Source organism: Podarcis melisellensis (genome assembly GCF_964234715.1).
Source record: "Podarcis melisellensis genome assembly, chromosome: 6".
Taxonomy (NCBI): domain Eukaryota; kingdom Metazoa; phylum Chordata; class Lepidosauria; order Squamata; family Lacertidae; genus Podarcis; species Podarcis melisellensis.
In genome coordinates this window covers 40,058,343-40,174,936 of record NC_138538.1, presented here as the reverse complement: position 1 = coordinate 40,174,936, position 116,594 = coordinate 40,058,343, and the positions used below count along the sequence as shown (strand labels likewise).

Below are 116,594 nucleotides of genomic sequence, written 5' to 3'. Positions count from 1 at the left end.
GAGCCCTTCCGACTTCCCTTGCTGTCCACTCCTTCCTGATCATAATGCACAACCCTTCCTGCTGCGCTCTGTGTGATGTTTTACCCCAGACTTTCTTTTCTCATCCTATCTTCATGCTGCGTCACCTGCAGCTCTTGTTTACTCAAGCCACTGCTTTTCAACCCACTTCTTGCTTTCATCCATTTGCTTTAACCATCCTTTCTCTTGGCCTACCTGTGCTGCATTCCTCATAACATAGCTCCCTGATAGTGGCTACCTTGGGGTTCATTCAAAATTCCTTTTGCAAGAAGCTGCTTGGTTTCTTGTTTCTTTTCCTCAGGCCTCCTTAATCCCTTCAAGTTCTTGTTTCTCAGTTCACAGGCTACTTTGTACCCTTCCTTTAACCACCTTGCCTCTGGATCTTCTGTTGTTTAAGCTTCCCTACCTCCTGGGGCTTTGCACTGCCCTGCAAAGTTGTTCCTATCACTACAGCTTCCATTCAGCCTTACTCTTCAGCCAGACTGCCATCTTTCCCTTCCCTCACAGAAGTTGAACAGAAACTATTCTGACACCTTTAATTTCCTGAACCTGCAGATAAACACATTTTACATCGACGCACCTTTTCACCCAAACTGTTTGGAACAAATAGGGCCTCTCAATATAAGGTGGTCCCGGCATATTCAGAGGATGCTTATGTGTGCCAAAGTATTTTCATCTGTAGATTAAGAGGTAAATAAATGTTTAGAAGAAGTTTGACAGCCTGTCAAGGAGCTATGCACATGGACCTACAAGATCTATGGACTGCAGAGGGCAGTTAAGCCAGGTAATGTTGAGTGTGTCAGTTGAAGTGGGAGGAGAATAATGGGCAGGCGGATTTGCCTGCTTGAGTTTCTTAAGAATATTATTGGGGTGGGGGAAGGCTAGGGTTAGCTGGATGCATCCCATAAGTTAAAAAAACAACACACTCCTCAACATGCTGTATTCCCCCCCCCCTCACTTTCTTACTCTCAGATTCAGGGCTGGCAACCAGCCTCAAAATTCCATCCTTAAAGCTCCGTCTTTAAAGTTTTCAGGAGGATGGCACTTTCTCTGCCACTCTACCAACCCTGATCAGTACTAGAGTGGTCCTGTTCCAACATAGAACAGGCCCTTTTCCCACCATGATGTTTTGTTACAGGTGCCTTGTAGATTTTGGAGGCAGGGAATGTGCATTTCAGCATGCAACTGTGCTCTTAGAGATGCAGATTTCCATTTTCTAGTCAGGTCCTGCTGTTGCTTCCACAGGAAAACATGTGAGGCCCACTCATTTTGGTGGTGCTTCTATATTAGTACCTCAGAGGTCGGATTATATATCAGGCCTTATGACTACATATACATTTCAGAACTCTTTACATGCTTCTGTTTCTAAGTCTAAGCCTTCAGGCTTGTACTTGCTTACATGAGAGTAATCCCCATTGAACTCAGTGGGATTCATTTCCGAATAGACGTGTAGGATTGCCCTATTAGTATGGTGCAGGAAAAAGCAAAGCACTTCTCTAATCAATGGAAATAAATAACCAAGCACAGCTCACCAGCTTTTCTCTTCACCATATGCAAATGAAGCAAATTTTGTATGTTTTTGTGAAGTCGGGATATTGGACTAATAACACATGTCCCAATAAACACTCTGTTGAGCTGAGCTTATAATGGTATTGTTTACCTCATTCCATGCTCAGATTGAGTGCTTCAAATAATTGACTGCATGCGAATGCTTAATAGTCACTTAGTATTGACTGAGCTTCGCTGGCTATAGTGGCTCAACTGACAGTCCTATTTATGAGTTAACAGCTCAACTGCCTGTTTGATCCTTAGATGAAATTGCTCCGACTAAGCAAAGCATTTAATCGTATGCTAACGCTCAGCACCTAGTTTGCCTTATGGAGATCAATACACTAAGAATTAGGCTTGTGCCTGAGTACCTTGGTAGCTTGCTGTAATAAATCTCTTCCAAGGTAATAGGATGATAATCCATATTTCTGCTTTAAAATAATGGGTTGGGGGCATATGCCCCTTTCCGTAAAACATACAAATAGATCTGTACACCAAAAAGCTGCCTTTGGTTTTTATCTCGCCCTTACGTACTAAAGCTTGATTCCTGTAATTCACTTGCAGGGCAATCCTAAGCAACCTTACTCACAATGAAGTCCCAATGAGTTCAGTTTTGCTTCATCCCTATTGGGTTTGTATTTAGGATTGCAGCATACAAACAGATATTTTGGCATAGTGGGGCTCACTATGAGTCCAAATTTTTGTAGATTCTAGCTTCAACACTTTTATTATTATTCTCCCTTGGTGTTTGAAAGTCCCATTCAGGAATCTGGCAGGATTTTCTGCCTCCCCTCAGGTGGTGGCTCAACATGGAGTTCTGAGCACCTGAAGCAAAATAAACTCTATATAAATTCAAAGCCTGCTGATGTCATACTGGAGGAGGGGAGGCATCAACATAATCATACTATCAGAAACTCTAACAAAGGGTTCCAGACCTAAACAAATATACATACCTGTGAGAAAGCATCGGCTTTAATACAACACTTCCCTAGAGAGAGATAAGAGCAGTGTAACATACATCTATCCTTTTGGGGCTGATGGAAGGGATAACAAAATTAATGCAGTGCAGTGTACATTGGGGCCAAAGTCAAATTAGTACAGTATTCCCAAACCATAGAATTGTAGAGTTGGAAGGGACGCCCTGAGGATCATCTAGTTCAGGCTTCCTCAACCTCAGCCCTCCAGATGTTTTTGTCCTACAACTCCCATGATCCCAACTAGCAGGACCAGTGGTCAGGGATGATGGGAATTGTAGTCTCAAAACATCTGGAAGGCCAAGGTTGAGGAAGCCTGATCTAGTTCAACTAATCTCAACTAAATCATCCATGACAGACGGCCATCCAACCTCTGCTTAAAAACCTCCAATGAAGAAGAGTCCACAACCTTCCTAGGGAGTCTGTTCCACTGTCAAACAGTGGCTGTCAGTGCCACCCAGATGAAATCAGTACATCCCTCTTGACTTCTTTGAGTGTCTTCATCTACACATCTTCTAATGGCTTTGAACAAAATCCCAGAGCTTGCTTAATTGAGACTATGAAAGCGACTCTCATCTTGAACCAGCAATTTCATTGCACATGTACACCAGCAACTTTCTAGTGCTGTTCCATAATTCCTATTCACTTCAGTGGGATTTTCCTGTGAAAAGAATCCCAGTGTCCTCAGTTTAAATGCCCACAGAACCTCAGCAGAACTTGTGCCTAGAACTTAATGCAATTTCACTGCAGCTGATGCATGTAACCTCCTCCTACAAAACCTGACCTAAGGGATACTATAACTGTGTCTGCAAAGTCCTTGAACAGCAGGGAAAGGTTATCCTGGCAATTATATGCAATTATGCAAAAAGCTCCTGCTGAACTTCCTCTTGCCAGTCCGCCCTTAAAGATCTAGGAGTTTTGCTGGGGGAGGGGAGAGGACGCTGGCAATCCTACATAAAACTTGGGGGTTCTGTGTGTAGTTTTTCTGCAAGAGTGCAAATGTGTGTCACGATTCAGCAGAGGGAGTAATACACAACTCTCTTGTTTCTACTGACCAAAAAACAGAGAAAAGAAACAAAATAATACACTGTAAAACATGTAGAAGTTAAAATCACATGCTTTAAAAGTTCAGTATTCACAACTAACAAAGAATCCGTTTAAACTACATGTTGATTCATAGCTACAGACATTAAATCTTATTCAGAATGTTCTTCAATCAACAATAAATAAAAGATATCTATCTTTAAGCATCCTAGATGTTGGTGCTGACCTTTAAAGCCCTAAACGGCCTTGGCCCAGTGTACTGAAGGAGCGTCTCCATCCGCATCATTCAACCCGGACACTGAGGTCCAGTGCCAAGGGCCTTCTGGCGGTTCCCTCACTGTGAGAAGCAAAGTTACAGGGAACCAGGCAGAGGGCCTTCTCGGTAGTGGCGCCCACCCTGTGGAACGCCCTCCCATGAGATGTCGAAGAAATAAGCAACTATTTGATGTTTAGAAGATATCTGAAGGCAGCCCTGTTTAGGGAAGTTGTTAATTACTGGTGTTTTAATGTATTTTTAATCTTTTCTTGGAAGCCACCCAGAGTGGCTGGGGAAACCCAACCAGATGAGCAAGGTATAAATAATAAATTGTTATTATTATTATAGCTGTTTTGCACATTCACATGCCCAACTTTTCTATTCAGTTTGGCTTCAGCCTCACTCTCTGCAATTCTTGCATGGCCAAAACTTTGAGTGACCATGGATTTGGGGCAGCTGGTCCAATAATTTTTTCTACTTGTGGGAGAGCAGCAGAAAAGGTGTTCGACCTCCCTGGCTATAAAAATACAACAAAAAGTAAATGTAAAAACCTAACAATTTTCTGCTCTTTCATGACGTCCCAAATCTGCAGCTGCCTCAGTCTGCCCAACACCAGCGTTGGCCTCAGGAGACCTGGACAATGGTGGCTAACAAACGATTTAATATATCAGCAGGTTCTGTTTGATGCAGGACCTGCAAAGGGAAGCAGGAGCATGTGCCGGCATTGTGTAGCATGGAATGTGACCATTCTGTAACTCCACCGAGTACATGGTGAGCTACAGCATGCTGTAATAGAGAACCAGTACAATCTAAATCTTGCCATTCCCATTAACATAAATCCTTCACCTCTTGGCTTTGTTAGTACAGAGCAGATCCAGGGTCTGAAATGCAAGGAAATGTCTGAGCAAAAGACCAGAGCTGAAAAGTGGTTTCCTATGGCTATTAGGAAGAGCGGAATTAGGAACCTTCTCTGAAGCTGAAAGCCTGTTCCTGTAACTTGTTCCTCTGCCTACTATTGAATAATTTAGCCAAGTTTCCCCCACAGCTCCTTCCTGAAGGATTTCTCATTGTCAGGACACTGTTATTTATTAGATCATGTCTGGCTATCTGTGTGAGTTTGAGATAACCCCTTTTGTTCCAGTGCAGTTCAATGGCTCTTTACTCCTATTCAGCTAAGTGATAATTGTGTGCAAATATTTGGCTCTAGGCTGTGTGAGCCTTGATTTATAATCCCGCTTTGCTTGCCCAATCATGTGGCTTGGCAGACTCTGTTCCAGTCGGTGGCTCTGTTTGTTTGTGTGCATACGCACACACTGCCTATATGACTTTTCCCTTGTGTCTGAGTAAGCACTTGCAAGTCAGTAAGTCTGCATAGGTATCATTCTAGCAGAGGCAGTAACAACACTGGCATGTTCCCTTTTGTAAAGTCACCTAGTCCCTCTGATTGTTTATATGCACTATCCCTGTTCTCTTCACTGGAGACTGACCAGACTATTATTAGAGTAAGTGGCTGCCCTAATTATTTTGAGACATTTGATTCCTCTGTATACACTACCTGTGTCCACTGCTAGGAATCCAGCTACTTGGGCAGCTTGTGGTTCTTCAGGTGTTGTTGATCTCCAACTTCCACCAGCCCCAGGCAGTATGGCCAATGGTCAGGGGTGATGGCACTTGTAGACCAGCAATGTCTGCAGGGTCAAAGCAGCCCCAGCCCTGAGCTGCAGTCCTATACATATTTTCTCTCCCTCTCCCTCCCCCTCTCTCTCTCATACCTCGGGTTGAAGTAGCTTCGGGATGAATATTTCCAGGTTGCGCTCCACGGTGACCCGGAAGTAACGGAGCGTGTTACTTCTGGGTTTTGCCGCACGCGCATGCACAGACGCTCAAAATGGTGTCATGCACCGAAGTAGCAAATCGTGACCCACGGACGCGGGTTGCGTTCGCTTCAGGATGCAAATGGGGCTCCGGAATGGATCCCGTTCACATCCAGAGGTACCACTGTATATATATATTTCTTGTACTAATGCCAATTTTTCCTTTCCTTTCATCTTGAAGAATTCAGTTCCTAATAACTATATTGATTCAACAAAAAAAACTGTAATCTGAGGGAGCTAGATGGGACCCATTTTCTAACACAGAGCTTTGCCTTCTCCGCCTTCAGCCTGAAATCTCGTACTCATACCTGGGAGTAAGACCTGTTGAACTCAAAGGGGCTTACTTCTGAGTTGACATGCATGGGATCACGTGGCCAACTACTTTGCCTTCTTAGATCTTGGCAAAAACTTGAAGTGGGAAAATACATTATTAATGCATAATTGAAATTTTTGATTATGTTATGATTACATTTAAATCCTCCAGGGATCTCAAAGTTGCATGCATAGCTCCCTCTCTGCAGAGAGCTAGTGCACTGTGATGGTTAGAGTGTTGAACCTGGGAGACCAGGGTTCAAATCTCCAATCTGTCAACTATTCTGCTTCTCATGGGGTTATTCTGAGGATGAATTTGTTTGTTTTGTTTATTACATTTATATTTCACCTTTTCTCTGAAGAGCTCAAGGTGGCGGTACATACTTCTCCTCTCCCCTTTTATCCCCACAACACCCTTGCAAGGTAGCTTAGGCTGAGAGTGACTGGCCCAAGGTCACCCAGTGAGCTTCATGGCTGTGACTGAGAGGGGATTTGAACTCAGTTCTCTTGAGTCTGTCCAACAATTTAACCGTTATGCTATGCTGACTCTCTCCCTTTCCTCCAGCACATACTGGGAAACTGTCGCATATTTTCTCCACCCAATCATTTCATTTCATCCCTCTCTCCCTCCCTCTTTCTCCCTCTCTCCCTCTCATGCATTGCTTTCACTTTAAAAGCAAAACAAGACTGTGTTAGAACATGACCTTGAGGTGTGCTTTTTTATTTTAAAAAATTGTTTACTTATTTAATTTAACACAGATGTGAAGGCAGTACAGGCAAGCAGGCAACTATCATGTGGTTCCAACAGGTGCTAAGATCAGCTGATGGCAGGTTAGGAGCACAGGGCCCTGCAATGTCATGTTTTGAAGGTCCCCTTTGAAAACGCTTTCACTGTCCAACTCAGGCTCACTGCCTCATGCTCTCTTTCTGAGCCCCAGCCTGTGGTCCTGCTTTCATAATTGCTGAGACCTGGGATGGCTTCACTTTTGGTCCTTTTCCTTCCCTTGTCTGGTTATGGGTATGAATCCACGTGGCCCATTTACACTACATACTGGGTTTAAGTACAAAATCAGAGCACCGTACTTCATGTGCACCGTACTTCTTTTCCTGATGAGGCCAGGATGTGAAACAGATGAGGCTTTGGAAACCAATAGCCACAGGCTGATGCCTGATCCATACTACTCTGGCTGTGCCTGTATCTACCTTAGTTCCTGTCTTGTAGAGTAATATGTGGAATGTGCCCAGATGCTCCCTTTCTTGTCTCTTGCTTACTGGTGCCCTGCAGCAAAGAGGCCCAAATGTAGCCCTGAGGTCAGAAACGCCTCCTTTGGTTTCTGCCTCACCCTTCACACCAAGTAGAGGAGGAAACTTGTGTATTCAAGACGGCACAATATATCCTACTGTGAACATTCTCTCGTGCGATTCATACTGAAACTACAGATAATATATTTAAGTGTATTGTTATTGTACAAACAAAAGACATGTTTAAAGGGGAGATGATTGTATAAGATTTATTCCAAGTGAAGCAATGATGTTTTTAATGGAGAGTTTTGGAATAAATGGAAAAGTTACCAATATAAAAACTGTATTCATTTATCAGCGCAGTGTCTGAGTGTTTTATAAAGAATGGGTGGGTGGGGGTGGGTGTTTTGTATTGCAGACGTGACATGGATTATTGTGAATGTTGATCATTTTCTCACAGAGGCTTGTGCTGCAAATATATCATAAACGCTACAAACGCTGGAAATAAACTTTGCTGAGTACCAGGTTGTTCTGATCAGAGATTTTATTTTGGAAAATAGAAAGATGAAATGCCAACCTCCGTGTTGTTTTTTGCTTTAAACTGCAAAGGCTGGCTGTTCCAAGTCCCTCCCACATGGTGTGGATAGAATCATTTTTAAAAGGAAGGTGCGTTTTATGATAAAAGAACAGTTGCACAGCTTAAATTTGTTGTTGTTTAGTCGTGCCCAACTCTTCGTGGCCCCATGGACCAGAGCACGCCAGGCACTCCTGTCTTCCACTGTCTCCAGTTTGGTTAAACTCATGTTCGTAGCTTAAATTATATCGGCAGTTTAATGTATTTCTTTATGGTAATTATATGCCACATTTCAGGACAAAGCCCTCCTGAAGTGGCTTACAGAAAAGTACAAAGAGATGTGCCTGATACACATTGATGACATCTGTATCATCTGGACTCATGGAAGGGAGGCATTTGAGCAGTTGCACAAGGATTTCAATAAGCTTTACTGCAATATTGACCTACGCCTAGAACAGCCCATATAAGAGATTCACATAATGAGCATGAAAACCACTACCTTATAGAGGAAGCTATGCTACACATCCTTACATGCTTCCAGCTCCCACCACAAAACCCACTGTCTCCAGCCAAGCCATACAATGCAACCACATTTGTTCAGATTCACCAGCCAGTGATTCACAATGTCAGAATTCCTCGAAGTACAATGCTTGCCCAGTAAATGGGGGGAAACAACAGATCAGCAAAGCAGGATTTGTACCCAGGAACCATCATCTACAGGGCAGACAGACTTAGAGAAGAAAACAACAGAATACCATATGTCATGGTTTGCAACTAAAACCACTTCAGCATATTATTGATCTGCAACGTCTCTTGACCAATGACACCTTGCACATTCCTTGGGTGGTAGGGCTATACAGTGGTACCTCTGGTTATGTACTTAATTCGTTCCGGAGGTCTGTTCTTAACCTGAAACTGTTCTTAACCTGAAGCACCACTTTAGCTAATGGGGCCTCCTGCTGCTGCTGCGCCGCTGCTGTGCGATTTCTGTTCTCATCCTGAAGCAAAGTTCTTAACCCGAGGTACTATTTCTGGGTTAGCGGAGTCTGTAACCTGAAATGTATGTAACCTACAGTGTCTGTAACCTGAGGTACCACTGTACTTGCTTTCTCTCTACTCAGCAGCAACAACAGACCACACATCACAACGATGCAGACACAGGGACCAGCCCCTTTGGCATGCCCAGATGCCAACACTGTCCCTGTAGATGCTCTGGCAACATTATTACAAGAACTAATGCCACCACAACATTGAGCTCATTAATCTGCTTGTCTTCCAATTTGATATCTGCCCGCAGTGCCTTTCTGCAGTCCATGTAGCAAAAACAGGCCAGTACCAGGAGTGGGGAACCTCCAGCCCACAGGTATAATTAGGCCCAGCAGGCCATTTTGGCACAAGCCATGCCCACCTGCCATTCACCTGGTGTCAAGTGGCAGGCAAAAAGGTTGGCTGGCCTGGGTCGACAGGGTGCACCATGCAGGGCTGTCTGCAAGGGGCGAAAATGCTTTGGAGTCTCCAAATTGGCACCTTCAAAGCATTATGAAAGGCTCTGTTGCTCAAAGTTCCAGGTCACTTTATGTCATTGTGATGTCAAGTGCTGGACCTGTCAAAATTTATCCACTGGGCAAATCAAGTTCCACACACTTGCTCTACACAAAAGAATGACAATAAAAACAAACAAACCGGAAGTAGCAATTTTCGAAAGCTAGAGGGAGAATATTTCAACCTCCAGGGCACTCTGTGAAATTAGAGTGACCTTCCTAAGGCAAAGGAGTTTCAATGGGAAACTATCACTTGTGGTCTGAAGCAAGAAACAGGGAATTTTAGCACATTAAACATGTTAGCTGGCTTACCAAGACCAGGATGCCCTTGTTATCAACACCTGCTTTGTGAATTACCAGTTAATTATGTTATTATCATTCTCTGCATTTTTCTGCAATTCACTTCCCTCTAATCCCACTGTTCACATTCCCTGCCCTAAAAAACCAAACCTACCAGGTATACTTGCAATTTAGGAGGATACTTCATGCATATGATGAAGTGGCCTGTAGTCCACCGAAGCTTATGCTGTTTGTGAGTCTTTATAGTACAACAGGACTTGCATGCTTACCCCCCTGGGCGTATCCAGGATTTTCTTGGGGGGGGGGGTAGCCAAGTTCTTGAACTGCTTCTGTTGGGAGGGCAGGCTTCCGCTGGGGGGGTGGACCTCAGATAACTGCTTTCAATGCTTTTTAATAATCTTTGTGGATATTGAATATTTGTGAAAATCCCCCATCCCCGTCCCCGCTAACCCATGGTTGCCCCCATAAAAGTAGTTACATCATAATTAGCTTCATAGGCAGAACAGAATAGTAGCTGCATACACAGAAAAACAATCTCTCAAAGGACCTGTTGATGGCATTTTACCATTGTACTGTTGAGAGAGTATTAACTTATGGTCTGTGTGTGTGGTTTGGGAGCTGCACGGTCAGGGAAGAAACAATGCTGTCCAAGGTTGTAAAGACCGTGGAGAGAATAATTGGGTGCACTCTTCCCACCTTAGATCAAATCTATGCTTCCAGGTGCTATAAGAAAGCTGCAGAGATAGCGCAGGATAGTGCACACCCCGGAAATGATCTCTTTCAGCTTCTGCCTTCTGGAAGAAGATACAGGGTTATAAAGACTAGGACTAGCCACCTGAGAAACAGTTTCTATCCAAATGCGATTTTGGTTTTAAACGCAGTGTAAGGAGTCTCTATGGGAGTATATTGTATTTTAAAAATGGGGTATCCGAGTTTTTAGGGGGCTAACCAGGTTGGGATAGCTGGGATAGCAGGCTTGTTGGTTTTGAATATATTATGTAGATTTTTTTTTCCAATTTCATTGTTCTGTATGGGACAATGACAATAAAGATTATTGTATTGTATCGTATTGAGCAGGAACATTGTACTGTTGACAACTTGCAATGCTTCTAATCCTGTCTCCTTCCTTTTGCCCATGTGTAATCCAGAAAATGTGCACATCCCTTTAACATTTTTTAGTCACTTCCAGCCTCTTTGGTTCTCTCCCTTTCCCCCCAAATGTCTCTGAGCCCCTCCTTCTCCTAGGTCTGCCTGTTGAAGACTTACCCTGAAGATAGGAGAGAAGGGTTGCCAAAGGAATTGAGAGAAGTACAGAGAAAGGCAGAGAAGCTCCCAGTTAATTCAAAATGTTTAACAGCTCTCTGGCTTGCAGCACAGCAGTAAGAATGTGTTTTGACTGATAGCCCCTTAAAAAATCTAAGCACTGTTCCGAAGTTAAGAAAAAAGAAACCTTGCCCACAGGCTCACGATCTAATAAAAAGAACCCCTATATATATTTGGGACAAGTTCGCTACCACTTACTTCCTGACATCCCTGCTGATGAACACCAATACAATTTTATAGTCGCTGTGTGCCATCAACAGAGAAGAAACCAGTTTATGGGGCTTGCACTCACTTCATCATCTCTTGGTGTCATTATGCCTGCTATCCAAATACTGAAATAGGAACTAGCAACAGCTGTACTTGGCAATATGTTTCTCCTCTGGGACACTGCACAAGCAAGAAGCCAATCACAAACTGGGCCCATCTGTTGGGAGACGCAGCTCAGCTCAGAAGAAGACTTGAAGCCCGGGAGAGAACCATGCAAAAGCAATAGGTGAAATACGAACGCTGCATGTTATTATGCAATGGTTGGAGTTGCCACCAAAACTACCGGTAATTAAAACAAAGTGTGCAGTTTTGTCAAAAGCACCGCAGTGTTTCATGTTTACAGCGCTCTCATTGAATCTGTTGCATGAAGCGCACTAGTATTTTTGACATCAAACCAACAAGTATTAATGGATGCAAGTGGCTGAGATGGCTCAGTACTGTGTGAACCCCACACAAGGGGGACCCAGACTACATGCGATGCAACCCTAAGCATGTCAATTCATCAATGAGATTGATGGATTGGATCCAGACTAAGCAAGGTCCCTTTGGGGCCGGGGGGACAAGGTGAAAAGTTGGCCACAGCTAACTTTAAAGTCCCATTGATTTCAATGGGAACAAAATAGCATAGTCTGGATCCAACCCAATGAAACTAACTCCCAGTATGTTTGCAGCCTTAGGCCCGTCACTTTACCTAGTTTTAGAAGGCAAATCAGATTACTGGAGTCAGAAATGTGTTTTAAAATGGCCACAACATGGACATGAGTTTCTACAGCTGCTTGAAGAGCAACCCTGCCTCCCACATTTCAAGGTAGAAAGGACTGATGCTCAGCAGAAGAGCAGGTGCTTTTCGTGCAGCAGGTCTCAGGTTCAATCTCCAGCAGATAGATAGATAGATAGATGATAGATAGATAGATGATAGATAGATGATAGATAGATGATAGATAGATAGATAGATAGATAGATAGATAGATAGATGATAGATAGATGATAGATAGATAGATAGATAGATAGATAGATAGATAGATAGATAGATAGATAGATGATATAGATGATAGATAGATAGATAGATAGATAGATAGATAGATAGATAGATAGATAGATAGATAGAGATAGATAGATGATAGACGATAGATAGATAGATATAGATAGATAGATATAGATAGATAGATATAGATAGATAGATATAGATAGATAGATGATAGATAGATAGATGATGATAGAGATAGATAGATGATAGATAGATAGATGATAGATAGATAGATAGATAGATAGATAGATAGATAGATAGATGATAGATAGATAGATATAGATAGATGATAGATAGATAGATGATAGATAGATAGATAGATAGATAGATAGATAGATAGATAGATAGATGATAGATAGATAGATGATATAGATAGATGATGGATAGATAGATGATAGATAGATAGATGATAGATAGATGATAGATAGATAGATGATAGATAGATAGATGATAGATTAGATAGATAGATAGATAGATAGATAGATGATAGATAGATAGATAGATAGATAGATAGATAGATAGATAGATAGATAGATAGATGGTGTGTGTGTTGTTGGCATCCATCTGTCTCTTTTTTTGTTTTTGAATATTTATTGAATTTTATAACAATTAACGATACAAATCTCCCAAGTGAGAATCATACCCCTAGACAACAATTAACGATACAAATCTCATTCATCATGTTATTTACAATTTATTCTCCCTCCTCTGGACTTCCCCCAACTCCCCCTCTGCTGAGTTATTTAGTTTTATTTATCGTATCCTGCTTTTCCTACACAAAAATAAAATCCCTTATCATTTCTCTGAAATACAGTCCATTCTGTTGTTTCTGCAGATAAACTGTAAATGGTTCCCAGACTCTTTTGAAGTCTTTTTTGTCCTTCTCTCGTAGTTTGTCTGTTAGTTTAGCCAATTCTGCATAGTTCATCAGCTTTTCTTGCCATTGTTCCTTTGATGGTATTTCTTCCATCTTCCAATATTGTGCAATCAAGATTCTTGCCACTGTTGTACCATACATAAATAATGTCCATTTCTCTTTTGGTAGCTCTTGATTAGAGATACCTAATTAAAAGGCTTCAGGGTATTAAACAAAATTCATTTAAAACATCTTTTTCAATTCATTGTATATCATTTCCCAATATTTTTAATGCATTTGCATTCCCACCACATATGAGAAAATGTTCCTTCCTTTTCCTTACATCTTCAACATATGTTATTTTGTTTCCTCAACATCTTTGCCATTTTCACTGGTGTGATATACTATCTATACATCATTTTCATATAATTCTCTCTTAATAGTATGCAATCTGTGAATTTTATATCAACTTTTTGCCATTTTTTAAAAACTATATTGTTACTTATCACCGGAGTCATCTGAAATAGAAATAGTATCTTTGGCAAAGCACTCATCTTTATTGCTGCAATTTTCCCTAACAGGGAAAGATTCATCCTTCCCCAGATTTCTAGGTTTCTTTTAATTGCATTCCATATTTTCTCATAATTATTTTTTTTGTATATTTATGTTTCTCGTTGTTAACCTTATTCCTAGGTACTTAACTTTTTATGAATTTCAATTCCTAACTATTGGGATAGTTCTTTCTTCTCTTCTTCTTTTTGATTTTTAAGAAGGGGCTAAGTTTTCTTCTTGTTAACTTAACTTAACTTGGCATCCATCTGTCTCGAGAGACAATGGAGTGTGCCTCCAGGGGTGAAATCAAACTGTGTTAGGAGCTACGGATGAGAGCTGAGTGCAGGGTAGGGACCAAAGGTGGACAAAGTATCCTAGAAGGACTACAACATGTCCTCCACCAGAGGTACTACCCCTCCCCTAACACTCCATACACCCTCTGTGTGTGTGGAGGGATGATAGATAGATAGATTACTAAACTAGATGGACAAGTGGGATATAATACATCTTCATATGTCCTTCCTTTAGGATATGTTATACAATTCAAATTCAGATCCTGCTTACACTTTGACATCCATTTCAGCCATACCCCCTTGTTTCTCCTGTCTACCTGCTTCCCACATAGCCAAGTACAGTACCTTGCACTCTCTGAAAGTAATGATTTGATACCTGGGCTGCCATGTTTACACTGAGAGGCTCTATGACAAAGGTTGGAGCAGACTGCAAGCTACCAACATTGCAGGCTGGGTTTAATATGTAACGTGAACTTCCACTGAATGTTGGGAGGAATGTTGGTGTCTTGCCAGCTGTGCTCATGTTCAAACAAGGATGCAGCCTGGAACAGGTATGAGTCACACATACGAATGAAATGTGGGTGACAATTGTTCACCAAACAGGTTTCCTCCATTTGCCATTCCTTTAATATTGCTTCAGACTTGGCACCCTGGCATGGCACCTGCAACATTCCCATGGAGAACCAAAGGGAGCAGAGATGTTACCAAGTCCAAAGACAGGAGTAATCTAGGCTTAGAGGTGTCGAGGGCAGTCTCCCATACACCCAGTCAACTTACTGGATGAGTCACCCACTTGTGTTCATCATGCAGCTGTCATAGGATAGCAGTTTTCCAAAATCATGAAAGTGGAGATTCACAAGATAAGAGCTCTCTTATCGTGTGCATATATTTTATCCTATCAATGGGAGGCATGCTTATTGCTGCCATGTTGGTCAATCATTTCCCACAGCCTGTTGTGACCACTCTTGGCTGAACCATCTCTTTACAAATCTTCAGCTTCTAACGGCAGCCAAAAACACCAATGATCCTTATAGCTGCTGCCTTGTCAGGATTGAAGGGAATTTTATGTTGCTCAGCTGAGTTTTTAACTTAACCTCATTTCTAGCCGATGAGTCATTTCAAAGTGTGCAAAATAAGCTGCCTGTTCTCCCAGCTCTGTCGCATCACTTGGAAAATGGATGTGCTGCATAGGACTTAATGGGAAATGGGGGCAATCAGGACAGGGTAGGACAGGAAAGACTCTCTACTAAGTCCTGGCTTTGCAGCAAGATAACCTTCTACCTCCCCAAACTGTCCAAGGTAGACACACAGCCACTTTCTTTTAGCAGTGAGGGAATGCCCCCTTCACGGCTGAAAGGATGCAGGGTGGAAATCAGCTGCTGATCATGTGACCACAGACCTGCCTCCTTCAAGGCTAATTCTAACCAGATTGGTTAGAATTGGCTAGTAAAAAAAAAAAAAAAAACCCAAATGATCAGTTAATAGGTTGTAATAGGTTGTAGAAAGGATAGTACCCCCCCCCTGGCCTCTTCACCAAAAGGATGGGAGGTAATTGGACTCTCTCTGTTACTCAAAGGGATCTATTTCTCTAGATCAGGGACGGGAAACATGTGGTCCTCCAGATGTTGTTGGACTTTAACTCCTTTCACCCATGATGTCCACTGGCCATGCTAGGTGGGATTGAGGGGAGCTGGAGCCCAAATACATCTGAAGAGCCACAGGTTTCCCATCCTGTAGTAAATGAAAATGTTACTGCTCTTCATAAAAAACACACACACCTGGTGCTGGTGTTAAAAATGTCCTGACCCGAAACCATTGATCTGCCCGGTGATGAACCAAGAACATACAATCTACTTTTTCCAGCTGCTGGCTCCTTCTTAATGTGTTCAGCTTTTTACGATCAGCGGGATTTAAAAGCGGAGCTTCTTTCAAATAACCAGGCCCCTATGTGCTGGTGCAGGCATTTCAAAAGATATACCATGTTCCCCCTCCATTACATTTGAATCAATCCTTTGGCTGCCATGCACAGGCGATTTTCAGGTGAGCCACAGCTCTTTGGTCCTTCGGCGGTGTGTTCACCTCTGACGAGAAGCCATCCTCTAAACAAAAAAAATCCTCTCACTGTGCCATCCAGAATCCCCAGCTCTTTCACTCTTTCACAGCTGACTCACTGAAAAGAACTCCCTGGTTTGTGGTGCGGGGCTTTTGTAAGCATTGTTGCTGCCTCACACCCTTAACAAGTTCCTGCTTTCTCTTTGCTTTGGGCATGTGTGCAAGCATACAAACACACACCGAGTGTGACCTAGAAAATGCTTATTAATTATCCACAGGGTGGAGATAGCAGGGAAATGAGGCAGGCAGTTGCTCAGAGTTGTTTGTGTGAAATAGTTACGTAATATCTCCCTCTTGACTCCACAGAAGTTCCAGAGACCATTAACTAAATTCTCTGCTATGAGAGAGAGAGAGAGAGGGAGGGAGAAAAATAGTGTAATTTGTCCAGTGCCATAGGTTTGTGATAGAGATGGGGACAAGCATTTGAAGCTGAGATGCTCAACTATACAAGCACCCCTGCTTGATTGATTGCAAATGGACTATTGTGGCTGCCTTGAGCAGGTCCCCTGCCTTGATTCTGCTTACACCTCATCTCTGGCTAAGTGGTCCAGACTGCTTTTTGCAGCCCAACACCATAGCTATTGTCAGTGGTGCAACTAGCACTGGACCTTGGGGCCAAAGTCCAGAGCCTTGCAGTGCAGGGAGCCCCAAAATGACATCCATAGAGTGCCTATGGCAGTGGCAAACAGGCTTCACATCACCAGCTGGGCTGGCCTAGGAATGTCAGGGCCCATTAGGTATGATGCTTGTCACTGCAGCATCATTTTTTATTTTTTTAGAAAAGACATATAGCCAGGAGGACAACCAGGTAGGCATCTACAGAGTTTCAGGTGCTCATTTTATTACTTCTACATTATATAAATACTACCCTTTTCTGCAACAAAATGGAGCTTATTCCCTAGTAAATGTGTGCATCAGGGCAGCAGAAGCAGACCCCATTTTAATTCTGTAATGATGGTGCTATGATTTTGAGTGGGTTTAAAATGATCAGAATATATACACTTGTTTAATTGGGACTTGGCAACTGTGTTTGTTTGTTTGTTTTTTCTCTAACATATCAGGAATTAGAAGCAGATGTAAAGCATGGAACAGCAGAGAAATGTCCTCTTGAGTGTGCGCTTCTCATCTGCATCAATACACATGGCTATCTAAAGGGTCCAGGGTCTAAATTACCTAGCTGCATCACCGGCTGCTAGGAGCATCCATGATCTTGGGTTGCGAAGCTTGCAGCTCTGAAAATGGCTGCAGCAGGATGAAAAGCTGAAGATCCACTACTGAAGATCCTCTTGGCCCAAGCAGGAGGCTGAGTTAAGCCCTCCTCCAGCCATTGTTGGAGCTGCAGCATTTTTAACTCTACCCATTCAAGTAAATTGAAACATGAAGCTTAAATTATCCAAAATCATTTTAATAGGCAGAGTTAATAGGCAGAGCATGGTATGTTGTTGTTGTTTTTTAACAAATCAGATATTTTGCTACAAATCCTTTACTACATTTATACCATACCTTTTGACTCCAGGTGGGTCCACAAAGAAATTTACAACAACTAAAAATAATAAGGAAGTTATTTGCGTTGTTAAAGCAAATAAAAACAATGAAACCCAAGAGTCTGGCAAAAGCAGCAGCAGCAGCTAACATAAATCCGTAGCTCAATCGATCCTGAAAGCTCTCTAAAACTAAATTGCCATGATCAGATGTCTAAAACTTACCAAAGAAGGAGCAAGGTAAGCTATCCTGTGGAACAAGTTTCATAAGGTTGGTATCACAGGCAAAAAGGACTAGTTCTGCATGTTCATCCTTTCCACCACCATCAGAGAAGCAACAAAGAGCAGGAGCATTTGTATGATATAGTGGTATACAGTCGTACCTTGGTTCTAAAACAGAATGCATTCCAGGAGTCCATTCAACTCCTGGAACTGTTCAAAAACCAAGGCGTGGCTTCCGATTGGCTGCAGGAGCACAGAAGCCACAGAAGCCGCACTGGATATTTGGCTTCCAAAAATCATTAAAAAACCAGAACACTCACTTCCGGTTTTCAATCGTTCGGGAGCCAAAATGTACGAGTTCCAAGACGTTCGGCAACCAAGGTACGACTGTACAGTGGTACCTCAGGTTACAGACGCTTCAGGTTACAGGCGCTTCAGGTTACAGACTCCGCTAACCCAGAAATAGTGCTTCAGGTTAAGAACTTTGCTTCAGGATGAGAACAGAAATCATGCAGCAGCAGCGGGAGGCCCCATTAGCTAAAGTGGTACCTCAGGTTAAGAACAGTTTCAGCTTAAGAACAGACCTCCAGAATGAATTAAGTTCTTAACCTGAGGTACCACTGTATAATGATTTTTTTTATAACTTACTAACTAAATAAGAAAACCATAGGCACATAAGAAGAGGTCTTCTGGGTCAGACCAAGGGTCTATCTGGTCTAGCATCAACCAGATGATACTACCTTGAGCTGGGATGGGAAACCTCCTGGAAGCCAGTGAGGTTGTTTTGAAACTGAAGATAGATGTTACATGTTGTTTGTCCCTAGTAGCCAGGGCCAGCTGCAGTTTTAGGGCATAAGGAAAACAAATGTTGTCAACATTGATCAATAGGTGAGCTGAGGAAATAACAGCAAGGCATTTATTTTTTCAAAGGAGGGGAGGATGCCCACCACCCTTTGCTGCCATTAAGTGACACCTCTGTTGTCAGACATCCTGGCTGTGTGGTGCTCCATCTTCATGGATGGTTTCTACCGCCTCAGAATGCATGTGGGAATTTGCTTGTTTAAAAAACCGCCCCTGCATCAGGGGCAATGCCCCACAGGAGGCAATGATGGCCATCAAATTAGATGCCTTTAAACAAGTATTGGACCAATTCATGGAGGATAAGTCTATCAGTGGCTACTAGCCCCAATGGCTATGCTTCAGGGGCAGTAACACGTCTGAATTGCTGGAAACCACTGTGAGAATAGGATTCCCAACTAGATGGCCCATTGGCCTGATCTTATTATATTCTTATGTAATTCTCTCTGCATAAGAAAGCTTAGCACCTCAGGTTAGATCCTGAGATATAAGTACCTCAGAACACGTACATATGACTGTGCAGCAGTGATTCAGGGAGAAGGCTGCTTCTTTGGTCAAGGTTGCGTAAGAAGTCTGAGGAAAACAGAAACCCAAATTCAACCTTTCCCAGCCAACACCCTTACTCTCAGGCCAATACTGCTCCTTAGCTGTTGAAGTGGAACACCTCACTGTCAACTGTAAAGATTTCTGAGGTCAAGGCATTTTTATTTGGCCAACCAACTGGGCCTTTGAGCCCAAGGTTCAGGATCTGGAACAAATCCTGACTTTCTAGATAGGGTGTGCTCAGAGTGCATTTCAAGTACAGGCAGTTTCCATTTCCACACCAACTTGTTAAGTGAGTCTTAGCCTAGCCACAAATGTTGAAAGGCTTTGATTTTGAAGTTCACACCCCTAAGTAGGAAAAGCAGAAGCTTAGGCATCTATTGTGTAAATAGTCCAATTGTATAAAGATATCCGTCTGTTGCCTCAACTAGGAAAAACTGATTTATTTTTGTGGCTATACTGGACTAGATGGAGCAAGAAGACTTCCCCTTCAGCAATGCATTCCCCCTGGCTGGAAATCTCTTGAGTGCTCAAAGGAAGCACCAAATTAATAATTTTCAGGAGGGCGGTCACCCCCCCCCCCCGAATGTCTTGCCTTGAACACTCAGAAATGTAAGTGTCCTTGTCACCGAGTAAATGAACCTATCACAAAACAAGGAGTAATAACTTCCCACTACTCCAGACAGACCTGTTATTTTCCCTTTTGCTGCCCCTAAGCGTTTAGAAGTACCTCAGGTTCTCAAATAAAATCAAAATATACATTTATCAGTAAGGCACAGCACACAGAGCAGGGAGCAGTTAAATGTGAGTGGGTGTGCTATAAATATAGGGAACACAGTACAGATTCAGAAGAAAACAGGGATCATAATTGAAATTCATATAATGTGGATTCTGCTCTATAATAAATATGTAGCTGCTACCTGTGAAGTCTGAACATGTTATCAGATAATATCTCCAAAGTTCCCCTGCTCCAAAATTCCTCTTCTGTCTTCCAAGGTGAGTTATCCTCAATGGTGGAGAATTCTTATTCTGTAGCATTGCAAGGTCCTAATTCATTTTCTTTTAAAGCTACCATTTCCTTTCTCCTTTAGAAAATGGTCCGGTGAGAGAGGTAGCAGCAGAAACCACACCATAATCACATTATGCTGAATGCGAGCATCTGGCTTCCTGCTGTGAGCACTATTAAAATGCAGTCATTGTAAGTCACGTCCCATTACATTAAACAGGCTTTGGCTTGCGCCAACTGCGAAAAAGGCAACCATCTTGCAATAATGAGAGACGTTTAATAAGAAAGAGAGACTTTTGTGCTCTTGCAGAAGAAAGGCTCATGTTCTGGGTAGTAGGAGGTGTAATTGCAATACCCACCTGAATGTATCAGACAGGTCCTGGTGGCTCCCTGTGAAATGGGGAGCTGGGTGATTTTTAGCATTTAACATGGGAGAAGAGGAGGAGAAAGCTGATCCCTTCCTATCTGTCCTGTTCTCTGACTATCCACCATCTCCATGTTCAGCACTTACAGAATAAGGCAGTGGACCTTTAAAAGAGCAGACTGCTCCTCAGAGGGGGCGGGGCCAATCGGAGGGTTCAAGCCAGCCTTTAGAAAGCTTCAGCAGACTGCTGAGGTAACAGCTCCCTCTGAGTGAGTGCTAGGCTTCTGTGAGCTCTCCGGGGTGCTGATAAGGTATTTTATGCTCTGCCTGGCCCTGTCTGAGCTGTGGTAGCATCTAGTCTTACTGGAGTTGCCTTGCTGTGATTCCTGCTCTTTGGGATGTTATCTCTGTAAATGCCCTGCTCCCCTTGCCAGGGAGAAAGCAGGACACCATGGCGCTTTCCTTCCCCAAACCACTTTTTCGGTCTCATTTTCTTTCAGCTGGGATTATGTCTGCCAGAGCAGAAAATAGCTTAAATGTAGGTTTGGGGGAGAAGTGCAGGTGTACCTTTGCTGCTTCATGGGGTTCAGGAGCAGACCTGACCCTTCATATCTAGTTTAGACCCAGTGGTGCTAATCTCAAACCCACTGAAGTATATAGCAGCTTAGATTATCTTGATTTTGTGAACAGAGAAGCAGGCACAGTAAGGTTCCATTAGCTAGTCCATGTTGTTTTAAACATCAATAAGAGTTTCAGCAGTTAGAGATAGGCCTTTTCAAGGCCTTAGTCCAGTCCTGGCATCAGCTCCTGACATCCTTTCAATGCCTTAGTCCAGTCCTGGCATCAGTAGGGTCCACCTACAATGGCATCTTGTCCTAGGCTTTGTATGTTATTCCTGTGAGCTTCATGATGCCCCAGAGTGACACTATGTTGGGACACTGCTGGAAATGTAAATGGCAGCTTCCAGCCTCCCTTGGGCAATGTTGTTGCTGCTGCCACTACTGCCATGTGAGCCTGAGGGGACTCACCAATGTAAGAGGGGGCCCTCCAGAGTACATGTACTCCATACGTCCCTCAGACTTAGCTACCCTGGTCACCAAAAGTAGCATTTCCCTACTTTTTTTGCTTATCAATGGTGCAGCGATTCTAATTTGCAATGAGAATCTTACAATGAGTACTTATTCTGTTAATTAACCTGGAGTAAATGGATAAGATCTGACGAATGTGCCTTCTGGGTTTCCAGTCACTTGACATTAAATTGCCAAAAAGGCCTGAGTGATATGGCAACCTATAATTTTCAAAAGTGATACATGATATCATTGATACCCCACTTAAAACTTGCATGCTGTTCAGTCCTTCAAGGACTTCAGTGTCACTGAGGCTACTGAAACAGCAAGGGTGAACCATATTATTGTTTGTCAGTTGCAGCTTTATACATTGTTAGATAAATTTGCACCACAAGCATACTGAGGGAGAGAAGCTGCTTTCAGGGGGAACTGAAATGTTCTTCCCCACCCCTCTCCATTCCAAATGTTCATCTTTTTCATTCCGGTTTGCAGCCTAATCTGCTACTATTTTGGCACAATTCCCACCTGCTCCTTGGTTAGGGAACTTACCTACAACCTTCAACTTACCTGCCCCTTGATTAGGGAACTTACCCGCAAGAAATGTGATGGCATCGTAGTGTGAAGTAGCCAATCCTCTCTGGCTCTGTGATGCTGTAATGGGGGCAAATGAAGCTGGTTGAGAATAGGGTCAAAGAATGAGGTTGCACAGAGAACTCCAGGGAAACAGAACCATCCCTTGCCTTTATTCTAAAGCAGCTTCATAGAGAAATGCATCTGCAGACTTTTGAAACATGCCCAAAGGGTTTAAAGGGTGACAGGGTGATCAGTACATTAACTAATAATACTTTGCTCTGCTTCGCTTCATCCTTAAAAAATTGCTGTTAAAACAACAAGGCTAAGCACTAAAGTAACCCTGCTCAAAGGATGCCTATAAAGAACGATACACATTGCAAGTAGATTACAGGAATGGGACTATTTGGTATCTGTTTCCATTCTTTAAGCTGCCTGCAATAGTAGCACAGGCAAAAGGTTCCAGGTTCAATCCCTGATGTCTCTAGGTAGGACTGGGAAAGGCTCCTCTCTGAAACCCTGGAGAGCAACTACAGCCAGTGTAGACCAGTCTTATCCAGCCTGACACTCTCCAGTTGTTTTGGGCTACAGAGGCCGTGCTGACAGGGTCTGCTGGGGAGCTGTAGTTCAAAGCATCTAAAGGCACCAGCTGGGGGAAAGCTTGTGTAGACGATGCTGAGGTCTGGCTCAGTATAATGCTCCTATCTGCAAACTGCATCTAGTAGCAATTCTCACTATTGGCTTAGATTGATCAAATACCAGTTGCTGATTGGTGGCGAGAAAAATTCATAAAACTTCTGACTGAATCCCATACTCTGCTTGGAATATCTCAACAACATTTCAGCTTGAGACTGCCCTGTCGTCTCTTTCCCTTTGGCTCTGCTTGGTTAAGTCCATTGAAACTTCTACCACTTTGCTTTTAAAGATAAATTTCTATCTTTTCCGATTTTGAATCTGGCCTTCATCCTCCCTGGGAGAAAACAAGCCAGAGATAGTTTTGTTACCTGGAGATGAGAGGGTACTTGGAAGGCTGAATGTTGCGGATGTATTCTCTGTGGACAGATTGTTCTTAATTAGGCCAGATGGTGTATGACAAAGCACATTTCCATGCTTGTACTCGTTTTCATGCAGTGATCTGTTCTGTGCAGCAAAGCATGTTAGTGACTTAGGGATATGGTGCGAAAAGAGCTAGACAAGGGCGGCTCACAAACATTTGGACCTCAACCTGTGATGGGTTATATAAAAACCAATATAAAAGTGCCTCACCCATCAAGTCCTGGTTCTCCCAGCCAGGTGCCTCTGGGAAGCCCACAAGTGATTGTTCCTCCTGCAACTGATATACAGTGGCATGCCACCTCTGAACACTTAGCCATCTTTCAAAGTGGGCTTCCCTTGCTTTTTGGAAGTCTGATTTTCCAGGGAATCTCCAGAACTCATTCAGGGCAACAGGAATAGCAATGGGAAGTGGAGCTAGCTAACATGATTGTCCCCATGCACACACACAAGCACACATCCTTGCAGATTTACAAAATGAAATGAAGAACACCTCTAGAGGGCCACACCTCTCTTCTGAAATGATAATGTCCCATGAGGCAATTGAAAGGCATCAAGGTCATGGGTGAACAGCAGAGAGAGAGAGAGAGAGAGAGGTATTTCTGACTGTGTCGTTAATGTATAAAGGACTTGCCCAAGGCTGTCTTTCTGCTCCAGCCATTATTCCTCCAGCAACTTGGTAGATGACTTATGATCTAATGGTGTTGAGATACTTCCTCAGTTCAGCCTCTGAGTGGTAGGTTCAAAGTTGTTTATCAACTTGGCCTGTTTACCTCCTCTGTTCCGCATGCTAATCAATGCTATAAAATCTTTTACAACGAGGCCTGATCTACACTTTAAGAATCCAACATACTCTCCTACCTCCCACTGCACCCTATTAGCTGCAGAGGCTGTCATAAGCACAAGAATGTTTTGTAACATGCACACCACTTCTAGAGCATGAGTCAAAACCAGCCACACACTCTTCACCCAGCTAGCGCATTAACCTAAATGCAACGATCCTTTCTTTAATGATGGTTTCCTTTGAAATTACTGTTTGTACCAGTGACACGTTCTTGCCACTCCTCTTAATTAGCACTAATATAAATGGACTCTATCTAAATGTTTTGATTCTTAAATTTATTTACTTGCTTCATTTATCTAACATCTTTCTGCCAACGCACTCCCAAAGTTGTTTGCCGTTTAATACCACAGCTTGCAGTCTATGAGGCATGCTACTAGAGGGTAAAGGGGTAAAGGAAATAAGTAAATTAAAGTCACCAACTATTTCACAATGTTGTATTGTGGAGTTGCCTAAGCAGGACTACTGGAGGTAGTTCTGGGGAGGAAGGAGCTAATTGTCAGCTGGTCCTGGCTGAGCCAGTGGAGGAGGCCTTGTTACCTTATCTCTCACTCTGATGCAGCTGGAGGAATGACCACTGAGAGACAATTGAATAACAGAATCAAAGAACTGTAGAGTTGGAAGGGACCTCAAGGGTCATCTAGTCCAACCCCCTGCAATGCAGGAATTTCAACTAGATCATACATGACAGGTGGCCATCCAACCTCTGCTTAAAAGGTCCACCACCTCTTGTGGGAGTCCATTCCACCGTCAAACAGCTCTTACTGGCAAAAAGCTTCTTCTCAGATCTTAGGTTTAGTCAGATTCTCCTTTGAACTAAATTGAACTAAAACAGACCAAACAGACAGAGAGCCTTTCACACTCCAGATTCTGCTGAACTACAATTCCCATCAGCCCCAGCAAGCATGGCCAGTGACCAAGGATGGTGGGAGCTGTAGTTCAGCAACATCTGGAGTGCCAAAAGTTTCCTACACACAAAATGGCTTTCTAGTTTGATTTTCTGAAACCTCCCATTCCCTGCTCAATTTCCACTATTCGTTTTGGGAATGCATACTAACTTTTTGCAATAGAGAATGTTTTTTAAGACATATTTTAAAGATGACTGATACATAGTTTTTATTTTGCTGCATATGTTTGCCTACTTATGCGTTTCTTACATTTTATGTGAGTCATGCTAGGAGACCCTCCTGGTACTAGAAAGTGTCCTTCAAATTTTAGTATAAACCAGGGTGGGAAACCTGTGGGTTTTTTGAACTACAATTCCCTTAATCTCTTGACCATTGGTCATGCTGGCTGTGGCTGATGGAAGTTGCGGTCCAACATCTGAAGGGCCAATTTCCCTGCTCTTGGTATAAACATGGACACCACAAGGAACTGCAAGATTAATGCTATGTTTGCACAAGCCTCCAGATAACTATTGCCAGGCATGCTGCCCTTGAGACAGAGAGGGATAGCTAGCTGGAAGTGTGTTTGTATATGTGTTTTTGTCAATTTGTGTGATTTTGAGGAGACATGTGTTCAACTGTAGCACCCTAACTATCTCAATACTGAAGTTGTTTTGCTACTAGCCTTGTTGCAAGGGTGCATTTATATTGCTGGTTTTAGCTTCTTCTAACATGATTTGAAGGTGCCATGCACTGAAGTGCTGAAGAGCCTGAGCACAGTGATCTACTTCCAAAAACTGGACAACCATCATATATACTAATATCTATGAGAATGTTATGGGACACGGGTGGCGCTGTGGTCTAAACCACAGAGCATAAGGCTTGCTGATCAGAAGGTCGGCGGTTTGAATCCCCGTGACTGGGTGAGCTCCCGTTGTTCGGTCGCAGCTCCCGCCCACCTATCAGTTTGAAAATACCAGTGGCGTAGCGTGGGCTGTCAGCACCTGGGGCAAGGCAAGTAATTTGCACCCCCTAACCCGTGGATTTGCGCCCCCTAACCCTAACCCCCAGATGTTGTGCCGGGTGCGGCCGGCCCCCCCCTGCACCCCCCACGCTACGCCACTGGAAAGCACGTCAAAGTGCAAGTAGATAAATAAGTACCACTCTGGCAGGAAGGTAAACGGCGTTTCCATGCGCTGCTCTGGTTTGCCAGAAGCAGCTTAGTCATGCTGATCACATGACTCAGAAGCTGTACACCGGCTCCCTCAGCCAATAAAGCAAGATGAGCACCACAACCCCAGAGTCGTTTGCAACTGGACCTAATGGTCAGGGGTCCCTTTACCTTTACCTATGGGAATGTTATGCATGTTTAGGAAAAGGCTGTGGCTCAGTGGTAAAGCATTTGCTCTGCAGCCAGATTCAATCCCTGGCATCTCCAGGTAGGCTGGAGAAAGACTCCCTGCCTGAATCCCTGGAGGTAACTGAACCGTTTCGCAGATCTGGGAACCTCTCACCCACAGATCCTCTGTCCATGTGGAGATGTATTTCTAGCCTGCATTCAGTCAAACTGAAGTATGTTCTGTAGATTATATAATCTGGATTCTGGGACACACACAAAAAATGTGGGGGTGTTGGCAGCAAAACCGCCTCCCACACATTGCTTGGATGCCTGGCAAAAGAACAGGCTGAGGTAGTCAGGAGTGGGCAATGACTTTACTTGCCTCCCCAGAGCACTCAGGCACAGGAAGAGGAAAGAAACCGCAAGGCGCTCCAGCATGCACTTGAATCAGCTGAGCACGTCTGTGTATTGCTTTGCCTTGGAGAAGAGAGAGAGGAAGCAAAGCGAGAGCGTTCTAAAAATTGCCAGTTAGCGTCTCAAATGCAGCAGGTGAAATATTTATAAACTCAGCCTCCTCCAGAGGGAGTTTTCTGCGTAAGCAAAAGCATCAACCACTCCAACCCAGCCCCAGATTTGACAGTCATAGTAGTTACATATATCCCTTAAGCAAACAAATGAGAAAGCCATGGAGAATCGACAAAAGAAAAAATATATTTTTCTGCCCATATTGCAAGTGTGCTAATTACAGTATTAGTATTCAGAGGTTGCCGTGTGTGTGTGTGTGTGTGTGTGTGTGTGTGCTTTCTGCACTTTGTGGTACAGAAAGGCACAAGATTTCTTATTACCATTTCAAGGAAGTCAAGCAGAGCTGAGGTTTTTTAGTGATGCTGGATCCCAAAAAGTCCCTGCAAGAAAGGCACATGGCCAGCTGTATAAATACCCTTGCCCCAGAACATTATGCATCACCGGAAGTGATACATAATGTTCATGGCTGTCTTTTTGGTTACTCTTTACATGAAGTACAGTACAGTATTGCATATCAGACTCATCATCAGGTGAGCCCATTTATGTTGTTGTTGTTGTTATTGTTGTTGTTGTTGTTGTTTAGTCGTTTAGTCATGTCCGACTCTTCGTGACCCCATGGACCAGAGCACGCCAGGCACTCCTGTCTTCCACTGCCTCCCACAGTTTGGTCAAACTCATGCTGGTAGCTTCGAGAACACTATCCAACCCATTTATATCTTATTGCTATTTTCTGATATCACACTCAGCTAACAGACTGGGTGGAAAGGCCCAAGATTAAGGGAAGTCAGAATCCCCAAGCAGGATCAGTAAAGGGTTCAACTGAACTCAGACGAAAGACTGGTCTTTGACTAAGTGTAGCTTCTGCAGGCTTAGGGCCAAACTAAACCTAGTGAGCGCAAATATCAGTGTGCTGCCCCTTTGGGTTTGTTATGTACACAGGAGCATACCCTCCAACATTTTAATAATAATAATAATAATAATAATAATAATAATAATAATAATAATAATATTATGTATACCCCACTCATCTGACTGGGTTGCTCCCAGTCACTAGGGGCAACTTCCAACATAATAAAACATTAAATAGATTTCCCTATACAGGGCTGCCTTCAGATGTCTTCTGAATTTGTATAGTTACTTATCTCCTTGGCTCAGGGGGTCACATAACTCCATACCCTCCGACATTTCTCTGATGAAAATAAGGAAGTCCTAAGGAAAAGTGGGACATTTCAGGATCAAATCAGAAATCCAGACGGCTTCTGTAAATCCAGGACTGTCCTTGGGAAATAGGGGCACTTGGAGGGTCTGCAGCAGACTTGGGGAAACCTCTGTATTCTCAGAATTGTGAGTTTAGGAGCCAGCTCCTTGGGGCCCAGGGGTCTTCACCCCCCAATAAAACATTTAAGGGGGCCAGGGCCCCCCATACTTGATGGGCATTGCCATTTAAATAGTGTGCGTGCACAATGTCATGTGATTGATTATGCGGGGCGGGGCTTATCAGCCCCCTCCCCAATATTTTATTCAAGTTGGCTCCTCTGTTTGCGGGGGTGGGAGGAGAGAGGAAATATAACAATTTTGCGGCCCTGGTCTCCACAACCATCTCCTCTCCTAAGCTTCTATGTGCATTTCAAGCGACGTTTAAAAGACCTTCACCCACGTGCTCAACTTGAGTCTCCCTGTGAAGCGAATGGTAAGTAAGCTACTCGTGTCAGTAGCGCTGACTTCAATAAGGGAATGATGATGGTGTGGATGAGAGACTGAGGTCACCTGCGAGTCTCACTTACGGGTGGGGGGGGGAGAGAGAGAATAAAGGAGGGAAAAGAAACCAGCGCAAAAGAGTTGTTTCAGACGTTACGATTTACTTCCGTCCCGTGTACGACAAATGATCGTCGCGTGTAATTACTGCGGGTATTTTCAACTGCGTGCAAACGAGATAAAGGCAGGTAGCTGCGCTCGGCCACGCCAGCTCTCTCGCAGGCGGGCCGCGTTTCCGAAGTGATGGAGACGCGCGTGCAGTGATCACACCTGGCGATGGGCAGCCGCGCAGGTGTTTTCGGTTGTAGGGAAACCACTTGCAGCTGCTTCCTCGCCCGGAAGGTTTTGCTAGCTGGCGGCGCCCCTTTTGCAAAGCTGACCCCGCCGGGGCTTGGCCTGGGAGCTGGCCGGGGGGAGAACCAGGGACCCTCGCCGCTCCGCCGGGCCGGGAGGCGGGCGTTGCTGGCGGGCGCCTGTGCGCGGCTCCCCGGGCCAAAAGGGCGGAGCCAGTCCCCGCCCCGCGCGCGGCACTCCGCCTGCTGCTGCTGCTGCCTGCAAGCCCGGCGAGCGGGACGCGGGCAAGGCTGCAGCGCCCGCGCAAGGAGGCGAGCGCCGGAGCCTCGGGGCGGGCGGAGGCGGAGACTCCTCGCATGTGATCGACGACGGGCTCGCCCAGGGCGGGACGCGGCAGATCCGGCGGGCAGGTGTTGCTCTCCGAGGGGATTCCGGCGCGAGGACCGGGGCAGCAGCGAAGACCCGGCTCTCCCTCTCGGCCGCGGCGGATTGCGCGCGGCTAGGGGGCGCCACTCGCCCGCTCCGGTTTCTCTCTCGGTCTTAGCCCAGGGACTTGCTCTCGAGAGCGGGCGGGCAGGCAGTGGCGGGAGAGCGAGCTGCCGCGGACGCTGCTTCCTGGCGGGCCGCGGGAGCCGAGGATGTGGTGGTGGGATGCGCGGGTGACGACGCTCTTCAAGAGGAACCTGCAGCCCACGCTGACCTACTGGAGCGTCTTCTTCAGCTTCGGCCTCTGCATCGCCTTCCTGGGGCCCACCCTGCTGGACCTGCGCTGCCAGACCCAGAGCTCCCTCTCGCAGATCACCTGGGTCTTCTTCTCGCAACAGTTCTGCCTGCTGCTCGGCAGCTGCTTGGGAGGCATCTTCAAGAGAACGTAAGGCGACCCCCCCCTTCCCCGAATCTCCTTCTCTCTCCTCCCCCAGTTGCGGGCGTTTCGCTCTCCGGCCATTAGCATCGCCTGCCTGCCAGCCTACCCACTGCCCCAACCCCCAGCCCGCTTTCCTTCTGGAATGAGAAGGGTCCTGATGCCCCTGAGAAGCTGCCCCCCCGCCCCATCTCTCACCTTTCAACGTGGTCTGTGCCAGGCTTTGCCCTGCAAATCAGCACCCCATCCTTACAGTGATCTATTCCTATCATCCTCTGTGACGCTCCAGCCTCTCTCTTGGGTCTCTAACCCTTCTTACTTAGGGATCCCGGGCAAAGTTAGGTGCGCCTGAACCCAGTGGGAGCAGTGCCCAGCTCCTCGTAGAACCGGGATGCACAGCCGCATTTCTGCCAGCGCTTGGGTGAATGAACTCAGCTGGGTTTGTTTCAGAACAAATGAGTGTGCATAGGAAGCGTCGAGCTTGAAGCAGCCTGGGGGGAAATGTAGTCTGTGAAAGTGACCTGGTGCCTGTTTATAACGTGGGCACCTGAAGGTCTCTTGATTCATCACTGTGGCTTGGGGAATTTGATTGAAGTCTCCAGGGACAGGGAGTTCTGCTGTTGTTGGGCAGCCATGCAGAAAGCCAAACGGTGTGGCTGCTCAGACCTTGTGGACGGATGGTAAGATGCACTGTGCCTGGGTTAATTTTGAGTGTGTGCATGGCAATGGAACAGAAAAAATGGGAGATATTGTAGAACGGTGGTCATGTAGAGCTTTGGTGGTCAACAGCTCTAGTTCAGTGGTGTTTACTCAATGCCATGACACCTCTGTTCTAGAGACAGAGTGGCCAAATTTATTTTTTGCCAGACATGCTTCTGTGCCTGTAGTATCAGCCTCCTATGTCAAAATCTTGCAGCTCCAGCAGTACATGTTTATCTGTGTAGACCACTTTCAAAAATAAAGTAAGAATGAGGCATGTTTGCAGTACAATTTCAGAAGAAGTGAAAATTCAGTTGCCCTGGGAACAATTAATCACTTAAGCTTCCCCCAAGACCTTCTTGTGATTGTCAATACAACAGAGGCTATCTTTTTCCATTTTGTTGCTTTTTTAGCAAGTCCAGGTTCTTGCAGATGGGTCCTGTTCAGTGAGCATGTTGTCGTCGTCCAAGCAGTGGCGTAGTGTGGGTTGCCAGCGCCTGGGGCAGGGCAAGTGTTGCACCCCCTGGTGGACTGGGCAGCTGGGGTGGAAGTGCGTACCCAAGCCTTGAAGGCCTGCACACAGCTTGCCTTCCAGTGCCTCCGGAAGGTGGCAGGAGCTCAGCCACGTGGTCTTGATAAGGGAGCCTGTCATGGGGGAACCTGTTTGCGCCTCTCTCCGAATTTTACACCCAGGGCCACTTCCCCTCTGTCCATCCCCCCCATGCTATGCCACTGCATCCAAGTCTTTGCTTCTGAATTCTTTATACAGCGGGCATTGGGATAAGCAATGTGGCAGGTCTTGTACAATGTCTCAGATTTTAAAGGAATTTTACTGTAACTACTATCCTGGAACTGTGCCAGGCATCTGCTGAATTGCACGAGGGTCAGAGGTTTCCTGGTTGGGTATTTTTGGAAGAGCTGGTAGCTTTCTCATCCAAAATGTGTGTGAGCATATGATTCCAGGAGGCAGCCTTGACTGAACTTGATTTTAATATCTTGGGTTGTGTATGTGTGAATGCATCTCTCCCTCTGTCTTAACTAGAGCTTTTGCTACTGCAGACCTTATGGTCTTGTGAAACCAAGAAAGGACCTTATGGTCTTGTGAAACCAAGAAAGCCCTCTTTTTAAAAAGACAAAGCTTACAATACTCTTGATCATAATGTTGTGTCTCCTATGTCTAATATTTGTATCAGAAGTTAAATAGCTTAATGTGGACAGCCATTTCAATGAGTAACAGTTCAGTCATAAGAAGTAGGAAGGATGCATTTTGGAGAGTTCCTATTATTGATCAAAGGGGGGTTGTATTCTAAGTACTTTTCAAGATTTGATAGCTCATAATGGCAACACATTCCATCCTTGTTGTAGGAGTAAATTTGCAGGTAATATCTGCTATTGCACATTGAAAAGTTGGAGGTTTTCCTGGCAAGCATTCCACCATTAGGTTGTTTAAAGGCAGCAGAGGCAGTAAAACAAAAGTTGACTGGTGTTGGTAGCAGCGTCATGGAATTTGTTCACCTATTGTGAGCTAAATTCACATTTAGCTCAATACTCTTCTTTGCTCCTCTCCTGCTACCTTCCTGTCTTTCTTTCCCCGTTGGCCTAAGCCCATCACCAGTGTCTCTGTTCCACTGGCATCTGAGAAACCTTTCCCACCACCCCCATTCCTTTCCGTCTTCCTTTTTTGCCTGTGTTTATCTCCTCTCTTAAATTATTTAAGGGCATATCTTCAAAAGCATTCAAAGGGCTCATCTAAATAAGATCAAAGTAAACTGGGTGCTTCTTGATCGATCCAAAAATAATTTAGACAGGTTTGACACAGAAGCCATGCAGAATGAGCTTTATATAACTTCTAGAGCCCTGAGTCACTTGAGTGACTCCCCTGAAATCACCACGGCTGCAGGATTTTTGCTCTGTGGGACCCTGGCTCTGTTGCAGAGCCTACGCAGGCAGACTTTCGGATCTGCTTGCTGTTCCTGTGATGTCAGCATGGATATCTGAGGTCTCTTCCCACATGGAGCTGGTTTCAGAATTTGGGGAACTGGGGGCATATGGCATGATCATGCAAAAACATATGTCGTTGAGGAAACAGAACATTGCTGTACATGGACAAGGAATCCTCAGGCTGCAGAAATCTGCTCAGGGATTTCTCAATGTGTTTTTCTGTAACCCAGTGGTTCTCTTGTAAAGGACCTGTTTTAATAACCTTGATGTCAAAACTCAAGCTGGCCTCCCATTCTCCAGAAAGTTGGCAAGCAACATCCAGTGTCAAACAAGCACTTAAAGGTTGACATAGGATAAAACAGGCACAGTAAAGATTCCATTGTCACACAGCGTTGCTGGAAAGAACACTGTTATGCTTGACAATTCATCAATGATACCATCAATGAGGAATTAGTGTCTCTCGCATAGAGATCACTTTAAAACAAACAGCTTGTGAGTGGTGACTCCTCTCTCTCTCTCTCTCTCTCTCCCCCCCCACACACACACACACCAATCTTCCTTTGCTGTAACTCCTTAGCGGCTGTCGAGCACCAATCTTGCTTGGATTTGTTTTAGGACTGAAACTTCATGCTAATATTTAAGTGCTACTTTTGAGGCATTTAACTTATGAACATCTTCAAACTACTGTACTGTTTAACTGGTCTGCAGATATATTGGCTTTCTCAGGATTACAAATTTGAGAATTGAACCCAGGCTAAAGTCTGCTGCTTAAGACAAGCCTCAGGGGACACAATGGATTTTACTAAGTTATTAGCACTTAGATCCCTTTGGAATATGTAAAATTAATCCTGATTTAGTTCTCATTTATTTCAGTGGGAACGAATTCATGGTTAGTTTTGCATAGATTCTAAAGGGACCCAAGTGCAACTTACTTATCCTGGATCTAATCTTGAGCATTTTAAAGATTGGAGTTATAGTTGATTAAACCAGTCAGCTGATTATTAAGCAAGGCATGAAACTCACTGAGGGACCTTGGGCCAGTCACTCACTCTCAGCCTAACCTACGTCACAGGGCTGTGAGCATCTGTGTCACCTTGAGCACATTGGACGAGAGGCAGACTCTAACTGTAAAAAAAAATAAAAAATGAATCAAGCAGAAAACCCTTATCTTGCTTATAAATATTATATTTACATTATATTTAAAGAGCTATTTCCTTACTGATTCATGCTTTAAAGATCCCTCTGAAAACACATTGCTCCAATCAGGGCAAGCATTTAGAGTAATCAAAATAGTCTTCTAGATAGAGAGCAAAATTCAACAGGGAACAGTTCTGATTAAAATTAATTACACCAATTATTATTTTTCAGCCCTACAATTATGGACTGGGTTACTCAGCTATCATGGCGTACTAGCCTATATAATTTTACGTTGTTTGCACAGCACATTAGAAGTACAACTCCAGCTCTTTTAACTGTTGATATGCCCAGGTTTGCTTTATCCCATATAATAACTTGGTATAAACCTGACGATGTTGATGGGAGTTTCTGTCCAAAACATCAACAGCAGGTTGACGTTGGCTGCTATTATACACACATACTGACCTGCTGCAACATTGGGGTGTAGTAGTCCAGGACACTGTTTGGAAACAGAGGCAGAAAGCTGCTCCCCAAACTGCAACCATAGAATCATAGAGCTGGAACTAGACAGGCATGAGACCTCCTAATTAAATTATAACTAAAGATTGATATAGCATGACTAAAACAATTACTAATGATTGATCATAACATGAAAGAATATAATAATCGAGTTCCGTAGATGTGGTCAGCTATGCATTGAGAACAGGTCATCATGAACTTAAGAGGAACTGAGCAAGGAGGGAATGTCTTGGTGTTTGGAACAGGTTTGTACAGTGTGTGCAGAAGCAGAGAAAAGATTATAAGCGAGACTTCCCAGAATGCCAGAGAAAAGAAGCAAGAAGCGAGACTTCCCAAAATGCTGCAGTTATGTGCAGGAACAGAATTTCCCTTGACCTTCATCTAGTCCAACCCCCCGTGATGCAGGAATCTCAGCTAAAACATCCATGACAGGTGACCATCCAACTTCTGCTGAAAAACCTCCAAGGAAGGAGAATCTTCAGCCTCCCGAGGGAGATGGTTCCACTGCTGAACAGCTCTTGCTGTCAGAAGGTTGTTGGAAATTTAGTGCAGAAGACCCCTTGCTTCTGCCAACCAAATTCTCGATTGTGCTACCTGCACTGCTCTCCTTTGATGCAGTCATGCCTGATACGTGGGCTTCTGGTCTAATAGATACTTAATGTCTTCTGTGGATCTGGTGACCTGGGGAGCAGCATACCTTTGAACTCCTCATGAGAGCTGGTGATGCGCTGACAGTGGGTCGTAAGCGTGCTCCTTCCATCTGAGGTCGCTGAGAAAACATTGAGCACAGGCCTGTCTCTGCAGAGCATCTGGAAAGTGCATGACTCCTTAATTTCCTTTGACTCCAGTTACTGCCCAAGATACTATGTGTTCAGAAGCTGGCTTCATCAGCAACATTTCTTCTAAGCAGAAAGTATTTCCATGATGCAGGAAGTAATTCACCACCTCCTGTGTGCAGTTTGGCAGCTAGAATAAGTGTGTGTGTGTGTGTGTGTGTGTGTGTGTGTTGCTTCGTACAGATGTACTGTGACACAGCTCCTTACCATACACACACCATAAATACACCCAGAGAACTCTGTTTTTGTGCATGTGCTATCTACACATGGGTTTTGTGTATGAGCAGCTTGACATAGGAAGTAAGCACTCGGTAGGCAAACTTATCTATGGACTCATGTTACTGGTTGAGTAAAAACATCAAGGTTTCAAAATCAGGGATGTGGGAACCTGTAGCCTTCCATCTTCTCCTGGACAATGGCTCTCCTCATCCTTGCTGGCTGGGGCTGATGGGAGTCAGGATCTGACCAGATGGAGAACCACACACATTCACCATCCATGCTTTAAATCTACATATTCACAGCAGTTCCTATAGAGAATGGGAAGCCAGTTCCCCAACATTTAAAAGCTGTAGCAGAGATTAATTCTTTGGCTGTAATCAGGCTGTGGTCATTATTTCCTATTCTGTGATGTGCTTTCTTGATTTGAGCTGGAATTCTCCAGCCTGTCTGCACAGTAGAACTAATTAGAACACATTTTTTAGACTGACACCAATGACCAATTTGTATCCTATTTACTGATTCTCAGAAGTTCATACAAAACTTACAAAACAGAAGACAGCTAATTACTTGTCATCCTACAAAAATGGTTCTAAGGGGCTTTTCTGCCCATCCCATGTAACAATGCCAGCTCTCAGCATGGACATATATGAATTGGTGCTTATTTATTTCATAATGTAAATTCCATTCTGCTAATACTTGTTTAAAGGAGCTTTAAAATGTAGCTCAGTTATGTAAATGATCAAACACACAATCATTAAGCTCAAAACAAATAAGCTGTGTCCCATCCTAATAAAAACTATTAGTCACTAAAAGAAAAAACATCCCTCAAAGCATGCTGAGAGGAAGTTGCATAGTCTGAATGGATATGCACTCTTTCCCTTCACATCCCATTGGAGTAGTAGTACTTGTATATGGTCCTGCCAACCTAGCAGTTCGAAAGCACGTCAAAGTGCAAGTAGATAAATAGGTACCACTCCGGCGGGAAGGTAAACGGCATTTCCGTGCGCTGCTCTGGTTTGCCAGAAGCGGCTTAATCATGCTGGCCACATGAGCCGGAAGCTGTATGCCAGCTCCCTCGGCCAGTAAAGCGTGATGAGTGCCGCAACCCCAGAGTCGGTCACGACTGGACCTAATGGTTAGGGGTCCCTTTACCTTTACCTTTACCTTTATATATGGACACAACTGATCAGTCCCCAGCTCTTCCAAGCAGGATGGGGAAATACTTGGTTTCTGAAACCCATGGAGGAAAGCTACATCTAGTATAGGCAATAGGAAGCCAAATGAAGCAATGACCTGGCTCTGTGTAGGGCGGTTTCCTGTCTTCTTCACTATATTTTCAGTAACTCTTTCATATAATCATAAGCTTTGGAAGATACCTCAAAGGTCCTCTAGTCCAACTGCCTGACAGTGTAGGAAATACACTGATAGGCAGCTATCTAGTCTCTTATTAAACCTCTAACAAAGGAGAGTCCTGTCTCCTTCCATGGCAGTCTGCTTCACTCAGTGTTTGAAACTCCCATTGTTCTAGGCGCATTTTGCGACAGGGAAAACTGCCACTACTGGAAGGAAAGGAGGACCTGTTTCTGCCTCCCCACTTCCAGCTACTCTCTGAAGGCTGCAGAAGAGACCCTCTTAAGAATATTAGGGGGTGGGCAGGGGGAGGACTAGACCATGTGAAAAATGAACATAATAGTTTAGCTGCAGTTCATTCATTTTCAGCTTTGTATTCTCATTATATAAAAAAAAAAGTGCCTAGACATTCTGTTGTTGTACCCATAGCCTAGGATTAAGGAGCCATTTAGCTCCTAGCTTTCATATCTCAGTTTCTAACACTGGTTTCACTGTTAAACAAGTTGAACTGTTAGCAGATTCTTCTCATGTTTAATCAAAATTCACTTTCTTGAAATTTGAACCCATTAATTTAGATCTTTCTCTCTGCTTCATCTCAGTAAAAGCCCTTTGAAGAAGCTTTAATGTCTATGTATAGAAATGCAGCCAAACCATGATGGGTCTTTTTAGACCCCAAAACAGCATGAATCTTTGTTACTGGAACTTTTCTTCTTCTTTTGCAATAAATGCCTCGTAGGTGAGAGACTTCTGTACGTCTTGGTCCCCCTACTAGGGAGATCTAATTTGTGAGTCTTGTAATCAGTTAGCTTATGCTAATACACACAACGGCCTGCTGTGTCTCAAAAATTATCAGTCCATCCATCATCTAAATTACAGTAAATGAGCAAGCTAGCACTTTGGGCTGTGGTGAATCCTATTCTTACTATATTTGGAGAGAGAATTGCAGTCGCCCCTTGCTTCAAGCGTACTGCTGGAAGACACTGCATTTTTGGCCTTAGCAGCTGCAGACCCCAAACACGCCAAAGTGACAACAACCCAAACTCAGGGAAATGTTGGCTTGCAGTTCAGGTTTAGATCATATGTTTTTGACCAAGTCCAACTCCCAAGACTCTTTGAAGCTGGATTGGCTCGTTGCTGGTGGGGAAACACAACCAAATGCAATAAGGCTCGAGATGCTATCACAAGACCTGGCAATGCTATTCTGCTGCTCTTGTCTGTCTCACTGCACACCCCTCTTGTGCTGATCAACAGGATGTTGCTAAAAGCAAAGCATCTCAAGTTGGAAGAAACTGACCAGTTAATAGCTCCAGCTCCACCCCAACACGACGCATTTTAGGACTGAAGGCATGCATAGATCTGTGCTGCATCCACCCCATGGTATTATTTCCTTCCATATGTTAGTAAGTGTTAAGGGATGTTGCTTTCTGTATTGTCAGCTCTTTATGCCCTGTTGTTGAGATGATGGGGGAAGTGTGTGGTGATCTGAACTTCTTTAAACATGCAAGGAAGGGCTGGCCAGCCTGTACGTCGCTATTGGCTTCTGCCTTGTAAGTGGCTCTGTGGTTTTACTGAAGGTTGGCAAGACGTATTAAAGAGCTCTGTTTTGCAATATTCCCTGAGCTAGGTTTCTAAGAGAGCTTAATATGGAGTCTTCCGATGTGTTCTGATTTGGGATGCTGCAAAGGACTTAATAGCTCTGAACACTAGTCCTGTTTTTGTGCACATAGCATCTCTTTCCCCCCCCCCCCGCCCTTTGCAAATAGAAGGGAGTCTGCTGCTGTTCTGCCTGCTATTTCCTCTGTGTTTTTCATGCACACAAAAACATACACACACACATATTTTCTCGCTGCTCCTTCTCATCTGCCTTCCATCCTACCTGGGTTTTCTTAAAGTGCTTTCCTAGTTTACACATTATGCTTTTTGAGGCTCATTCTTTTCCCCACTGAAAAGCCTCCTTTAGCACAATCTGAGAAGAAGAGATGCTGTCAACATTCAGCATGTTTTGGAACGACTGCACTTGCTTGTTTTAGTTCTTTCCCCACCCCTGATTTTTAAAAGCAGGGTTTTTTTTCCTTTATGATTGCATTTTGAGCCATTTCTGAAAGCAGAAGTTTCTGTTGAGTTTTCTAGGCAAGTTTGTCCAGAATGTACATTTATAAAAACATGAGAGAGACAGAGATAAACATGGGAGCATCAGAAGAATCTCGTTCAATAGGACCAAAGATCCACCTAGTTTAATTGCCAGAGGTGCTGGATACCTCTGAAAACCCTACAAGAAGGATACTGGTGCAACAGCCCTCCCCATTTGTATACGAAGCACCTGGTGTTCAAGGTACACTGCCTTTGAACATGGAGGCTCAGTAACATGGTTTGAGTGCTCGAAATTCCATTTAGAAAGCTTTACTTTGATTGTATCCTCTAGAGACCTTTTGCTAGCCTTAATGGCTTTCATAAAAGCACTTTCAACCCCCTCTTGCAGTGCTAGTGGGAAGCAAGAGTTCTAAGGGGAGGAACAGACATAATAGTGAACAGAGCTTTTATATTTGCAGCACAGACATAGGAAAATGCAATAAGTTTATTTAGCAGTATGTGTGAAGGAGCCTATACTATTCTCTCTTAGACCTGGATTCCAACTTATAGCAGGGAATGTAAAACATGCCCTTCTTCAATTCAGAGCAGTTTTATTGTGTGGTGGCACTTTGTTGATGCAGATGGCCAGGCTTTGATGCTAAGCCACTGAGCAGCCACCAAGACCCACTATGTCTGCATTATCAAGTTAGAATAGTCTCTAAACACTGCTGCCCTGATGCTCCATAGTGAATGGTGCTGTTCCAAAATCTGGGGCCACCACAGAAAAGGCCCTCTCGCATGCTTCCACCTTGCAGACCTCCAAGGGCACTGGAGTTGCCAGCATTGTGTCTCTTGTGGATCTTAACTCCTGAGCTAGTGTATAAAGGAGGAAGTAGTCTTTCAGGTATTTGGAAATCAAGCCATTTGGGGCTTTATAGATCAAAGATAAGATATTAAAGTGGCTAGGCAGCCAATACAATTATATCAGAAGCAGTGTGATAGGAGTGCCAGTCATTAGTCCAGATGCTGTTTTGCACTAGCTGCAGCCTCTGAGCTGTCTGCTGCCCCTGTTGACCCTGCTGCCCAAGGCAGTTGCCTCACCTTGCCTTGTGGGTGGGCCGGCACTGCAAGCAAGTGGTATAGAGAGGACTGTTTTGTGTTCCTGGTGCCTACAATGGGCCCTGATCGATACTTAGCATCCGTCCCAGAGAATCCTAAAAATCTCAAAAGAATTTGCAGCTCTCCAATTGAGGTGGCGTCTTGTGGTGTGCTCTTAAGACAAAGAGGCAATTGAATTCCAGATACGATATTAGGAGGCAAGCAGTTCCTCCATCCTCCTCATGGCCAGGCCCAGGGGATCCATGCAGTGGAGCAAAAAGCAGGCTATTGCGATGGTTGCTGGCAGTGCATAACAAAGCTTTTTCATAATCTCTGTTATAGATTAGGGAACGAAACTTGGTCTTTACTCCCCAATTGCCACCATCGCAAACACGCTCTTTTAAGTAGCACAGATCTTTATGCTGCTGCCCACAAGCAATGATTGATTGCTTAACTGCTCTGTGTGCTCTTAAGCCAGGCGGAGATAGAGGGGGAAGCTGTTCCTGTTAATTCTACAGAGCACGCATTGAGTTCCAGTCTTGGCGCAGTTCCCATCTCCAGCGTATCTGTTGCTTGCACCTGCATCTTTATCCCCTGGTGTGCTATTTTGTCTCCCAGAGGTGTCATTCTGCAGTTCTGGACCTGTTGCTGAGGCAGCATTAGCATTTGGCAGTTGTTTTTCGTCTGGCGATCCTAAATTTTGTTCGCATGGCTGTGTGTTTTTACGTTAAGCACCAACTTAGGCTGCTTACATGATGCCCTCCTTTGTAAGAAATTGCATGTGTGGAGTACATCCATGTAGCTGCAAACACAACAAATCTTTCCTATGTAGGGAATCTGTTGCATTTGGACAAGTCTTGAGGACATTTGCTATTTCAGAGTGGGTTGGGCTTTTTTATTTTTTGTTTTGTTTTACTAGGTTCACATCAAATACTGTGAGTAAACTGGTCCAGTTTACTGATTCATCACTTGCATCAAATTCATAATTAGGCCCAATATTAATTTATTTATTTGTGTAAAATGCTTAAATACAGTTTACAGGATGAAAACATACCACAGTGAATTAATAAAGGCAACCATAGACAATAAAATCACCCAGAAACACAAACGTTCAATATCAAACGACATTTGGTAACAAAATGCAACTAAAACCAACCGTGGCTCAATTGGTCTTCCTGGGGAAGGCCAAGAACATCAGGTGTCCCTACAGACCTTTTGAGTAGGTCTGCTGGCCCAGGTGTCAGGGCATCCCAAAGGCATGGGGACCACGGTTTGACTGACTTCAATGGGAGAAAGTGGAAAGATGTCTCCTTCTGGTATCATGATCCCAGCAGCTGGAGAAAGAGCTGTTGCAATCTGCTAGCTGCATTGGACCTAGCGTGCAGTCCTTGTATGGGATTGCAGGCACACAATGTGGCCATAACTAAATAGATGAACAGGCTTTTAAGTATGAATTGCATTTCCTATCCAGTATGGGAGCTGTACCCTTATTTCTTTATTTGTAAGAATACTTTTCTGCTGCAATTTCATACACACACAGAGAGAGAGCTTTTTATTTTTTAAAAAATGAGGTGCTATTACCCATCTTGATTAAAGTGGCATGGGTTCTGGCACAAAAAGGCTACTGCAGGCAGCAGGGAAAACGTGATGGTACTCCACACCGTGTGTGTGTGTGTGGTCACAAAAACATACATATTCTCCCTGGCCCCCCCCCCCCACAATCCTTTCTCTCTCTATATAAATATAGATATGTGTGAATTGTTGCCCCTTTGAAATTTGACCTGTGCTCAAGGGAAGCCTCATAAAAAACCAAACCCACCCACCGTTCTCCAAAAGGTATCTGAAGCTACACAGTGTGCTCCCTACATCTGACGGCCAACACACAGGTTCACATGCTTGAGGCATTGCGGCCACCCACCACCCAGTGTAGCTGGCCCCTCCCTTCCCTAGCTGCCACTACATGGGCTTCTGCAGCGATACCCTGCCCTGAGGGACACAGAAAGAAGCAGGCACAGTTTCTTCTAAACAAAGAAGTTTCTTTTCCATTTTATTGTAACTTTCAAAAAAAAGGTGGTGTTTATTGCTGCAATAAGCTTATGTAAACTGCTTTTTATGTCAACCTGAGAAGGGGTATATAAATACCTCAAATAAATGAATAAATGCACACTCACAACCCTATGTGCAAACAACCAGAATTGCAGATCACCACCTAGCTGTGAAAAAGAGGCTTGTCCGCATAAGCCCTGGCAGTGTAAAGTTTTCAACAAACACCTAAAATTTCACATTAAAAGATACCTAGTGAATCTCTATTGGAAGAGCATTCCATAAGACTGGGTCAGCGATACTGGAGGCTCTATTTCACATTCATATCAATGAGCCTCACCAACACAGGGCAGAGGGGATGGGCACAGCCAGAGATGCTCCTGCAAATGATCTCAGGGAGGGTTCAGGTGGTCACTGAGGCCCAAGCTTATGCAACCCTTAAGCATTAGATTTTGTCCCAAGTCATTCTGAGCCCATATAGTGCACTTAAAGAACTGCTGCTAAAAAGAGCTGTTAAGAATTTCACCTTCCCTTGTTCTTTTAAAGTTTCTCGTCCCTAACATTACAAAGGTAGGCTTTAAAGTGTGGGTGATGTCTGGCTCAGTTGCGCCAGAGGGATGCTGAGCAGAATTCCTCCCATCTGCTGCCTCTCACTTCCTGCTCCTTCCCAGGTCTAGCAGAAGTCGAACGTTGACCTGGCAGATGCATGGCCCTGTTCAAAGCAGCAGTGTGCCCTAGAAGCCACTGAGAATGAAGACATCACTCTTCCTGTCTAAGGGAGATTTATATGCGGCTGCTTCTGCTCCCTGACTCCACACTGATTTTGCTTCTCCCAGCCTTTCGCTGCCTGGTATCTTACTGCCTGCCTGTTTTCAGTCTTCAGCAGCTTCCTCCTTAGCAGTGGGCTGATCAGCTCCTTGGCCGTAGTGTGAGATGTTCTGCTTGCAGGAGGGAGCTGGACCAGGAAGCGCCAGTCTGGGTTGTTGTCAGCATTGCTCTTTCCGTCATTGTGATTTATTCGTTGTTATATTTATAGGTAAAGGCGCCATCTTCTCCGGATGATTGAGGGGGCCCAACGCGACGTCTTGGCACCACGCATGTGATGTCACAGGACATCCTGACGTCACATGCGTGATGTCATGAGGAGCCAGAGGGCGGAGCCAAATCACTCTGAGCATTTTGTGTGTGTGCACAGCCCTCGAAGTCCCCCCTTCCTGGGGACCCAACTAGGCCTGCCTCCCTCCCTCTCTCCCTGCATGTAGCTCTTATGTGGGGCTTTCTCAGCTGGTGGCTGGTGGGTAAAGTGATGGAGAGCTGCCATTGCAGCTCCTTGCCAAGGACTCAAGGGGCCCTAGATATGCCTCTGTTCAGATCAGCTCTCTTCATAGTATCTTGTGATTACATATAATCATTTTTCCATGTCTTTCTTAATTAAGACTTTGAGTATTTTTCCTGTTCATTAAATGTTTCCCAGCACCCTCTTTCATCCGTCTACAAAACAATGCAAGATGAAGCAAAATTGCCACACCTAGCCGATTTTCTCTTAATGCATACAGTGTTTTATGCATTCCATCAGTCTATTCTTTCAGCGTTCCAGATACAAGAGGCATCACATAAACAGTATTGTACTGGAAAGCAATTAGTTGGTTCTGCACAGTAAAAATTAGGCATGAGCCTTTCCAATTTAGCTCAGGCTCAAAAGAAAAAGGAATCTTTAAAATGATACAGTTTTAAAGATTATTATTTTCTCCATCATGCCTACTAGTTAGGAAGGTTGTAGCACAGCTTTCAGGATAAGAGGCCACATTGGAAAGCCCAAGTGAACAGAGATCTACACAAGCTTTCATGCCTGATGCATGGCTGCTGGGCAGATCCAGAGGCAGGTTCTGCAGCCCCCCATTCTAAATGCAGTTCTTCCTGCAGTGTATGTGGCAGCCTGAGTATATTTAGGCTTTTTTCTTTATTCAAGTGACAATTGTATAATTCAGAATGTGAGGCCAGTTTATTTAATGGAGCCTCTTTTGCAATCAGGCAACTTACATGGGGGTTATGTTTTGGGGGTCGCACCTAAAACCAAAATCGTGTACAGTGAAAACACACTGGGTTCAATAGGGGGTGGGATTACAAAAGTATTTCCCCTGAATTTCCACCCCCTTTTTATTTATTTATTTATTTAGCTAGCCAAGTGCGTAAAGCTGAAAGCACGTTAAATGCATGTGAATTTCGGGATTACTGTAGCAAACATAGGAAAACTTTTTTTCCCCTGTTGAAAGCTGCTATTATGTTAGCTTATTAACAAGTCCGTCCGTCCCCCTTTTCTAGACATTGATTGCAATTCTAACCTCATCTACATAGAAGCATACTATGAATTCAGTGGGTCTTACTCTTAGGCAAGTGGGATTGGGATTGCAGTCAGATTCAAACTTCTTCTTTTCAAAAAAGGATGGTTTGGCCTGGTTCTCTATGCAGAATTAATTGCATGTCTTGAATCACTAGATTCTACAAGTGGTTCAGTCAAAATGCACCCACTCCACCAGCTGCTATCCAGTTTTATTGATGCCTCTTATAGCTGTCCTTCCTGGTTTTTCTGCATTTTGCTAACTGATTATAGCCTTTTATGAGGTTAGCAAGATTATCGTCTCACCTCTGTAACACAAAACCATAGAACACAACAAGGCTTCCTTCATTTTACCTAAAGGCATTTCACTTGAAGTTGTTTTCTATTTTTATTTTTTAAAGATTTTATCCCACTCTTCCTTGAAGGAGCTTAGGCAAATATACATTGCTGTCCTTCCAGTAGGTTAGGCGGAAATACTGATTTGCCCAAAAGATACCCCAGTTGAGCTTTAAGGCCAAGCTAAAATTTCCATGTGAGATTTGAACATGGTTCTAGTCTAAGGGCAGAGCCATATCGTGGGTATTTGAAAAGCTCTGAGGGAGGTTATTTGAGGATTTGGAGTTAGGTGGACAGTTCTGTTCCTTTTTTATATCAAATACAGGTGAGGTGTTGAAAAGGTGGCTGAAATCAGTAATGGGCTCAATGGGGTGCCAGTAAACTGGGTCATCCTATTGGCTGGTGGTACAGTTGGTCAAAGACTTGGGATACAGCTTGTTCTAGGCTGGGTTGCACTGCCCCAAAGCAGCCTTCATCAACCCTCCTTTTGGACCACAGCTCCCATTTGCTCCAGTGAGCACAGCTGTCAATGGCAGATATAGTCTAAGACAGCTGGAAGGTGTCAAGTCCCAAGGCTGCCCGAAAGAATCAAACTTGGTACTATTAGTTCCAGCCCTGCAGACACTCACGTGTCATTTATAGCGTAAAGCACCTCTAGACAAAGTTGATTGGTTTATAGCTGTGACTCATATTCTGTTAGCATTCAGGTTTGACTACTGTAATGCACTATATGAGGAAGTGCTCATGAAAGTTTAGTAACTTCGATTGGTCCCAAATACAGCTGCTACTGTGCAGACTGGTAGAAATAGGAGGCAGTATGTCTGGTCCCATATTAACATTACCAATATTTTTAAGATTGGGATGGTAAACCTAGTGATCTCCAGATGTTGATGGACTCCAGCTCCCAACATCTCCAGCCAGAATGGCCAAGGGTTCAGGATAACGGGAGCTGTGGCCCTCTGGGTATTGCTGGAGTGCAGGTTCCCCACCCCTGGATGGTGGTTGTTTTTTTAAAAAAATGGAAACCCACCTTTACTTTTGGAGGTAAAGTAGTGGCAACCAGAGACGGGGCCTTCTCTGTGGTGGTGCCTCAGCTGTATCTCCTTTATACACTATTCTGATTCCTACACTAATTGTTTTCAGGTACTATGTAAACATCTTGTTGTACCAGAGGTCCAAGTGCTCAACTCTGCTGCTGTTTTTAATCTGCAGAAAACTGTACATTTCTGTTTATAATATATGTGTGTGTGATATAGTTTTTCTTTTAATGCACAATGCCTCAAAGGCTACAGTTGGACGGCGGGCTGTCTATATTTTAAATAACGAAACTGCTTTTTTCTCTCTCTCTTTTTGGTCCAGGTTGGCTCAGTCTCTGTCCGCCCTCTTTGTGTCATCACTTGCGATCTCTGTGGTTTTTGCCATCATCCCAGTCTGCCACAATGTGGTGGTGCTTGCAGTGGTCATGGCCGTGGCTGGCCTGGCCATGGGCTGCATCGACACCCTCTCCAATATGCAGCTGGTGAAGATTTATCAGAAGGACTCTGCTGTCTTCCTACAGGTTAGACAAGTAACAGGGGGCAGGTGGCCCCTTTTTTAACTCTCTCTAGATGCTTGGAGTTTTTTTTCTATCTTGAGCCCTTGTTAGGGACCCACACATGTTGGCTGGCCTGGTATCCTTGCCCCCTCCCACCAAGGAAGGGGTTGGCAATCTCCTCTGATTTGCCACACTGAATGTGACCATTAGTGAGGAACTCCTGCCAGCGCTGCCATCCTGCAGAGGAGGATGAGGGGTATGTTTCTGTTTTGCTGAACACCAGAGGCACTTGGAAAAACTGGCCGGTCTTGCTGCTTTCTTGGGTGGCTCTGGAATCAATGCAGCCAGAAGAAAAGTCCCTACCCTGTCTTTAAACTTGACAGAAAGGTAGGACTCTCCCTAATTCAGGACCAGTGGCCAGAAAAATCTGCAGTCACCAATGGCAGGTGCATTTGTGGACCTTTGATCTTTCCTTGTGTCCCAAATCCTTGCTCCTCTCTGTCCACGCACACTGTATTTTGTAAGGTTGAATGCTATCCCTATTGTACAGCTAGAATCGTTGAGTCACATCAGGACAGAACCTCTCCTGCTTTCAGCTTAGCATTTAATTGTGAAACTGGAAACAGTTTCCAGGCATCACTTTCCACAAGAAGGTACAATTTAGCATCAGAATCTAACCCACGGAGTGTTCCTTAGTTGCTTGGATTGTTCCTTCGTTGCTGCCCTGCCTCCATGTTCTGCCCATCTTTCACATAGACAGTGAAGATCACCAGAGCATATGTCTTTTGAGAACACAGGGACTGAATGCCCTCTGTAAGCACATCCAGTTACCTCACACATGCACAACGTCCTGTGCACTGAAGATGGTGGTGTAGCCACACTTGCATCACCATTGTCTTCCTGAAGTTATTTGCACCATTAATAATCTCACTCTAAATAAGCAGGTTCAGATATAACTACTCAATTCTGTTTTGGAAGAGTTCGTGCTGACACTGAATATCTGCACAGAAACTGGTCTGTGTAGGTATTGCCAATTTTGTGTGTCTTGGGGCATCTTTCCACAGGCCATGTCCCCACCCAAGTGCTTTGACATGAACTCAAAGTGGAAGAAGCAGCCCTTTTTTTCTTAATTTTTTTTTAGGGGTACTCTCATTTTCCTACTCATATTTAAATACAGCCCCTCAATAAGGTCAAACTTAGATCCACAAAATGTTTAGGGTTATGCATACCCCTGCGTCCCCCCAGCAAAAAAGCATGCGAAGAAGTAACACTGGTGGTGCAAAGCTGGCTTCCTTCACACTCACCCAATACTATTGCAGCAGTGACGCCATCTTAATTGTGCTAGCTGGAGTCCTAGTTCATACTGTTTGCAGCACATCATATGTCTGCACCTGATAGACGCACAATACGCCAGTCACTTGTATCACAGCAGCAAGAGCACTTCAGTTGCTGAGGATCACATATAAAATCCTTTGCAGACCTAATGAAATAACACATTCTAACCCACAAAGGATTTGTGTGCCATTAAAAGTTGCATGTTGGGAGTTTTTTTGGAAATAATGCACCAGTAGTAGTAGTAGTAGTAATAATAATAATAACAACAACAACAACAACAACAATAATAATAATAATTTATTATTTGTACCCCGCCCATCTGGCTGGGTTTCCCCAGCCACTCTGGGCGGCTTCCAACAAAGATTAAAGATACACTAAAATGTCACATATTAAAAACTTCCCTGAACAGGGCTGCCTTCAGATGTCTTCTGAATGTCAGGTAGATGTTTATCGCTTTGATATCTGGTGGGAGGGCGTTCCACGGGGCGGGCGCCACTACCGAGAAGGCCCTCTGCCTGGTTCCCTGTAACTTGGCCTCTCCCAGTGAGGGAACCGCCAGAAGGCCCTCGGAGCTGGACCTCAGTGTCTGGGCAGAACGATGGGGGAGTAGACGCTCCTTCAGGTATACTGGACCGAGGCCGTTTAGGGCTTTAAAGGTCAGCACCAACACTTTGAATTGTGCTCGGAAACGTACTGGGAGCCAATGTAGTTCTTTCAAGACCGGTGTTATATGGTCTCGCGGGCCGCTCCCAGTCACCAGTCTAGCTGCCGCATTCTGGATTAGTTGTAGTTTCCGGGTCACCTTCAAAGGTAGCCCGTAGTGATGGGAGAAGCCTTGTCCCAGGAAGGATGCTAGAGGGTTCTTACTTGAGGGTTCTTACTGTTAAGGGTTCTATTGTGCTGTCAGAGGTGCAGTGTGTGCCTTGTTGCTGGACATCATAAGGATATTTTCTCATTCCTTTGTGTAGGCCCTTCATTTCTTTGTGGGCTTTGGTGCCCTGCTGAGCCCTCTGATAGCCGACCCTTTTCTCTCGGACACCAACTGCATCCTGACAAACAGCACGGCCACTGGCAGCAGCAACCTCCCTCACATCCGGAAGTCGCTCGTCCCCCATCATCCTGGAAACTTGTCACACTACGACCTGCCAACAAAAGGGCTGGTGGTGACGCGGGTGTCTTACGCCTTCTGGATTATGGCTTTGATCAACGTAAGTAGTGACACCCTCCTCCTGGCTGATCGTTCCAGCCCAGCACTTAAAGTGATTTGACCAGCAGGGCAGTGGGGGGGGGCGGGATGTGTCTCTTGGCCGGCTTCTTCAGAGGAGCCCGCATAAGGCGGTGTGTCAGGGAAAGTAACTTGATTCCACTTTGCACGTCTAAAACCGTTTTTGGTTTTATGTTGGCACCAAATCAGCGCTTCTGTCTTCCTGCCTTCATTGTTCTCTCATTAAGGTGAAATAGTATTGAAAGAAATGGTAACTGCAACAGAATGTGGCAGTGTGGGATGCTGCTGTCCAGGATTTCAGCCACTGTGTTCCATCATTCGTCGTTCTTTCCATTATCCTTTCCCACATCTACCCACACACTCCATGCAGCCAGTCAGCATTCTCAGGCCTCTGGGCTTGTTCAGTTCTCATTGGGCCATTTTGAAAGTCCACACCAGGTTTATTTCTATATATATATATATATATATATATCTGCAAATCTTTGGGCTTTAATATTTTATATTTTTTGTATTATGATCAATTAAAAACCACTTTGATACTACCTTTCATTCAAAAATATCAAGGTGGTTCACAGCCATCTGAAATACAATCAATACTTTTAAAACCACAAACACAATATAGTCAATACCCGGCTAATATCCACCTATTACCAAGCAACACACAGCTACATTGCCCCCATTAGCATTTCTGACTTGATTTCAGTGGCTAATGGAGGTCCAAAGAGCAAAGAACTGATCAACCACTTTTGAGTGGCAGCACAGGCAGTGATAACCTTGGCCTGGAAAACACTAGAAGGAATTTATTTAGACAGGTGGCACAGACAGGCATGGCAAATCAGCCTCCTGGGAAAGTTGACCCTTGTTATGAAGGTCTCTAGGACAAAATAAGCATGGCAAACCTATGGCACAATTTTATTGTGTGCACATACCATAGGAAACACAGGCAATCACCTCCCTTAGCGTATAGAAGGCTTTGGACATACTGATATCAGGGGTATTGTTGCCTTTCCGCTTTTCTTCCTGCTTTTGGAATTGCCTGTGTGTAGCTTCCAGTCTTCCTGCTGGTTAGCATGAATCAAAGGGGCCTGTGTTGCTTTGGACGTATGGTTGTGTTTCTGTTGGGGTGTGAATGATCTGCACATACATGCATGTGCAAAAGCAGTTGACGGGAAACTCGAATGCAGCCTTTCCCATCCTGCCCATCCTGCTGTAGCCTCCAGACAGTGTTGAACTCCATCTCCTGTCAACCCCAGCCAGCATGGCCCATGGTCAGGAATGGTGGGATCTGTAGTTCAGCAAACTTTGGGGACAAATGCTCTAGAGAGGGGGCACTACAGCCCTGTTCACCAAACTCCTGCTGAGATTCCTCACAAGCCATAAGTGTGGCAAGCTTTTGTCTGGGAATCAAATGGAGAAGTGGAAGGTTTCCACCGTCTCTGTAAAAGTAGGGATTCTCACAAGTTCCCTTCTCCAGGAAAATTTGGTACTGCAGGCAGAGCCACCCCATACATTTAAGCACACCCAATGCAAGTTAAAAACATGTGATTTCCCCCAAAGAATCTGGGGAATTAAGAGTCTTCCCCTCACACAGCTACAGATCCTAGTACGCTAAACAAATTACGGTTCCCAGGATCTTTTGGGGCAAGTCATGTGCTTTACATGTATGTTTAGGTGTACTTTAAATGTATGGTGTGGCTCTGCATCATTGAGTCTCAGCAAATGTGCTTAGTGCAGCCTGGCTAAGCTGGGTGGTAGGAACGCCTCCATCTTGAACATTTTCTTGTATGGTACAGCCTCCACTGTGAGCATTATGCATGGTACAGCTGTCACACATGCCTCTTGGTTTCCAAGATGATAATACACACTATGCTTGGTTCATGATGAGAGGTAGGAAAGACTTGGGAGACAAAGGGGAATATTTCAGGAAATGGAAATGCTTTTTTAAAGCATCTCTGTTATTAAGGTTCTTGCTGGTTTTTGAGTGTCAAGTTCAAGCAGAGAATCTCTCTTCTCTCTATCTCTTCTCCCTATCTCTCTTCTCTCTAGCCTCATTCCCTGTGCTTTGCAGCTAGTTATGAACTAAACCAGTTATTCGAGCTCTGTGAGAAGCAGGGCGAGATTCAGAAATATTACTGCCACGTTACTGAGAAAATATAGGTGTAAACTAAGCAAACAGAACAAGAGTTCACATTTAGCGAAAGGCTTTGTTTTCTTACATCATTGATTTGTCCTCACCTTGCCAGCTTCTCCTTGCCAGCTTCTCTTTGCCAGCTCTGGCACTGAACCTAACCTGGCTGGCCCCCTAAGCTGCCTGGATGGGAGACTGTTTGGGAAACAATATAAGCCACACTGAGCTTCTTGGATGAACAGAAGGATGCAAAAATGGCATGCCAGAGTTTTTAACTAACTGGCTTATCAGGATAGAGTAAGGTCCCTGTTGCTCACTGCCCAAATTGTCCCCTCCTCCTTTGTCACACTGGGAAGGGGAAAGCTACAAGAATGAGCTAAGAATAAGCCATGGTTTGTTCTTGGCTTGTCCCTGTTGTTTGTTTGAGAAGAGCAAGCAAGGAATACTGGTTTGCATGTAACGGTTTGTTCTCAGCACAGCAAAGGAAGGGTGGGCATTAGTGATTTGTGCAGTGTTCAACAGCATGTTTGCTGGTAAGATGAAGATTAACTGTGCCTTATGCTTATGTGTGTCCTTGGGTTATTGCGCACTTCCCGTTTCCTTGACTGCTGAGAAGATCCAGGGACAGGGCTGTCTGGTTTGGATGAAAGAGCATCAGAAGACACGGGGTATCTTTGCCTCTATAGTTTTACCTAGAGCAAAAATTACAAACAGCGGGTGTTCCTATGAGGCAGCTGATCTGCTGGCTCACATCGCATCTTCAAGGTGAGACTCCCTAAATCAAAAATGGGGTTCCAGCTGTTGCCAAACTACAACTCCCATAATCTCTGGCCATTGTCCATAGCAACTGGGGCTGGTGGGACTTTGAGTCCAACAGTGTCTGGAGGGCCACAGGTTCCCCATGTCTGCCCTATATCCCAGCTTTAATGAACTTTCTTTCATTTTCTTCTCCATGCGCGCGCACACACCCAGTTTCTCTTGCAAACTGATATCTGTTCATGTGCAGACACACTTCTGCCCTTTTCTCTTAGCCAGGATGGGGGCAGGTGAAGTCTCTTTCTCCAAGACCTGGTAGGTGTCTCATTCAACCCAGATTTCTGACCGCCTTTTGACCATTCACTTGCAGGAGCTAACTGTTCTGGGCGGAGAGCCAGCAATCTCTGGCTAGTAGCCATAACAATATTGCATTATTAGGTAATTAGTGTCTGAATACATTAGAAAAGTATTCTGAATACATTTTGGAGGTATTCTGAAGCAGCATTTTGGTACCAAATTATGACTGAACTTCAGCTGCTGAAGTAATTTTTTCTGGGTAGCATCTCCATAAGTTCTGTTGCTAGAGGGACAGTTGGTTATATTTATTTCCTCCTGATATCATAAGCCTCATCTTTTTAAAGATATCCCATACAATATGCTTGCATAATTTTTTAACACTTCACAGCCTCTGCAAGGATTTCTAGCCCTTGGGTGGGCGTTGAAACTTCTATTTTCTGCCTCGCCTGTGAAATATTAGAACCACCTGCTTGTATGCCAGATCTGATGTAGTCAAGCTAAACATATGGAGCTGGTTGGATAAGGAGGACATGAATGTTCTCTGCCCAAAGATAGGCTGGTGAAAAGCTCCAGCCTGAGATTTTGCAAAATGCAACAGAAGCACTATAACCAGGTTCAGTGAAAAGTGAAAAATCTCTGGTCACAGAGGAAAGAACAGGTGAAAAATGGGCATCAACAGTCAACATACTGCATGGAATTTATTAAAATGATGTGAATTATGTAGCTTCTCTTTAGTAGCGAAACACAGGGCAGTTTACAATATATAAAACATAAAAATATGTAAGATAATGACAAACAAAAACAGTTTAGAAGGCCACTGATTGCTTAATTAGCCCATGGCCTGGTTGTAGGGGAACGTTTTTGCCTGACACCTAAAGATATGTAATGAAGGTGCCAGGTGAGTCTGCCTGGGGACAGCATCCCACAAGCAGGAAGCCACTACAGAAAAGGCCTGTTCTTATATTGCCGCCCTTTGTGGAGGAGGCACATGAAGAAGAGCCTCAGATGATGGTTGCAAGGTCCGGTTAGGCTCAAGACACAGGAACTACTCAATACCATTGCTCAGGGAAGACAATATTGCATTGGATGGCTTCTGCATCTAGCAGAGCCTTTGCACAGCAGCTTTTGAGACAGAGCAGTTGTATCTGATAAGTGGGAACTTAAAATTTCAGCAGTGCTACTCTCAAAGGTCCACAGTCATTCTTAAATTGCCCGAGTGCTGGTTTGGGGCAAGGTTTGTGTGTAAGTTCATGGACCCTCTCCCCTGGTTATAGAAACGAGCAGTTGCAGCACTCTTCAAACAGGTCTTGGCTAAAAGGAGAACCTGCCGCCCCCTGAACTCAGAGACTTTGTCATAGTTGGCACCTGAGCACGGAAACACTTGACAGCTGTGCTGAAAATGGTTACATTTTTCTTCCTGTTACACCAACCTGTTAAGTAATAGAACCTGGAGGTGAATGTCGCAGGTGACAGCAAAAAGAACAACTGGGCTCATCTCAATGTGTTGCGTGAACAAGCAAGTCCTCCTCTGTGCTGGCTGATGTGCAATTCAAGGCAAGCCTCTGGGGGTCTTTCTAAAAATGGACCCTTGTCCCAAAGGCTTTTGTTTGTTGAAGCAATGGATATGGCCATATGTTGGTAATGAAGTAATGAAGAAAACAAGGGACTTTTAAAATCTGGGGTGGTGGTCCATAGAAATCTCTGTGTTTGGGGAACTCAGAAGCTTACACAGTCATACCTTGGAACTCGGACATTTTTGCTCCTGAATGCCGCAAACCTGGAAGTGATTGTTCCAGTTTGCGAATGTTCTTTTGGAACCCAAAGGTCCAATGGGACTTCTGCGGCTTCTGATCGGCTATAGGAGCTTCCTGCAGCCAATCAGAAGCAGCAATTTGGTTTTCGAACGTTTTGGAAGTCGAATGGACTTCCGGAATGGATTCCATTCAACTTCCAAGGTACAACTGTATTTATATCTATAACCTCACTTCTTATGGGGATATACTATATCTGGGCTATTTTCCTGAAGGCCAAACACGTTAATAGACTGGGTGCATTGTGCTGAAAAATATGCCCACATATTGGTAGAGGCACCTTGAAATGGGATCATGACTTTTTTAGAATTGGGACAGAGGGCAGGAGGTACTAAGTTAGGGTGGGGGTGCTAGTCTTCTGCTTACAGTAGACAAACAAGGCAAGATTTGTACTTTTTTATACAGTGGACGCTTGGGTTGCGAACGTGATCTGTATGGGATGCACATTCGCAACCCACAGCGTTTGCAACCCGCGTCTGTGCAGGTTGCGATTTGGCGCTTCTGCGCATGCACAAAGCGCAATTTAGCACTTTTGCGCATGCGTGACCGCCAAAACGTGGAAGTAACCTATTCCAGTACTTCTGGGTTTCGGCGGTCCGTAACCCCAAAAAAATGCAACCTGAAGCGGCTGTAACCCAAGGTATGACTGTACTAGCAGCAAGCTTTTTCTTGAGCAAGCTTGGAGGTAGAGCACTAAATAAAAACAAATGGGTGATGGGTCAAGGGATATAATGGGAGAGGACCAGTTCAGTATGAGAGTATCTGCTTTGCATGCAAAAGGTCTCAGGTTCAATCCCTGGCTTCTCCTTTCCTCTAATAGTTGTTTGATATGCAGAGATTTATCAAATGAAGATATTCTGGAGCTGGCTGTAGGAAAAGGTTCACCTGCCAGAAGAAAAAGCTGGCAACTGAAGTTACATCACTCAGCCCCTGATGATCACCTGAAAACTACCCAGTTTGAGGCACCCTTAGACTTTTGTGTGGTGTGTGTGTGTGTTTATCATGTCCAATGTGCATGGCTGAACACCACTAGTGTTTTTAAAAATTTGGTGTGTGATTTACTCCTAGCGGCATATGTGCGACCCACAGAACCCTTGATGTTCAGAAGAGCAATGTCACCCAAGTGCGAAACTGCTAGTTTTGTTAGAGATGCAAAGACCTACTTACTTAAATACTATTATACTTTTCAGATCAGATCAAATTAGCTGTTTGGACCATATGCCAGCAATAACAATAAATACTTGTTATACGGCATACCGAATGTGAATTCATAATTAAGCCAACCCCCTGCATCCACAGGATAGGAAAACCTCTTAGATGAGCATTCTCTGCCGCAAAGATACGTATATGAGAGGTAGAGCCACCTTTTCCGTGACCTTTTCCATCAGTGCACAGGCTGGGTTTTGCTTCGCATTGTGGGCAGAGCATTTAGCCATGAAATGATTTTGCTGTTTGTTTAGGCTGGTGAGGCCTGTGCCAAGGCCTCGCATTAAACAGTGTACCAGGAGGTCTAGTATATTACCCCAAAGCAAGCATGCCGAGTTGTGAGATCCTGTAATAAAATGCCTTGGCCCTGCCTGTGTGTATCTTGGCAGATGAACCCAGCTGTGGAAGCCAAACCAGCTCATCAGCACCATTCAGCCTCCCCTCCCCCTTTTCTTAAAGGTGAAAAACACAAGCAGATATTGAAAAGGGATCGTTGTGCCCGTGAAACACTTGGATGGACTTGGAAGAGGGATTTCACCCAAGCATAGTATTCAGTTGTCCATTCATCTGAAATTGTGCTGCAATAAATCTGTTAAGTCTTTCAGGGGCCACAATATTATTTTATTTTTATTTTTTTTAACAAAGAAAAATAAAGAGTTGCCTGCATGGAAGCTTCACTCCCTCCAAGTGGAGGCCTGGCTCCCTTGCCCCAGATGTTTTGAGTGGGGGTTGTGCTTATTCAGGAGGGGAGAGGAAAGCACAGCACTCTGCCCATGCTCAATAATATTTGTTGCTTTTTCTTAACATTTGGATGCCTTCCTACCAAGTCTGAGCTCAACTTCGCAAGCTGCATTTTTGCACTTGGAACTTTGCAAAATAAAAATTGCATTTGCAAAACTGACCCTTCCACCTGTGTGTTTCCAGTTTGGTTGATCTGTGGATTGTTTCTCCTCACCTGCAACATGGCTGCCCCAGCACCACTATTGCAGCAGGCAATAGTGCTCCCACTATCTGGGAGGCAGACTGCCACCTGCACATTTTCCCTTGAGTTCAGGATAGAAATTGGCTGAAGTCATGTGCTCCTTATCCTGCCGTGTGGCATGACAGTTCAAATGCTGGACTAGATATAAAGGACACCTGGGCAGTTAAGTCCAGTCAAAGGCAACTTTGAGCTCATTATGGGGTTAATGAGGCTGGAGGGGGGGCAGGGAGATCTTGAGCCTATCAGCCAAAACTACCAAGCAGGTCTGTTGGAGGCTAAATTGAGAGGGGAAGAGAACAATATACAGTGTTCCTGGAGGCAGGGTAGGATGGAAATGAAATAAATACATAAATCACAGCCCTCTGCATTATAAAATTGCTTTGGGCATAGTTTTATGGAAAAGCAGGACCAAACAACAACTCCTGTTGACTAAATATTAATTTCTCAATAAATACATGATAAGTACCCACACTCTTCTGAGAGAAGCTGTCTGTGCAGGTATGCAAGCTTTAGATCTCATTTGTTCTCATAGCTCTACCAGCAATAGCCCCAAATTTCCCTTTAAGTTTTAATTCCTGGAAAAGGAGGATATATGACAACCATAGAATGCATTCTGCAGCTTTGTTGATACTTCTGAAGTTCTGGTACAGTAAGCCAGCAACCTGCTCACATTGAACGTGTGCATTTAGTTTTACGTGCGTGGCAAAAAGAAATTTAAAAGGGTTGGGGTTCCGGGGGAAATGACGTTGGCAATCAGAGCTGCCATTGCACCCAATGAATTTTGACTCTACACAATTTTGGCTTTAGGCGCGATCCACAGAATGTAACCTCTGGGTAAGTTGCGGGCTTACTGTAATTGTGGATCAGGGTCAAAGTTCTGAGTGGGGTTTTCAGCGTCCTGACTATTGGCTGATAGTGGGATGTGTGCAGAAACTTTCACCCCAAGGAATTCTGGCAGTTGCAGCTTCAGGGCTCAGAATGTGGCTTGCACGGGCAAAAGTTGTGCCAGGTGCCACCTGCAAAATGAACCATGCAGAGCTAGCAGACAGTAGTGCTGAAGGTTCCATTGGGGTCACTTTTCCCCCCTAAGAGCGGCATCCCATATTTCAGCATAGGCAATATGGCTCGCACTCCCAGTAGTGTTTGCTGCTCTATAGGCAGAAAAGGAGCTTGGGCCGACAACAGATTAGCAGACATTGGAGGTGCATCACAAGCTACTGAATGCTACCTTTAAAAATTATCATTTCAGCTGTACTGCACCAGCACTTAAACCAGAAGCAGGAGACGGTTGTGCATGTAGGGTTTGTGTGTGTGTGTGATATCCGTAGACTGTAATATCTGTGCTGCATGTGTTCTCTCTAATTTGGCTTTGTTTATTTTTAGAGGAGCTAGCAGAAGAAAAGCTGTAGCAAAGATTCTAATTACCATTTTCTTGCTTTTGAACTGGACTAACATGCTGACCCAGTTAAGCAAATCACGGCAGTTCCAGGATAATCTTCCAACCTTTGCTCACAGAGGTGACACTCTAGATGAGATTCCTCTTCACATACTTAATTATCTGTGTTCATTAAAAATCCAAGCCTTCCATTTGTCTTGAGTTTTCCATTCTTGGGAGCCTGAGATTGATTTCCTCATTTTATTCTGGAGCATTGCGACGACTTGTGTGCAATTCAGAGACCAAATCTGAGTTATATCCCACAGGGATCCCACAAGAAGATTAATAGGGATATTTTGTATGCTACTTCAATGTTTGATAGTGCTTTCTCCTGGCTAGAACTCACCTTTGCAGCATTTGCAAACAAAGTCACTAATGCCATTTCACAGAGGGCAAAGTAAAGGCTGAGACCGTAGGGGAAATACAGGATACCGGCCTTATACATGTCTAGCCTGCTGTTCTCCCAAAGGGCAGCGTGAGGTCTGTTTATTCTGCTCTGGTTTTCACGGCCATTAACGCAAACTGCTCCTGACCTCCGGAAGGATTCTAACTATTAGGGGGAAACGTTTTTCTTCCATGGGACCAAACTGGCTGTTCTTGTTCCTATTGTTCTGTGAACAATGGAGGGCTCTTAAATGAATTCAGCTGAGGAGGGGGAATCAAGAGGGAGCAAATGCTCCATACATTGAAAGAATACCTCCAGCCAACAAAAACCAGGAAATGTGCACTTGCAGCTCCTGCTCATTCACAGAGGAGAGCAAAAACAATATATGTGAAGCCAGCTGTTAATGACAGACGACCTGGCTTCTGCCATCAGTCTGGTGGGGAGAGGAGGAAGACGGCTTCATTTATTCCTCTCATACCCCATCACATGAAAGAATACACCCCAGTAGATGTTAACTAAAAGTAATGTGAAAGCACTGTGACATTTCAGAGTTTTAAATTCATATTTTCTGTTTTGGTACCGCAGAGGAACAGCAGAGGGCGCTGCTTCTGTGTACCTGAACACAGAATTACACAGCGGTCTCTACAGTAAAGCAGGACTGAATTGTCCCATGTGAAAGCTTAGGCAACGCCCGTTCAGATTTGTGGGGGGAGAGGCGAGGCGACACCGTGGCTTGTAAGCCCCTCCTTTCCAAATGTGTAGCTTCTCGAGGCAGTTTGGGCTGGACACAAACGCTGTGGGCATCTATGCTGCTCGCCTACCATCTGCTGGCAGAGCAAGAAATGGCACTGCATTCTGGACATCAATATATCAGCTGAAAACGGGTGTATTCTTTATAACTCACAGGGAAAGTTAGGTTTTAAAAAAGGGAATGAGCCATTTAGTGGTGGTGAGCTGCAGAAGGATTTCTTTCCAGAAGATGTCTGAAATGTTATGTTCTAGGTTATGTTTTTTGCAGCTTGGCTTGCTGGGATTCCCAGTATACCAGGGCAGGGCTGAGGAACCTCTTTCTTTCTTTCTTTCTTTCTTTCTTTCTTTCTTTCTTTCTTTCTTTCTTTCTTTCTTTCTTTCTTTCTTTCTTTCTTTCTCTCTCTCTCTCTCTCTCTCTCTCTCTCTCTCCTTGTGCAGTGGGTGGAGGGTGTTATTGTTACAAAACTGTTGATTTTAAAGATCTATAGCCCACATTTCATCAACTCAGCTACAAGCAACGTTGCTGGACTTGCAGCTCCACTGTGAGACAGAGTGCCAGACTTGGACCTGGGAGGCCTGGGTTCAAATCCCTGCTCAGCCATGAAACTCACTGGGTAGCCTTGGGCCAGTCACTGCCTCTCAGCCTCGCCTACCTCACAGGATTGTCGTTCGGATAAAATGGGGAGAGGAGAGCTATGTACATCACCTTGAGCCTCCTTGGAGGGAAAAAGTGATATCTAAACGCGGGTGGTGCTGTGGGTTAAACCACAGAGCCTAGGATTTGCTGATCAGAAGGTCGGCGGTTCGAATCCCCGCGACGGGGTGGGCTCCCATTCCCAGCTCCTGGCAACCTAGCAGTTTGAAAGCACGAAGTGCAAGTAGATAAATAGGCACCACTCTGGCAGGAAGGTAAATGGCATTTCCGTGCGCTGCTCTGGTTCACCAGAAGCGGCTTAGTCATGCTGGCCACGTGACCCAGAAGCTTTACGCCGGCTCCCTTGGCCAGTAAAGTGAGATGAGTGCCGCAACCCCAGAGTCGGTCACAACTGGACTTAACAGGGGTCCCTTTACCCTTTACCTTTAAATACAACAGATAAATAACTCCAATCAATCCTGAACATTGGCCATGCCAGCTGGGACTGGCGGGAGCTCAGTGGCATTTGGAGGTGCAAGGGTTTACAAGCTCTAGCTTTGAAGATGTGCCCTGAATAAATAAGTAAAAATCTGAGCCAACAGCAGCCCCCTCCCATGGAGAAGGGCAGATATCAACCCTAGGGGTTGAAAATTGTTATAAGACACACACCGTGCGCCCGGCTGACTTTTCTTTTTGCCTGTTGTTCTGCAGCTCCCAGTCCCCTTTGCGGTCTTCCTGCTGCTCTACAAGGAGAGGCTGGTGCCTTGGTGTCAAAGCGGCAGCCCCCCACTACTGCCTGCGGATGAGCTGGCACTGGAAACGCGGATAGCCGACCGGGATGACTCTTCCACCTCCTCGCCAAGAACTCAGCCAGAAATAGGTGAGAGCTGCCAATCCGGGCTGTGCATGCAGAGCCCATTGCCATGGTATCAGAGCCTTCTTCTCTCCACAGGTTCTAGCGAGAGGGTGTGTTGTTTTGCTGTGGGAAAAGGATGAAGCAAAGCACAGAGTGAAATGTTCTGCATTAAGCTTCCCAGGTTTTTCCTTATCTGTGGCTACTGCCTTGATGGCTGTGTTCTACCTCCTCCGACAGAGACAGTGTGCTTCTGGCCGGAAACTGCAAGAGGGCAAAGGGCTGTCAAGCTCAGGTCCTACTTGTGAGCTTGCCATGGGCATCTGGGTGGCCACTGAGACAGCGGCGCAGCAAACCCCTGAGTACTAGGCTAGAACCCTATTTGTGCTATCAGCTACATAGTTTTGGTTATGTTCCCAGAACACATATAAAACTAAGGAAGCCAAATCAGTCCAAATAGGCTGAATCCTATTGATCCTAGAATATCGTACATTATTTGTCCTTGGCTTCTGTTTAGTATTAGCTCTGTAGGCAATGAATTGAAATTCCTGGGGGCAGGTTTCTCTGCTGGCGTTTACCCAGGACTCAGCTATACAGCTGCAAATAAAACATTTTAAATCTGTTTTAAGTGCAATATGACACTAGATGGTGATTGTGAGCCTTATAGAAAATTCAATGTATTTTTAAAAACGCTTTTTAAAAAAAGCATTTTCAGAATGATTTTTATATGTTTGTAGATTCCACCCCAGTTTGTAGCAGAGAAGGAATGTCAGTGTGATTGCAAAAGCTTCTCACCTGTCCTGCATTTAATACCAGCCTTTGTTCTGGTCCATGTTAAGGCCTTTGCCAAATTGGGAATGATCTTTTATGCCCACTCTGGCCTCCTAGCAAGGAAGGTGTTTCCTTCTGGGCCAAGGCATCTGTTTCCCTGCATTGCGATAACTCCCATGAGCAAAAGGGAAGCAATTATTTCACACACAGAGTGGTTTGAAGACGAAAAGCAGCCTGTCTTTCTGCCAGGAAGGTTATTACTGGAACTCTGAAAGAAGCAACTTCTGTGCACCTTCTAAAAATGTCTCATTTATTTATTTGGTGGCTTTTGCTGTGGTGTGTAGCAGCTTACAGATGCATTTGCCCATATGCATCAAGAATGCCAGGTGTTGCATATTTCTGTCGTTTTCTATGCACACACACTGGGATGCATTTATATGCATGCAAACATTTCTGGCTGCTCTTAACCCCACAAGCCATGCAGCAGTGAGATGGAACACATCATTATTATTATTATTATTATTATTATTATTATTATTATTATTTATTAAATTTGTATACTGCCCTTCATCTGAATATCACATGACATTTTACAACGTAAAGAAAATGAAAACACAAAATACATAATAAAAGCAAAAGCAAAATAAACCAATAGACCATCTCCCACAGACACATTTTTAAAGGCCATAGAATATTAATGCCCATTCCACTTTGGTGCATGTAGAAAACCAGTAAAATGGTGGTATCTGCCTTGGGGCCTCACCTCCCATAGTGCCAGCTGCATCAGACCAAAGGTCCATCTAGTCAAATTATGGGCAGCCTTTATCCTGCCAAGGACTGCATTCCTTCAGAAGTAACCTGTCAGAATAGAAGAAGACATCTTTACCCTGGTATGGCTCCCTTTATCACATACACAGCCCAACAAGACAACGACAAGAACCCACCAACAGCATATGAATCAATATGGCTAACCTGATCCAAAAACACCCACTCACACACGAAAACAAAGTTCACCACAGCCAATCAGAAACGAACAACCACACCCTAGGCCAACCCCAACCTCTCTCACCACCAAAGGAACGCAAGCGAATAGTAAAGAGAACCTGCACAAGTGACGCTGACACAAAACCCCACACATATATTAAGCAGAACAGAAACATTGCAAATCTTTGCTGCAGAGAGAGAGAGACCGTTTGGGTACCCAAGAAGCTTCACTACTCTTGTGTGCTATTGTTTTCTCTACCCAGGGCATGAGGACCTCTTCGGATGCTGCCAAAGCAAGAACTTCATAGGAGCTCCTTGCTCTTACTTTGCTGTCCATGTGATGGGTGCCCTTCTCCTCTTTATGACCGATGGGATCCTGGTAAGAGCAACAATTGAGGAGTCAGTGTCAGACCTACCCAATTTGCACTACTGGGGCACTCCAGATTCCCTAGAACGGGCTGAACAAGTGCTTTCAAGACTGTCTTTTACTTGATCTGTGTAGCTTGGCTTGCGTGCTCATGGAGAGCTTTCAGCTAAAAACTTGTCTCCCTCCACCCAGCAGGTACTGCCTGCTGGTTCACTCTTAGTAGCATTGCTTTGGTTCAAAGCTCATGGTCTTTCCTGCCTTCTTTTGATTTAATCTCACCTAAGAGTATGAGGAATTGGCCCTTTGTTTAATTGGGCTGTTCGCCCAAGATTGGCACTGCAGTTGCTCTCTTACACTATATGTTGAATTCTTACCCACTTAAAGTTGAGGACCACCCCACCACCACACACACCTTTTACAATTTTATCCTGTAAGCCTTTCATGGCCTGAGAGTGTTAAATATGGTGAACTACAGCGGGCAGCCACTCTTAAAACCACAAGAAACAAGGCCCAGAGAATTGTAACTACTATTGACTGATCTCAAATGTCCCTTCGTTGGGCAGGTTGGTGGAGTGAGTGCTTTTCTGGTCAACTTCAAGCACTCATTATCCATTTGAGTCTGGATTCTGACTTTGATTTGGAACTGAAACTGCCAGGGTTGCCCTGATAAACGACTTCTGCTAGGAGAGGGGGGGGGGGAATGCAATGTAATTCTGTTGATTCTACTAAATCGCTCAGCAGTGCTCAACACAATTGGCCATGGTTTCCTTCTGGAAAGGGTTTCTGACTTGGGGATTGGGGACGGATGTTCCAGTCCTACCTGGAGGGCCCATTCTGGAAGGCAGAATTGCAAGACTTCTGGCCCACAGCATTTTGGAGCAGAGGTCCCTCAGGGATCCATTCTGTTCCCCCCCCCCCATATGTTACAGCATTTTTATGAAGGCATTTGAATGGAGTTGAATGGAGTCCTCCACCTCTGTGTCTTCCAGCTGAATTGGAAGAAGCGTTTATCTGGGGTTTGGAAGCACTAATTGACACTCAATCCTGATAAGACAGAGGTGTGCTGTGTGGGTCAGCAGTTTGTCTGCCCAGGGAGGTGGTGTTCAACTTTGCTGAGGATTGTAGTCTCTGTGAAGGATAAGGTGCCAGTGTGGCAGTGCTGTTAGATTCATCTTTATCTCTTGGGCCTCCAGGATCATGAGTTCCTTCTGTTGGTTGTGGCTAATCCACCAACTGTGTAGTCCTTCCTGAGTAGATACAATCTTGACCGTTGTCCCTGCCCTGGTAACTTGGAGGGTGGGCTGCATGGGGCTGCCTTTGAAAACTGTTCAGAAATTGCAGCTAGCCCAGCACACTAACTTCGTTTCCTAACATGGACTGAGTGAAGAGCTCACATCTGGCTGCACTGAAACACCATCCCTGACTTCCAATGAGATTTAAGGTGCTGGTCTTAACTCTCAAAGCCCTTCATGGCTTAGGACTCAAATATTTTGTGGGATTGCCTTGTCCCATCTCAATCTGTTCATTCGCCAACATCCCCATCACAGGCCCCTGCTGTCTGAAGTGTGGTGCGTGGTTACTGCACAGATGGAGGGCCTTTTTCTGTGGTGGCTCCTCATCCTTGGAATGCCCTTTTCAAGGAAGCCCACCCAGAGACCTCATGACTAGAAATTAGGTGCCAGGCAAAAGCATTTCTGTTTCCTCCAGGCTTTTCAGAACTGCTAAGGCAAGCATTCTTAAACGCTAAAAAGTAAAATAAATTTAAATGCACTATTGTGATTTCAGTTTGTTTTAATTTTGTATATTGGTTCGCATGTGTTAGTAAACCAATTATTTTACATTATGCTTTTTCATTTCTTACTGCTGTGTGTGTGTCCTGGGAATATAGATCTATATTGGAGGTTTGTGTGATATATAGATTATGTAAGTAATCTGGTCTCTCCTGCAGGGCGAGTATTCTGGGTTTGTGTACAGCTACGCTGTGGAGGAGCCACTCTCCGTGGGACACAAGGTGGCTGGTTACTTGCCCAGCCTCTTCTGGGGATTCATCACTCTGGGCCGGCTCATCTCCATCCCTGTGTCCTACAGAATGAAGCCAGCAACTATGGTTTTCATCAATGTGGTATGGCGATAGCTTCTTCTTCTCCCTCTCTTCCAAGGTAGCAGAGAGGCTTATTCTGGCTATGGCATGTCTGGCAGACCAGCGATTGGCACCCTCATTTGGAAGCAAGAGCGTAGTATTCTTGCAGCTGAGAGGAATGCAAGCATTCCTGGTTAGAGCAGGAATGGGAAACCTGTGGCCCTTCAGACATCATTGGCCTCCAGCTCCAAGCAGCTGAACAACCTCTGGGTGGCCCCAGGCTCCCTACTCCTGGGACATTTCATTCAGAGAACCCTGGAAGTTGTGCTGAAGGGGGGGGGGCGACTGGAGATCTCTAGCAAAGCAGTCTCCTTATCCTTGCATGCCTTCCAATTCCAGGGTTTCTTGAGGGAATTGTTATTAGGGTCAGGCGATATCTCAATATACTGTCTTATATCGATATTAAGAGCAGTTTGTGATAACGGTTTTTTTAAAAAAAATTTACCTGGCAATACAGTCGTACTTCATGTTACGTTTGCTTCATGTTACTTCCCGGTTTCACCACTCGCACATGCACACAAGCGCCAAATCGCGCTGCGCACCTGCGCAGATATGGCATTTCACGTTGCAGGCCTTTCATGTTGCAAACGGGCCTCCGGAATGGATCCCGTTCGCAAGCCGAGGTACCACTGTATATCGTGAATCGTGTGTGCGTGCTTGTGTGCAATAGTAAAAAAACATGAAACAGTGGTACCTCAGGATGCGAACGGGATCCGTTCCAGAGCCCTGTTCGCATCCTGAATAGAGCATAAGATGTGACTATGCGTCTGCAGGTCACGTTTTGCCACTTCCATGCATGTGTCTGCACATGCGCGAGCGGCGAAACCCGGAAGTAACACGCTCCATTACTTCCGGGTTGCCACAGAGCGCAACCCGAAAATACTTATCCTGAAGCATATTTATCCCGAGGTATGACTGTATTGCAAAAATTGGGAAGCTGGTGCTGCTTCCCGTCCTGTGCAGCCGTTGCTATTGCTAACTCTGCCTTAGCTACATTTCTGTGCGTCCTGTAGCGGCGGCAGGAAGCTGAGGCAAAAATTTCTCTTTGAGAAATTGTGTGTGCACTGCAGGGTAACTCTCTGCCATCTCCCTTGCCTGCCTGCCTCCCTCCTCAGCGCTCTGTCTCCCGAGCAGGCGGAGCTTGACAGCCTCCAAGTGGGAACTTCCTCCCTCAGAGACCCCAGGTTCTTGTTGAAAGGCAGTCACCAGGCTGGTAGGTGGGCTTAGGTAGAAGCATGGCTTCTGGAACCAAGCCCCTTCTCTCCTCCCGTTCTCACGTAAAAATATAAACTGGGGTAAAAAGAAGAAGAAAAAGAAAAACACAATGCTCTAGCATAAGAGCCGATTCCCTCTTTTCCCTGTTGTGTTTGTGGGTGTGCGATTGTCTGTGTGTATGTCTCTCCCCCCCCCCATGTTTGTATTTGTGTGTTTTGTGAAGAAGCACTACACTTAATTTTTTTTTAATTAAACCAGCCTCTCTGCTGGCAGGCAGCAGGTCGTCTTAACTTTACTATAAAGTATTTATCTCCCCCGTCCCCCCACTTCCCCTGTCCCAAGCAAGCTGCAGAGAAACTGCAACCACCAGCAAACACGCTTATTATGCCTTAATCTTATATTAGGCAGGAATCGATTTATGCCACAGTAACTGTGTATGCTCTTACCCATGTTCACCCCTGAATTCCACGGGGCTTCCTCCCTGACCCTGACAAGCGTGTATAAAAATGCAGCCTAAATTGGTTAGTCTCAAAGGCCCTAACTGTGTAGTCAGCAAGGGAAGTAATAAGCTTCTAGTCCTTAAGGAAAAGAGCATCTGCCCCCCCCCCAACTTCTTGTCTTCTGCATCTTATTTTCAAGAGTGTGGTAAGGTGGGAGGATATTATGTGGACTAGGACCTTGGAGACATAAATGAACCTCACTGGGTGGCCCTGAGCCTAACCCACCTCAAGAGATGGTTGTGAGGATAAAATGCAGAGAAAGTAAAGCATTAATGCCACCTTGAGCTCACTGGAGGGAAGGTAGAATGTTACACACACACACACACACACACACACACACACACACACACACAAATAAGGAGTACAGCCAGTGGTGTAGACACGCAGAGTAGAAGCAATTTGCTGTGTCCTGGGTTAGTGAAATGAGCCTGCTCTTTGCTCCCGCTATGATGTCTGCTGGGGACATCAGATACACTAGTTGAGCTTGGTGGCCATATCTGTAAAATCAAAGGGTTTTTTTCGATGTGCTGCACTAGTAGCATCAAGTGGTGATTTTCAAGCATGAAATGGCTCAGATCAGCCGCCTTCTGCTAAAGCTCTCTTATCTCAGACACACGACGTGTGTCTTTTCTGAAGCATTTTCCATGTTCAGCTGGGCATTATCGGGAGACAAGATACCAAATGATGCCCACGTGTTTGTGAATCTCTCCAGAGGCAAGGCTCATACAGTCAGGGGTGTGTGTGTGTCCCGGTGGCAGTGGTGGTTACTCAAGTCTTTTTAGCTGAGCGCAAAAAAAAAATCTTACTCCATATTTAATTTTATTTTTTTTCTCCATTCCTTTTATGTCATTGCAGCTTGGAGTGCTTGTAACATTCTTCCTGCTCCTGATCTTTTCCTACAGCGTTGTCTTTTTGTTTGTGGGGACTGCCTCCCTGGGCCTGTTCCTCAGCAGCACTTTCCCTAGTGTCCTGGCCTACACTGAAGACATCCTCCAGTACAAAGGTAAACCAGGTCTCTCCTTCTTCTTTCTTTCTACCAAGAAAGAATAGCTTCAACAACCACAATAAAAGCAGAGCCCTTTAAATGAGGGCCATGCTTTTAACTTTCCAATAAAAGGTAATCCCTGGTTTGTTTTTATTTTATTTTTTGTCACAAGCTAAGCAAACAACCAAATCCTCTGCGTATTTAACTGTAGGCAGTCTGTAAGATGCTGCTGGACTACAACTCCCATCAGTCCTGACCATTGGTCTTACTTGCTGGGACTCATGGGACTTGTAGCGCAACAGCATCTGGAAGGCAACAGGATGACGACCATTGTCCTGTTATGTTTACTGGAGCCAGTGGCGTAGCGTGGGTTGTCAGCACCCGGGGCAAGGCAAGTAATTTGCACCCCCTAACCCATGGATTTGCGCACCCTAACCCTAACCCCCAGATGTTGCGCCTGGTGCGGCCGGGCCCCCCTGCACCCCCCACGCTACGCCACTGACTGGAGCTTACTGCCAGGGGGATGTGCAAGGACGGCTGCTTTAAGCACTTGGTTTATCATAAAAGAGCAACGTTCATGTATCTTGCTCGCATAGGAAAGCCTTTGTCCTTTCCGTCGGCATAGCATTTGTACCACAGACTTTTGCCATTTACATTTGGGTGCCCTCTTCTGTCTCATATTTTATCACACCCCCAGGGGGGGGGGGAATATGTGTATATTTAAAAGCATTTCTATACCACATAACATTTCAAAAATCTCCAAGAAACCTTTGTATCTTGCTCTTAAAGATGGGACATGTGCATCTTGCTGCATCTGTTCAGTCTCCTTTATCTGCTTCTTGCAAAAGGTGTAACATGGTGCCACTTTCATTCCAGGCTGTGCCACTACTGTGCTGGTGACAGGAGCAGGTATTGGAGAGATGGTTCTGCAGTTGCTGGTGGGGTCGGTAAGTGTGCAGAATCCTCCAACGCCCTGCTCTGTGCTCTGTGGCCCTCCAACTGTGGTTGGATTCTAGTTCCCATCATTTCTGACCATCTTCAGTTATCCCTAGCCAGCACGGCTGGTGGCCAGGAATGATGGGAGTTGGGAGTCCAGAATATCTGCAGGTCTGCAGGTTCCCCATCCATGGTCCAGCAGCTCAACATGAGACTTTCCCAGCCTTATCTACAGAAGCCAGCAATTGACCCTGGGACCTTCTGCATGCAAAGCATGGATGCTATCCTGTGGACTTGTTCCATTAGTGCAAGGATTTATACTTGTGCAATGCAACTTCTCCTCTTCTCCCTCTGTCTGCACTCTATGCCCTCCCCAAATCTTTACGAGAGGGTTGGGGGAAAACTCAGCACAGATTGGGGGCGGACCTAGGGAGGTAAGCAGGAGAAGCTCCATTGTGTTAATGGAATACATTGCTTAGCACTGCTTTGGCTACAACCCTGTGTGTCCCACCACTGTCCTGACATGCTTCGTAATGTTAATGGCTGTCTCCACCCAAATACTCCTGCAAGAAGGAACTCACCGTGTATGGAAATGCTGCTCATGGTTTTCTGGAGTTTTTAGAAAGCCAGGCTTGTTCTGAAGCAAAGGGCAAGTGATCTGTTTCTAATAAAGTGTGAAAGGAACAGAGGAAGCAACCTTCTGCCAAGGCACTTTGTCTACCTAGGCCAGGATTGTTTGTAGCTCTCTGGGGTCTCCATAAGAATTAGTCCACACCCCTTGCCACTTTTAACTGGACTGAATCTCTTATCTCGTGTATGCAGTACCACTCATGATGGCTATCACCTGGCGGCCCCTGGTGGCAGAACATGCAACCTGCAGCTATCCTCATGTCATCAGTCCTGCAGCATAGCCCCTTGGGTGGTATTTAGTCTTGCCCTCTTCAAACCCTTGAGGAAGGCACTGTGGTGTGTGCTTAAATCCCTCAGTGGCATTTGGGGTGGGGGCAGTCTTTCTCGCTCAGCCTAACCTACTTTGCAGGGTGGTTGTGAGGATAAAGCGGGGGGGGGGGTAGGACAGCGGCAGAGCTAGCTGCTCCAGCACCTGGAGCGATGCACATGCTACGCACCGGGGGGCGGGTAGCCCCACCTCTGTCCCACCAGGGGGGTTCCGCGGTGAAGTCACCCCCTCTCAGGGATGACACCTGGGGAGGACCACACACCCCGCACCCCCCTTCCTCCACCAGTGGGGTAGGAGAAGAACAGTGTGTATTACCTTGAGCTGCTAGGAGGAAGGGTAGGATACCAAATTAAGAAATAACACAGAGGTTTAACTCATGCAAATTTCTTGACAGAAAGCCTCCTCATCCAGTGGGTGAAAACAAAGTTTTTGTGTTTTGAATCAAGGCGTTGCATAGAGTGGCTCAAGACACCTTTGCAGTTGAAAGCTGGGCAGTACATTTCTTGAACTCCTGCTCTTTCCCTTCTGAGATAGGTTTTCTGGCAGGTAGACACCCTAGGGAAACAGATGGCATCTGCTGCTTTCTCTGAAGGTCAGACAATCTGTCTGAAACAGCCCACTCATGGGAAATGGATCCTATCCAACCCCCGTCAGCACGGCTGGTGCACTCTGACGTTATTCCTCTGGCTCCCAGACCCATTCAAGGCAATGTGTGGCTCTCATTAGGTGCGAAGGCTGCCCTGAACCTTGCTGTTTTTCTTTTGTGACAGATCATTCATGACCAGGGCAGTTACAGTTTCCTAGTGTGTGGGACCATCTTTGGAGCCTTTGCCTTCGTTTTCTACATCTTCCTTCTGTTTTCCCACAGGATGCACCCTCAACCCCAATCAGGTAAGGACTGCCAGCCCATTATCCCAACCTCTCCCCCTTCCTTCCACACTTCTGAAAAGAATGGAAGAGGGGGGTACGGCGTTAGTGCAAAGCAAGCCAGGGTGTCTTGCTCCAAGGAGAAAATGCAAGGAAGTGTTTGCTTTACAGCTGCTTCCTGCCTGTTCTTCCTGCCTGGCTTGGCCCACAATGATCTGTCTGGCACCCCGAACTTTACTTTCTTTACTGTTGGACAAAGAGGCTAGGGGGTGAAATAAAGCGCTTTTAAAAAACAATATAGCAGGAAAGTGAGGGTGGAGGAAGAGCTTAAAAGGTGCTAAATCAAGTTTTAAAAACAAGCATGAGTCAGCTTTCCTTGCTTAAGCTGAAAACAGACTTCAACATTTTAAAGCCAGGAGTAGTCAATGTGGCATCCTGGAAATGTTGGGAATTCAACTCCGAACAGCCCCAGCCAGCATGGCGGACGGTGGGGGATGATGGGAGGTGTAGTCCCAACACCATCTTGAAGGCCACGGATTAGCCATCCTGCTCTTAAATCCTAAGCTGGGAGGTAGTGGTTAAGGTGCTGCACTTGCACATGAGAGACCAGGGTTCAAATCCCCCATTCAGCCATGAAGCTCACTGAGTCAGTGACCTTGGGCCGGTAATCAACTCTCAGCCCAGCCTACCTCTCAGGGTTCTTGGGAGGCTAACATGGCGAGGGGGAGAGCGATGTACACCACCCTCCAGCCCTTTGGGGGAGAAGTAGGATATCAATGCAGTAACAACTAAATAAGCATGGTTTGTTTTACCCACACGTTACATGCTGGTGCACACAACTCACCCTGTAGAATGTGGGAAACAGGCCGCAAAGCTGTCAACTCACCAACAGAGAATACAAAATTGCAGTCTCGGTAGAACCAATAATTCAAAAATTACAATCTAAGTCATGGCAGAAGACAGCTGGTGTAGCTTTGCATCTGTACCAGCACTTGTAGCATGGAAACAAGCCATGATCTGAAGCCAAGGCTTGTTCCTGCCTTCCCAGTCGTGGTTTTATTTTATTCTCCCCAAAACAAACCAGAGTTTGGGCTGCAGCCAGTGGTTCCATGAACTTTCCCTGCTTGGTTAAGGGAGGAGCAGAGCAGGTGCACTTTGAGCTTTGTGCATAGGATGGTTAAACTAATCCTATTTCCACTTCTTGTTGCATCTGCACACAGCTGTTGTCAACATGAGCATCTTACTACAGTGTATAAAGTCCATTGTTTTTCCAGATAAAGAGATATGAGCTCAACTGAGTTAGGTGTAGAATGTATTATGCAAGTGTCCCATTATGAGCTGAAGTGGCTCACCAGGTGGGGGCAGAGCCACTGGCTAGCTTCCTAACAAGAGGGTTGCTATTGCTTACCAGGAGAGAGATGGATGAGGCAGTGGACGCAGTGCAAATGCACTGGTAGGAGCACCAGATTGGCTCCAGTGGCTCGTTCATGCCACGATCTCGCCACCCTCCCGCAGTAAACAAGAGTGACCCACCTGATGGGAAGCTAACGGAGCAGCTTCACCCCACGACCCGATTAAGAGCCAATTGTAGGCAAGACTCGGAACCCCCCAGTGCAGTGCCATGAAGACACAGTGAACCAAGAAAAGTGAAATGGAAATGCATGTCTTAGAACATGCAGAGAGCTAAGCGTAGCTCTCTTTGATGTGTGCACATGGTTGTGTAGAAGATACGTAGCCTGCCAATGACATCCACCTTAAAAGTCAAAGCTCATCCACCGGCTGTTTCGTTTCTTAATGGCTGCTGAGAGGAATCTTGTTTTGCAGATCTGGATTTGTCACCGGACAAGCCACCACCATCAATGGAAGAACCTGGACTTTATCAGAGCTAAAGGAAGCTGTGAGTTTGTATTTGGATCAAGCACACCGTCACACCAACCAAAAGAAAGATTTGCTCTTACCGTCTGGTTTAAAACTACCTGGATTTTCTATTCTCAGACTTGTCGGTTACAACTCATTCACATCAGCCCGTCGGTCCGTCACTAGAGAAGAATCCCTGTAGCAAGAATGAAGACTAGAAGGGCTGGAATCTTGACATGTGAAAGTTTAACTCCTCTGGTAACCTCCCATATCCCTTCAGGAACACAGGCAGTGAAATGTGTATTCCTGTCACTTTAGAACCTTGGGGTGGCGGGAGCCTTCCTAAAGTTCATTCACTGCAAACCAAGAGGCAACTGTAGATATTTCTAATTTGATCAAGTTGCAAAACGTTTGCTGCAGCATTATGAACTCTATTCACTGATGCTGTACAACAGGCATCCAGAATTTTATTTTATTTTTTTAAAAAATACTGCATCACCCAGGTTGAAGTATTCAAGTTTTGTCCGTCTCCAGATGGGATTTCACATGGCGGAAATGCCAGGGCAGTGGGAAAGGTACAGTGAAACTAATGGTGGGTTGAGTTCAGTGGAACCAGAATATACTGATGGTTCACAATTAGTACAGTAGAAGGAACAGGAGAGCTGTAGGCTACTTCTGTTGATGGGACAGCTTTACCCATGAAGTATAAAAATTTTGAAGTACATGAAGCCAAACATCAAGTCTCTTCCATTTGTGCAATATAATGAGGTGCCTTCCGGAAGCAGAACTTGAGAGGTACTGAATATTAAGAAGGCAGCCATGTTCTTCACTGTTCTAAAGAGAGAAGGTATTGGGATAGTTTAAAACTTAGCTTTAGCAAACTTGAGCTGGCTTTGTTGCAATTTCTGTCCCACAGATAGATATACGTGTGTGTATATATAAAGGAATGTTTAATGTGATTGCTCTTGTCGCATGAACTCGTGGAGTAACTAAGATGGGACCCAGCAACTTCACTCAAGTAGAGCTATTTCCCCCTAGAAGCTTGTTGCACTGCTCATTTCAAAATTGTGCATTATACTGAATCTTTCTGTTATTTGACTTCAATTGCTATGTTGCATGGGTATGCGCCCTCATCTTTGATTTCCATGTTGTCCAATCCTTAAAATATACCCGCCTTGATTACAGAGCTTGTGTCATCTTGTGCTCTAAGTTTATATATGTGTGTGTTGGACCACAGCCTTTTCCAGTGGACTACCTACAGCAACTGCTCCCTAGGATTCTTGGACAAGGCGGCAGAACCAGGTAGACCTTAATCTGAATAAGCAAAATATTGTATTTCTCATGTGAACCTGAGCAACAATATAATTTGTCTTTAACAGAATGTTAGCATTGCAAGAATATAGAGTTCTCATGCTGGTTTACAGCAAGCCATGGTTTACCAGGTGTGGGTGAAACAGCAAAATATCCTTTGCCATAAACCAGCAGTGGGGACTTTTAATTTCATTCCACTGTGCACATAAAGAACATGCTTGAGCAAAAATTACACCTGCTTGTTTATGGCAAACCATGCTTTGCTGTTGCGTCTGATAGCAACCATTGTGTTAACAGCAGGAGTAAAAGTTGCATTCCTGATTTGGCTTATTTTGAGGTTACACCTCACATGCAGTTAATCCATACCTACTTCATTACTTATTTAACAAGCATAGACACTTTACATGTACTGCAGCATCACTGTTCATCCCAGTAGCTAGCAGCCTTTATAGAAAGTTAATTCTTTAGTGTCCCTTTCAAGTGTAGAGAGAAAGACAAACAAGGATAATTTTTCAATTATTCTACTAAATTATTCTATACAATTATTCTAGCCGCTCTGAGCCCAGCCTTGGCTGGGGAGGGCAGGGTATAAATAAAAATTATTATTATTATTAAATAGGTATAGCTTCTTTATACATTTTAATCTCAATTTTGAAAAAATATTGCTGTAATAGCTAAAAATAACTACAAAAACAACACATGTGCCTATCAGTTAGAAAACTGGAACCTTGATAAATTCTCTTGAACTGTTTCAGATGCACCACGGGTGCAAGGTAAGAGGCATGAATGCAGAAAGTCTGAATGAGTTAAAGCTCTAAGGTATTGGGCTCTAAGAAAAAGGAATCTTTTGGGGGGGTAATTTAATTCAAGCAGAAAACTGTCGTAAACTGGCACTGAACGGCTGTATACACATCATCCCTTTAAAGCACCCCAAAATCCTAGGCACTGTGGTTTACCCCTCAAAGCTATACTTCCCAGCACTGCTAAACTACAGTTTCCATTATTATTTGGGGCAGGAGGTGCTTTAAATGTATGGTTTGTAAATAGCCTTGGTCTCTTAAATTTGCTTCTCCAGTCTGATTTCCTTGCTATTCATGTTCTTCAAACCACAAATGGGTTAATAGTTGCAGATACTTCAAATGCCAGAAAGCAAAAAGAAAGTAGGAGGTTCAGTCTGTTTCTTCCAAAGCAGGTTTCTCAAATTGTACCACGATGCCACCAATCTATTTTTGCTTACAGTGCTACAGCTGTGGCTGAGAAACCTAGAACAGTACTTAGCAATGAATAGGCATCATTTGAATACATTCAGATCTTCGAGAATGGTACCATCACTACTGATAGAGAAGAGGCACATCTACATTTATATATTACACGGTTCAGACAATGCTTGGTGATTACACTGCTGCTACCTCTATTTCAAGAATCCAGAGTCAAATGGCTGTTATAACTGAATTGCAGTGACAACTTCTTTCCACTGCAGAAGAGTAACACTCCAAATAATGACATTTGTTAAAAAATATTTATTTAAAAAAATACAATTATTTTGCAAGTCTGGTTGCACATATTAACATGATTTGCTACACTGTTTAAAGCCATCTTGCATTATTATACAAAACATATCCCTGTCAGTTCTTAAACAAAATAAGCAATGCTTCCTCCAAACTTTTCTTTTTTTAAAAAAAAGATTACCCTAAACCTTTTTTGCACAAAAGTCTAAGCAATAGAAAATAGTCACCTGATTTTGCAGCAAAGACCTTCATTATGTTTGGATGTGCAACAGCCAATATATACCGATTTTTAATAGCAAACCAATCCACAAAAATGGCATCTGTACAGTTTCTTGAAGACTTTTAAGACTAGCTTTTGACCGAGAATTATACTCCTGTAATAAAATTGTTTCTTAAGAGGCAGATTTTTCTTCCTTTTCTAACCAACCTGTTAACATTTTGAAGGCCTCCCTCATATCTTACCCAGAGGTGCTTATATAGTCAAAACAATAACACTGAGAACATACTTAGAACTTTGGCTATTATGCAAAACATATCAGCAATATTTTACAGAATGGCATTAACATACTGGATATATATCAAATGGTACAGATTTTCAGTTTTTTTAAAAAAACGGGAACAAAACATCAACAACCTACTCTCCCCCAGCTAAATTCACTTATTTTCCAAATAAATCCTGTTTAGCCAGCCAAACCTTCCACACGTGGAGGCTCATATATTGCATCCATTCTAAGATGAGACTGCATACATATATTGCAGAACACACATGCAGCCCAAGGTCCTCTGTACTAGAATGAGTACTTGCCTGGTAGAAGCTAGAGCCAATTTTATTTTCTCTACAACCAGCCGCACAAAGGCCTTGGGAGAAGAGCAGGGACTTTATTCCCAAAGGGAGCTAAAATAAGAAAGCCCTTTCCCTTTTGTAAACCTGCTCTGTTACTTCTTGTAAGTAACAATAACCTGAGGACCTAGCGTAATCCACTGCCAGTGCTCTTCCCTGCATTGGTCTGCTTGGGGGATAACCAGTTGGAGCCCTTAAGTTGAAGACTCAAGACAGTTCTACTTTTGATGCCAGAACTGAGCAAAAGCAGAGACTCTGCTCTAGGAACAGCAGTCATTGGGGGGGGGGGGGAGAAATCAACAGTGCATGAACTTATAAGTAAAATGGCAACTGCAGGAACATGCTCTGCCATCTTAAAACAGGTGCAACCCAAACAAAAAGAGATGGAAGGCTCAGATCTGAAAAGTACTGTTCACTGAAATCCCAGAGCCACCACCTGAAACTCATCAGGAGCCTCCAAACTTGCTCCTCCTGCCACAAAATGGTGCCTATAAATGCACTAGGGCCAGGAGTCCTCAAGCCTTTTCAGACATAGCATTACCTCAAACATGCATTTGGAAACCCATCCCCCTGGGTGGCATCCAATGAAGTAATTGTTTCTGCAAGGACTTCGTTGTGCTACAGAACTTCTCCTCTGATGCCCCCGAAATCTGGTTTGGGGGTTCCCTAAGTCCTCATGGCGCTAACAGAACTCATTTGATGGATACCATCCTTAATTTTTACCATATATTTGTATGGTGCAGCCAGCTTCAGATCAGGTCTCCCATCATGGTAATGACTCTTAACCCACCAACTGAAAACCAATGCACTAGATAGTGTTCTGCTGAACAATATAACACAACACAACAGCCAATACCAATGGCACTAAACACTATTCATAGACTAATACAAATAATCAGAAATTACAACCAAAGTCTCTAAATCTTCGTCACCAGTCGTGGTAGAACAATTCAAAAATTTGATATACAGTGGTACCTCGGGTTACATACACTTCAGGTTACAGACTCCACTAACCCAGAAATAGTACCTCAGGTTAAGAACTTTGCTTCAGGATGGGAACAGAAATCGTGCTCCGGTGGCGCAGCGGCAGCTGGAGGCCCCATTAGCTAAAGTGGTGCTTCAGGTTAAAAACAGTTTCAGGTTAAGAACGGACCTCCGGAACGAATTAAGTACTTAACCCGAGATACCACTGTATACATAATCTGTCACCAAATATCACCGGAATGGAGCTTCCGGATAACCAATCTGTTTCGTTCAATGCTTCATCAGCCAAGCCAGTATCATATAAGCACTGATCCAGAGCATATTTTTTACAGCGTTTATATTTGCTTACAGGTAAGACTGGCTTGTTAAGAAATTGAAGTGCACCCTTCTCATATTAATTCTTACAAGTCTGGCTGATGAAGAATGGATCTAGATTGGCTGATGAAGCATTGAACAAAACAGATTGGTTATCCGGAAACACTATTCCGGTGATATTTGGTGACAGATTATGTATATATCAAACTTTTGAATTATTCTACCGTGACTGGTGAAGAAGATTTAGAGACTTTGGTTGTAATTTCTGATCATTTGTATTAGTCTGTAAATAGTGTTTAGTGCCATTGTTATTGGCCATCGTGTTGTGTTATATTGTTCAGCTTGTCTATATTGCAACACAGGGGTCCGTTTACGGACTAGATAGTGTCCTGACAGAAAGACAGAACATTGAAGCATTTTGGAGTCCTGGAATTTATGTAAAGTCATTGGCTCCTTCACAATATTAATTCTGGCTTTTTTCATTTGCCAAGTATTTCATGCTAGAGCACGATGTTCTAGCCTCTCTCATTAGCTCCCAAGCCTCTACCTTTTGTGTATTCTTAGATACACATGAGCACACTGTTTGCGAATACAAATATAGAGGGGGGGAAATGCAGAAATTATGCTACTGTACCCACACTGTGACGTACATAAGGCCATCTGGTAACACTGCTATAAAAAATACAAACACTATTTTAAAAATACTTTAGAACAAGACTTTTCTGTACAAGTTTGAAAGAGTAGATAAAAAACAAACAAAAAACTTCTAGTATGTAGCATTTAAAAGTGGTGCAACTGAACAGCAAGACCAGAAGTCAACGCCAAGCCACAGTTTCAAAACATTTCCCCAAAGAAATCTCACCACTCAAGAAGGACCAGCTAGAAAACCTGTGCATTCAACTCACTACTTGCTCCTCTGATTACACAAAGCTTCCCAAAGAGAGACTTTCTAAAGACTCCCAAATGGGAAAAGAAAAGCTTCCAGTTATTAATACAGTGCTCCACTTACGTTACGGAGCTCACGGTGACAAGATGTTCTGGTGGCCGATGGCTTTAAAACGGGGATCAATTCATGAAACAGAGGGAGGGTCTTCTCCTTTCAGGGAAAAGCTGTCACCAAATATCAGTTGTTAGAAGCAACACTAAGTTCCTGCTTTTGGACTTTCTGTAGCGCCCATTTAGCTATGCAGGGGAAGAGAAGATGTTGGATTATATAGACCTTTTAGCAGGATTCAGCAGGATTTTGGCTACTCACTGATCTTCTGTGAGAAGCTCTGAGACCAAAATGGTTAGCCAGCCCTGATCATTTCTGCATAAATCCTATTGTGGTACTGCCCAGCCCTGAATTAAAGGGAAGAAAGCATTAATATATATCAAAGCAGATACTGGCCCATTTTGGAGCAACTTGCTTAAACCACTGTTCAGTAGCTGGGAACAAATGACAAAACTGTGTGCTCCGGCCACAGCAAGCTGTTATGTCAAAAATGGGGAATTGTGGTTTAATGCTGATTTACTAGCCAGGATATTAAACTAGAGTTTGAAGATGGTTTAAGATCGGGGTGAACATTCAGTTCCCCATTTGGGATGCAACAGCTAAACGTCGCTTTCTTAAACCAAGAAGCAAGCAGTGAAATAGTCACGCTGCTAAGCTATGGTTTAGCAAGCTGGGAATTATCACCTTTTGTTAAGATTATTAGTAACTTTACCCAAGCATCTTCAAGCAACTACCAAATAGGATACACAACATGTGAAAAGCAAAAAAAAGCAAAGCACAATACAAGGTAATCAAATATTATCCATCCATCTTTTAAGATAGATCTAACCACTACAGCCCCGGGGGGGGGGGGGAGATGCATTTCCAAATCAGGCCACAACCCATTAATTGTACTTCAGTTTCACTTTGCAAATGACTGTGTTAAATACTCTCCTCTACCTTGAGCCCTTTAAGGACCACATTACACTTTTCTCCAGGGCCACAGACATCAGCCTAATGCTTTCTCCACAAGAAAAAAAGGCTGTAGACATTGGCAAGATTAGGAGCTGTTGTGTTCAGCAGCACTAGATTAGGTCATTCCCTTGTGGCTTACTAATACTATTTATGTTGCTGTTAACAGCCGTGGAGAATTTAAAGTTCTCTGGCATTTCTTAGAATCACAGAATTTAGGGTCTTCTAGTCCAACCCCGTGCAACGCAGGAATCTCAACACAGAATCAAAGATAATAATGGGTTCATTGCGCCCTCTCACAATCTGTTTCTACCTCAACTACTGTAAAACTTGGTGTGATGATTGTGAATGGCGGCTGAAATCCAATACACGTGCTTGGGGGAACTGACACAAGGTAAGAGAAGGAAGTCCTTTTTGCTTACTTGGAACTTGAAAAACAACATTTAGTTTCTTGGGCATCTCTTAATCACTCTGTTTTAAAAACAAACAACAGCCCTCTTGCTACAATACAAAGATGTGCTGTGTGAACAAGTGCTTACATGCAATTAGATATTTCAAAAGGCAATAAAACGGTTGGCAACAATATAACTCTAGCAGATACAATGAATGATTTGGGCTACCCCAAAGAATGCCAAAACTGAGCGAATGAGGTAAAGAGCAATCAGACACCAATTCATGCCAACATAGTATGCAGAATACAAATCAGGATTGCTCTTCTCTCCCAAATAAGAAACAGTTAACTCCCTTAACTCGGTACACACCTGGTTATTTTCTTTTCCGCATACATACACACATACACACACATACAAATATAACATCCAGCTTTTAAAGTTAGATCAGACTCTAACTTAAGTTTGCACACAGTTGAAAGCATAAGAAAAACTTCTTGTGAAAATTAAAATGTTTTCAACACAACAAAAAACAAAACAAAAAGAGAACATGCATGAAAGTAAAAAGACCTGTCCAACCTTGGAACTGGCTGAAACACAAAGACAAAATATCTATATTAGCTGGTTATCTCTTTTGAAACCTTGCAGCATGAAATCCCAATTCTACTAGCACTTGGATCACTGACAGAATAGAGCTGCACTAATTCCACCCTTCAAAGGTGGCACTGGGGTGGAGGGAGGGAGGGTGCTGTAGCATAGTGGCTAAAAGCATGAGACACTTGTTTGCTGTAAGCCCTCCAACAACCTACCATGTCAAGGATGAAGCAGAGAGCTAGTCAAGACCAAATAGAGAAGCAAAGCCTCCACAAAATGAAGCCACGGAGCTCTATCATATCACTCGAAACAGAAGAGCAATAGGTGTATGTATACCTCAGCCCAGTATAACAAGCCACTTACAACAGGGCATCTTTTTGAGACTGGTGGGGCTAGATTGTGAAACCTGGATAAACAAAACTGCTACCAAGATGGCCTAACTTTGGTTCACTTACATGTTTTTAAATATACAAATGGCACTGGTGCACCATATACCACACAAGAAATATTTGACGAAAGATACCCTGCCTGTTTCCTTTGGTGATGGGAGAAAGAAGACAAAAGAACAAATAGTTTGATTGCATTCCTTTAGTGCTCAAGAAGAAATGTAAAGCAAAACAAAACCTCGCTCTGACTTCTCTCCTACCCTCAATACATATGCCAAAAGCAGCCAGCCTAGATTGGCTGCTATTAAAAAGTGCTGTCATTACTTTAGCCCATGAGGCAGAATACAACCCCCCTGTGCAAACTGGGGAACGCAGGTTGCCTCCTCTCACTTACTGCTTGCTGCTATTTTTCTGCATGTCTGCATTAAACAGAATATATGGAAATATTGCACATTCAATTTAGGCACAACAGACATGGACCTTTCAAACGACTTAGCTGATCACGTCTGGAAAATGAATGACAGCAATGCACCTTCAGTAACAGACAAAAGCACACTTTCTGCTGTCTCTTTGGGTTCTAAGCTATATTACATCATTCCTTTCCTCTTACCAGGAGTGGTTTTGGAAGGGCAATCGAAGAAATTAACTTCTGACTGTTCTTGTGAATAGTGCATCGCAAACTCTATGGGAGAAGGAGAAATTTAGTTTATGTATTTCAGTGGGCGGGGGGGGGGGCGGACCTGCCAATGTCTTCTCCTTTAGCATGGTACTCAGCCCTAGGGGACTCTCATACATAGGTACATATTTTGAAATTAACAGAGATTTTGCAGAAGCGCCTGGATGACTGTGCTCAAGTCCCCTGCTGATCTTAAAGAATGGGATGGATGCAAAGCACAGCATTTCAATCTTCTCTCAAATCCAGTAGGTTTAATCTTGCACTGGAGGTGCCATTTCAAATAGTTGCTTCCTTTTCAAGCTCTCTGCTTCTGCAGACTACTAAAAGTCATCATTAAAACTGTGGTGGGAAATAGCATTTAGTCCTTAATAAGTAGCTGGTCAACACTTCCCAATTAAAAAAAATAAAAGGAAAACCCTGCCAAACACCATTCCTGGTATTTATCTTACCTTTCCATCAAATAGCTATGTGACGCTACAGGTCTTGTGGTACTTTCGGGACTTTGGCCCAAATCTAGAAGATAAGGGTAGCACTTATGCAGAAATACTATGCCTCTCAATGCATCTCTTTCTACGGAGAAATAACAACTAATGCTGTAAACATCTATCCAGGTTCCCAACATACTTTCAATTTCCAGTCATATAAGCCAGACCGCCACATCAGGAAGCCAGCATAACATGACCACCAAATTACGTCTAAACTATCCTCATAGTGGAGACATCCAAGAACAGTTCAAGTATGGTTTAACCACTCCCTTGCCGCAAGATTAAGTGCAGTCTGAAAGCAGCTTTTAGCTCTTTCAGGCTATAAAGCAGCCTACACCACCTTGCCCTTTCCCACTCACACCCTCCTCATCAACAGGAACACTTTCAAATAACCACACATTATTTCTACTTTTAGGAGCATAAACATGCTCAAACCTTAAATCCGAGTGAGAGTGTGGCCAAAAAGAAAAGTGGATCAGGGGCCAAGAGCAGCACTGACTGTTCTTTGGATACCTTATTTGTTGAAAGGGAACAGGGGAGAATAAAATAATAGAATACAAGCAAACATTCACTGCTCAAATGTCAGATCTACATACGACCTTATCAAGCATCAAGACAACACCACACACAGCATATCAGATATATGGTTACCCCAATGCCACAAAACATCAGTTGCCAAGATCTGCAATTAGAATGGTGTGCTTCTTTAAATATCAGGGTTTTGTTTTTTAAACCTACCAAGCAACATCAGATGTAAAACATCCAAATATTTCTAAAGACCAAAACGATTCATTCATTCCATGTGCTATGCATTTCTCTGGAGATGAATCAACAATTTTGGCTACAGGATACACACCTAGATCTTCTCTATTTACAGGCAACACCCTTAAAATTTTGCCCAGTTCTTCTATATCACCATAAAATGCTCCTGAAAAGTTTCCTCTTACAAAGAGATAATATATTTTCATACAGCATTCCTGCATTACTAATAGAGAAATTATCAACCCTAAAGCAAGCCTTAAAAAAAAATCAAAAAAAATTTCCAAGTATTTCTTGGAATGCCAGCTTCCAATGGAGATTAATATTTTGATAGGTTATACAAGAAGCAAAGGGGCAAAAGGATACCAGTCAAAAAGGAAAGTTGTGACTGGTATCAGCTGCTGCAGAGTCAATCATTGCATTCCACCCCCCTCAAGAAAAATTGCTTTACCAAGAGAAGCCTTCTTAAATCAGAAGAACCAGGTGAGAAAAGTGATATTGGAGAACAGTCTCCAATTAAGGCGTTTCCATAAAAATTCCCTTATGTCTTGAAAGGAATTTTTGAAAAGGCATTTAAACCGGGAATAGCAAAAAACCCCAAGCCTGTTCATATCGTCTCTGTGGAATTGCAAACCCCATATTGAAAAACAGATTCCATCATTTCGATGAAACCTCTTTATCTTGATTTCCACCTGTCCTTTTCCCAGAAGGCCATACCCTATGTCTTCTGCAAATCTGGGGAGAAAGGCCCAGGAGTGGAGGGCCCGTCCATTCCGGATATCGTAAATGGTCCATGAGTATTCAGCACCGATGGAAACTGAAAAACAGAAACAGATACTGAGATTGCACCAGTGTAAAAAGTTTTCTGTGCACTAGCACTATTCCTTTCAGCAGAATAATTAACAATTTAACATTACCATTTCTAAGAAGCTCAAGTCTGTTCATACTTGCCTTTTCAGTTTGCTCACACTGTAAAATGATCTTACAGAAACGAACCAGGGGAGCAAAGCCACCAGAGATGACGTGGCGACAAATGCCTCCGTTTTCCTAACCTGGTACTATAACAGCTTGCCACTAGAGGGCGTTTTCACTGGGCCACTTTTGACTACAGTACGAGACTGAGATAAAAGGCTATCCTGGGTTCAATTCTTTTACTCTAAAATGCTTGTGAGATTGTTATTTTTTTATTCTGCCCATTAACAGATCAACTGGAAAACCTTTTCAAAAAGCAGCTTTGGACAGCTGTTCCTAGCTCCTGCCAGCACATAATATATAAATGCCACTTCAAGCTTCAAAGTTTGCTGTAGATTACGTTGAGTATTCTCTCTCTCTCTCTCTCTCTCTCTCTATATATATATATATAAATATATCATACGTGTACCTCAACCTGCATATCACAACCTTGGTTCTTTCATTTCAGCATCCATATACAAGAACTGAGTAATTTACTTACGCCATTTTGATGTACACACCGCGTCACACAAATTAAAGATACAAGCTGTACCTTAATTTTTCTGAAAGGCTTGAATAATAGTGAAAAATTGTACACCACCCTTAATCCAAAGATCATAGGGTGGTTACAACAACAAAAAATACTCTTATGTACAGTGGTACCTCGGGTTACATATGCTTCAGGTTACATACTCTGCTAACCCAGAAATATTACCTCAGGTTAATAACTTTGCTTCAAGTTGAGAACAGAAATTGTGCTCTGGCAGCGCAACAGCAGCAGGAGGTCCCATTAGCTAAAGTGGTGCTTCAGGTTAAGAACAGTTTCAGGTTAAGAACGGACCTCTGGAAAGAATTAAGTACTTAACCTGGGGTACCACTGTACACAACATAACAACATACTCAATTTGTTCCTATTAAATCACTAAACGGTATCCTTCACCTGGAATCGAGTGTGGCACTCAAAGCAAACAATTATTTGCTCATTTTACCATTGGATTATCCCAATGACAAAACTATGCTTACTCTTTGGGATTAACACAAGGTCTCTACTGTGCTCATGTTCCATGTTTCATTAAGGATTTTCCATTAAAAGAACAAAGCTAAAAAGAACACATTAAAAGAACATTTTCCAGTCCATTGTGCTTAAACTGGAAGGCTTCCAGAACTAAGGGTAGTGCAAAGTCTGGATTACATGGACTGTTGTTAGCACTCACCCTCCAAGTCAGAATTGGAAAAGCAGGCTTTTTAAAAATTCTGGTTTGGAGTGCAAGTGTTAACCACAGTTTTCTGATTCACTGTCACAGCATCTAAAGTCAGCAGTAAGCTGCAAAGTGAAAGTGAAACTGTGCAGAAGAGGAGGGAGCACAGGAGCCCATGGCTTGTTTCTCAAATGGAAAACCATCTGAATTGAGATGAACTTCTAAATGAACCTATAAGAAAAGGAGATATTTCTATTTTTGCAAATCTCATTGGCTCTTTTACATAAGTCATCCACTGGTGGAGTAAGGGGGTGCAGTGGGTGCAGCCCGCCCCTGCTGTCATCCCTGAAGGGGGGGTGACATCGCCCCCCACCCCCCTGGGATGCTTACCCCGCCCCCGGGTACACAGCACGTGTGGCACTCCGAGTGCCAGAGCAGCTAGCTCCACCTCTGAAGTCATCCACTGGAACTTACCTGGAAAAGGGTGTTAGCACCTTGCAATCTTGCTGGGCTGAGAGGGGCAACTGGACTGAGAGTGCTCCAGAAATGGATACTGGAGAGCAAGGGGCTTGGGGTCAGCAAAATAGGCGTCTGTGAGACATACAAAACAATGTCACAACACCAGTTTAATATAGGAACTTAACATAAGAAACCATTTAACACCTGAATTTCCATTACCAGCAGTATAACTAGCAAGCATTTAACACTTCCAAGCCATCGAAGTCACCTGGGCTTAGACTCATCGAATTGTAGAGTTGGAAGGGATCTTGAGGATCATCTATGCCAACCCCCTGCAATGCAGGAATGTGCAGCATACGGGGATCGAACTTGAAACCTTGGCACTATCAGCACCACGCTCTAAGGGAGCCAAGGCAGTTGTTTCAGCACCAGACACCCAAAATAGCAGGTGATCAAGTTTGGAAAGTCAATACTTAAGTTGAATAGCTTTTGGTGAATGTGTGCAAATCTACAATTGAACATGAGCTAGATAGAACAGATTCAAGCAAAGATGGCCACTTTTAACAGTGATCTGAACTAATTTCTGACATCTAAGCTTTGTTCATGCTGTACTCACACAGCTAGTATTTTAAAAAAACAAAAAACCATGCACCTAAACCTTGCTGTATACTTTGTCTCTTTGAAATTAAGCTAGCACAGACACACTGCAAAAAGAACATTACATTTGCATTGGCTTTTGGTGTATCCAAACATGAAAAATCAGTTTAGGAAGTTTGGATCTCTCAAATGGTTTTCATACCACCCTTGCCAAAAAGTTCCAGAAACTTGAGGCATTCTGAACTGACACTATGCTCTACCTCCATCATGTAAAGATCAGTGCATATTACAGTGGTGCCTCGCAAGACGAAATTAATTCGTTCCGCAAGTCTCTTCGTCTTGCGAGTTTTTCGTCTTGCGATGCACGGTTTTCCATAGGAATGCATTGAAAATCAATTAATGCGTTCCTATGGAAAAAGCCTTCCCCCGACCTCTTCTGGCGGGCGGCATTTTAAAATCGCCCGGGACAGCGGAGGACTTCTCCGCTGTCCGGGGCGATTTAAAAGCCCCTGGGAAGGCAGGCAGGGGGGACAAAGGCTTTCCCGCCCGGCCGCCCGGCTTCGGGACATCGTTCCGATGCCGGGCGGCTGGGGGAGGCTTTCCTGCCCCACCGCCCGGCATCGGGACGATGCCCCGAAGCCGGGCGGCTGGGGGAGGCGTTCCTGCCCCACCGCCCGGCATCGGGATGATGCCCCGAAGCCGGGCGGGGGGGGAGGCTTTCCCGCCCGGCCGCCCGGCTTCGGGACATCGTTCCGATGCCGGGCGGCTGGGGGAGGCGTTCCTGCCCCACCGCCCGGCATCGGGACGATGCCCCGAAGCCGGGCGGCTGGGGGAGGCGTTCCTGCCCCACCGCCCGGCATCGGGACGATGCCCCGATGCCGGGCGGCTGGGGGAGGCGTTCCTGCCCCACCGCCCGGCATCGGGATGATGCCCCGAAGCCGGGCGGGGGGGGGAGGCTTTCCCGCCCGGCCGCCCGGCTTCGGGACATCGTTCCGATGCCGGGCGGCTGGGGGAGGCGTTCCTGCCCCACCGCCCGGCATCGGGACGATGCCCCGAAGCCGGGCGGGGGGGGGAGGCTTTCCCGCCCGGCCGCCCGGCTTCGGGACATCGTTCCGATGCCGGGCGGCTGGGGGAGGCGTTCCTGCCCCACCGCCCGGCATCGGGATGATGCCCCGAAGCCGGGCGGGGGGGGGAGGCTTTCCCGCCCGGCCGCCCGGCTTCGGGACATCGTTCCGATGCCGGGCGGCTGGGGGAGGCGTTCCTGCCCCACCGCCCGGCATCGGGACGATGCCCCGAAGCCGGGCGGCTGGGGGAGGCGTTCCTGCCCCACCGCCCGGCATCGGGACGATGCCCCGATGCCGGGCGGCTGGGGGAGGCGTTCCTGCCCCACCGCCCGGCATCGGGATGATGCCCCGAAGCCGGGCGGGGGGGGGAGGCTTTCCCGCCCGGCCGCCCGGCTTCGGGACATCGTTCCGATGCCGGGCGGCTGGGGGAGGCGTTCCTGCCCCACCGCCCGGCATCGGGACGATGCCCCGAAGCCGGGCGGGGGGGGGAGGCTTTCCCGCCCGGCCGCCCGGCTTCGGGACATCGTTCCGATGCCGGGCGGCTGGGGGAGGCGTTCCTGCCCCACCGCCCGGCATCGGGATGATGCCCCGAAGCCGGGCGGGGGGGGGAGGCTTTCCCGCCCGGCCGCCCGGCTTCGGGACATCGTTCCGATGCCGGGCGGCTGGGGGAGGCGTTCCTGCCCCACCGCCCGGCATCGGGACGATGCCCCGAAGCCGGGCGGCTGGGGGAGGCGTTCCTGCCCCACCGCCCGGCATCGGGATGATGCCCCGAAGCCGGGCGGGGGGGGGAGGCTTCAAAAGCCGTCCGGGGGCTTTTAAATCGCCCCAGACAGTCCCGGGGCGATTTAAAAGCCCCCGGTTAGGCAGGCAGGGGGGGCAAAAGTCTTTGCCCCCCCTGCCTGCCTTCAAAAGCCGTCCGGGATAGCGGGAAGCGCTTCCCTGCTATCCCGGACCGCTTTTAAAATGCTGGCGGTGGGGAGCAAAGCCTTTCGCCCCCGCCGGCCTTCCTGGACCTCTTCTGAAGTCCGGAGGGGGGGGAAGGCTTTGCTCCCCACCGCCAGCATTTAAAAAAAGGTCCCCGAGATTTCCCTATGGGCTTTCGTCTTGCGATGCAAGCCCATAGGGAAAATCGTCTAGCGAAGCGTCGCAAAAACCGAAAAACCCTTTCGTCTTGCGGGTTTTTCGTCTTGCGAGGCATTCGTCTAGCGGGGCACCACTGTACACTAAACACACCTTGGTCTGGTTGGCTATGTACCTGATCACAGACAACAGGTTAGATTTCCATCCAGCTTCAAAAAATCCCTGTCTGCTCACTCATAATCTTTAGAAATGTTAGCACACCTCTTCTGAAGAGGTCATCTCTCTGCCATGCTTCCTGTACACATACAGGATTTGGTCTAGAAGTAACAGAAGACAGGATTACCTGTGAAAAAAGTGCTGGTGTAAGAGAAGCAGTAGGGAGAGAAGGGCTTAGTATCCCCAGCGGACTTGGGTCACTGCCAGTAATGACCAGAGTGGGAGCAATTTCCAGCCCTTTAGGCTTTCTAGTTCGGCTATGACGAAACTCCTTTTCTAGCATGGAAGAACCCTGCTCTTTGAACTCCAAGACTTGGTTCTGAGAATGTTCCAGCTGCTGGCACGACACAGGCTCAGGATCTGTGTCTATAGCCAGATCAGGTGGCAAAGGAGACCTGGGAGGAACCTGGAGAGGAGGAGAAACGGAGGCTGCAGGAGGCGTAGGGGCGAAATTGGCGGTCAAGCATGGCAAGGATGTGGACGTCTCAGCTTTCGGTGTTACCAGGGACTCCAAAGCCTGGAGACTCTCATCTGAGCCAGAAGGGAGAGTGGAAGCAGTTGACAGAGTAGAGGGTGGCTGAGCAGCAGAGGCAAGGGGGGAGATCGAAAGCTTTTTGGAGGACACGGTCACAAATTTTATGACCGACGGTGTCAGTTCCTGAGGACCTTTCTTCTCCACCGGTTTCTCGGTCGGGTTCTCCATATTGATTGGCTTAAAGAGTTTTACACAAGAGGAAGAGTTCAGGGAGTTCAAAGTGAATGAAGAATATAGGCCTGAGTGGATGTAATCATTGCGGCTGGAGGACTTTGCAGAGGGCTGAGGCTTCTCCTTCCCATAGTTCTCCACGTCCTTTGCAGCATTGCTAACGTCTAACAAGCCCGTCTGAGACTCGGCATCACCCTCAATCCTGCCAACTGCTAAGGGGTCCATATTCAAAATCTCCGGGTAAGACACAAACTTGTAAACAAACTTCTGGCCATTCACTTTTTTGATGATGTTCTGTGGAAACATCAAGCAATAAGAAGGCGTCAGGCACTCCCCTCATTTGAAGCCTTGCTCAACCCAAGAACGCCCCACTTCAATAAGAAAATTACTTACATTTGAGGACAAGCCTAGTTACATAGTTATTGGATCCAGGCTAAGTTGCTAACACTTAATCAGCAATGACCAAGCCCCATTGATTTTAATGGAAACGAAGTACAACTAGCTTAGCCTGGATTCTGCCTACATTTCTATCCCTCCCTTCCATTTAGAAACTCAGAGTGGCTTAAGGGGGTGGGGGGGGAGTCCTGGGTACTGTTCACCCCTGCAGTAATCAGGTCACACCCACAGTTAGCTCCAACAAGGCTACAGCACTGGCTGAATCCAGAACATTCACCCATCATGGAAAGTTCTGCCATTTCTCTCCTGTCTGGCCACCCGCACACTAAAAAGCCTATCCGCAATGTGCATTAAATCATAATGGCCCTGAACTTATGTCATACATAATGGGCCCAGACTCAGACCTAAACATTTTATGGCCTTGATTTAAAAGGCAAGGAAGCTTAAGCCCAAATACTGAAGATGGGCACTGTGTTTGCATCTGTGGGCGCACTGTGTTACAGCACCAAGGTTAAGTACTCAAATGAGAGAAGATTTATGTAACTTTTATGTAGCTGATGGGAAATAAGCAGCTGACATTCAGCAGAACAGCATGAACTGCAGCCACTTCAATGCCTCTAAGTCCTATTCAGCAACACTTATTTCCTTCTGCACTTACTGAAGTACTGAATTGTAAGTTTAATGAGCAAGCCAATGTTATCTCAACTTTAAGTTCTAATCTGCAGGCCTCCGGAACATTTATTTTCTTATCCCATGCACCCACACAAGGACAGTTTGCAAAATAAGATCATATGAAAATATCCCTCTTCCTTGTTCTTGGGTAGCACTGAATAGGCTCCTTCTAGGGGGGGGGGGAGCAATGTACTTGCACAGGAGGTGGGGTAGCTTCCTATGTCATTCACTATTCTGGAAAAGGCAATGCATATATATGTGAAGTAAAAGGGTGGGGGAGATTAAAGTCTACTTGAATTCAGACTTAAAACATTTTAGGACAGTGCCAAATACAAAATGGCATCACAGGAGTATAGTAAGTTGTAATTACTTTGTGTTTTTAGGGCTTTCATTTCCCCGAAATTTGTACTCATTTCTGGCAACCTGACAGGTGATTTTCTTGGAAAGCCTCACTTAAACGTCTAAGACACTTAATAACTCTTTAGAAGTAGTTTAGGGCCTGAAAATCTAAACTCTCAGCCACAGAAAACAGCTCTCATGATACCCAAGCTTGTACAGTGGTACCTCGGGTTAAAAATGCTTCAGGTTACACACTCTGCTAACCCAGAAATAGTGCTCCAGGTTAAGAACTTTGCTTCAGGATAAGAACAGAAATCGTGCTCCAGCGGCATGGCAGCAGCAGGAGGCCCCATTAGCTAAAGTGGTGCTTCAGGTTAAGAACAGTTTCAGGTTAAGAACAGACCTCCAGAATGAATTAAGTACTTAACCCGAGGTACCACTGTATAGCATTGCATTACCCTTGGAAAACAGAAAAGCTCATTAGGCTGAGGCAGAAGGAAAGGAGGGTTACACATCTGATACAAACTAAATGCTGGAGTTACCTTCACATAGTAATATCTGAGAGCACGGCTGAGTTTGTCGTAGTTCATACTGGGCTTGTTTTTACGGATCCCCCAGAGGCGGGCCACCTCTTCCGCCTGCAGCAACTTGAACTCTCCGTCATTGGAGGTCCAGCAGATGATATCCTTGTTCCGAGGCTCCTGGAGGAGTTGTAAAAGGAACTGCCACAAGGTGATCGCACTGTCCATAGCAGTGAGCTGAAATGCAGAAGAAGAGAAGCTGAGAAGATTCTCACAGGGGTCATGCACAATGCTTTGGGGGGGGGGCACATGCACATCTCTCCTAAAATAAATTGTATATTTGCAATAATCTGTACTGCCAGAGGAGAAACACGAGTTACCAACAGAAACAAAATACAAAAGTTTAGGAGGGCCATATTCTCTACACTGTGACTATTTGTAGTCTCATCTAGTTAAATCAAAACAGTTTGGAGAGCCACACTAACTCATTACACTTATCTATGAAAACTCCCTCCATAAGTCCAGCTTTGCTCATCAGAAACTGTGCCAGTGCAGCAGCCAGATCAGTCTCTTTGCAGAACATTCAAAACAAAAATAGCATAAACAGCACACACAAAGCGAAACAGCCACAATTACAATTTACATTTTTTTCTCTTAAGAAAATGCATTACTACTGATGCTAGAGGGGCAAAGGGTGTTGTCTTGTTCAAGGATTGGCCACCATGTTGCTTTTTATTTTAGCACTCAAATCTACTTCTGAATGAAATCTGAGTTATAAAATATAACACATTAGAGAAGGGATAGTCAGTGTGGTGCCCTCCAGATGCTGTTGATCTCCATCTCTCATCAACCCCTCCTAGCATGGCTAATAGCCAGGGATAAAGGGAGCTGTAATCAAGCAACATCAGGAAGCTACTACATTGGCCAGCTCTGGATTAGAGAATGAAAGGAGCGCAGGCCAGTTTTCATATTATGCAAACAAATATACCCTTCATAAGCAACCACCAATCCTGGCTCTCTGATGAATGTTCAAGTAAATCCACACATTTGCAAACATGTGTTGGGTCATATTCACATGTTACCACCTTACATGTACACCTGAAAAACTGTAGTGTCTGAACAGACATAAATCTGCTACCACATCCTCGTTCAAAGATGGAGAGATGAGCAGCCAGGCTATCCGCTGGTGCAGGCACCACGCAAGTTCTAGTTTTAATATTACATTGTCCTCCAAACTCCTACAACTGAAGAAAGAAGGACAGGTGCCCAGTTATATATACAGCACACTGAAATAAAGAGGTTCTTCAGTGGTGGAAATATTCATCTCACCTAGCTCTTATTTCACCTGAGTGAAATTCACCATTGGCACACCGTGTGCAAAGTCCAGTCTAATGGGGGCTATCTTTTCCTCTCACACAGGCCAAAGCAAGATGTAGACACAGCAGAGGCTCTGTTGGAAGGTCACTATGAGGATGGAGCTGAAGTCTTGGCCCACCACTATCCTCAAGGTCTTTTCACTAAACTAACTGCTGAGATATACAAACTGCCAGTTTCAGGGCAGGTGGTGCAAATTGATACCCAGAATAACTTTGGTAGCATGTACACATTATTGAATCAAGACAAAAAGTAAGAGATAATTCTGTAGGAGAAACTCTTCGACCTATTCAAAGGAGATGATTGAATGTAGTTGGCTCTATAAAAGGATTCGTAGGACAATCTAGCATGACAAAACAGGGTTAAGCATTCCTAATTAAATTTTGCCTTGGGGCAGGTACTTCTCCCTGCTCCCCCTTTAGGTAGAGTCTATCATTCCGTCTAGGGACGCAGGTGGCGCTGTGGGTTAAAGCCTCAGCGCCTAGGACTTGCCGATCGAAAGGTCGGCGGTTCGAATCCCTGTGGCGGGGTGCGCTCCCGCTGCTCGGTCCCAGCGCCTGCCAACCTAGCAGTTCGAAAGCACCTCCGGGTGCAAGTAGATAAATAGGGACCGCTTACCAGCGGGAAGGTAAACGGCGTTTCCGTGTGCGGCTCTGGCTCGCCAGAGCAGCGATGTCACACTGGCCATGTGACCCGGAAGTGTCTCCGGACAGCGCTGGCCCCTGGCCTCTTAAGTGAGATGGGCGCACAACCCCAGAGTCTGTCAAGACTGGCCCGTACGGGCAGGGGTACCTTTACCTTTTTATCATTCCGTCTGTTTTTAATGGGACCTTGCCAAGGGAAGGAGTCATTTAAAGAACTCAAGACACGCACCACACAGATATGCAACACTAGCAGACTATACTGTTAAAAGAACAGGCCTGTGTTGAATCTTTTAATTTGTTTCTTTCTGGATATTCAGAAGGAGCAGATCCCAACCCCCCTCAACTCCACTTCTGACCAGAACCAACAGGATTATCTGCCTCAAGAAACAACCAGGTAATATAACTGAGGAAAACCCAGTTTTACATGCAAAGGATCAACTCTGTCACTTTGCACTAATCCAGCTAAGAAACTAAGATTTGGTGTTTACTTTTCAGTATAGAAGCCACCTTTCTAAGGTGCTTACCGTTTTGCTTCTGTTCAGGCATTTTGCTAGCCAGAGGAAATAATGATGTCTTATAGGTAAAAAAACCCACCTGTAGTTATGCCACTATCCTATAGCTAGGACAAAAATACACATGCATCCTCACTACAGGGATCCCTGTAGTGCATCCCTCAACAACTCTGATTCTACTCCAGCACAGCTGCAAAGGTATTCTTATTTACTAGACCTATTAGTTGTTTGTTACTTAAAAGGTCTCCAGGTGGTTTACATTGAAAATGGAAGCATAAATTCAACTAAGTTGTTGCATGTGCCATGGAACAAGGTCTGCTCATGCAACTAAACTTTCCTCCCCTCACACACACCCCAACAGCTCTGGAGGGTTTAGGGGGCATGGAGGTCCGATTATGCAAGCCTACCCCAGTCAGAGCTACGTTAAATTCCACCCCCACATTACACTGACATTTTTCTTCAACACCTGGTGCCAAAAGGATATCAGTATGGGCTTGCTTCAAATGGTGCCTGCACATTTTGCTTCATGACTTTCATTCTACAAGGTTTAGTGTCTAGGTCCCCTGCTGGGGACAAATACAGCAGCAGCTCCTGTACCCCACTCCCTTTGATGGCTCTGCCCTTGAATATGCCAAAACTATTCTCCCTGGGTGGCCCCATTTCAATGCCATCTTTTTTTGGCACAGAGCCATTCACTTTGTTATTATAGGAGGGAATATTTATAAATGCATCCTTATTGTAGTTCAGATATTTTTGTTTTAAGAAAATGCTGTGATCTCAGTAAGCATTTCCGGGGAGGAAATCAAAGTTCACAGGAGAAAGGGTAGGCTTGCAGGGCTGATTACAAATAGCTACCATAGCCTTACAGAGATCAAAGTCCTGAACGGAACTGCAAGATTTCAATGCTTTTAGCAGTTGCTTTCATTTTCCAAGTTCCTGGCTTGTATATGCGTGCACGCGCACACACACACACACACACACACACCAGACTTCAGACTTCACACCACAAAAATGAAGCCCAAGGATTTTCATACAAATAACTCACGACACTGACAGAGCATCCCATCTCACTTTCAGAAGCATTTCTACAGGGATCTTGCGCATTCAATGAAGAGAGTTATTAACATACTTTTTGCAACTTTTCCAATAGAAGAGAGGTAGAAAGATCCCCATAATAAGCAAATTCAAGTGTTTGCAGCAGTTTGTAAACATGAACCCCTCTGCCAGTTTAAGAGTTTTCAAAAATATACATTTGTTTATTTTTCTAGTTTGCTCCTACCAACCACAAAAACATCCCGCTATGTCTCCCTGCTCCAGTTCCTGCCCACAACTGCTGTCCCATCTCTTGGCCAGGTTAGGAGCAGCAAACCAAACACAACCCAAAGCTGGGCAGCTGGGTATGAAGCAAGCAAAGTTTAGCAAGGGGTACAGTGGTACCTCAGGTTACATACGCTTCAGGTTACATATGCTTCAGGTTGCAGACTCCGCTAACCCAGAAATAGTGCTTCAGGTTAAGAACAGAAATCGTGTTCCAGCAGCGCAGCGGCAGGCCCCATTAGCTAAAGTAGTGCTTCAGGTTAAGAACAGTTTCAGGTTAAGAATGGACCTCCAGAATGAATTAAGTACTTAACCTGAGGTACCACTGTATTTTGCCACAATGGCAATAAGAAGAGGGTGACAATGGATGAGGGTCACATGCAATGAAGCAAATGGGGATACTTAAGGAAAGATAGGACTCCCTTAGAACAGAAGCAGACTAGTTGCTGCAGGAGTAGATTAAAGTAAACTTAAAGGGAACAAGAATGTGAGGAAATGCTAACAGATTCTGAAAATCTGAATGGGGCAGAAAAGAGTAAGCATGTTGTGTAAGACGGGGGAAATTAGGAAGGGGTCCAGAAAAAAGTAGCAATCTATGGGCTAAATGGATTTTACTATGGGGCAGTGGGAAGAAAAGACAAGAGAGATACACCAGGAGAGGAGTCAAATGGTAACAGAGGGACATGTCTGGGATGCAGAACTCAGATCACATGACACAGATCAATTATTATCTCTTCTAACTGGTTTTAGGAACCACAGGGTTGTTATAGAAAAAGATAATAGGCCAGAGTTTACCCATATATCCAAGTGTCTTGTTTATAGGTAAAGAATGCTAATTTGTGTTAATGACTGGAAACCAGAGGCATGCCCTAGTTATCTGCGTAAGGTTGTGAGTTTAGCCAATAATTTCATTGCTGAGCAGTAGGAGAAATGGCAAGATGATATGAAGGCAGACCATGGGGGACTATGGAGTGTATGGCATATATGTGCGTTGCGACATGATGCCGTTGTCGTGGCAAGATCAAACACAGAAGTGATTTTTTATTTTTTACAGGGGGGAGCTGATACAGCTCCTTGCCAAGCCCTAAGTATGCCTCTGCTAGAAACACAGAACTAGGCTTAGGGTATAATTCAACCCCCACTGCCCACACTGGGGTGTGTGTGTGTGTTTGGATTGCATCACTCCACTGGTACAGAGCTTCTTTTCCCTTCGCAGCAGCTGGTATGGGTGACAGGGCTATAGATGCAGAGGTGTCTCTACCACACTGTGCAACTGCCAGGCCACAGTTCAGATTCTTTTGCCAATCAATGTGATCTTGTATAATGGCAGGATCTGCAGGGGTGATTAACCTGTATTTGGCCTACAACTCACATCATTTGTGACCAGTGGCCACACACGCTGGAGCTGATGGGTGTCCAACAGCTTCTGATAAGCCACAGGTTAACTACCCTGATACAAGTCCAGATCATATTGGCATTAGGAATTTCAACTAACAAATTATTTTTAAAGTCACAACCTCTTGAAACATGCAAAAAGAAAAGCTAAAATGAGCACAGACTCTTCTTTAAAGAGGTGTTTGTACACATGAGCATTACAAGAGAAGGGCTTATTCTTTCCACTCCCAAACTGTAAGTTACAGAGTGTATTTTAGGAAGGACATAACTCTGGGATAGCTGTGTATGACGTCCTGTTCTTATGACACACACAACCAGTATAGAAGCTGTGTAAACCCTGCAGAAATACCCAACACAGTTTACTCACATTCATGCAAATGCAGCCTCAGGTAACAAGAAACTGACTGTCATAAGTGCTAGAAACCAGAAGAGACAGACAACACAAAATAGGGGGACATGAACTCCAGGAAAGCCATGATGAAAGATTCTGAAAAGCAAGGCAGCTGGGAAGATAACAACATATTTGAGGAACCACATTTTAAGATTTCTGCAGAAACCAGAAGACAAGACTGAGATTAAATTCCATAGGCTGGGTCTGTAGTTAAGCCCCAAGGGATGCAGGACAATGTATAAACATCAGTTATAAAGAAAAACTAATGGGCTTCTGCCAGTATAGTCCAGAAGACAGATTTCAGCTGCTCGGGCTAGGAAGGCATTTCCGAATTATTGCTTAGCCAGAACTCTCACACCCATTCCCTCCTTCCTTCACCTGTGAAAAAAATGGCAGTAGTTTGGGCAGGGCTGCTTGAAAGAAGCCAGCGAGATAACACGCTGTAGAGAAGCACCTATGCACCAGCAAGTGGAACTAATGTGACTGGCAGCAAATGCTGACCAATTTGATTCTACTAATTACAGAAGCGAGTGGGTACAACACAGCCAGTCTCTGAGTAGAGTTGATAGAAGGAATGAGAAGAAACCCATAAAGCAGCTGCAACAGAGAATGGGGGAAAGTGGTTAGCAGCCCCACATGGAACCACAAGGGCGGGCGATGGGGGGGATGAGCTTAATCTTGTACGGAAACCCTAGTTTAGCCCCTGGATTAATAACAAAGCGGTTCCCCTGAGCATGGGCAGAGAGCACTTCTGCCAGCCTTCGAGGACGTAGCCGTCCGTCCCACCTAGGGAAGCAGAGGCCACCGCGCGGGCTGAGCGTCTTCCAGGGCGATCCTGGCCGGGCCGGGGGTGTGGCACCGGGGCCCGGGGCGGGACGGAGGTCGACGGGGAAGGGGTCCCGGGCCGGCACTCACCTAGGCGGAGCCCGCCGCCCGCGCCAAGCGGTCCCCGTGCGGCGGCAGGTGCTGAGCTCCCTGCCGAGTCCCTGCCTTTCATGGCCGGGAGTCCCCGCGGAGACTCCGAGTCCGAGTCCCCATCCCTTCGCGGCCGACGCGGAAGCAGCGAGCCGCGTCGCGAAAGGGGGCTGACGGGGCAGCAGCTTCACTCCGTAGCTGGCGGACTCCGCGGTCTCATTACGGCCGCCGTACCCGCCACTTCCGCCCCTCCACCCTCCCGGGAATGGAAACTTGCGGGCCTAGCCAATCGTAAGGAGGCGCAGTCGGAGAGCGGACCAATGAAAACGCTCGGCCCGCCTCCCGCCCGCATGGCACTGTGGGGATTGGAGTTTTTTCCCCTTCTAAGAAGTGGTTGCTGGCTGCCTCTACAGGCCAGAGAGAGAGAGGGGGGAGGAGTGTATGCTTGTGTTTTGTCATTTTGTAATATTTATTGCATGGACTCGAAGCAAGTGGCCAGGGCGCCCGTGGAGGCACGCCCACTTTCTTGTCGATAATCTGTTTAGTTTGAATTTATTCACGTTTAATGCCACGATCATTTTGCAGAGCTTTAAAGCGATAAACCCACAGACCAAAACCCATACGAAGCATAGGAGCCAGCTCCTGGGGGCCGAGGTACCTTTGCACACACACTCCAATAAAATATTTGAAGGGCCAGCCCCCTCCCTTCCCAAACTGTCGGGCATTACATTCAAATGGTGTCTTGTGATTGATTATGTGGTAGAAGGGCTTACCTGCCCCCCCCCCAATATTTGATTTAAGTTGGCACCCCGGATAGAGGCCAGTGGTTTCTAAGCCAGAGGATGTGATTGCAGGATAAATAGGTAATGATTTAAGAGGAGAGATGGTGTTCTGCCAATTGTCTGATGTTAGAGAACAAGCAGGAGATAACTTTCAATAGGGAAAAAGACAAGGATTCAGAGACAAAGGAGCATGGGTGAATATACTCTTTCTAAAGTAAAATTCATGTTCTGAACAAACTTTGCCCCCCACTTGCCGCAGTAAAAGCTGCCCTGTGGACACTTTGCCAAAGTCTGTGGCTGCAATAAAACACTGAAACCTGTGGTGTTTTTCAATTTATTTTTCTCAATTTATTTCATTGGTTTACAAATGATGATGATGTGCTTTCCTCAAAGGCAGAGATAGGATGAGTAGAGGGAGAACATTGGATGTCTTGCTGTAAAACTAGAAAGGTAAAAATTGATTCTGCTATATTGGATTATATAGCAAAGTGTCCATAAAGGCAGCCCAATTATCAAGTAGCTAAAGTGAAAATTCTAAGAGTTACAGAGATTGCACAAAGTAGGCAAAGAGCAACTTGTTTCACAATTATTTGGTAACCCTGCTCACAATAAAGATAAAAGGCACAAGATGCGGCCATGAAAAGCCGCATTTTTGAACTCTCCTCTGGGCTGCTTTCCTTAGCACTTTAACCTCTAGGTGCAATCTAGATGAAGTCAGATGAGACACAATTCGGATGAGGCTACTTGCTGTTGGAGCTGTTTCATGCTTCGCACGCTAGAGCATCTGCCACTGCGTGCCAGTTTTTGCTGCAGGAAACACCGTAAACTATAAAGGAAATGCACACAGCGTCGGCATACATGCAGTGGGAATGCTCTGGAAGTTAAAATTGTGGTTAGACTCCTGGTACATGCCAATTGTGCATTTACAAGCTTGCCTTCTTCACACTTTACTGCTACAAACACCAGTGGGCAAGCACATAAAGAGCCTGAATTATATGTTGCTATGTTTGCATCCTACCCTTCTTCCAAGAAATTGAGGGTGCTAGGCATGGTGATTTTATCCTCACGACCACCCTAGGAGACAAGCGTACAAGAAGAGAAAGTGGCTGACCCACAATCACAGAGTTAGGTTCATAGTGGAATAGGGATTTTAACACAGGTCCAACTAATATCACTTAAGCTGTGCTTAAGGATTTATTTGTTTAGCTTTGGCTTTGCTGACTGGAAACGGCCGAATCAAAGCATGCAGATAACCAAGTAGCCCCATGTCATTCAGTGAAGCAGGCTAAATAAATAAATACTTAATACTTAAGTACAATTCTTAATACTTAAGTACAATCCTGCATATAAAATGGGACAATATCTTCTAAACCAGGAGTCAGCAAACTTTTTCAGCAGGGGGCCAGTCCACTGTCCCTCAGACCTTGTGGGGGGCTGGACTATATTTGGGGGGCAGGGATGATGCAAGAGCACCACGAGCCCCGGTGCTTACCTATGTCTTGCGAGTGGCAGGGGCTGGTGGCGGCAGCGGAGGGACGATGAGCGGCATGCGAAAGGGCTGCTTAAAATGGCCGCTCAAGTGCTGCTGCTGCTGGCACCAACAAAGCCCAGCCCCCTTCCTCCTCTAGGCAGGGCAGGGAGAATCTGGGAGGAGGGAGGGAGGAGGCTGCGCCGTGTGAGGGGAAGGGAAAGCATGTGTGTGCTGGCGATCCACGCAGCGATTCTTGAACCGTCTGCAGGCCGGATCCAGAAGGCAATTGGGCCTGATCCGGCCTGCGGGCCTTAGTTTGCCTACCCATGTTCTAAACAGTCAACAGTACAGTGCATATGTGTATTATGTGCCTCACTTGCTTTGTATTCTGCCTGTGGTACATTTGCAGTGCCACACCTTCCTGAGCTGCCTTTATATGCCAAGTCACACCCCTGGGCCCACCCAAAGACATATTCACAGGTCTAGGCCTATTTTCCCCTATGAAATGGTGGAGGTTATGAGGAAAATTGTGACATGTGAGTTCCACGTAATTCTGTGGGACAAAATTGCATATAGCTGACCCATACTTTATTATAGGTAGCTGGAAACCAAACAGCGGTAGGTTTTTGTATTGCCTCCTCCTCCAGCACTTGCATAAATACAGTCAGAGCTCTCATGCATCATATAGCAGCCCAAGTGCAAGACGTCTCAGGCACAGGACCAGGCTACAGCTACTGTGTGAAGCCATACTCTGTCTTCCCTATCCAACATGTATTAATGTAAATATTTTTTAAAAAAACAAAAAACCAGGCAATTTAAACAGACCTCAAGAATTCCAGCCTTGACAAGTCTGGCACAGATAGCCAAGCGTGGCTAAGTGCACCACATCCCTTGTCTTTGCTTGAAAAACTATTGCTGTCAGCCAGGCATTCCTTTCTTTGAAGCCCAACTTGCAGGCTTCTTTGAGAAAGTAAGAATTCACTCCCGCCAACGCCAAAAAAAGGTCATCATGCCAGTTTTACCACAGTTCTTTATCCCTTTAAATCAGGGTCCAGGAACCTTTTTTTCTTCTCCTGCAATGGGTTGTATTCCTGTGAAGATAATATCACAACATGCCAGCACCTTGCTGAAGTTAAAGCAGAGTTCTTTAATGAGTGCCTACCTGGAAACCAGATGTACACTGCCTAGGGCTCCATGATGGAAGAAAGACAAATTACAAGCGTCATGAACAAACAAGAGAACATATTGGCAGCTGAATGCTGGTAGTGGGTAGGGCTAGAGTTAAAAGTAGGAAGGAGTACCCTTCCTCTGTGGCTCTTCCCCTCCCCTCTCTCCCTCTTTCATTCAATTTTCTCTGTCTGTAACCCCCTTTCTCCCCTCCTTGTCTCCCAAATTGAAATTGGGCTGAGGGCATGTTGCTTGCCCCTGATTGAACTTATGTTATATCTGAAGATACTTGGGTCAGCCCATCTATAGGTTGATTCAGGCAATCAACAATGGTACCTGCTATCTCAGGTTTGTTAGCCCAAGGTTGTTATCCTGAGCTAACCACCCATCTGCTTAAATGATAATCCAGTCTGTTTTCCAGCCATCCTTCCTTGTGGGCCTGAATTTAGAAAATCACTGTGACTGGCAATCGACCTATGAAACTGTGAACTGTTAATGACTCTGGTAGAATTGACATGATGGTGTCATGCTAGGACGAAAAGGAAGAAAATGGGGATTCCAGTATTGCCATGGATTGTGGACTCTCTCAACTTTCAGCAACCTCTGATTGACCTTTTGAACATGTACTTTATTTACACAGCCAATAAGTTAATCTGAGGCCATTGTGAGATAAAGGGCTTTTATCACAGGATGACTGATGGATGCCTAAAAAGAGATCAGGTAGTCAAACAGCCATCCATCTTATTTATATGAAAACTAAGAAAAGAGTGGGGGCGGGGAAGAACCACACAGATTGCCAAAACTCATTTTCCTTTCCGAGAGGGAATGCAGCAGTTGACAAGTAACTCTATCAGCTATGACGACTGATTCAGTTTGTTTTTCTTTACTGTGACATATGCAAATATATCTGTCTGCATGGCTGGGCATGAATCCTGGATTTCTGCACCTGTGAGCACAAGTTCTTTTTCAGGGCTTTAAATAGCTAGAATTGTCATAGCGCAGTTTCCCGTAGGAGGTGCTTTTCAAACATCCTTTCAGACTAAGTCGATATTGCCAACAAAAGCTCATTCTGTGGGAGGAATAATGGTGACAGAGTTTCTTTAGATGTTCATTTAGAGCCCAGTTCAGAGCCTGAACATTAGTACATGCTCTACCTTGAAAGCACATTCAAAACACATTCTTTCCCTCAAACAATTCTGGGCACTGTAGTTGACCTCTCTCAGAGTTAGAATTCCCAGCAATCCTTAAACTACAGTGCCTATGTTTATTTTATTTTTTTGAGGGAAAGAATGTGCTTTGTGCTTTCAAGGTATAGTGTGTACAGATCCAAAGAAGGTAATGTGAGATAATGAAGCTGGAGAAAGGAAAGTTATTTTTATGTATAGGAAGCTGGAGCAAGGAAAAGAGATGGAGGTGGTGTATGAGTCACTCAGGCTGGCACAGACTGGAAAAAAGAAGGTGCCCGCAGGGAAAGGAGGCTTGAATAACCAAGGCAGGCAACAACAAGAAGCACACTCAACATATGTATCTCAGAATCAAAACACTTCCAAGTAAACAAGTTTGAGAGCAGGCTACTAGACCTGCACTTGGTAAGCTATTGTTCTCAACGTCTGGCAAGAACCATTGCATCAAAACAGGGTGGAGACACATAACAAACAAGGCATCTTGCCACATAGGTTCAAGACACATGAGCATTGGAAGCTATTTTATACAGAGTGAGGCTATGAGCCCACTTAGCTCACAAATGTTTACACTATCTATAGCAGAGGCTCTCTGGGGTCTCCACTCCTACTAGGAGATGCCAGGGACTGAACGTGCAACCTTATGCATAACAACGACATAAAAAAACCCCTGCTGGGTCAGTCCAAAGGTCCGTCTAGTCCAGCATCCAGTTCTCACAGTGGCTAACCAGATGCCTGTGGGAAGCCCACAAGCATGGCCCGTACACAACAGCAACCCTCCACCTTGTGATTCCCAGCAGCCAGCATTCATAGGTAATACTGCGTCCAACAGTGGGGGTAGAATGTACCCATCATGGCTAGCAGTTACCACCCCTGGCCACTGAGTATGCTGGCTGGGACTGATGAGAGTTGGGAGCCCAGCAAGTGGAGCACCACAGCTTCCCCACTCCTGCTTTAAGGTGCTGCACAACTCTTTGTCGTTTTAACTATAGAAACTTCAGATGGAAGTTGTCATAATGGCTACCACAAGGGACCTGGTAAAGGTAAAGGGACCCCTGACCATTAAGTCTAGTTGCGAATGACTCTGGGGTTGCGGTGCTCATCTCGCTTTATAGGCCAAGGGATCCGGTGTTTGTTCACAGACAGCTTCCGGGTCATATGGCCAGCATGATTAAGCTGCTTCTGGTGAACCAGAGAAGCGCACGGAAACGCTGTGGTAGACCTGTGTTAAATCCCCACCCAGTCATGAGACTGACTGTGTTGGGACTTGCATCAATCTCTCTCTCTCTCTCTCTCTCTCTCTCCAGCCCTGAATTTCATGGATGCAAGGTAAGTTAAGCAACCTGAATAATAAAAGCAAAACAAACCATAATGACAGCTCTGCTGGATTAACAATGATCAAAATAAGTTCAAATGAAAGGCATGTGAGGCATTTACAGTGCAATGCTATAAATGTCTTCTCAGAAACAAGTCCATTGTATTCAGTGGGGCTCACTTTCAACAAAGTGGCATGGAATTGTAACCATAGGCAATGTGTGTAATGCTTAAGGCTGTACCACCAAACTTCATAGCAAGGATGGAGAATCTGTGGCCCTCTGGCTTTTATTACACTTCAACTCCCATAAGCCCCAGCTAGCATGACTAGCAGCTAGGGATAATGGGAGTTGTAGTCCAGCAATCTGGAGGTTCTTCATTTCTGCTTTACAGTCTGGGGCAGACTCAGGACACTCTTGTTTGTCTTATTTCAGAGGCAAATCAGATTACATTTCCCACCATGGATTAACAGGTTAGGTCTTGGACCCCAAGTCCCATTCTCAGGCACAAGCGGTGTACAGCTCACAGAATAAACATTTAAATTGGGGCTATAGAATAACAACTCACAGTAATCCACAAAGCAATTTGTTTTCCTAAAGACAAACCATTACGCACCACACAAATTACACTGAATGCCATGAAACCAATTTAGAGTGACAAAATATGACTTTAGAGAGGTATAGTCTGAAAATAAAGACTTGGGAAAATATGATTTCCTGGTACTGATATTCAAGCTCTGAACTTTGAGATTTGCCATTTTAGTGAATATTTCACCTGTAATTGCATTGCATTGGTCACAGTTTCAGAATCAGTGGCTGAGTGATCAAGCAGGATGCTAACTCAGAAAGAAATGCAAAAGAACCCACACCCTCCCATTCAAATACTGTTCTATGTGTACACCACAGGAAAAAGCATTAGAAATGACTAAACAGATGGAGGACCTGTGGCCTTCCAGATGTTGTTGGACTCCACCTCACATCAATCTCACCGAGCATGGCCAATGGTCAGAAATAATGGAAGCTGTAGCCCAACACAGTCTAGAGGACCAAAGGTTCTTCCATCCTTGGCCTAAACAGTCCATATTCTAAAATTCAGATCTAAACAGTGAATCTCACCCTGCCCACTCCAACATCTTTTATTGTCACATATTTCCCACAAACTTAATTGCAAGTTTTACAAGAGTTCACAAGTATCAGAGTCCTGTTTGGAGGCAGGTCCTGATTGAAAGGCATGTTCAGGTAGAAACAGGCTTTGGTCTTCCCAATAGACTTCACACAAGTCAATTCCTTTCCTCCCTTCCAAACAAAGCCGTCATTTATATTTGCATTTGTCATCTCACTTGGGCAGGAATTATTTTCTTGGCAAGGCAGCAAAAGCAGAGTCAGCTATGACCACAACCCTGAGCTGTCCGGATTCCCAAACTGAATGACCCTTTGTGGATCTTCATGTGTTTGGATAAGTGGTCACTGCGGGCAAATTTCTTCTCACACACTTGGCACTGGTAAGGCTTGAGTCCAGAATGGGAGCGCTTGTGGCGAGAGAGCTCATCCGAGCGGGAAAACCTACCAGACAGAAGAAGAGATGTTTACTGCACAGTTGCGTGAACCAAGGAGGTTGTTCTCACCCAATGGCTTCATACACAGTCAAAGCAAACTACAAGAGAGGATTCTGGGATATAAAACAGATTTGTCTAGCAGATGCTGCTCTAGTGTGACTCTCAAGAATCCAGTGTCTATTTCAGACATAGAAAAACATGCTCCCTACTCACATTTCGAAACTGCAAGATGCTAGAAAGCAGCTTCTCTAGACATGAATCTTTGCCACTTGGAAACAGACAGGTGCAATTCATTGGCTTCTGGTGCATTGGGACTATAGGTCATGAACCACTCTTGGGCTCAGACAGGGCAGGGATGGCACAACCTGATGGTCCTTCAGATGTTGTTCATCTTCCACTCCCAGCAGCCCCAGCCAGCATGGCCAATGATCAAGGTTGATGGCAGCTAGAGTCCCAACAGCTTGTGAAGGGTCACAGATTTACCATCTCTGGTGAAAAGGATAATGTAGTAGAGTGAGATGACTAGGACTTGAGAGCCCAGGGTTCATAAAGCTCACTGGGTGAGGTTGGGCCAGCCACAGTCCCTCAGCTTAACCAAACTCACAAGGTTGCTTTGAGGACAGGAAGGGGTCAGGGAGAACTATGTATGTCACCTTGAGCTCCTTGGTGGGATATAAAGGTGATAGTAAATAAAATAAAAGGTGCACAAAGACAGAGGTTTAATTGCTCATTCTTGACCCTTCATTCTTGTGTACCACTGACATTCTGTCTGTCTCTCTCCTTCCCACCCCTTATTGGCTCCTTCATTTCTTTTCACGTATGAACCAAGGCTGACATGATGTAGAACAAAATCAGCCTTCGACAAGAGCAGTAAGCCTTAAAACAAGCTCAAGGAGTGCCTTCCAACAAAGGAACTCAAAGACCTTGACAAATATTAACAAAGTCATCAAGCTTCTGTGAAATACTGTCTCTCTGTTTGGAGTGAGGAAAACAAAGACGAAGAAGGAAGCACAACTTGTCCAATGTTACATAATAATTCAGGAACAGACCAGACATGATCTCACTGACAATCCACTCAGAGTCACATCAGAAACAACCCTGGACAAGATTTTTTTTTTTAATTGTCAAGGGGCCTTGATTGAACCAAAGTGGTGCCATTGAGCGGGGAAATGTAAGGGAATAACTTTGTCTCTTTTTCTAATCTCAAAAAGACTTATGGGCAGACAAAACCCTGCAACTTCAGATCGTGAGAAATAGCTCATGACTAAGGATGATTAGAAATCTGTAACTAGCAAATAGTGCCTGAAATCATCCCATCCCCCACACCTCTTCTCTCCCAATCCCTTTTCTTTCTAGAAGTCTTTTTTGGATGAAGAGCAGAATAAAACACTTTCAATGAATATATCACATATTAAAGATTTTGTGCATGCACATATAACATACATTCTTGCATTTGAAATGGTATGTGTCCATCTCACCCATGAGTACATGCCACTGAGTTTGGCAATTGGGCGCATATGCAGATAGGTTATATGTTTCAAATATGCCAGTACATGTGCAGCCTTTGAAAACAGTTCAGAAATCCCAACTGGTACACTGCCCTTTCATATCTTTCTGCACCTTGTAAAGGCAAATATACAATTATGAAGATCTCACAGTCACCAACCCTAGAAAGAAGGAATCCAGTTGGATCATCTGCTTTCTCAGATTCCCTGGATGACCTTGGGTAATCTACTCAGTGGCAGTTATGAGATCTTCTCTAACCCACTGGGCTACTGAAAACTTATTTAATAAAAATAAAATAAAAATTTATTTATATCCCACCCATTTTGCTGGGTTTCCCCAGCCACTCTGGGTGGCTCCCAAAAGAATATTAAAAAGGCAATAAAACATCAAACATTAAAAACTTCCCTAAACAGGGCTGCCTGCAGATGTCTTCTAAAAGTCAGATAGTTGTATATTTCCTTGACATCTGATGGGAGGGCAATCCACAGGGCGGGTGCCACAACCGAGAAGGCCCTCTGCCTGGTTCCCGGTAACCTCACTTCTTGCAGTGAGGGAACCACCAGAAGGCCTAAGAGCTGGACCTCAGTGTCTGGGCTGAACGATCGGGGTGGAGATGCTCCTTCAATCTTATTTAAAAATCTAGAAAATATAAAGCCGGGGTGGCTAACCTATAACAGCCATCCAGGTGTTGCTTGACTACAATTCCCATAATCCCTAACCATCCACCATTGTAGCTGAGCCTATTAGGAGTTGTAGTCCAGTAACATATGCAGAGCCACAGGTTCCCCATCACTGATATAGGAGACGCATACATGCTGCAGGAAAGAACTAAAAACCGTGCATTCTCAGTGACCCAGACATATGGTAGAGTCATTAGATGGGCCCATCCATAATGTCCACAAAAGAATGTGTTATGCTCACTGACTCCTCCTCCATTTGCAGCTCATATCGAATGTAGCGGAGAAGTCTGGTTTTATAGAGCACTGCAGAGATCAAACAGATTCCTAATACATTTACCAGAGCTACAAGGGGGAGAAAGAAGCCCCACTGAGTTCACTTTCTGCAGTTAAGCAGGGATACATTCCAAAGTCTCAGGTCATTACAGCCAAAGAAGCTGGAAGGAAGCAGATCAGCCAAGATCACACAGGACCCCCTTGAGAATGATTCTCAAGGAAACAGTAAATTCAACCCTATATGTTGTCAGGGATTTCAGGTTGCTTGAGAGGAGCAAATATGTGCAACCCTTGCCTGGGGGCCTGTTCTAGTCCCTGCCCTTCTCCCCTGTTTGGTACCCTTGGAAACTGCACATGCCCTCCGTATTTTGGAAACAATATCGATATTTTACTGAGCTCCTCTTTTCACAAGATGCCCTGAACAATGGCTGCAAAGCCCCTGCAAAGTCTGGCAGCTGCAGGTTCACTAGGAGCAGCCTCTTCACATTTGGAAAGTCCCTGCCACCAACGCCATGACAGCTGGAGGCTTTCAAATTTTAAACAAAACCATCTGCTTGAGGAAAAGGTACAAGGGGCAGCATGGGCAGACACAAATGCAGTCCCTGAAGGCTTTGCGACTTCAGCACATCAGATGTATTCCCCATGGGAAGGATCAGCAAAGAAGGGAACCTATTAAAAGATGGAACTCCTTGCCACATGACTGTCCTGAGCTTGTACCTAGACTATCAGCTACACCCTAGCAGGTCACAGAAGTCTGTAAACTGCAGTTAATCTACTAATGGATTTAATTCTGGGAAATGAAGAACGATTAAGGTGAAATTATTCACAAAGCTGTTGAAAAAGAATGGTGGGCTGCACAATTATAGTGCATGGGGAGGCTAGTGCAAGGACCCTTTTATTTTCCTCTCCCATCAGGTAAGAGGTCCTATGCCTTTGAACAGTTGCAAGATAAGCAAAAATGCAACACAGGAAGCCTTTCCCCCGTACAGTGGTACCTCAGGTTAAGTACGGTACTTAATTCGTTCCAGAGTCCGTTCTTAACCTGAAACTGTTCTTAACCTGAAGCACCACTTTAGCTAATGGGGCCTCCTGCTGCCGCCGCACCGCCAGAGCCCGATTTCTGTTCTTATCCTGAAGCAAAGTTCTTAACCTGAAGCACTATTTCTGAGTTAGCGGAGTGTGTAACCTGAAGCGTATGTAACCTGAAGCGTATGTAACCCGAGATACCACTGTACTGCTAATAAGGCAGACAGCCACCTTCTACCAAATCAGACCGTTGGTCCATGCAGCTCAGTATTGTCTACAACTGGCTCCAGGGGTTTAGGCAGGGGTCCTTCCCTAGGAAGCTGGGAACTGAACCTGGGCTACTTTCCATTGAAGCATGTGCTCCGTCACTGAGCTATGGCCTTTCCCCCAAAGAAAATAAAATCATAGCAATAGCAACAGAAGAGGAACCTGGTGAATCAGGTCCATGGCCCATCTAGTCCAGCATCCTGTTCTCACAATGGCCTCCCAGAGGCCTGTGGGAAACCCACAAGCAGGACTTGAGCACAAGAGGGCCCACCCTCATTGTAGGCAGAAGCATTACTGCCTCCAGCCATGGAAGCAAAGCAGAGCCATCATGGCTGCTGGATAGCTTTCTCCTCCATGAATTTTCCAATTCTGTTTTGAAGGCATCCAGTTAGATAGCTGTCTCCCAGGGGAGTGAGTTCCATAGTTTAACTATAATAATAATAATAATAAAATAATAATAATAATAATAATTTATTTATACCCCACCCAGGGCTCAGGGCGGCTAGCACCAATAAAATCACAATAAAAACATAATGGAGGGAGGGGAGAAAAAAACCACAAATTAAAAGACAGGTTAAAATGCAATTTAAAATGCAGCCTCGTTTTAAAAGTAGCCGATAGATCAAGACCATAAGGAGAGGGAAACATAAGGGTCAGACTGAGTCCAAACCAAAGGGCAGGCGGAACAGCTCTGTCTTGCAAGCCCTGCGGAAAGATGTCAAGTCCCGCAGGGCCCTAGTCTCTTGTGACAGAGCGTTCCACCAAGTCGGGGCCAGTACTGAAAAGGCCCTGGCCCTAGTTGAGACCAAGCTAACCACCTTGCGACCTGGGACCTCCAAAATGTTGTCATTTGTGGACCTTAAGGTCCTCCACGGGGCATATCAGGAGAGGCGGTCCCATAGGTATGTCGGTCCTAGGCCACATGCACTGGGTGAACAAGTACTTTCTTTTATCTGCCTTGAATCTTCCAACATTCAGTTTTATTGGAGGTCCACAAGCTCCAGTGTTAGGAGAAAAGAAGAAAAACTTTTCTTGAGCCACTTTCTCCATGATATGCATCATTTTATGAATTTCTATTACATCACCTTTTACTTCTACTTTTTTCTGTAGTTCCATATTCTGCAACCTTTCCTCATAGATAAGTTGCTCCATCCCCTTGACCAGTTTTGGTTGCCCTTTTCTGAACCTGTAATGGTTATATGGGGTTGCTCGTGCGTAAGTTGCTGCCACTCCTGGCTAGGTAGCATGGTTAAACCTTTCCTGGCTGGACAGCCCTTCACTTCGTGGCTGTTCAGTTGCTAGCAGAATCCGTCAGTGGGCGTTTCTTGAACTTCTTCCAGCAAAGAAGTTCTTTGACGCCAAGTCTACGCCTACTTTCCCTGCGCGGATACCCCTGTGTGGGTAGCGGAGGACCTGTGGAGCCCCCCTTTATCCCTGGTGTTACGCTGATTTCCTTCCCCAGCCGATGAGTCCCCTCTCTTCCTGCTTGGCCCTTCTCCGACATCGCTTGGGAGCCCTGCCTCCACTTCTGGCTCCGATGTCAGTTCCCTGACAGAACCTTTACCAGCTCTGCAATATCCTGTTCAAGGTGAGACCACCAGAACCGTATGGAACAGTATTCCAAATGCAGTTACACCATAGATATGTATAACGGCATTATGGTATCGGCAGTTTTATTTTCAATTCCTCTCCTAATGATCCCTAACATTATCATTTGTGAGCTGCCTGGCAGTCAAACGAGGAACAGAAACCTTGCTGAATAAATAAAAGAATAAAGTATGGCAACAGTGCTGTGTATGGATCAGTCATTATCTGACCAGGGATGGAAAAATAACATGAATTGCTAATTAAATCCCATCAGTGTTGACTAAATATGAGATTTGTTTGTTTTCATTGGAATTGTTTCCTTTAAAAAGACACAGGTGGTGATATTAAAAAGGAGCAATGATGATCACCGATATTCTTGAACAGCTCCAATCCATTTCAGCAGAGCTTGTAGAGAAATGTCTAGTGGGTTGCGTCCAGGACGTATGTATACTTCCGTTCAGGCAATACATTTTAAATTATTTCTCAACCAATACGTAACCTTGGAATCCTAAACACACTTGTACAGGATTTGGGAGTAGGCCTTGCTGAACACAATGGGACTGGTGCCTGAGAAATATACACGATTGCACTGTTGGCTGGAAGTACTACGGTAGTTTATTCCAGTAGTTAAGTGAGCCTATCTGATCCCACAAAGCTTTCATTGAGCAACAAAGTTAATTGTCAACTTTTAAAAAAATAATCAAATAACCAGGCCGTTTTTATTGCCACACACTTACCTCCAGCCACAGTTGGGCCAAATACAGGTGTAAGGCTTTTCTCCAGTATGGCGTCGGAAGTGAGCCTTGAGGTGAGAACTCTTAGTGTACATCTTTGTGCAACCGGGATGTGTGCACTTGTGGACTCGGATGACAGGAGGGGAGGCTTTGGGGGCCCTGGCCTCCACATTCTTCACGCTTCCAAGAACTCCAGGCCTCAGTGTCACAGGCAAAGGGGCTATCCGTACATATTTTTGTTCTGTGCCTGTTGAAGGGCTTTGGGTGACCTGGGGAAGAACGGTCAGGCTCTGCCCTTGTATTCTGATGACCAACTGAGCCACCCTAATACCACCAACAGGGCTCTGGCTTGGCGAGTTGCCTTCACTCGCTTGGTTGGGCTGGATCTGAAGGACAACTGGGACAGTCCCCGCAGTCCCTGGGATGCCTGTACCACCAGAAACCACCACTCCTGACTGAGCAGAGCAGGAAAGGCCTTCATCCGGAACAGCTACAGGAACAGACTGTTCCCCGGGGCTGCCCAAGCTGATCTCAGACTTTCTCTTAAGCTGTCCTCCTGCCTGCTGCCTGTCATCCAGCTCATCTTTGAGAATTGCCATTTTCTCATTCAGGAACTCCTCAATCTCCTCCAGTGTAGGGCTAAAGTCCCTGGAGAGTTCCGGGCAAAAATCAGGAAGTCTGAGGTAGGCTTCGTAGATCGTGGTCTGTGGTTTCTCCCCATCCTTCTTTACCTTGGACTGCGAAACACCCGTCTCTGGTGTGCAGATTAAGTTGGAGATAGCTGATGGGTTAGAAGCCTGCTCCCCGCTGCAGTCCTGCAGCAAATTCAATGGTGGCATCACATGCTTGAGAGCATCTGCAGCGTTGGCTAACTGAATGGGAGCTGAAGCAGTCAGCTGACTTGAAGCAGACACCAGTTTGCTATGATTTACTGAGACCATTGGTTTGCCGCCTCCTCATAAAAAGATGTATTGATCGCTGTATATAATATAACTATTATGCCAATGAGCTGAAAATTGTGGATATTGGTTATAGATCCACCTGCAGGAAGACAACCACAAGGAGGTTCCTTAATTTAAAAATAGTAATACAGGGAATACAGAAAACCTGAAGGGATCTATATACTACTTTGATTTACTACTATAAACTGATTCAGGATTTTTTAAAAAACCACTTCTCCTCCCCCTTTTAAAATCCTTATTTTGGAAAAAAAGATAATACAAATTCAAATTTGCAAGAATCTGTTTGAGAATCCACCCACTGTTTGAACTCTAGCCAACACAGTGCATTGAATGCACTCATTCAGAACCATCTGGAAGGATGTGCCCTAAGGGTTTAACAGACTGAAGAACAGAGGCAATTTCTTTAATGGGGTCCAACTCAAGGCCTATCTGCCAGGGCTCTTTCCCACTTGAAAGCAAGAATGTAGTTCTTTGAAACAAAATAAGGCCTGCATCTGATAACCGAATCAAAAGAAATATTGGTTAACCTCAAACAGGTCATACTATGGATTACAAAACTATGTGGTAATGATAGACAGGTTTGCCTGGGGAAAATCGTATTTGTCCCATTAGTGGTTTCTCAATTTCACCCAAAGTTAGAAAGGGTCAATGTGAAAAGCATTTCAAAAAACAATGGTTACCTCAGATTCTGTTCCATGTCTCTCTTCACACTTACATCAATATTAGTTGCGATGGGCTCGTACTGGTACCCAGTGCTTTTCTCTGGGGGTACGCAGGGGTACTCATACCCCTAAATATTTTGTTAATCTAACAGGAGAAGAAACTTCAAAAAATCAAATTTTTAGTTTCTTCCCTAGCATGGTTAATTGTCAGTTCCATTCTTATCCCCCTTGGCAGCTTCCTTTCCTTTCCCGGTGTTTCCCAAGTCTCAGACAGAAATGAGAGCACCCCAAAACATTTTTTAGGGGGGAAAGCCCTGGGTACACCCTATACATTTAAGGCAGATGGCTTACAGCAAATCATCCTGGGAGCTGTAGTTTCCCCGCTGGGAGCTGTAGTTCATCCTGGGAGCTGTAGTTTCTTAACCAATTGCAGTCCTTCTTGGGTAGTTTCTCCATCTTTGGTCCCCACCCTGCACTCAACTCTCACCTGGGCTCCTGGAAGCTGGCCACATGTGACAGTGGCTCCACCCCAGGAAGAGGTTTCAGCTGGCTGTCAAAACCAGATGTGGGTGGCCAATAGGTCTCAAACCCTTGATGTGTCAGGCACTTCCCCTACATGAGAAGACAGGCTCCAGGAGATTGAGTGGATGAGACCAACAGTGGGTTCAACTGTCAGGAAGGCAGTTTCTGCACATGCTGTAGAGGGGAGTGAGGGGCAGATGGCGCTGGTCAACCTGGGAAGGAAGCCCATCGAGGAGAAGTAAAACTCTCACCCTAAACCTCCACTGCCTTGCAGGATATCTCTGAGAGAAAAAAGGGCTAAGGAGTAAACCCTACACAAATCCGGAGTGAAGTCCCTACAATGGTTGGATGATGCCCTCTGGTAACTCCTGCAGCCCAGCTGGTGCCAAACATGCTGCTCTGCTTTCCTTTGGACTACATCAGCAAGGTTGAGTGGAGCGGTCTTGTCGTCTGGGCAGCCCAGGGCCTCCAAACACATTGCCCTGGCTTGCATCCCAGGAGATCATTTTGGTCTTGCTAATACAGCAGTTTGCTGTATTAGCAAGGGAGGCACACTCCATTGCTTCTCAAGACAAACAGGTGCCAACAACATAGCCAAAGTGGGGAGGAGGTAACCCAGACTGGATCAAGAGAACCCACAACCTCTGAGTGTGTGAAGGCATGAAATTCCTTCAGCTTTGTCCATGCTGCTCTTTGCCATTGCTATCTTCTCAAATTGCTGAAAGCCCAGTTGGAGATTGGGGAAGCATTCTTCAATAAACACACCCAGCCTTTAAGGGAGCAGCATTTAAAGTATTTCAAGGTCTGCCAGCGGCAACACAGGGTCAAAGACCTGATGTTGCTCAATGCATTTCATAACCCCATTCACAAGATTGGAAGTGCCTCTTGTCTTGCTCCCACACTAGATCAACACCTACTCCAGGTGTTTACAAAGGACAGAATGGGAGGAACCAGCCTCATTCTTTGTTTCCCCTCCCTCTAGGAGTGTTTGGTAGCAGGCTTTGATTAAAATTAAGTCCAGAGGTTGTTGAAACTTAATTCCATGTGTGTTTCCCCTACAAATCCACGGCATAGAGATAGTAAGAGCTAGAGACCTGACCATTAGTTTCTTACAGGCCAGTTTTCAGTCGATACCATTCATTTTTCACTGATAAAATGTTTCCTGTTTGTAATTACATGCCTCTTCCTTCCTTCCTTTTTTCCTTTAAAAAGTGTTTGTTAGGGCTTTTCGCGTATTAATGTTCTGACAGGTGGTAAATAAAATGAACACTGTCAAGGCCCAGTCCCACTTTATTTTTAGGAGGCAGGAAAGATACATTTTGTATTTGTGGGAATTTTGCTACAATCCATTTTTAAAATCTCACCTGTGTTTTAAAGCATCCTCACTTCATCTTTTATTTTGGCACTGTAATGGTCTTTGCCTATATATACAAAGTTGTGTACAATTATTTTGGATGTTTGTGTGCATTCCCAAGAACAAACAGTCAAGTGAAAACTGGATGTGTGAACTGGGTTTAGATACAGGTATAAGTAAAGTTTTGTGAGCAGAGTTAAGGTGTGCTCTGCCTATTTTTGCCAACAAACATAAATTATTATTTTTTATTCCCAACTTACCAAACTAAACACTGAAAAACAAAATAGCCAGTTACATCTTTTAATTAGTGCCATGTCTCTATCATATTTTTCCTCTTTAATGTGTATGTAAGCATATATCTAAGATCCTCTAGCAACCTGAAGATTTTCTGTATACTTCATCATAATATTACAGTTCATACTTTAATAATCTGATGAACATCTGTGATAAATGTTTCTGTATATGTCACTGATTTGTGAATGTGATAAAATTACACCACACTATATACAATATCAAATATATTATCCCTACCTTTAGCTAATTTAAGCTGCTGGTCCATTTTTCTGCCATAGCTATTTGCCACAGCTCACTGTACCAAGCACTTGATGCCAAAAAGTTCTGTAGTTTCCCAATTCTGTGGTTATCTCTGTTGCATAAGGCACATAAAGGAACAGAGAGCTATAACCAAGACCATTACAATATGACCTCAGCTTTTAAGTTTTGGGATTTTTCCATGCTCCATTTAGGAGCAGAACCACAGCTCAGTGGTAGAGCACATCGCTTTGCATGTTAAAATTCTTGCAATATTTTAAAATGTTTTCCTTGTGTTTCTTATTTTACTTTTAATTGCATAATTGTTCCACTTTGGTGTCTGCCACCCTGAGCTCTTTTGAGGGGACAAGTGGGATAGGAACTAAATATATAAAAACATCTCTTGAATGTTTTTGAACTTGCTACCATTGTAACTTGCTACCATTGTAGCAAGTGATGGGCAAGGCTCTACGAGGTCCCGAGAGGCTCAGGCTACTTCCAGCTTTCGTTGTCCTTGGCCATAATACAAATAAAGGATGGCACATGAAAACAAAATAAGGTACCCCCCCACACACAAAATGATGCATCGCCACACATGTATATGACATACAGCCCATAGTCTCCACTCTCCAGTGATCTACTTTCACACTAGATTGCCATTTCTCCCACCCCTCAGTTCCTAGCTCTAATCTAAAACTCATGACCTTACGCACATAATTGGAGAGGGGTGCCAACTTGAATAAAATATTTTGGGGGGAGCAGGTAAGCCCCACCCTGCATACTTGATCACATGATGCACACACATCATTTGACTGGCAATGCCGCCTCAAATATTTTGGCTGAATGGCTGGCCGCCTCAAATATTTTACGTGGGGCCTCTGCCCCTCTGACTGCCGAGAGATTTCGAGAGTGGTGGTTGTTTGCACCCTGCCCTTGCCCTGCACCCCCAATGGAGGCAGGTTTCGCCAGCGTCTAGATATGCCTCTGGCCTGGGCAATGGTTAAACACGGGGTGGGGGAGGTAGAAACCCTGTGAAAAGTGTTTCTCACTCCAGCAACCACCGGGCTTGGGGAATGGAGAAGGCGGGGCCGAGCTTCTCCTCTGCCTATTTGTCCCGATCAGATACTGAAGGGCATAAATAGGAACCGCGCAGGCCACGCGCACCCTGCTCAGTCGGAAATCATGCGTTTGCCCGGCGCAGACCACCCCGTGCAATCGGGCAGCGCTCTTGGCAGCGCCGAGCTCATGCGACTTGCCCTACGGAGAGGTGACGACGGCACCCTCCCCCTCTGCCCTCCCCATTCAGGGCAACCTGGAATCCCGCCCTCCAATCAAGCAGCAGGAGGCAGGCTTGCCGTCAATCAACGGGTCCTCGCGCTTCCCATAGGGCGGCGCAAGGCCACATCCCGCCCCGTTGCCAGTGTTTGTTGAGGGACGAGCGCGTCGAGTTTCTCGCGTCCGCCAGGCAGCCTTTTTTTCTCGCTCCACGCGATTGCAACACGTCTCCCTTGCCCTAGAAGTTGAGCGTGCTTGGCCGGATTCCCGCACTTAAAACCCGATTGCATCTGTCAGCGGGGAGGGAGCGACGCGCATAGTCTGCATTTCTGGATTAGTGCTTTCGCGGGGCGAGGATCGGCTGGAAAATCCTCTCGTCGTCCAGATTTCCCTCCGAAGGTCATGGGACTCAACAGCAAGCCCGAAGTTAACTGGGCGCGCGAGATCACACCCCCCGCCTTTCCCCCCGGGCTCCAACTCAAGAGGGGCGGGGAAAAAATGAGAATAAATCTACAGGAAGATCCGCCTCCTGAACTCGTAAGATTTCAGTGGGAGCGATTGGGCAACGTCTGTTATCACATTCATCAACAAACACATCACACACCTCGATTAGCCGGGCAGGTGAGCCCAAATTTCCATCCCCGCCACTCAGCCAGTTGTGATCAAACTTCTTAGCTTGGGAAAGGGCGCGTGAGCTGAACAGGATGGGGCAAGTCGCGCGCGCCCCTACACTTAGTGCCCCTTCCCCACCAGGTCTCTAACTCGGGGGCAGAACTCCACCGCTGGCTCGCCCCAGGCGCGCGCGCACCCTAGCGACCCCATCCCTCTTCACGGGCCGTATCCCGGGGGGGGGGGCGCTTATCTTGCACCCTCGCACCGGCTCGGCTGCCCCGCTCGCCCTTACCATCGCCCAGCTGCCAGCGACGTCGCGCTCCTTTCCCTGCTGGCGCTCGATCTGCTTCTAGCTCTCTTGCCGCTCACATGACGCGGGGAAAGTGCCAGCTGGAGCCAAGGGCGCCGCCCCCTCGAAGGCTTGGCTCCATCCTAGCTGCCCCATTGGGCAGGCCGTCGCAGGGGCTCGCCTGCGTCCCGGAGAACCACGTGGCGGCCGCTCGCGGAGAACACGGCCCGGCGGCGCGTGGCTGCAGAAAGGGGCGCAGGTAGCTAATTGGACTTAATGCGCGCCCGTGTGCGAACACATAACGTCACCTGATCGCGTATTAGCTCATTTACTTCAAAATGCGATAAGCTGTCCGTCTTGAGGCCGGAGACCGAGCTTATTTGGCTCATTTGAACTGATTTTAAGCTTATAATGCCATAATTAAAAGTTTTGCAGCTGTTGGGTCACACAGCTTGGCATTAATTAAGGAACATGTCTGTGGACACATCTGCAAGAGCTGTTTATTAGGGTCGGTATGGGTAATGGGTTTCATTGGGGGAAGTCCTTCCCTTGCTCAGCTATGCTGAAATCCCATCAGAGAATGAAGTCTGATAGCATGCAAACCTTCTGAATCATGGCAATATATTATT

At 45.0% G+C, this 116,594-nt stretch overlaps 3 protein-coding genes and 1 long non-coding RNA gene across 4 annotated transcripts; 2 read left to right on the top strand and 2 right to left on the bottom strand.

The window, feature by feature from the left end:
• Positions 1-29,181: 29,181 nt before the first annotated feature.
• Positions 29,182-72,458, top strand: MFSD4A (major facilitator superfamily domain containing 4A). The gene is made up of 10 exons (XM_081916406.1): positions 29,182-29,786; positions 45,723-45,921; positions 48,201-48,440; positions 59,553-59,721; positions 61,713-61,828; positions 63,765-63,938; positions 66,527-66,674; positions 67,533-67,603; positions 69,321-69,441; positions 71,242-72,458. Exons 1-10 carry the CDS (start codon positions 29,554-29,556, stop codon positions 71,304-71,306), a joined length of 1,536 nt encoding a protein of 511 aa, XP_081772532.1. The 5' UTR covers positions 29,182-29,553; the 3' UTR covers positions 71,307-72,458.
• A 3,157-nt stretch (positions 72,459-75,615) lies between these two features.
• LOC309372734 lies at positions 75,616-76,544 on the top strand. The gene is made up of 2 exons (XR_014169651.1): positions 75,616-76,384; positions 76,424-76,544. It is a non-coding gene; the product is annotated as an uncharacterized lncRNA (long non-coding RNA).
• A 5,203-nt stretch (positions 76,545-81,747) lies between these two features.
• ELK4 (ETS transcription factor ELK4) lies at positions 81,748-96,436 on the bottom strand. The gene is made up of 5 exons (XM_081916548.1): positions 96,216-96,436; positions 89,689-89,904; positions 87,161-88,033; positions 84,092-84,208; positions 81,748-82,284 (listed from the first exon to the last, which is right to left on the bottom strand). Exons 2-5 carry the CDS (start codon positions 89,893-89,895, stop codon positions 82,186-82,188), a joined length of 1,296 nt encoding a protein of 431 aa, XP_081772674.1. The 5' UTR covers positions 89,896-89,904; positions 96,216-96,436; the 3' UTR covers positions 81,748-82,185.
• An 884-nt stretch (positions 96,437-97,320) lies between these two features.
• On the bottom strand, positions 97,321-116,069 carry LOC309372733 (Krueppel-like factor 15). The gene is made up of 4 exons (XM_081916549.1): positions 115,969-116,069; positions 109,762-110,799; positions 98,314-103,692; positions 97,321-98,282 (listed from the first exon to the last, which is right to left on the bottom strand). The coding sequence occupies exons 2-3, from the start codon at positions 110,697-110,699 to the stop codon at positions 103,512-103,514; spliced, it is 1,119 nt and encodes a 372-aa protein (XP_081772675.1). The 5' UTR covers positions 110,700-110,799; positions 115,969-116,069; the 3' UTR covers positions 97,321-98,282; positions 98,314-103,511.
• Between the last annotated feature and the right edge of the window lie 525 nt (positions 116,070-116,594).

What these genes read in the sequence shown, in the direction of transcription:
- MFSD4A (XM_081916406.1), top strand. Translation starts at nt 29,554, where the DNA reads ATGTGGTGGTGGGATGCGCGGGTGACGACGCTCTTCAAGAGGAACCTG. An exon ending in GGAGGCATCTTCAAGAGAAC is followed by an intron (nt 29,787 to 45,722) that starts GTAAGGCGACCC and finishes TTTTTGGTCCAG; the next exon opens with GTTGGCTCAGTCTCTGTCCG. An exon ending in AAGAACTCAGCCAGAAATAG is followed by an intron (nt 59,722 to 61,712) that starts GTGAGAGCTGCC and finishes TTCTCTACCCAG; the next exon opens with GGCATGAGGACCTCTTCGGA.
- LOC309372733 (XM_081916549.1), bottom strand. Translation starts at nt 110,699, where the DNA reads ATGGTCTCAGTAAATCATAGCAAACTGGTGTCTGCTTCAAGTCAGCTG. An exon ending in TGGCCCAACTGTGGCTGGAG is followed by an intron (nt 103,693 to 109,761) that starts GTAAGTGTGTGG and finishes TCTGTCTGGTAG; the next exon opens with GTTTTCCCGCTCGGATGAGC.
- ELK4 (XM_081916548.1), bottom strand. Translation starts at nt 89,895, where the DNA reads ATGGACAGTGCGATCACCTTGTGGCAGTTCCTTTTACAACTCCTCCAG. An exon ending in TCAGATATTACTATGTGAAG is followed by an intron (nt 88,034 to 89,688) that starts GTAACTCCAGCA and finishes ATGTTTCCACAG; the next exon opens with AACATCATCAAAAAAGTGAA. An exon ending in CACCAGCACTTTTTTCACAG is followed by an intron (nt 84,209 to 87,160) that starts GTAATCCTGTCT and finishes TATGTCTCACAG; the next exon opens with ACGCCTATTTTGCTGACCCC.